This window comes from Salvelinus fontinalis, chromosome 10 (genome assembly GCF_029448725.1).
Source record: "Salvelinus fontinalis isolate EN_2023a chromosome 10, ASM2944872v1, whole genome shotgun sequence".
Lineage (NCBI taxonomy): Eukaryota > Metazoa > Chordata > Actinopteri > Salmoniformes > Salmonidae > Salvelinus > Salvelinus fontinalis.
In genome coordinates this window covers 9910793-10054971 of record NC_074674.1, presented here as the reverse complement: position 1 = coordinate 10054971, position 144179 = coordinate 9910793, and the positions used below count along the sequence as shown (strand labels likewise).

General features: G+C 43.0%; 6 protein-coding genes across 9 annotated transcripts in view; 5 read left to right on the top strand and 1 right to left on the bottom strand.

Annotated features, from left to right (window-relative positions):
* The window catches only part of LOC129863584 (far upstream element-binding protein 3-like), a 28886-nt gene extending 22635 nt beyond the window's left edge, over positions 1-6251 (top strand). For 2 of the 3 annotated variants that reach the window (XM_055935662.1, XM_055935660.1), the window contains exons 12-17: positions 2453-2613; positions 2869-2942; positions 3153-3229; positions 4307-4378; positions 4575-4705; positions 4837-6251. In XM_055935662.1, the coding sequence (XP_055791637.1) occupies positions 2453-2613; positions 2869-2942; positions 3153-3229; positions 4307-4378; positions 4575-4705; positions 4837-4866 (545 nt within the window). In that variant the 3' untranslated portion in view covers positions 4867-6251. Of the gene's footprint in view, positions 1-2452; positions 2614-2868; positions 2943-3152; positions 3230-4306; positions 4379-4574; positions 4706-4827 lie in introns of all 3 variants that reach the window. The other variant, XM_055935663.1, reaches the window with a different exon arrangement.
* Positions 6252-12746: 6495 nt separating this feature from the next.
* On the top strand, positions 12747-17516 carry LOC129863586 (PR domain zinc finger protein 12-like). The gene is made up of 5 exons (XM_055935665.1): positions 12747-13136; positions 14811-15001; positions 15350-15505; positions 15859-15973; positions 16219-17516. The coding sequence occupies exons 1-5, from the start codon at positions 12917-12919 to the stop codon at positions 16659-16661; spliced, it is 1125 nt and encodes a 374-aa protein (XP_055791640.1). The 5' UTR covers positions 12747-12916; the 3' UTR covers positions 16662-17516.
* A 1787-nt stretch (positions 17517-19303) lies between these two features.
* Positions 19304-26178, top strand: LOC129863588 (exosome complex component RRP4-like). Its single transcript, XM_055935667.1, has 9 exons — positions 19304-19464; positions 23746-23847; positions 24053-24098; positions 24203-24292; positions 24504-24569; positions 24810-24878; positions 25000-25176; positions 25397-25525; positions 25779-26178. Exons 1-9 carry the CDS (start codon positions 19304-19306, stop codon positions 25857-25859), a joined length of 921 nt encoding a protein of 306 aa, XP_055791642.1. The 3' UTR covers positions 25860-26178.
* A 6513-nt stretch (positions 26179-32691) lies between these two features.
* Positions 32692-86540, top strand: LOC129863583 (tyrosine-protein kinase ABL1-like). 2 transcript variants are annotated; one of them, XM_055935658.1, is made up of 11 exons: positions 32692-34519; positions 71402-71566; positions 74178-74473; positions 76132-76404; positions 76769-76853; positions 76974-77151; positions 80643-80827; positions 82223-82375; positions 82802-82891; positions 83129-83254; positions 83446-86540. In XM_055935658.1, the coding sequence occupies exons 1-11, from the start codon at positions 34387-34389 to the stop codon at positions 85059-85061; spliced, it is 3300 nt and encodes a 1099-aa protein (XP_055791633.1). In that variant the 5' UTR covers positions 32692-34386; the 3' UTR covers positions 85062-86540. The 2 variants fall into 2 exon arrangements, with proteins under 2 accessions (XP_055791633.1, XP_055791634.1); XM_055935659.1 differs by lacking the exon at positions 32692-34519 and adding an exon at positions 57245-57852.
* Positions 86541-86630: 90 nt separating this feature from the next.
* Positions 86631-105933, bottom strand: LOC129863589 (ras-related protein Rab-14-like). The gene is made up of 8 exons (XM_055935668.1): positions 105600-105933; positions 99698-99756; positions 98099-98152; positions 96815-96992; positions 95924-95990; positions 93416-93503; positions 88478-88508; positions 86631-88371 (listed from the first exon to the last, which is right to left on the bottom strand). Exons 2-8 carry the CDS (start codon positions 99747-99749, stop codon positions 88191-88193), a joined length of 651 nt encoding a protein of 216 aa, XP_055791643.1. The 5' UTR covers positions 99750-99756; positions 105600-105933; the 3' UTR covers positions 86631-88190.
* Positions 105934-128989: 23056 nt separating this feature from the next.
* Positions 128990-140581, top strand: ddx54 (DEAD (Asp-Glu-Ala-Asp) box polypeptide 54). The gene is made up of 19 exons (XM_055935657.1): positions 128990-129269; positions 130246-130375; positions 132435-132505; positions 132583-132771; positions 132909-132958; positions 134303-134344; positions 134464-134681; positions 134783-134844; positions 134976-135107; positions 135220-135430; positions 135605-135736; positions 135915-136136; positions 136325-136398; positions 136499-136705; positions 136848-136999; positions 137135-137248; positions 137326-137436; positions 137600-137697; positions 139786-140581. Exons 1-19 carry the CDS (start codon positions 129153-129155, stop codon positions 140073-140075), a joined length of 2622 nt encoding a protein of 873 aa, XP_055791632.1. The 5' UTR covers positions 128990-129152; the 3' UTR covers positions 140076-140581.
* The last annotated feature ends 3598 nt before the right edge of the window (positions 140582-144179 follow it).

Below are 144179 nucleotides of genomic sequence, written 5' to 3'. Positions count from 1 at the left end.
GTCAAATCCGGAAACTATCATTTCGAAAACAAAACATTTATTCTTTCAGTGAAATACGACAAACCGTTCTGTATTTTATCGAACGGGTGGCAACCCTAAGTCTAAATAGTGCTGTTACATTGCACAACCTTCAATGTTATGTCATAATTATGTAAAATTCTGGCAAATGAGTTACGGTCACACAGTTCGCAACGAGCCAGGTGGCCCAAACTGTTGCATATACGCTGACTCTGCTTGCACTGAATGCAAGAGAAGGGACACAATTTCCATAGTTAAAATAAATTAAAGTTAGCAGGCAATATTAACTAAATATGCAGGTTTAAAAATATATACTTCTGTGTATTGATTTTAAGAAAGGCATTGATGATTATTGTTTGGTACATTTGTGCCAAGATTGCGCTTTTGTTAAATCATCACCCGTTTGATGAAGTTAAAGTAGGCTCTGATTCGATGATAAATTAACAGCCACTGCATTGATTATATGCACCGCAGGACAAGCTAGTTAACAACACATGGTTAATGATATTACAAGGTTAATTAGTGATTATGTGAAGATTGTTTATTTTTTATTTAAGATTAACGCTAGCTAGCAACTTACCTTGACTCATTGCAGCCACAAGGCCCCATTGACGCTGTACTTGCGTAACAGGTTGTCTGCCTGCAATGTAATCGGTGTCCAAAAAGGCAGAATACCGATTTTATGAACTTGAAATCGTCCCTAATTAATCGGTCGACCTCTACGGCGGAAGGCCCTAAAAATTGTCCAAGAGTCCAGCCATCAAAGTCAGACTGTTCTCTCTGCTACCGCACGGCAAGCGGTACCGAAGTCTGGAACAAACAGAACCCTGAACAGCTTGTACCCCCAAGCCATAAGACTGCTAAATAGTTAGTCTGTGTAGCTCTTGGTTGACTATCTGCATTAACTGTTTCTTTGCATGAACTCTTGACTCATCACATACGCTGCTGCTACTGTTTATCCTGTTGCCTAGTCACTTCATGCTTACCTATATGTACATCTACCACAATTACCTCGTTCCCCTGCACCTCGACTCAGTACTCATACCCCATTTATATAGCCAAGTTATTGTTACTCATTGTATTTGTTCCTTGTTTTTTTTTTTTTTTATCCATTGTTTGGAAAGGCTCGTAAGTAAGCATTTTACTGTTAGTCTACACTTGTTTACGAAGCATGTGACAAATAACATTTCATTTGATTCTCACTTAAGTTTAAGCGCCTGGTTGATTTTCCCATACTGCTGGCCAACTTGTCTGGTCTCCCTCCCCCTTACCCTAAGTCCCTCGCCAGTTGCACTTTATATCCCCTTCTTTTTTGTCCAGCTTACTAAACCAGTCTCAATAATAAGGCCGTATGATGTGGTCCCAGCGAGGCCCAGTTCATGAAATGAATAGTGTGGCTCTTCATTCCCCTCTGCTGTCTGACTGGGGGGACCTCATAATGGCTTCATTAAGGCAGAAGTTTCATTTGGTTGACAATGGGTTAATGGCCCATGTGTAGTCTATTGGCAGCAGGGAAGAGGCTACGGGAGGAGGAGAGGTTTGGATGAGCGTTTTTACTGCGAGGTCAGCTGGGGTCAGCCCAGTGTCAGCCACCAGTGAACAAATGTGTAATTGATGTTGGGACAGCCCCCTCGCTCCTTTCACTGGGATGGCAGGAGGGGGGAGAGGTTGTAATTGTATCCCCCCCTCCCCACAATGCAACATGGAGTCGGGAAAGCAAAAGGAGACTAACGACATCCCAGAAAGAGGATACGCTTTAATTTGTCTTTTCTCCCCCATCTAAGTTTCATTTCTTCCTGCTGGTTTAATTGCTCTCCTTCACGTCAGGAAGCTGCCGTCTGATTCGTCAGCGTGGGGGAGGAAGTGTTGTCGTCCTTTGTCTCTGATTAGCACGGATGTTAAAATAGAATGGGGATGAAGGTGTAGGTATCACTACAACTAACCCTCAGTCGGTTGAGTTTAGGTACGTGTGGTGAAGCCTAAAGGATAGAACCAGACAGCAGGGGAAGAAGTGTTGGTGCTTTTTAAGAACCAGACAGCGGGGGAAGAAGTGTTGGTGCTTTTTAAGAACCAGACAGCGGGGGAAGAACTGTTGGTGCTTTTTAAGAACCAGACAGCGGGGGAAGAAGTGTTGGTGCTTTTTAAGAACCAGACAGCGGGGGAAGAAGTGTTGGTGCTTTTTAAGAACCAGACAGCGGGGGAAGAAGTGTTGGTGCTTTTTAAGAACCAGACAGCGGGGGAAGAAGTGTTGGTGCTTTTTAAGAACCAGACAGCGGGGGAAGAAGTGTTGGTGCTTTTTAAGAACCAGACAGCGGGGGAAGAAGTGTTGGTGCTTTTTAAGAACCAGACAGCGGGGGAAGAAGTGTTGGTGCTTTTTACTAACTGATTGATTGGAGGTAAAATGTAAACTTGTGTATTTCCTCTTCCCTAAAAGGTGGAGAAACCATCAAGAACATCAACCAGCAGTCCGGAGCGCACGTGGAGCTGCAGAGAAACCCGCCGCCTAACACCGACCCCAACGTGCGCATCTTCTCCATCCGCGGCACCCACCAGCAGATGGAAATGGCCCGCCAGCTGATCGATGAGAAGATTGGGGTAGGTGGTCCTTTTATACCCCCCCCAAAGCTATTGTCTGGCCTGATATTCATGAGGGCACATGTCAAAAGGGGGGTGCAACTGGTTCTTGTGCCCCTACCGTCCACCAGTATGTCACCCGGGGTTAAACATGAAGAATCCATCAAATGGACTTAATGGAGTGCGTCAGCGGCCAGCGCTGCCCTTTGGCCTTGCCTGTTCACCCCCGTTTAACCACAAGTGTGGTCTCCTGTCCTTTCTTGCTCTCTCGTCTAGGCCTCCGGAATGGGGGGCAACAGCAGTTTTGGTCTGAACCCATTTGGCCAAGGACCAACTACCCCGCATCAGAAGTGAGTAGCTTCTTGGTCTCCCCACTTTTTACCACTGTTACATTTGTCTAACATGCTTTCATCTACCTTCTCGGCTGCTACTTACACTGACCAAAATATCAAAACAATGATTTAGCAATTCCCACGCCAACACAATTAGTATAAATATAAACTGTGACCGTAGGTCTCTTAAACTGTCTAACATGCTTATCTCTGTTTTTGTGGTGTTAGTGGACCCCAGACATTCCTGACAGGAGGATGGGGCACAACATATCAGACATGGCAGGCTCCGGGCCAGCAGGACCCCAGTAAGTTAGTTAGGTTCAGGGTGGGATACCCATAACACTTAATACCAATATCGGTCTGCCGTTTCACTACAATTCCTTGATATATGGAGACCATGCAATCATCAAAATAATGCTAGGCATAACAGTCCCTCCCAGAGAAATGAAAGAGGACAAAGAGGTGGAAGGAGGACTAAAACTAGCTATGTCTTATGCTCTCTGCTCAGCTTACTGACAAGACTTTGCCAGTTGAACAGAAATGTTCTAGGAATACAAGGAATTGGAGAGATTAAAGACTGAAGGCTGGTTTTCGCAATGCAGGGCAGGGTAGTTCTTGCATTCAAAATGTGACTAACCGTCCAGATATGGGTTTACTTAAAAATGTTTCCTTCATTGTTTCTCCAAATTTCAAAGCCAATTTTCACTTGATGGAAGTTCTAGTTAGGGTTTGGGCTAAGTTTGGGTAGGGGCCACAAGCCATAGGATACAGCAGGACATGTCTGGATGGTAAGCCTCAGCTTCCATTGAAAGACCCTCAAGCAGTAACTCTGTCCTCCAACAGTGTTATCTGTCTGGTTGCAGGTCTCAATGGATCACAGACCGGCCAGATGGACTATTCCAAAGCATGGGAGCCGTATTCTAAAAAGATAGGCAAGAGTCAGTCTTCTGGGGGAGAACAGAGAATGGAGCTCCTACCCCTTCTCGCTTGTATAACACCTCCACTTAGGGTTAGGGTTGTGCGCAGTATACACCTCGGAACCAGATCTCAAACCTTACCCATGCCCTTGTTTAAAGAAGTTTCGTGCAAAGAAACGTCATGTCACCTTGACACCATTTGACGCTGATGATTGAAGTCAGAAGTTCACCATTTTGGTTAAATGTTTGTGCAGCTGGATTGCTTAGTGTATCAATGCCATTTCAAAGGTGTAATGGGCAGACTCTTGATTTTATCACCAATGTACATTAGCATTTGTTTGAATAATTGAATATATTTGAGTTGGAAGAAATGTAATTTATGGAGCCAAACACATGAATTGGGGCGATCTTGGTAGCTGGTTTGGTGTGTATTGTATTGACTCATCCTTGTTTTATTGTGCCCAGGTCAGCAGAGCCAAGCCCAGAGCAGTGGCTCTGACTACAGCAAAGCATGGGAGGATTTCTACAAGAAACAGAGTAAGATTACACCCACGTGGCCACTGAACTCCTCCAATAGACTTGCCTTTTGAGTGCACAACATCAGAGGAAGTAGATTTCTGCTCACTGTTTGATGCTGTCAGTAGTGCTCTATGCTCTGGTGCCTCGAACTCCCTCTCCCCTGACCTTCCTCTGTCACCCCCAATCCTCTACCCTGTGCTCACCCTCTCCCCAGGCCAGGCAGCAGGCCCCGGCTCCCAGCAGAGCTCCCCTCCGGACTACAGTGCTGCCTGGGTGGAGTATTACAGACAGCAGGGGGCCTACTATAGCCAGGGTGCACAGCAGACACCAGCCCCAGGACTTCAGGTGAGAACCCATTCCATCTCTTAGCACCCTCTCCACCTGTTTAACTAAGTGGTTTCTGTAAATAGATGTACTGTAACTTGTAAATGTCTGTCCATTGTCACTGATGTGAACCTGTTTTGCAGGATCATTAGAGAGGACACCCTTTAGTTGAAGATTTTTGAATCACTGAGAGGATGAAAACAAACCTTTTGTAACAGAGGTTTCTAGATTTGCAACGCCTTGAAGACTTTTACTTTTTTCTTAGTGAGAAACACTAGCTGTAGAATGACTTATACAATTTAAAAAAGAATATTTCTAAATCAGGAACATTTAATTGTTACTAAATACTTGTGTACACCATTATTTTGAATTGACAATTTCCGGGATCCCTTTTGGACTTATGAGAGAGCTGTTTTGTTTTCTATTTTTTCCTTTTTGATTCAAATTACATTGCCAAAACGAACCCCGGAGTTGTAACTTTTCAGTAAACGCAATATAATCTATTTTTTCTAGTTCTGTTGCAATAAAATCGCAATTATGGGCTTAGCAGTCTTGAATGAATTTTTGTTTTGTCATAAGATGTTTTAAGAATGTGTAAAAATGTTTTCTTTTCCTTTTACAAAAAGCATTTTAATTCAGTGAGATAACTGTGATATTTTGTTACAGGAAAATGTATAATTTTGTTGCAAAATACGAGATGTTGGCAAATGGCAGTCAATTCCTAATTTAATTCCTGTTGTGCTTTGTATTGTTTTCCATTGTCTTTTATTGTACTCTGGTTTAAAAAAGGTGCAATATCATATTTCATTTTTGAAACAAAGATGGATTCTCTAATATTTTGACAGGCGTTTAACTTGTAGTTCTTAGATGAATTTTTTTTAGGCATATGAAAATGTAATGAATAATTTATTACAATGATCTGATATGGGAAAATGGGATGTTGCATTTTGTGAGTTATTTGCCTTTGCTATCTTGTTAAACTATGTATGTATGCTCAGATACTTGACTAAATACTTTATTTAAAAAATATATATATAATTAAATCAAAGAAGTTTTTTTCATGGAGTCATTATCACAGGAAAACTGTCCCTGTTTTTCTGTTCTGTTTTCATACTGAAAATGTTCAAAGATCGTGAATGTGTAATTTGAAATTTGATGTTGCATCTTGCTATGGACAAAAATGAGAAATGCCAGGTTTTTATGTATGTTTTGTACCTAAATAATTCAAGACTGCTAAGCCTCTGGATTCTACCTGTGTAATAATTAATTGTAGTTTTTTATATGCTAAGTATTACGATCAAAATTGTCTTATTTGGTACCACCCAGTTTCCCTAATGCCCCATCCAGTACACACTGTGGACTCGTGTACAGTCCAATGCTAAACTTTTTAATTCATTTTTCTTTCTACTTTGTGTGATCTATTATATGTATGATTGATTAGTTACAAAATGAATCTAGTGTTAACTTCATTGCTTAATGAAAAGGGATATTATAATTTCAAAATGTTTAATTTTAGTGTTTTTTCCTCATATGTACAGGTAACCGTGTATTAAAAACATCAAGACTACCTTTGTGTTCTGTTAAAATTGTTTTATTTTGCCATTTGAAAGCTTAGTTTTCTTGTCGCATTCCAGTATTGAGTGTTAATGATTTTATTGGGTTTAAACTGTGAAACCTTTCCTCCGCGCTCTGTTTTAAGACTGAGTATTCGCTATACATGAAGTAAATATAAAGGTCAAACTGTATGGTATGTTGTATAAACAGAAAATATATTTTTTTTCAATAGAAAATCACTTTGCCAGTTCACAAATTCAAATAAATGTTCCGCAAGCCTCTCTTGTGGTTGAAGTATACTATCTTTATTAGTTGCTACAGTGCCTACAGAAAGTATTCATACCCCTTGACTTCCACATTTTGTTACAGCCTGAATTCAAAAAGGATGAAAGTATTTTTTTCTTTTTTCTCACCCATCTACTACACACACAACCCCCATAATGAGTGAAAACCACGTTTTATATTTTTTTGCGAATGTATTAAATGAACTTCAGAAATCTAATTTTACATAAGTATTCACACGCCTGAGTCAATACATATAAGAATCACCTTTGGCAGCAATTACAGCTGTGAGTCTTTCTGGGTAAGTCTCTACGAGCTTCTCACACCTTGATTGTACAATATTTGCACGTTCTAAAATACATCAAGCTCTGTCAAGCTAGACAGCCATTTCCAACTCTTGCCTTTTTAGATTTTCTAGCTGATTTAAGTCAACTGTAACTAGGCCACTCAGTAACTTTCAATGTTGTCCTGGTAAGCAACTCCAGTGTATATTTGGCCTTGTTTTAGGTTATTGTCCTTCTGAAAGGTGAATTTGTCTGTCTGCTGGAAAGCACACTGAATCAGGTTTACCGCTAGGATTTTTGCACGTGCTTAGCTCTATTCAGTTTATTTTTAACCCCCCCCCCCCCCCCCCAAAAAACTATCCCTTATCCTTGACGATGACAAGCATACCCATAACATGATGCAGCCACCACAATGCTTGAAAATATGAAGCGTGGTACTCTGACGTGTTGTGTAGGATTTGCACCAAACATAACACCTTGTATTCAGGAGAAATTTGATTTTTCCTCTTTTTTTCTTAAAAAAAAAAACTTGTGCCTTAGGATGCATGTTTTGAAATACTTTTTTATTCCGTGCAGACCTTTTCACTGTCATTTTGGTTAGTATTGTGGAATAACTACAATGTTGAGCCATCTTCAGTGTTGTCCTATCACAGCCATTAATCTTACTGTTTAAAAGTCACCATTGGCCTCATGGTGAAATCCCTGAGCGGTTTTCTTCCTCTCCGGCAACAGAGTTAGGAAGGACTCCTGTATCTTTTGTAGTGACTAAGTATAAATGATAAACTATCCGAAGTGCAATTAGAAACTTCACCATGCTCGGAGGGAAATTTATCCTTCTATTAACACAACAAAATGTGGAAAAAGTCTAGGGTGAGAATATTTTCTGAGTGCTCTTATGTCATGGTACATTTTTTTTTTTTCATACCATTTCTCTTGTTTTTTTTCTTTGCTTGGCAGTTGGCAACCATACCTTAAGACATGAAGAAACAATACAAATGTGTAAAGTTCATATACATGTCCAGAAGATGCATGGCAGTGATTGCCAAAGTCTAAAATGCACTTGCCCATTGGGAAAGTCAGGAGGATTATTTTTTTTTTTTGTTTCCCAAAGACTGATCAATTGCCCCTATATGTAAATAAGCAATTTACATGCAGAAGTCCCCCCCCCCCCCCCTGCCTTTACTCACCTATGTGTAGGTGGATCAGAACTGGAATTATTTGGATTTTCCCATACAATCAGTTAAAAGGTGTTTTTTCTTTACCACAAGGTCCTGTGTGATCTCAGCTGTATGAATATGGCAATTGTGGTTTCTTATTGTACATGTATGTATGTCTATATATATATATGCAAGTTCCCCCAATTTGGTGCCTTTGGAGATGTGTAACTTGGTAAAAAAAAAAAATATGTCTTTTGTTTTCACCTAATTTTGTCATTCTGTCAAAGAGCACATGTTCAATTTCATAAACATATTTTCCCATCTCGAGGTTAAATAAAATGACTTAAATTCAAAATAAAGAAACCGGATTGGCTTTAACAGGGTTGTCTAGTTAATCTTAAATCCTCCATAAATCATATTGTGACGGGCATGGAAGCTTGTGTGCAACAGGGAGTGGCCATTGAATGCGAGCTTCACATTTTTTTCATTAAAAACATTCTAGCCTGCAGGGTAGAAGGCTTGACGTGTTATCCTCCACCCGCTCAGTTTTCCACCACAAAACACCAGAAAAAGGACCAGCTCACCTGCTTATACACTGATTTCACTATTTGATGTTACATTTTTATTTTAAGAAAGGAATAGTTTCACCAAATGAAAATGAGAATTCAGGTAACAAGGTTGACTTCATGAGGGAGAGGTGTAAATGAATCACTAACATGAAACAATCTTCAGAAATGACTGTCAGAGCAACAAAATAACTAGGGTTTTACAATGGTGAACCATTTTGGAGTTAGAGACATGCAAAAATGCTGACTTTTGGAACTTTAGGAAGACTTTTCATATTTCAGATTGATTGCATTCTCTACATGGTCTATATTAAAGAGCATTTTATTGAATATAACAGACTTAAATTTCAATATTGGTGCACAATTTCTGAATATCAAAGGGACACAAAAGACACGAATTTCATGGAACGACCCAAATTCTTTTCATAGACCACCTATTGGCTGATTTCTAAAACCATCCCAATATCAGGGAAAGGGGATTAATTGATCCACTCTGCTGTTAAACCCATTTTAATGCATCATCACTGCGTGAACTTAATCTTGTGACCATGCACGAAAAGGTTTGTGGACAAGTTAGTGTATGCCATTTTTGCATTTGCCATATTTTTCAACCTTAGTGTATGTTCTTGTAGTTAATGAGATGTAATTTGGACATCGCTTTATCTACCATCGACTTCAGACTGGAGAGGCAGAGCCAGGCTGAACAACTTTTGCAGGTATGGCAAAACACTTGGAGAAATTCTCCTGAAGTTCTCCCATAGTTCAGTTAGGCAATGTTTTATACTATCGCAAAGCTTTATAATTCCCGTATATACCAAAAATTAAACGCGTAGGTTGAGCATATTCTTGGATACATTTTATTCCGTTATTCTTTGCTCTTGTCTCTGACTCTTCTCATTGTCCCTCTCCCTTTGTGAACGGTCCACAGGGGTGTCCCCAGAGCACCGTTATTGAGCAGCTTTGTCATCCCACATCTTTACTCCCCGTGGGGGGGCCTCGGCCATAGTGGACCCTACTCTGCCCGGCCCTGTCCCCCCCTCATTGATACTGTGCAGCTGTTTCCAAATCCAGCCCTTGATTTTGATCCTCTTGCTTTTTAATATGAAGCCCCTGCGGACAGTCCCTGGCCTGCTTGGCCATTGTATAGGCGTGATCATTTAGTTGTTCTCCAGATCACCTCCAGATGGGTTGAGAGCCATGATTATGAAGGGGTTGGCCGTTCATTTTTGAATAGGGTCTCTATGCTGCTGCATGTGAAACCTAATCCCTATAGTATCGCTAACTGTATATGTTTCGTTTTAGGTGTACGCCAGGGGTATTCATGTAGAGAATGTGGAATGTGAAGGGGACAGTACGTATTATGGCTCATTCACTGTTCACAACGTTGGTCCTGAATAGCTGCCCTGTACAGCAATGAATAGTTTATTAAATGGGCTTTATTGATTTGTTTATGCAGGGCTGTCCAAAGAAAAATGGATGGTTGTGCAGTCTGTTTTCACGGGTCTGGGTTAGTCAACAGTGAGACAAATTATTTGATGAAATGCAAGCATTTGATTATAGTCTAATTAATTTGCCCATTTTAACAATGTGTTTACTTAGTACCAAGCCTGCCTATCTGAGCAGGGGGGGGGAATTGGGGGGGCTCTATCTCTCAAACACACACACATAGCACATCTGCATTCCTCCTCTAAAGCTCCAGTTTCGTTAAGCAGGTGTCCTGCCCCCCTGTCTCATTCCAGGGAAACCCCTTTATGGGAGGGACTGGCCCTCTCTCACCTTTCCTGCAGATAAGCCGATCTACTGTATCCACCATGCTGGGATATCTACCTTAATCTCTTTTTAATGGCCCCAAGGAGGAGCCCAGGGGAGGCCTGTCTGCCCATCCCTCTCAGCTGAGGTTGTAGTTGGCAAGTAGTTTTTTTAGTAACAGGAATGATTCAGCTTCGAAATGAATGACAATTTGTCTTCCGGTTGGGAATGTTTGTTTGTTTAAAAACTAAAAGGAGCTTGGTGTTTCTAATACGATTTATTCAGCCCACTTTAATGTTGAATGCTTGTTATATAATTGCATGGCTGAAGGGGTGTTTTTGTCTTTTTTAAGAGGACTGTTTTAAGGAAAGCATGTTTTATGTAAGACTTTAAGGTAGGAAATATGGATTTACAGTAATTCCAAAAAAATATGTTATGAGCTTGGTCTATTTAATGGGTGACTACAAATATTGAAGTAACATGCCATGTACAAATAAAATGAGTCTTTGCAGCTATAATTTGATTAATGAAATAAAATAAGTTGTTTTAAATGGAATTATAAAAAAGGCCTACTCTTAAGCTCAACCCCGTTAAACAATAAATATCATATAGTGTATATAAAGTTTAAGAATATATAGGCTAACGTAATTTGTAGTGATATAAGAACCTTTAGTTTAATTGTTGTAGGCCTACAAGATTAATCTGCAATATTTTACTTTATTCTATACAACTTCATATTTCTTTACGAATTGTAGGTTTAGTGGCTGCTTGCCCTAGGCCTAAAATGTGAGATTTTTTTGCAAAATATTGGAAAGAAATCTATAGCAAATTTAAAGGCTATTGTTTAATCCATAGGCAACACTTTAATTTAGAAAATATTGGCCTAAATAGTTTTTCAATAGATCTTGACGTGTCCATCGCTTTACCAGACAGAAAAATAAAAGGTTAATGCATATAAGTAAATCAAATCCATGCGTTACCCCATTCCAATTCATTTAATTCCTCTTTAATAAAGACCGGTCCCTCCCCTGGCCCTACGATTTAACTCAAAGCTGAAGCCTCTTAGTAAAATAAATGCTGAAATGCAATACATGTAAATAAATCTGAGAACGAATCAGATTCAGCGAGGGGGACATTTCATCTGGGAAAAGACACACATGTAGGAGGTGCCCCTCCTAACAAAACTAAAAAAAGCAGCTGTGTGCACAGTCATCTTTTTTCGTGCTTTGTCACTCACCTTTTCACTATCTCTGTATTCAAAACAACCCGTTCTATACTTTGCATTTAGAATCCATATCTTCTTTTCCATTCGAATTCTAGTCCACATTCGTCAGAGACCAACTTTTCGGACCATCCCCTTGTAGTTGTTGGATTGAAAGGCGGAGTGCATGGGTGTCAAAGTGCCCTCAAAACACCATGAAAGATTGATTTGCAGCACTTTTCAGCCCCCTGACATTACTTGGAGAGGAACTGAATAGGAAACCCGCGAGCCGGGGACGGAATAAAGATGTTCTCTCTGCTGGAAGAGAAGGAAAACTGCTCATTTACCCCCAGTCCATCAAGCCCGAAAAATAGAGAGGAAAAAACAGAGAGAACTGTGGCTATTGAGAAGAAAGGGGCTGTATATACTCATCTAAACGCTGTCACAATATACTGAAGGGCTATGAACAACCATGAATATTAAACCGCTTATTTCAACAAGGGCTAGAGAAGTGAACCACGTCAAAGCAGCTTTGCATTTTTTGCATGGGAACAATGCGGTAAAGCACGTTGAGCTTGTTTCAATTCTATTATTCCCGCGCTATAACTCCCTGGAAGAAAATTAATATTGCCAACCACATGAATGCGGAATGCCTGAGAAAGAACGTTTAAGCAACTCCCAGACCCAATGACCTTAATTTGATGACAGACAAACTTTTAAACTAATTGTTGAACCAGTTTAAAGTTGACAGTATTTTCACTCTGTTAAATAATCGTGGTACTCATTGTGCTGTATAGCATTTGAGTGGAATATAGAAACGTGAATTTTTCATCAATTGTTTAGCCATATTTACATGTGATCTATGCTATATGTTATACGGCCCTACTCAGTAACATTAAAATGTACATTTTATATTTTACTAAAACTATTGGTAAACTGGCGACCAGGTGTTTTTTGGAATGAGTTTTATAGAAGGCAGTCTTGGACATCTCTCATGAAGAAAAATCTCATCTGATTGGTGTGTAAAGGGATGTTGAATAATTTGTAAGCGACTGAAAAAAATGGATACTCCCCTAACAGATTTTTGTTTATTTACAATCATGTCTGCATTAAAGACATTATGCATTTATATTGCTGAGTAGTCTATTGGCTTAGGCTCCTTGTTGTCTCTCTCCATTTCACTCTCTCTCTTTCGTTCTCTCTCTCATGAAAGGGAAGGACCGCCTAATAGAGGCGGCTTTTCTTCTGCTGGAGCAGGTCCATACCATAAGGGGAGTGTCATTAATAACTCATTAGAGAGGGGTCAGACCAGCAACTTATAAAGAGGACCCTCGCTGCAGGAGGACGGCACATTTCCACCCAGCCGTCTAACGGGAAGGAATATCCACTTTGCATTTGAAGACACTCATATCTGAACACGGCTTGCAATAGTTTGCGTGATGGGCTCGGTATTACCTGCAGAGGCTTTAGCCCTGAAGTCTGGATTTAAATGCCAGAGTCGGTCCTTGTCTGATATTATCACCTCAGACATTCTGCACAGTTTCCTGTATGGACGGTGGAGAAATGTGATCGGAGAGCACCTGATGGAGGAGAGGCAGAGCAGCATCGGTCCCAAGACAGCCTTCACAGCTGAGGTCCTCGCGCAGTCGTTCGTTGGAGGTAATTGCCCCTTTTGGAATTCTTCCTATGATTTCTGTACGGGCAACCAGCCACTAGGCCTAAAGAACGTGTTGCCTAGGCCTATCTGTTGCAATTTAACATCCTAATGCTTGTCTCGTTAAATGTAGGCTTATTATTATTATTATACCAAATTGTGACATGGGCTATACTCAGGGTGAAATCATATATATATATTTTAAAGATGGTTCATTTTATTAGGCTATAAAACGACTGGTCCAAAAAAACAATACCCTCAACATTTTGACTCAACCTAGATTTATTTTCTATTAACAATTTCTGTTATTTTAACAAGTGTCCCTCTTGTTGACAATAATTGACTAAAAGGCGTGTAAAATAGGCATTTTGTAAGAATGTATTCATACAAGAACCTCAGTGAGGTCTCATGTGTCATTGACAGTGAACCAAAAGAAGTGGAAACCGTCACTCCTCTGTTCTAGATTTCTTCCCAAGGTCCCTGTGACTTTCTCATTACTGTTCTCCCGTATTTTCATTCTTTGGACCTTTTATTTCCACCCATTTAGCGCATTAACCCATTTAGTGCTTTGAGACCTTGCATTTAGAAGCTTGTTAGGCGTGTAACTGTTGCTGACTGAAAGACGAAGGGTATTAAACTCATTTGGTTAACTTTGTGCTTGACCTGAGAAAGTTTCCACTTAAACCGAAGGGAGAGAAAGGTTCCCTTTCTTTGAGGTGTCCCGGGTTTTATCCCGCATTCATCAATCTCCGGACAGTCTCTTTTCCTATTTTGGCAGCTATGGGCTCCGGCGTTTTTCTCTTTCTCTCGCCTTAAAAGATTTCTGTTCTTCAGATAATGCGCCGTGAAGGCTAATTCTATTGCCATTCATACCATGTCAACCATCTAATCGCCTTTCCATTTTTTTGTTCGAGAAATTCCTGGGCCTTTTAAACAAGTCCTCATTTCATTCAGCGCAATTTTATTGCTACAAAGTTCTTAAAAGGATAATGAATTTGGAATTAGCCGTTTCTTTCCAGTAGGGTATAATGAATATCACATCTGAAGCATGACAAATGGCTGGACCCTGAGCAATAGAAGACCATTTAACCTCTCTTCGAGCCGTCTTTTCGCAGTCCCAAATACATTTCTTTGATTCTGACATTAAAGAAACCCAAGTGTTTTCTTAATTTTTTTGAATGAGGGTGAAAATGCTTGCGAGTTAAATATTTTCTTTGAAACAATAACTTTCAATTCATCCATTTAATCGAATTAAACGGTGGATGAGATGTTAGGCTACCTAATATTTCGTCACCAAAATAAGATGCAATCTATTTGCTGTGTTGGCAATTACAAAATGTTAAACACCTAATTCGTAAGACACTTAAATAATATTTTAGACCAGCCAGTACAAACATATATTTAAAATTCATGATTTATCAAAACATCATATTTAACTTTTTTATTCGAAAGATGGGCCATTTGCTTTTTTACATTTTATTTTATGAAAAAAACGTAATATTGGCATTAATGCACAATGCCTGACTTAAACCACTCCTATCCTCAACGTCTTTTAGGCAAATTGATAAGCTTGGGTAGGCCTACAATTTCATGCATTTATAACCATGGAATGACCAAATTCACAGGTTTAATGAAATGTACGCAGCAGTCAAATAACCTACTCTTTTTTCTGTTTGCAGAGGTCCAGAAGCTGTCCAGCCTGGTGCTGCCCAGTGAGGTGATCATTGCCCAGAGCTCTATACCTGGCGAGGGCCTGGGCATCTTCTCCAAGACCTGGATCAAGGCAGGCACAGAGATGGGTCCATTTACTGGCACGGTCATCTCCCCTGAACACGTGGACCTGCTAAAGAACAACAACCTCATGTGGGAGGTGAGAATCATCTGTGCAGCTACCATAACTAGGGACTGAGCTGCTATCACAATTAGGCCGGAGAATAACAGCAATGAATCTGCATGGCATGTTTTTGTGAAGGAAGCACATGTGCAAGGGGGAATAGTTGGTCTTGTTCACCAGTAAGCTGTATGTATAAGAGTCTATGTCACACATGGACAATAATACCCACTGGGCAAAGACATAAATTCAACGTCAATTCCACGTTTGTTTTAAGTAATTTCATTTAAATAATGTGGAAACCAGTTTAATTTAACCAGTGTGTGCCCAGTGTGTAATTTGCATTAAAATTGTACCAGACTCCTAACCTCTTGCTGTTGATCTCAGGTGTTCAACGATGATGGCACGGTGCGCTACTTCATTGATGCCAGTCAGGAGGACCATCGCAGCTGGATGACCTACATCAAGTGTGCCCGCAACGAGCAGGAGCAGAACCTGGAGGTGGTGCAGATCGGCAGCAGCATCTTCTACAGGGCCGTGGAGGTGAGAACCAAGCCAGATACGGTCACTCACAACTCTGAGATGCAGCCTTCACAAGGACCGTTGAAAGCGTGTGGTTGCTGCCATGACAAGTTCTGCAGCTAAGCCCATTCGTTTGTAGGCCTTTGTTGGTACAGACTCCATAGACTGTATAAAAGGGTCAAATCTCCCCTAGCCTGTATAGGGCAACCTATTTTCAGCTGCTGAATAGCACAACCTGCTGTTTGTACAGAGATCTGTGACTCTTGATGCGTAATGCAAAGTTGGTGGAGACTATCATCGGAACCTAGGATCTCCACAGATATAGTTACCTCATCCTATTCGTTCTTTAACATTCCTCCTTCTGCTCTCTACAGACTATCCCTCCAGACCAGGAGCTGCTAGTGTGGTACGGAAACTCCCACAACACCTTCCTTGGTATTCCTGGCGTTCCCGGTACAGAAGAAGAGCATCAGAAAAAGAGCCGCAATGGTGAGCTCCTTTTTCCTCATGCTATGGGCGTTAGAGAACCAGATTACTATCTGACCCCCTTTACCTGTGGTGCCAGTGTGTTATGGGCTCTGCTGCAGCCAACAGATTCCCATCACCCTTATTCGTTTCAAACTACTGCAAATAGACTGATTCTATTCCATGTCAAAATCAACATTTGATATGGCAGTCACATCAGTTTATGAATTAAATATCTCACCTTCCCTCTCTTTCTCCTTTCGCTTCAGAGGACTCCCACTCATGTGACGGCTCTTCATCTTGCTCCCCCTCCTCCTCCTCCTCCTCTTCCTCGTCTGCGACCAGCCGCATGCGTTGCGTAATCTGCCACCGGGGCTTCAACTCGCGTAGTAACCTGCGCTCCCACATGCGCATCCACACCCTGGACAAGCCCTTCGTCTGCCGCTTCTGCAACCGCCGCTTCAGCCAGTCATCCACCCTGCGCAACCACGTGCGACTGCACACCGGAGAGCGCCCCTACAAGTGCCACGTGTGCCAGAGCGCCTACTCCCAATTGGCAGGGCTGCGGGCACACCAGAAGAGTGCCAGGCACAGGCCAGGTGCGGGGGGCGCAGACACTGCCTCCCAAATCTCACCTCCACCCCCACCGATCACCAGCCTGACCCAACACCAGGTCCCCCTGGTTCACCATATCCCCACCATGGTGCTATGATAGCAGAGAAGAAAGAGAAACTTGCTAATGCAAACAACTCTGCACTTTACTTCTGCACACTTGAGCCACAGGTTGCGCTCTCCCTCATTCTCAGAGAAGCTACTGTTTGCTGGTGTGGCAGGCATCGCTATGACATTGCAATGGACCAGAGTATGTCTGAGTGTACTATGTCTGGTGGGTTGAGCTGATAGTACAGCCGTTCTCAAATACTTTTTTACTGGTTGCCTTATTTACAATCGAGTCTGCTTAGACTTATTGGGTATTATGTTTGTAATGGTCACAAAAAATCAGAGTGTGTCAAAAACACTTTGTTGTTCCAAAGGAAACTGTTGTACTATTGCCTGTACAGAGAATCTGAACAAAGGACTGAATGTTGGTTCCAAGAGTAGGCTATTTTTAGGTTAACTGTCCATTATTCATCTGTTTGTTTACTCAATACACTATTGCCAGGATGCAGCATGTCAAAGGAAATACTTTGCTATTCTAGTTAATAATTCTATTGGTCAAGAAGAGTACTCTGTATTTCAGATAAGGATGTTTTACCATAACATATTTTAGTTTTTGGGTGGTTCCTTCATGCTGTCATTAAATACAATTATCCTCACTTTACGTCCTGTCATCGTAGGCCTTCCAACTCAGGAGGAAGGTTGTTTGAAAAAGTAAAGTAAAAAAGTTGAATTCCAATGAAATGTACAGTATGTAGAAATAGGTGTAAATTTATTTCAAAATTTTACACTGTAATAAATTGTCCCTTTATCTCTGTATATTAATGTAAAGTGTTGTGTAATTATGAACTGTATGTGAATGTAAATACGTGTGCTTTCCTTATATTCTAAATAAAGAATGATATTAATACGTCTGCATAGTGTTCTTTACTTTGGACATTTTGGTAGCCTATTATGAACTAGCGCAGTGGAGGCTGCTGAGGGGAGGACGGCTCACAATAATGGCTTGAACGGCGCGAATGGAAAGGCAATTGATACCATTCCTCTGGCCATTACCACGAGTCCGTTCTCCCCAATTAAGGTGCCACCAACCTCCTGTGAACTATACAAAACATTAAGAACACCTGCTCGTTCTATGACAGAGTGACCAGGTGAATCCAGGTGAAAGCTATGATCTATGAGCTATTATTGATGTCACTTGTTAAATCCACTTCAATCAGTGTAGATGAAGGGGAAGAGACAGGTTAAATAAATATGTTTAAGCCTTGAGACATGGATTGTGTATGTGTGCCATTCAGAGTGTGAATGGGCAATACAAAATATTTAAGTGCCTTTAAACAGGGTATGGCAGTAGGTGCCAGGCGCACCGGTTTGTGTCAAGAACTGCAGCGCTGCTGGGTTTTTCATGTTCAACAGTTTCCTGTGTGTATCAAGAATGGTCCACCACCCAAAGGACATCCAGTCAACTTGACACAACTGTGGGAAGCATTGGAGTCAACGTGGGCAAGCATCCCTGTGGAATGCATTCGACACCTTGTCGAGTCAATGTTGTGCAGAAGAAATATCAGCCAGAGCAGAGAAGCACGAGATTGAACTTCACTCAACTTCCTAGAGAGTTACCCCCTTTACTGTGGGAATTGTAATCAAATCAATGCAATATTAGCCTCTTTCAATGCAAAACAAAACAAACTATGCAAGAGTATGCAAAACTAACAATGCCAGAGATGCTGTTGTAAGCAGAAAGTAGCGGAGTAGGATTCTATTGCATTGACATGCACATCTCGGCCGTGCTCTACACAGACCTGTGGGGCATAACCAATCAGGGCTGCAGTAGGCCTATATGCAAATAGACCATTGCCATATATGTATCTGTGCCGTTCCCTTTGAACTGGACTGTGTTTACAGCATGAGCTGTAATGAGTAGATGGCTTGTTTTGAGATCAAAGCGAGAGCTGCATGTAAAACGTGTGCACATTTGTTCTTATCCTTTGCTAGTTAGTGAATTATTAGCCCTGTTAGAGATCATTTGTAGTCAGAAATGGGGGAGCGATTTTTTCCTACAAGAGCACAAAATGTGTACATTTCTATCAAAAGCTAGTCAGGTAAAGAGCTTTTTTTGTCTTAAAGGGGCAGTGTTGTATTTTGAGACAGGCTTGAAACAGCTAAGTAGCCAATAGGCAGAGGGTAGCATAATTTGGCTGATTCTCTGTAATAAAAGTATGGGAATAATAACGCATTTTATTTTGTAAAGTGGTTTCTTGCATCAAACAACAACACAACATTTTCAGTCACTTCCTTTTCGAAAGTCTCGTGGAATGTAGGCCTACTTTGAACACCACACATTGGCTACTACTGTAGGCTGAATTATAGAACAGCTATTTCCATGTTAAAATGTTATGATTCTCTGTTATTTATTTATTGCCCTCTACACATAATGATAATGAAAAACGCTCTCGGTGGGTTGTATCGCTTCAAGTCCACATGATGGCGCAAGACATCAAGAAACTAGCATCCTTGCGTAAACAATGTTTTTTTTTGCAAAGCAATGCATTGTCTGTTTCACATTATTACTCATGCAGTTTGAAATATTGTGAAAATAAGTTATAAAATGAAGGAATGTCGAGAGACATTATTTAGATTTGTGGAAATCGGCTTCGTTACATTCTGAATGGCCAAGTATCCGATGACGTCAATTACATGCGCCGTTTAAATTTACAGAAGACAGAAAACATGGCTGCGGACATGAGATTACCAACTTTTCGGGAACAAGTAACGTTATCACCCTCTCTGTCTGCTTTGGATGGAAAAGATCTAGTTGTGCCCGGTGATGTGATTACATCAGATACAGGGTTTATGAGGTATGTCTGTCTACAAGCTAGTATGAATCTCACGAGTACAAGTAAACAATCCGTCAACATGCTGCTCCAATTGTATAATATTTTGAGTCTGAGCTTTTTTTTTTGTCCTTCTCTTTACTGTAAATCAATATTAATCCACGTCTTGTTTGCCTAATTTGCTTTAGATAGGTAGCTAGCTAACGTTAGATATGATGATGTTGACATGATATGTCAGGTCTCACTTGTTAGTGCATAATACTCTGCAAGTTTCACTTGTGCAGTACTGTAGCTATTCACTCCATTCATAGGTTGTTTAGCCAGCTTGACGTCCCGTATGGATAATAATAATGAAAATCAAATAAGAATCTTGTATGGCAGAAAATTATTTATACAAAAATCGAATAAGTAATCCGTAATAAGGATCCTGTACGGTGTTTTTCCTTATACACTACAGTTCAAAAGTTTTGGGTCACTTAGAAATGTCCTTGTTTCTGAAAGAAAAGCAAAACTACATAGGCGTACAGAGGCCGATTATCAGCAACTCCTGTGTTGTGTTAGCTAATTCAAGTTGATCATTTTAAAAGGATAATTGATCATTAGAAAACCCTTTTGCAATTATGTTAGCACAGCTGAAAACTGTTGTTATGATTAAAGAAGCAATAAAACTGGCCTTCTTTAGACTAGTTGAGTATCTGGAGCATTAGCATTTGTGGGTTTGATTACAGGCTCAAAATGGTCAGAAACAAAGTACTTTCTTCTGAGACTCGTCAGTCTTTTCTTGTTCTGAGAAATTAAGGTATTTAATGCTAGAAATTACCAAGAAATTGAAGATCTCGTACAACACTGTGTACTACTCCCTTCACAAAACAGCGCAAACTAGCTCTAACCAGAATAGAAAGAGTGTGAGGGCCCGTTGTACAACTGAGGACAAGTACATTAGAGTGTCTAGTTTGTGAAACGGACGCCTCACAAGTCCTCAACTGGCAGCTTCATTAAATAGTACCCCCAAAACACCAGTCTCAACTTCAACAGTGAAGAGGCGACTCCGGGATGCTGGCCTTCTCGGCAGAGTTGCAAAGAAAAAGCCATATCTCAGACAGGCCAGTAAAAATAGAAGATTAAGATGGGCAAAAGAACATAGACACTGGACAGAGAGAGATTGTAAAAAGTGTTATGGACAGACAAATCTAAGTTTGAGGCGTTCGGATCACAAAGAACAACATTTGTGAGATGCTGGAGGAGTGCTTGACGCCATCTGTCAAGCATGGTGGAGGCAATGTGATGGTTTGGGGGTGCTTTGGTGGTGGTAAAGTGGTAGATTTGTACAGGGTAAAAGGGATCTTGAAGAAGGAAGGCTATCACTCTATTTTGCAACACCATACCCTGTGGATGGCACTTAATTGGAGCCAATTTCCTCCTACAACAGGATAATGACCCAAAGCACAGCTCCAAACTATGCAAGAACTATTTAGGCAAGAAGCAGTCAGCTGGTATTCTGTCTATAATGGAGTGGCTGGCACAGTCACCGGATCTCAACCTTATTGAGCTGTTGTGGGAGCAGCTTGACCGTATGGTACGTAAGAAGTGCCCAAGAAGCCAATCCAACTTGTGGCGGTGCTTCAGGAAGCATGAGTTGAAATCTCTTCAGATTACCTCAACAAATTGATAACTACATTTACATTTACATTTTAAGTCATTTAGCAGACGCTCTTAGAATGCCAAAGGTCTGCAAGGCTGTAATTGCTGCAAATGGAGGATTCTTTGATGAAAGCAAAGTTTTAAGGACACAATTATTATTTAAATTAAAAATCATTATTTATAATCTTGTCAACGTCTTGACTATTTCCTATTCATTTTGCAACTAATTTCATGTATGTTTTCATGGAAAACAAGGACATTTCTAAGTGACCCAAAACTTTTGAACGGTAGTGTATGTCAGTTGTGTATTTGTGTTGAATTATATGCCTTATATGAAATACACAATTGAATACTTGATTGTGCTGCATTTCCTACAAATATATGGTATGACATATTTGAGCCAAAATATATTCATTATGAGTCGTCTATGAATATTATAAGAAAAGTGTGTACTGAGAATGTAACCTCTACAAAATAAATGCTTTAATTGTAGGTTTTACATTGTTTTTTATAAGTCAACATATAAAAAAACATGACAATTACTAAAAGAAATACAATATTTGTATTGTAAATGAGTTTCCATGATTAAGGCTGGGCAGCACCTCCTACTGGACAGTTAATGTATCTACAGCTATGCCTTTGGTCCCCCATCCAGTGTTTTAACCAAGCCCAGCCCTGCTTAGCTTCAGGGGTGTCATGCAACCCAAAAATATGAGGGGGCACAAAGTATGTGAGGATGGCAAAGGGGTGGTCTCGAGGGGGTCAAGTTGGAGAATTTAGCATTTTGAAATGAGAGAGCTTTTTCCTGAAATCTGGAGCAGGGATGGGCAACTTGATTTTTACTGTTGAGAGAATAGAATACAAAAGACTGAAAAGCAAAGCTTAAAAGGTGTGTTTTTAAGATCGCTTTTAAAAAATGTCCACAGTTTCAGCCCCCTCAGGTTGTCTGGCAGGCTATTCCAGAGGATTGGGGAATGGTAACTAAAGGCTGCCTCTCCATGCCTTTTGGTCCTAGGCTTTGGGATAGTTAAAAGGCCAGAGGAACTGAGGGACCTACTGGGTACACAACTTAAAATCATCTCTGACATGTATTGTGGTGCACAATCATAGATAGATTTAAAAACCAATACACCCAACACATCAGTTATCGTATTAAAACTGCAAACATTTGCCTCCACCCTATAGCAAAATGTGTAGAATTTCAGGAAATGAGCTTTAAAACTGCAATTATTTCTATATGCCGCATGGCAAAATGAGTAGAATTGCATGAAATGAGTTATACAATTGCAAAATCTTCTCTTCGCCCTGTGGCAAAATGTGTAGAATTTCAGAAAATGGGGGGAGGGGTTATGGATGTGGGTACGCAGACCTACAAGCCACTGCAGCCCCTCATGAGTTCTGTTTTTGTGTGGCCCCACCCCAATCAAAGTTGCCCATCCCTCATCTAGAGTACATCATGGTTGCTATGTGTAGCACCTTTTTAATTAAACTAAATATGCTTATCTGCTGAAATCTGGGTAAAAGATGGAAAGGAATGTGAGTCTTATTCAGTACATTTAGTAATTACTTGCCAGCAGGCATTTCAGCTAAGATAGTTAGACAAGCTAGCTACTCTAACTTTTTATTGATAGCCTGAAATGTCTTCGTGGTAGCAAGTTAGAATATTGGGAACCAATCTACGATAGCTAAAGCCAACTTCATAAAATTGCCAGGTGGCTAGTAGTATTACAGAGAAAAACAACCAAAAATTCCACTATATCTATATTAAACAGGACAATTATGAGGGGGCACATGCCCCTGTGCCCCCTATGGGCATGACGCCTCCACTTAGCTTTGATATTTTTCACAGACTAGTACCAATGTGCTATCGTGAGAATGATTGTATGATTGTTGCGAGATCTCCACTTAACAGCAGTGAATCTATTTAGTTATCAGTCATTCCTCATTCTCCCCCTCCTCCTGTCCTTTTCTCCCCTCTCCTCCTCCTCTTCTCTCATCTTCTCCCCTTCCTCCTCCTTCACCACTACTCCTGCTTTCCTCCTCGAGGTGGTCTTGCATGCTTCAATGACGTCAGACAGTGGTATTCAAGTGCTTTGAAATGTGTATGTCCCATGTATGTGAGACCTTAGAATGCTTTGCTTTCATGTCTCTTGTATGTTTTTTATATAATACATGCAATATTTCTGTTATGTCTAAATGTTAAATACCCATATGTCAGATATTAAAATAATATTCTATGAATCTTGTAAGTATATTTACTGCTATATGTATTACTTACAAGTTCCAGGTAGAACATATAACAATCTTTTCCATATGGGTTACTATACTATTGTTAATATTTGCTGCACAATTTCAAGTTTCTCTTAATTGAATCATACACCTTCTGCCAAGTTAATTTGAATTGTGTTCAAATCAAATTTTATTGGTCGCATACACATATTTAGCAGATGTACTTGCAGGTGTAGTTAAATGCTTGTGTTCCTAGCTCCAGCAGTGCAGTAATATCTAACAATTCACAAGAATACACACAGATCTAAAAGTAAAATAATGGAATTAAGAAGTATATAAATATTAGGATGAGCAATGTCGGAGTCCGGAGTATACATGACATTGAAAGTGGATATAGAGTGAGTCATGATTAGACCACACTGATTTTCATTCTAGGGGTCATGGGACTTACATGGATGAAGAAAAACTAACAGCCTCTGTGGCAGGAGAGGTGGAGAGGGTTAATAAGCTCATCTGTGTACGGCCGCTCAGGACCAGGTAAGTGGACCAGGTGCCACAGTAATATCTGTAGGCTTAGATTTACCACAGTGGTTAGCTACTGACTCTATGTTGAAGACAACTGTTCCATTGTGCAGCATCTGCTGTTATTGTATCACAGTCTAAGTTGGTATGTACAACAACAAAAAAACTATATGACTTGTTATTGATTAATTTTGCCATCATAATCTGTTCTGATTCCCAGGTTCAATGGGGAGGTTGGAGATGTGGTGGTCGGAAGGATCACAGAGGTATGTTTCCGTTTGAGGTGGTGATACGGTTAGTAAGGCTAATAATGACTTGGGGTGATCGTGCTTCTCCTGGTTGGAGCTTAGTGTTTGTCTGCTGTTTGCAGGTGCAACAGAAGCGCTGGAAGTTGGAGACCAACTCCAGACTGGACTCTGTGTTGTTGCTATCCTCTGTCAATCTGCCCGGAGGAGAGCTGGTGAGTGGAATAGACAACTTAGATCTGGGAATATGGAAGTGTCTTTGGGTAAATGTGTGCTTGGTCCTCTCTTCCTCTTAGCACCCAGTGCAAGCATATTGTTATGACACTGTTGGTCAAACTTCTTTGGATATTTATTTTCATTATTCTCTCTTTCTTTCTTTGTCTTACCATAAATCAATCTTTCTATGTCTATATCTGTCCTTCTTAGAGGAGACGGTCAGCAGAAGATGAGCTCACCATGAGAGACTACCTTCAGGAGGGGGACCTCATCAGTGTATCCTCTGATCTGACCCTAACCAGTAACCTGGGCCCTTTTGCCTTCATAATATCCAGCCTACCCTCCAAACCACACTGAAATACATGGAATCTTTGTTATCTTGAGATTCCCTTTTTTTTTACTCTTCCGTCTACTAGAAAGGGTCATTCTCTCATTGATGAATGCATTAACTTCTATCTGTTTCATAATTTGTATGTGACTATGGTCGAGATTGTCCTTGACTAGCTCTTCTCTCAGGCAGAGGTACAGTCTGTTTTCTCGGATGGAGCACTCTCTCTTCACACCCGCAGTTTAAAGTACGGAAAGGTAGCAAAGATGAACTACCCAATGTGTGATCAATAATTTTGATGTTCTATGGTTTTTAAATTGATTGAAAATTATTGACCTCATATTCTTCTCTTATTAATTTGCAACCACATCACATCAGCTGGGGCAAGGAGTTCTTGTGCAGCTATCTCCCTCTCTCATCAAGAGACAGAAAACCCACTTCCACAACCTGCCGTGTGGGGCCTCCATCATCCTGGGCAACAATGGCTTTGTGTGGCTGTACCCCGCCCCAGGACAGCAGGATGAGGAGGCTGGAGGATACTACACCAGTCTGGAGGTAAGAGCTGCCTGGGGCTACAGAGATGCGAGTGGGAAATACAAGGGATCCAACTTCTATGTAGATAATATGAAGTGTTACTTGAATTTGTACTTATCTTTCAACAAGACTTATAACTGTTTGACTTTTACTAGATTTATATTATCTACCCCAATCCTTCTGTTTCCCCTTTTCAACATTGTCTTTCGGCTCACCTCACTGTAACCTCTCCCTCTCTCAGCCTGTCTCTCTCTCTGATCGGGAGGTGATCTCGCGGTTAAGGAACTGCTTGCTGGCCTTGGGGGCACACAAGGTGCTGCTGTATGACACCAGTGTGCTCTACTGTTACGAGTCATCACTCCCACACCAGGTAACGCTGTCTGTACTGATCTGGCTAATGGAAAGAGGATCTGAAAGAAGCAAACCTTTCCATTCATTGTGCCTCAGTTAGATCATTATCTTTAAAAAGTACACGATGGCAAGCCATTTTGCATGACACACAATGTAAAGCCATCCAAGCCATTCATATGATGACTATGATGACATTGCCTTTTTAGCACCTTTCATCCGATTTCAAAGTGTTTACAAAGCATATAAAGTTACCTGTCTCTCTGTCTTTCTAGATCAAGGATATCTTAAAACCGGAGGTGATGGAGGAGATTGTGATGGTGACACGTCAGAAACTGGTGGAACAGGAGGGTTAGAGTATCAGATGCAACCTTTCTGTGACCTTGTCGCAATGGAAGGTTTGTGTTCCCTGCATTCCAAGTCTAGGAACCAAGGCCTTAACTGTGTTAGGGACTGAACCCCCGCCCAAGGTCTGAACTCTCAACCAGAAGATACCTGGGTCGTTCCACGAAAAGCGCCTTTAGCGTCCCTTTGATAATTTAAGTAGAAATTGTACACCAATATTGAATTTGAATTGTTATATTAAATGAAGTGCTCTTTAATAAAGACCACATGGAGCATTCAATAAATCAGGTGTTTTTTTTATATGAATAAAGGCTTGCTAAAGTGTAAAAATTCAGCATCTTATTTAACCCTGTGTCACTTCTAGGAAGATTTCAACCCACTTAATCCCAAAATGTCTCCCAAATTTCACCATTGTTGTAAATCCCTAGTCATTTTGTTGCTTCAACAGTCATTTCTGAATATTGGGGATTAATTTACGTCTGTCCCTTAATTTAAGGTCAACCCTGTGAACTGAACTAATTTTAATATGGTGAAATTATTCCTTTTAAAATATTTTTTCAAAAACATTGAACAATCATAGTGTAAAATCAGGTCAGTTGGTTATACTCCTTTTGTCCATTTTCTGGGACTTTGTGGTGGAAAACATACCGGGTCGTGCATAACACGTCATAACACGTCAACCCTGTTACCCATAAATAGACAGGCTTGAAATTTTAATTGCCACTCCCTGTTGCACACAACCAGCTTCCATTTCCCCTGTCACGAGGGGATTTATGGCTGATTTAAGATGAAATCCTGTTAACGTCAAACCTGTACACTTACTATAATCATTATTTTATTTAAACTCTTGAGATGGGAAACATGTTTTTAGGAAGTTGAACATTTGCTCTGTATGACAATGTTAAATTAGGTGAAATCAAACACTTCTTTTGACCAAGTTACACTTCTCAAACGGCACCGAATTGGTGAAATGGCCCACCTGTGACCTGCATATCCCCTTTTTGATAAATGCATTTCCTGGTCAAGCCAGAAGATTTTATCAGAAGAAGATTTTATCAGAAGAAAATCAACTATAACTGTTTCTCAATAGAAACCTATGTTAGAGTGGGATTGTAAATGATTTACTGTATTATAATGTTTTTGCATTCTGCACCCAAGGACCCATCAGTTTATAGAGAACTGTATTTGTATTTATTATGGATCCCCATTAGCTGTTGCCAAAGCAGCAGCCACTCTTCCTGGTGTCCAAACACATTAAGGCACTTTCATTACATATAAACAGCATATCATATTACATTATTACACCACTACATATCTACAATACAAAATGTATAATACCACCATACAACAATATTATAATGTATGCATGTGTCTGTACCTTTGTGTGTCTCTCTTCACAGTCCCCGCTGTTCCATAAGGTATATTTCTACCTGTTTAAAAAAAAATCTGATTCTACTACTTGCATCAGTTGTGGAATAGAGTTCCATGTAGTCATGGCTCTATGTAGTACTATGTCTGTTCTGGACTTGAGGGTTGTGAAGAGACCTCTGGTGGCATGTCTTGTGGGGTATGCATGGGTGTCCGAGCTGTGTGCTTGTAGTTTAAACAGACAGCTCGGTACATTCAGTTTGTCAACACTTCTTAAAAAAACAAGTAGTGATGAGGTCTGTCTCTCTTCTACTTTGAGCCATGAGAGATTGACATGCATATCATTAATGTTAGCTCCCGTGTACTTTTAAGGGCTGTTCTGAGCCAATTGTAATTTCCCTAAGTCCCTCTTTGTGGCACCTGACCAAACGACTGAACAGTAGTCCAGGTGCGACAAAACTAGGGCCTGTAGGACCTGCCTTGTTGATAGTGTCGTTAAGAAGGCAGAGCAGCGCTTTATTATGGACAGACTTCTCCCCATTTTAACTACTGTTGCATCAATATGTTTTGATCATGACAGTTTACAATCCAGGGCTACTCCAAGCAGTTTAGTCACCTCAACTTTCTAAATTTCTACATTATTCATTACAAGATTTAGTTGAGGTTTAGGGCTTAGTGAATGATTTGTCCCAAATACAATGCTTTTAGTTTTAGAAATATTTAGGACTAACTTATTCCTTGCCACCCATTCTGAAACTAAATTGAGTAAAATGGTGCCGATAGAGAAGGCAAAGTTGCCCCTAGGCAACTTTGCAGTATTTTTTTTAATGTGTTATTTCTTAGATTATTAGACCAGATTTTTTTGTTTGTTATTACATACAGCCGGGAAGAACTTTTGGATAACAGAGCAGCGGTAACTTACCAACATTACCAGCATTACGACCAAGAATACGACTTTCCCGAATCAGATCCTTTGTTCGTAACCCCCAGGGCAATTGAACTAATTCCAGAGGCTGACCCAAAACATCGCAGACGGAGAAGAGGAGTGGACTTCTAGTCTGTCTCAGGAGGCGTGCTATCCACCCACAGCTTCCGAGTATATTACTCGCTAAGTTGACGAGCTGAAGGCGAGGATTTCCTTCCAGAGAGACATCAGGGATTGTAACATACTCTGTTTCACGGAAACATGGCTCTCTCGGGATATACTGTCTGAGTCCGTACAGCCAGTTGGGTTCTTAGTTCATCGCGCAGACAGGAATAAATATCTCTCTGGGAAGAAGAAGGGCGGGGGTGTATGTTTCATGATTAACTACTCAAGATGCAATTGTGATAACATACAGGAATTTAATTCCTTTTGTTCACCCAACCTAGAATACCTCACAATCAAATGCCGACTGTATTACCTCCCAAGAGAATTCTCTTTGATTATAGTCACAGCAGTGTATATTCCCCGTCAAGCTGATACCACAACGGCCCTCAAAGAACTTCACTGGACTTTATGCAAGCTGGAAACCACATATCCTGAGGCTGCATTTACATAGCTGGGGATTTTATCAAAGCAAATTTGAGGAAAATGCTACTGAAGTTCTGTCAACATATTGACTGCAGTACTCGCACTGCTAAAACACTCGACCACTGCTACTCCAACTTCCGGGATGCCTACAGGACCGTCCACCGCCCTCCCTTCGGCAAATTTGATCATTTTGCTCCTCCCTTCCTATAGGCATTTTGCTCCTCAACACTGGGGCCCCACAGGGGTGCGTGCTCAGCCCCCTCCTGTATTCCCTGTTCACCCATGACTGCGTGACCACGCACGCCTTCAACTCAATCATCGAGTTTGCAGACGACACAACAGTAGTAGGCTTGATTACCAACAATGCCGAGACAGGTGAGGGCTCTGAGAGTGTGGTGCCAGGAAAATAACCTCTCACTCAACGTCAACAAAACAAAGGAGATGATCGTGGACTTCAGAAAACAGCAGAGGGAGCACCCCCCTATCCACATCGATGGGACCGCAGTGGAGAAGGTGAAAAGTTTCAAGTTCCCCCGGCATAGACATCACTAACAAACTGAAATGGTCCACCCACACAGACAGTGTGGTGAAGAAGGCGCAATAGCGCCTCTTCAAACTCAGGAGGCTGAAGAAAATTGGCTTGGCACCTAAACTCCTCACAAACTTTTACAGATGCACAATTGAGTATCCTGTCGGACCGTATCACGCCTGGTTTGGAATCTGCATTGCCCTCATCCGCAGTGCTCTCCAGAGGGTGGTGCGGTCTGCCCAACGCATTACCGGGCACACACTACCTGCCCTCCAGGACACCTACAGCACCCGATGTCACAGGAAGACCAAATCGATCATCAACTACCCGAGCCACTGCCTGTTCACTCTGCTATCATCCAGAAGGCGAGGTCAGTACAGGTGCATCAAAGCTGGGACCGAGAGACTGAAAATCAGCTTCTATCTCGAAACCATCAGTAATGGTTTCGCACTAATGTGCTAGTGTTAAATAGCCATCACTAGCACATTAGTGGCTGCTGCATATATACATAGACTTGAAATCACTGGCCACTTTAATATATGGAACACTAGTCATTTAATAATGTTTACATATTTTGCATTGCTGACATTGCACGTCCATATATTTATATATTCTTAATTCCATTCCTTTACTTAAAATTGTGTTTATTGTGTATATTGTTGTGAAATTGTTAGATATTACTTGTTAGATATTACTGCACTGTCGGAGCTAGAAACACAAGCATTTCGCTACACCCGCAATAACATCTGCTAAACACGTGTATGTGACCATTACAATTGGATTTGATTTGAAATGCAGGTCTTTGTTAAGTGTTGCAGTCATTTCAGTCACTGTAGTAGCTGACGTGTATAGTGTTGAGTCATCCACATACAAAGACACACTGGCTTTACTCAAAGCCAGTGGCATGCCTTTAGTAAAGACTGAAAAAAAGTAAGTTGCCTAGACAGCTGCCCTGGGGAATTCCTCATTTTACCTGGATTATGTTGGAGAAGCTTCCATTAAATAACACCCTCTGATTTCTGTTAGACAGGTAAATCTTTATCCACAATCTAGCAGGGTGTGTAAAGCCATAACACATACGTTTTTTCAGCAGTAGACTATGATCAATACTGTCAAAAGCCACACTGAAGTCAAACAAAACAGCTCCCACAATCTTTTTATTATCAATTTCTCTCAGCCAATCATCAGTCATTTGTGTAAGTTCTGTATTGAATGTCCTTCCCTATAAGCGTGCTGAAAGTCTGTTGTCAATTTGTTTACTGTAAAATAGCATTGTATCTGGTCAAACACAATTTTTCCCAAAAGTTTACTAACGGTTGATAACAGGCTGATTGGTCAGCTATTAGAACCAGTAAAGGGGGCTTTACTATTCTTGGGTAGCGGAATGACTTATACTTCCCTCCAGGCCTGAGGGCACACACTTTCTAGTAGGCTTAAATGGAAGATATGGCAAATAGGAGTGGCAATATTGGTCACTAATATCCTCAGTAATTTTCCATCCAGGTTGTCAGACCCCGGTGGCTTGTCAACAATTTTTTCACCTCTTCCACACTTACTTTACGGAATTCAAAAGTACAATGCTTGTCTTTCATAATTTGGTCAGATATACTTGGATGTGTAGTGTCAGCATTTGTTGTCCTGCCTAAGTTTACTAATCTTGCCAATGAAAAAAGAATTGAAGCAGTTGGCAATATCAGTGGGTTTTGTGATGAATGAGCCATCATTCAATGAATGATTAATTTAAGGTGCTCCAAAGCTTTTTACTATTATTCTTTACATTATTTATTCTTTACATTATTTATTTTTGTTTCATAGTATAGTTTCTTCTTTTTATTTAGTTTAGTCACATAATTTCTCAATTTGCAGTACGTTTGCCAATTGGTTGTGCTGCCAGACTTATTTACCATACATTTTGCCTCATCCCACTCAACCATACAATTTTTCAATTCCTCATCAGTCCGAGGGGATTTAACAGTTTTTACAGTAACTGGTATAATCAATTTCATAAATGTGTCAAGTGCAGCATCTGGTTGCTCCTCATTACACACCACAGACCAGAAAATATTCTTTACATCATCAACATAAGAATCACTACAAAACTTATTGTAAGATCTCTTATACACTATATTAGGCCCAGCCTTTGGAACGTTGGTTTCCCTAAACATGGCCACTATATTGTGATCACTACATCTGATGGATCTGGATACTGCTTTAAATAAAATTTCTGCAGCATTAGTAAAGATGTGATCAATACATGTTGATGATTTCATTCCTCTACTGTTTGTAACTACCCTGGTAGGTTGACTGATAACCTAAACCAGGTTGCTGGTTTTGGGTCATTGATAAGTCATTGTCTCAACGCAGCCTTGAAATGTGTAGACAGAGTCCAGGAGCCAAGATGATTTGGATGGACTCCGTCATTCCTGTAGAATATCTTCTGTTTCCAGAAGGTGTCAAAGTTATCTATAAAAGTGATTTCAACAGAGGTACAGTAATCTTTTAGCCAGGTGTGTCATGCCAGTAGCCTGCTGAATCTTTCACACCCATGGACCAACAATGGTAGCGGACCTGAAATGATTGGCCGCTTTTTGGAATCTTTCAGTGCTAGAATCAGTTCTTTAAAATACATTTTCAGAAGTTCCAAGCTAGGCCTCCTGATGTCGTTTGACCCCACATGGACTACGGCAGCATCAGCTCCCGGCATCTGTCGTAGAACGGTCGGAAGCAGTCTTGTAAATGTCCTGTACTCGTGCTCCTGGGTAGCACAGGGTTTTTGCCCTGGGAACCAAGATGTTTCTTACAATAGAGCCGCCGATGACAACAGCTGGTGCAATGGCTGAGGAGGTCAGAGGAATGGTGATAATGTTGTACTTTTGTATGAATAACTACTCTTGTAAGAAATAAATACCAAGCTGTTCATGCCTCAAGCTATCAGTGTGTGAGGACTTGATATAATCATGTTTGCAAGTAGTGTTTCTATTTAGAGGTTTCCCCAATAAGACTATCTTACCTCAAGAGGGCACACGTTCTGAGATTATGAGAGATCCTTGTGGAGGAATCTTAGACAGCCCCTCTATGTCCATCCCAAAAATTTCTCAGCTGATTCTTTCTTTTTTGTTTACTCCTATTTTCCGAAGATGAGTTGAAACGACTCCAGTCAGTAAGGACAACTTTTTGATTCATGAAACCAACTCTACTGCCTGCCCTTTACTTTACCTTTAGTGAAACTGCTATTTATCAACAGTTGATACTTTGCAATGATTTTATGTCAGTCTATGACTTTAGCCACATTGACATACTACAGAGTAGTTCAGCATGTCCCATCAAAAACACAGAAGAGATGAGTCTGTGTGGGCCCCATCCCTATCAACTTGCCCACGCACGCTCTGACGTAAAACGTATCCCCACCCATATTTTAGCAAACCACCTTGCTTACGGAAATAATATGGCGGCCTCAGCGGCGACTATCCGACCGAAGTTAATTGCACATATTTAATCGAAAGAGCTATGAATAAGTATAGGAATCAGGAAGATACAAACGACGTGCTTGTTATTTGCACATGTTGAGAAGGAGCTGTGAAAACTCCCTGACAACACACTGGCTGTCTCGAGAAGTTTGGAGTCTGCGCCTTGGTTAAAGTACCTGGGTCGGGATGTACTGCTGGAGATAAACTCTGCAGAACGGTGGACGCGGAAGTTTGACAAATAATTGAATACCAAGGGTTGGGTGGACTTTTAGCCAAAACTTCATTCATGGTGTCACTATTTACTCAAACGAGAAGACAACGTACTCAGTCCGAAGTTATCGTTGGTTGTTAGCTAGTTAGACAGATGTTTACTGTTCCGATGTGTGTTTCCAGGTTCTCGCACGCCATCTAGCAAGCAAGGCTAGCTCCACCGTTAGCTGTAACTAGCTAGCATTCCAACAAACAAAGTGTTGCACGAGCACTCTTGCATCTTCAAAGCTACTGAATAACATTTTTCAGTTGTCTGCAAACTAGCTCATTAAATTAGTGTTTAAACCTTTTATATTAGCTTTCTGGTAAAGCCAGTGGCTATCATCTAAGTAATGCTAACTAGTTAAGTTTCCCATGATTGCTCATCAAACACAGTTTAGACCGTACTAGTGCCTTTTGTCATGCCTAAGTGTGGCCTGAAAAGCATGAGAGATGGCCACAGAGGGATATGACAGCAAAACGAGCTAAATGTCAAATATACATCTTAAGGCCTGTCAAATGAGTGGTTTGCATGGATATGAAAATCAATACGTTTGTTAAAGGGCACAATCAGAAAACATATTATCCAGTTATTGTAGTCTAGGAGGAAGTTGCTACAGGGCCATGTGCAGCATTGACATGATCACAACTGTTGTACAACATGTAGCTGGTATTTGACTAGGCAAGTGTTATACGACCTGTGTCTGCAGAGATACTGTATTGGGACCACCAGGATTGGTGCCTGTAGCTGTCTACCGCGGTTGCTAACTCTATGAACCATTTGACCAGATATGGAACTGAGGTTTCTCAGCTCAGCTCTTTTCTATAATTCTGTGTAGTTCCTCATCTTTGTAGTGGCTTTCTCAGTTGTTCTCTTAGTTAGTCCTCTTTACTTTTAAAGCAACCATGTCGATGGAGCACAATAGTGGCTTAGGCCTGCATTATGTTATTTCATGCTGGATGAATGTAAGTCATCACGATTAGGCCTTGGATCTTCATTAACGTCTTTTGATTGGGCCTCCTCCAGTATTCTTCTGACTGCCTTCGTCTTACAAATAAAACCCACAAGTGCCATTAGAGACCTTATCTTATCTAACAGTAACAGACTCCACCAAAGTAGTCAATGAAAGAGGGAGGAATTGGAGTAATAAGGACCAGCCTGCCCGTTCGCCATTGCATTGACCTCCATCCAAAACTCCTGCATTGGTGTCAGTGGTGGGATGCAGAAGTGAGCATCTCCCACCGCCTCCACTTTCCAGTCATCACCGCACTAGGAGAGACCAAACTGACTGAGGGAAATCGCACCACGGAGGGGGTCCCTGCTCTCCATCTCCTACCCACCAGGTTCCCTACACCCAGGTGGTGAGAGAGCCCAGTTTGGTGACCCGGCTGCGGCCTGGCACCCTGCCCTTATGGGGCAGCAGCCGGGGAAATTTGTTGGGGACCAGAGGAGACCGAGTCTGCCAGCACTGAATTTCATCAAGGGAGGGAAGAGGGAGTCATCACGGCATGGAGCCCATCACTGTAACGTGTTCGCCGTGCACGGTAAAAACACACTGTTTCTGTACCTACCCCCTACTTTGGTCATTAACAATATATTGTCTTTCTTTTCTCCCTGTCTTCTCTTCCGAATCTGTTTCTACTTACCTCTTCCTCATTCACAGTTCAGTAGAGTTTGGTCATGCTTGTTCACCCTGAAGGTCAACCTTTTATGTTCGTTGGTGATATAGGTTTCAGGGCTGTGATGAGGCAGGCACAGTTTCTATTTGGACCTGCATCTCAGTTCCTTTCGCTATCATTTGACCTTGCTAGTATGCCCACGCTATTACTCAATCTTCTGTGGCAGCATTATTGATTTGTGTGAGAGGGGTCGTGTGAGTGTTTGGTCATGGAGACTGATGAATAATATCCCACTGTGATGTCAATTGACATGGCAATTAAAAAAAATATATATATACATCACTGTACTCCAGCTATTGGTGGGTTGGACAGTTTTTGTGTTTCCTCAGATTTTCAGATGAAGCTTACCATAGTAGGCTAGTGGAGACAACAAACAGCAACAGGTGATATAAAGAGTAAATGGCCTGCTTCGACTGAGTCAGGCCGAGTCGACCGGATAAGCCCCAGGAGATGCATCTCCTTGCTTTCACAGAGGCACTGTGCAAACATTAAGCATAAACATTTTCAGGGATTCTGTATAGAAAACTTTGATTTGGTAGCCTGTTTGTTGACATGTTCCCTTTTTAATCAGATTGCATGCCAGTGATACTGAAGGTCTTTTAATACAGCGATTGTCTCGGCATGGATAGATACTCGGAGGCCTCTTGCTTAACAATAATGGGTAAGGATGCAAATAAAAGGTGCTGCCAGTAAATGGAGAGGAGGACTGGAGTGATCTCCGGCAAAGGGTCAGTGGCAGAATTATTATAAATATTTTCTCCTTCCTCCTGCAATGAGTCAGATAGGTTACGAGGTGATGTGAGTCATGTTGCGAGAGGAGGGTGATCTCAGTCACTCACATCCATGTTCTACCCGGGACGCCTTCGCTAGCTAGTGAGCTGCTAGCCTACGCAAAGCTTCTCACCAGGCCGGTTTAGACCTCTGCACACAGCCAGGGAGAGAGGCAGAGCAGGGCAAGCAAAGACCTGTCTCCCCCTGCACCACTGTGTCACCACCCAAGAACATCAGAGTTGGGCTTCTAAAGAGTAATTGGAGTAGGTTGGTCTTCCCTACCTAATTTCCTCTAACTCCTGGTAATATTGCAATTCAGATAACAAGAAGTGGTTTAAAAGCCTGTCATTTGTTACCTGATCATCGCCGTAGTTCTGTATCAGCTATTGTTTTTCCTCTTAAGGGCGCTTGCACCAAGGTATTACGGCTGCCTCCTGGGAGGTTTTTGCAGGGGTTCAGGAAATGGAAATGCTGTGTAAATGTATCTAAAGGACAGTTGAGGAGATGCTCTGTTTTCTTTCCCTTTGTCCCCTCAAAAACAAGCCCGAAACAGGAAGGAGGAAAGAGGTGTGTGGTCTAGGATGGAGATTGTAGAGCAGAAAGGGATGTGAGCAGAGTGAGGAGGCCATTCCCCCAGGTTCCTGACTGACTTTCCAGGCTATTGCCCTCTTGTGCTGCAAGCTAGTCTGACATGGTCCTCCTGCGTTTATCTTGGCCTCTTCCAGGATTCATGTAGACTAACATAAGAAGCATACTGGCTGTTATACGTCTTTTATAGACCAACTAATGCACCTGCCATGGAAAAATCTAATGAGGCAGGCCTACTTGCCTGATTTAGGTCAATGAGCCAGTGAGATAATAAACTTTCAAATGTTATAGACTTAGTGTAAAATACACTAAATTATGGGTAGCATGATCTAATTTTGAAGACTATTGCTTCGGATGATAGCCAGGATATACTTCTCCAGTCTCTCCATATGAGGAGCATTGGTTAGCCTACCCCCCTCTAGTGCAGGCATGTTGTGATATCACCCCCACTTCCTGGTGTCCTATGCCAGGGATCTGGGCTGTTCTAGCAGCTGCATTCATCATGTATGGCCCATGGAAGAGTCACCCCTTGTTTTTTTCCCCCCTCTGTCTTTTGTCTGGAACTCATGGAATCTGTGCAGTCTAGACACCAAAGCTACCCCCTGATCCCTTTGGGTCCTGAAGACTGGGGCAGCAGGCGCCTCCTGGTAAGATTTGCCACTCACTGCGGCCAGCTGTTTGGCCCCTGGTGGCCTGGTCCTGGCCACGTCGCCTAGCTCTAGAGACAGACAGCACTCTGATGTGTCAGAGGAAATAGGCCTATACAAGGCTACATGACTCTCTGTTACTGTTTTACTATCTGACTGTTCAGATGGATGATACGTAGACTCTGACTCTTGATGTGATTGATGTTGAGAACTCTGACTCTTGAACGGTGAAGAGATTTTTGGTCAAGGAAATTTAATTTTGTGATTCTAATGCTGGCATGTAGTTTTGATGCCCATTTTGAGGGTTCTGGAACAGTTAGTCTAGCTAGTGGAACTTACCGGTAAGTAGATATTGACATTTCTCATGTCATCTGTTTCCATGTTGGAATGTCCCACTGCGGGGGTGGTTGGAGGGCCGTCTTGCCCCCCCCCCCCCCCCCCCCCCCCCCCCCCCCCCCCCTACATTTTGCACTGTCAATTCTCTATAACTGCCTTTGTGCCCCCGCTTGAGCAACACCTCCTCGATGAGTCATTTTGACCACCTGGAAAGGAGTGGTCAGCAAAGCCACTTTAGTCCCTAGCTGATGACTGGCTAAAGCAGGTATGTCTGTGTGTAGACAGAGGGTGAATCTCTCCTTTAGGTCAGCTTGACATGTCCCCTCTCTCTAGGGGGCTGTTCACAGCATGCAGGTGGTACCAACACTCTCTTATGGTCTCCTTTCCTTGTTTCCTATCCTCCATAATATTTGAGTTAAAAATTATTCAAATGAGAGGTTTTGAAACAAATGTTGTCACAAGTAACGCGCTCTTTTCACACTTGCACGTGTCAAATTGAGGTCCAGTCCATATAGGTAGAGCTCAAGGCTCCACACACCTTTAGCCTACATGTAGCCTAGCTTGAAGGCAATGAATGAACACTGATGCTTTTGCCAAATCTCTCATTTGGCTTTTTTCTGTTTTGCACTTCCTCCTCCATTCATAATGGGGTGTTTTGACATTTGGTGCATATCCTCTTCACCAGTGTACTCTACACCAGTCTTATCTGTACACCCTACCCACCCCTCCTTTCTATTCATTAATTGGCCCAGTGTGAAGCATTTTGAGTGTTAAATAGTTAACCAATTAGCTACCCAGACTGTCTACTCTTTTTGACTCTATGCAAACACACACTGGTCACTATCCGCACACTCACACATACTGACACTCCAACACGTACACACACACAACACACTTCCACACTCATCACATATGCTGCTACTATTGCCTAGTTACTTTATCCCTACCTATGTTAACATATCTACCTAGATTTCCTCGTACCTCTGCACATCAACTCTGTACTGGTACCCTGTGTATATAGCCAAGCTATCATTGCTCATTGTGTATTTATTCTTCCTGTTAAATTTCAATTATTTGATTGTATTCTGCATTGTTGGGAAGGGCCTGTAAGTAAGTATTGTACTGTGGCTCTTCACCTGTTTTTTTAACGAAGCATGTGACAATAACAATGTGATTAGTGTTGCTCCAGAGGCAGCTAGAATAGAATTGCCTATTTTGCAGCGAGAGAGAGAGAGTTGAACATAGGGCAAGCCACAGCAGTAGAGTCAGGAATGTGACCTCCTGTGCATTCCTTTCTCAAATAGCTGGTGCAACCCCCCCCCCCCCCCTGCCTTTCTCGCTCTCTCATTTGCTAGCTTGGTCTTTCTCGGTCTCTTTTGCTCAGGCGCCCTTCTGTTCCTTGCTCTTACTTTCCTTTTGTCTCCCTCGCTTGCTCTTGTTTCATAGCAATTATAGATAGACATATTGTTTTCTTGGGCAATTGGTCCCAGTGGCAGAAACCGGTTTGGTGGCTATGGAGTCCAGAGGTTTGTTGATCATGTAATGTAACATGGGTTATGATGATTATGATAAACCATGTCTAATCGCTATGATAGCCAATCATTAGTGCGTGTGAATGAGTTGGCTAAAGGTCATGATAGTGACATATGAATTAGATGGGGAACTTGAAAGACTAGTTTTCTAATGTCCTAGAGAAATAGCCAACAGTGATGGAATGAATACATTGTATACATTTTGCAGTGCATAGACATGCTTTATAATCGTCTGGGGTACTATTGTTAGTTACCTAATGCAGGCTGTAGGGCAGATGGGACTTTACCTAGCCTGAGGGCAAGGCTGAATCATCAGTGAACCTTTCATCGTAGAGGTATGTAGGCCTAGGTGTTTGTCGTTGTTATAAACACATTGTAAAAGGCTGGTTGATGATTGTTCAGATTCCCATAGTTTAGCCCCGGTCAATGGCTTGTACTTATTTTTTTAGGTCAAACTGTCCTCACCTTATTCTAACTCCAGGTAGGCTATACAACTTCAGGCATGTATGTTGATGTTCCATTATGAACTTCATATTAACTGTGTGTTATTGTGGTCACGTCTTCATACTTCATTAATCTTATTTGGCATCATTTTCACTTTCTGCTCCTCCTCTGTATGACTGCTCTCTGGCATAGGCGGGCCGGGTGAGGTGTGAGAGCGGGGGGCGGGGGGGGGGGTACCTCACCAGCAGCCTGGCTTCGGAGTCGAAGAGTAAGCTTAAGCCTTGCGTGAAATGTGCTCAGAGGAGCGTGTTTCATCATCGCTGTGCTAACCGGTAGGGCAGCAACGGGCCCTCTGGAGGGCTGTTAAAACAACAACAGAACCCTATGCAAAAAACACTCATCAGCCCATCTCTGAGTCCGCCTGAGCAGAGAGAGCAAGGGCGAGAGGATTTAAAGCTTCTGCCCCGCTCCACATCCCCCTCTCCCTATACTCTCGTCGTCTCCTCACCCCTCCATCCCTTACTCTTTTTGGTGGTGCTCCTCATGGTGCTCCAGATTTTCGGAGCAGACACACGCTCCAAGTCGGGGCAGGAATGTACTGTGTGAGCTCTCTCTCTCTCTGCCACCTTGCCTCCTCTCTGCTATGACGGACAAAGCCCCCTCTGCCCTGGCCTGTGGACAGCCTGTTACCTATGATGTGAATTCCATCTGTGATAGAAATTCCGTCCAGTCACAGCATGTTTAATCCTAATGCCTCTGTCCCCTATTGGAATGCTGTGGCCACAAATGTCCATTTTGCTCATGGCTTCCAAAATTCTAAGAATGGTTAAGCTAATTTGTGATCTTTTTCAAAAAGAACTTGAGGTAGTCAGCCTAATTATCTGTATTCGTTTGAATATAACATTCTTTAGATCGTAGGTGATTGATTGCTCTAGGGTCTAGGTACAATTGTTGTTATTAGATGAGTAGTGTCTAGTAATTCAGCACTGTCCTTTCTACTCTATTTCGTAGGCAACCTGAGTAGATTTGGAATACATTAGTCTACTGTATTACAAAGAATAAAAAAAAAAAAAGTATATATATATATATATATATATATATATATATATATATATATATATATACATATATATATATATATATATATATATATATATATATATATATATATATATATATATATATATATATATACATACACACACACACCACACACACACACTACAGTTCAAAAGTTTGGGGTCATTTATAAAATGTCCTTGTTTTTGAAAGAAAAGCTTTTTTTTTTGTCCATTAAAATAAATCAAATTGATCAGAAATACAGTGTAGACATTGTTAATGTTGTAAATGACTATTGCGGCTGGAAACGGCAGAATTTTTTATGGAATATCTACATAGGCATACAGAGGCCCATTATCAGCAACCATCACTCCTGTGTTCCAATGGCACGTCTTGTTAGCTAATCCAAGTTTATCATTTTAAAAGGCTAATGGATCAATAGAAAACCCATTTGCAATTATGTTAGCACAGCTGAAAACTGTTGTTCTGATTTAAGGAAGCAATGAAACTGGCCTTCTTTAGACCAGTTGAGTATCTGGAGCATCAGCATTTGTGGGTTCGATTACAGGCTCAAAATGGCCAGAAACAAAGAACTTTCTTCTGAAACTCGTCAGGCTATTCTTATTCTGAGAAATGAAGGCTATTCCATGCGAGAAATTGCCTATAAACGGAAGATCTCTATTCTTCAGTTATTCCTCTATTCGGGCTGCATCTGGATCCACTTAGACACAAAGAAAACCAACCAGTGACTCCTCCGCTCTAGCTCCCAGCCTCCTAGCATATGCTAATAACCACTCTCTCTCTCTACCTCTGGACAGGCAGACCCTCTCCCTCCCAGACCTAGAAACATCTGCAGGACGTCTCGTTAAGGTCGATAGCCTGTAAAAAGAGCTGAGGCATTTACTGTGTGTGCCCTGTTTACTGCGTCTGGGCTAAGTGTATACAAGTGGCCTCGTTTAGACTGAACTAACTGAGTATGCCGCCACTACCATGCATTATTTTATGTAGGTGGACCTCATAACCGTTAACAGGGTATCTATGGTCACCAAATGGGGGAGAGACCCAGGCATGGTCAGTTCTGTCACAGTGGAAAAGATTCCAGCAGTTACCACTCTCTCTCTCTCTCGCTGTCACTCTCTCTTCCCGTCTCTCCCCACCCACCCAGGTGCACACCCACTCACCTCCTTCTTTCGCAACAGTTAGGCTTTTCTGTTCTTCACCTTCCTAACATAATGGAATATCAAATGTTGCTCCATTGCCAGTTGTCTGGGTCAAATGAGGATTTTTGTAATATTGTGAAAACTACTGATTTACATGTGCTTTATGTATTATACACTGCTCCAAAAAATAAAGGGAAAACTTAAACAGCACAATGTAACTCCAAGTCAATCACACTTCTGTGAAATCAAACTGTCCACTTAGGAAGCAACACTGATTGACAATAAATTTCACATGCTGTTGTGCAAATGGAATAGACAACAGGTGTAAATTATAGGCAATTAGCAAGACACCCCCAATAAAGGAGTGGTTCTGCAGGTGGTGACCACAGACCACTTCTCAGTTCCTATGCTTCCTGGCTGATGTTTTGGTCACTTTTGAATGCTGGCGGTGCTTTCACTCTAGTGGTAGCATGAGACGGAGTCTACAACCCACACAAGTGGCTCAGGTAGTGCAGCTCATCCAGGATGGCACATCAATGCGAGCTGTGGCAAGAAGGTTTGCTGTGTCTGTCAGCGTAGTGTCCAGAGCATGGAGGCGCTACCAGGAGATAGGCCAGTACATCAGGAGACGTGGAGGAGGCCGTAGGAGGGCAACAACCCAGGAGCAGGACCGCTACCTCCGCCTTTGTGCAAGGAGGAGCAGGAGGAGCACTGCCAGAGCCCTGCAAAATGACCTCCAGCAGGCCACAAATGTGCATGTGTCTGCTCAAACGGTCAGAAACAGACTCCATGAGGGTGGTATGAGGGCCCGACGTCCACAGGTGGGGGTTGTGCTTACAGCCCAACACCGTGCAGGACGTTTGGCATTTGCCAGAGAACACCAAGATTGGCAAATTCGCCACTGGCGCCCTGTGCTCTTCAGAGATGAAAGCAGATTCACACTAAGCACATGTGACAGAGTCTGGAGACGCCGTGGAGAACGTTCTGCTGCCTGCAAACATCCTCCAGCATGACCGGTTTGGCGGTGGGTCAGTCATGGTGTGGGGTGGCATTTCTTTGGGGGGGCCGCACAGCCCTCCATGTGCTCGCCAGAGGTAGCCTGACTGCCATTAGGTACCGAGATGAGATCCTCAGACCCCTTGTGAGACCATATGCTGGTGCGGTTGGCCCTGGGTTCCTCCTAATACAAGACAATGCTAGACCTCATGTGGCTGGAGTGTAGGCATTGAAGGCATTGATGCTATGGACTGGCCCGCCCGTTCCCCAGACCTGAATCCAATTGAGCACATCTGGGACATCATGTCTCGCTCCATCCACCAACGCCACGTTGCACCACAGGCTGTCCAGGAGTTGGCGGATGCTTTAGTCCAGGTCTGGGAGGAGATCCCTCAGGAGACCATCCGCCACCTCATCAGGAGCATGCCCAGGCGTTGTAGGGAGGTCATACAGGCACGTGGAGACCACACACACTACTGAGCCTCATTTTGACTTGTTTTAAGGACATTACATCAAAGTTGGATCAGCCTGTAGTGTGGTTTTCCACTTTTAATTTTGAGTGTGACTCCAAATCCAGACCTCCATGGGTTGATAAATTTGATTTCCATTGATCATTTTTGTGTGATTTTGTTGTCAGCACATTGAACTATGTAAAGAAAAAAGTATTTAATAAGAATATTTCATTCAGATCTAGGATGTGTTATTTTAGTGTTCCCTTTATTTTTTTGAGCAGTGTACTTATGCAGAAAGATCAAATGCATCTATCTTACTGCCATTTACTTTATGTTCGTATTCTCTTATTTCTTATTGTTGTAGCATTGTCGAGAAGGAACCTGCAAGTAAGCATTTTGTTGGACGATGTATACCATGTGTATCCCGTACACACGACTAATAAAACTTGAAAGACACACACACACACACACACACACACGTGTTGTCACAATACTAATATTGGGATACTAGGAAGTAAGGGAAAAAAGGAAACAAAACATGAAGTGGGCATCATTTTTTAGGAAAATATTTGTAATGTTGGTAAAATCTGACTTATGTTGTCACCCAGTCACATTTGTTTATTTTGATGTAGCACACAATATTTTACAAAAGTAGGTTTTAAAGGACCATCAAGTTGTCTGCTTCGTAATTTATTTTTTGCCAAGAAAAATCTGGTATCGTAGTATCGCAATGCTGATATTGTGACACCGTTCTGTTACATTCCGTGGTGGGCCTTACTTGTCTGATAGCCCTCTCTCCTACTCCGTATTGTTTTTCACCCCTTATTGCATCAGGTGATTCATCGTTCATAAAAACAAGTGACGCTTTTGGGATCCATAAGACTTGGACAGGTTACACTAGCCACCACTCCCTACAGTGGGAAAGGAACATGTTGGCCAGGACTTAGACTACACTACTCAAAACATTTCAATTATGGCATTGTTAGGTTTGTGAGTATGTCTGTCTGTGTGAGTTTTCTAGATCCTATTCCTGTGTTTGTGTATACACAAGTGTACTGCATCGCCCTCTGCTCGTACTGCATCGCCCTCTGCTCGTACTGCATCGCCCTCTGCTCGTACTGCATCGCCCTTTCCTCGTACTGCATCGCCCTCTGCTCGTACTGCATCGCCCTCTGCTCGTACTGCATCGCCCTCTGCTCGTACTGCATCGCCCTCTGCTCGTACTGCATCGCCCTCTCCTCGTACTGCATCGCCCTCTGCTCGTACTGCATCGCCCTCTGCTCGTACTGCATCGCCCTCTGCTCGTACTGCATCGCCCTTTCCTCGTACTGCATCGCCCTCTGCTCGTACTGCATCGCCCTCTGCTCGTACTGCATCGCCCTCTGCTCGTACTGCATCGCCCTCTGCTCGTACTGCATCGCCCTCTGCTCGTACTGCATCGCCCTCTGCTCGTACTGCATCGCCCTCTGCTCGTACTGCATCGCCCTCTGCTCGTACTGCCTCGTGTGCGTGCATTTGCCTTGTGTGTATCTGCCTCGTGTGTGTGTGTGTGTGTGTGTGTGTGTGTGTGTGTGTGCGCCTTGTGTGTATCTGCCTCGTGTGTGTGCGCCTCGTGTGAATCTGCCTCGTGTGCCTCATGTTTATTTAAAAAAAATGTAACCTTAATTTAACTAGGCAAGTCAGTTAAGAACCCTTGTTCAGGGGCAGAACGACAGATTTTTACCTTGTCAGCTCCGGGATTCGATCTTGCAACCTTTCGGTAACTTGTCCAACGCTCTAACCACTAGGCTACCTGCCGTCCAGTGTGTGTGCCTCGTGTGTGTGTGTGCCTGCATCTGTCTCGTGTGCGTGCATCTGTCTCGTGTGCGTGCATCTGTCTCGTGTGTGTGTGTGTGTGTGTGTGTTAACATTTCAACTGCTTTCACCGTCTCGGCATTCCAGCTTGCGATGTGGAGATTAGCACAGGTGCTGCTTCCTTTCCATGGCGCCCCCTGAGTATTTCCCCGACGACAAAGAAGAAAAGAGTCTTCAGTGCTATCTGGCCATCGCATCATAAAAGGCCCCATCCACCAATGACATGGGATCAGTCTTTCAGCTATGCTCCGTAGGTGGTCTGGGCTGCCTGTATCAAAGGGCCAATGGAGCAATGCTGACAGAGATCCTGTTTTGGCAACAGGTCTCCTACTAGATCTTAACTCCAAGGCAGTGATGGCTAAAGGGCGAGGGGAGTAGCAGTGGTGATATGTAGTCGCCAAGTCATCGGTGCGGAGGCAGATATGCATGTACACGCACACAACATAGATTTTTTCATCCCTGTTGTCTTAAACACTACCCTACCCTACCCAAAAGCCTGAGTGGCCCATCTCCCACCACAGCTGTGCCATGCTGATGGGGGATATGTGGAACCCAAAACCCCTTTCCTCATCCCCAGGCCTGCAAGGCCGAGACACCCAGGCTGCGTTCTCCAGTGACCCTGAGTAAACACACACACGCCTGGTTCCTCACTGTCTGACTGACCGAGGGAAGCTGAGGGAGTAACCAGGTCAGGCACAGCGATGGAATGAGAAGCCTAGTATGAGACTGTATTAACAGTATGAGGTGTAATACCACTACAAATGCTGAAATGAACTATGAGGTGTAATAACACTACAAATGCTGAAATGAACTACAGCTGGGCGCCCCGCTCTCTTTCTCTAATTAGTATTCTGGGTGTAATAGCTCAGGTTCCTGCACTAAGATGGGCAGGACGAGTGCCAAGCTTTGCATGGCTGACATTTGTGACATTGTTAGACAGTCTCCTGGTAGATGCGAGACGTGTGTGTTAAATGTTCAGCTTAGGTTACTTACATCTTCTGTGTTTGAGACGCTAAGACGACTTTTTGATAAACTGACTGACCTCCTCGCTCTTAGCCCCATGTCTGGAAGAGACTATAGGGCAGTTGGCAGAAAGCTGCCAGGATTATATACAGTGCCTTCAGAAAGTATTCACAACCCTTTCCACATTTTGTTGTTACAGCCTGAATTAAAAATGTATTTTTTTTAAAATACACAATACCCCATAATGTCGAAGTGGAATTATGTTATTCATTTTTTTTGTTGACAAATTAGTCTTCAACCTGTCATTTAGGTTAGTATTATGGAGTAACTATAATGTTGTTGATCCATACTCCGTTTTCTCCACATAAATATAACTCTAACTGTTTAAAAGTCACCATTGGCCTCATGAGTAAATCCCTGAGCGGTTTCTTTCCTTTTCGGCAACTAAGTTAGGAAGGACACCTGTATCTTTGTAGTGGTTGAGTGTATTGATCCTCCATCCAAAGTGTAATTAATAACTTCACCATGTTTAGAGGGATATTCAATGTCTGCTTTTTACCAATAGGTGCCCTTCTTTGCGAGGCATTGGAAAACCTCCCTGGTCTTTGTGGGTAATTCTGTGTTTGAAATTATCTGCTCGACTGAGGGACCTTACAGACCTGTACAGATATGAGGTAGTTATTCAAAAATCACATAGAACACTATTATTGCACACGGTTTGTCCATGCAACTTATTATGTGACTTGTTTAGCACATTTTAACTCCTGAAGTTATTTAGGCTTGCCATAACAAAGGGGTTGAATACTTATTGACTCAAGACAATTCAGCTTTTCATTTTTTATTAATTTGTGAACATTTATAAAAACATAATTCTACTTTGACATGATGGGATATTGTGTGTAGGCCACTGACAAATTTTTTTTGAAATTTAATAAATTTTAAATGCAGGCTTTAACATAACTAAATGTGGAAAAAGTCAAGAGGTGTGAATACTTCTGAAGGGACTATATGTAAATGAGGAATATCTGTATTAAATTTGAGATACATTTGCTAAATATTTTTTTTTTTTTAACTTTGTCATTAGGGGGTATTGTGTGTAGACGGGTGAGAGAGAATCTATTTAATCAATTTTGAATTCAGTCTAACTTAAAATGTGGAATAAGTCAAGGGGTATGAATACTTTCTGAAGGCACTGTAGATCTCTATTGGCTGGCCATACCAGTGTGTCTGTTGTGTTGGAAACATGATTACTTCCTCTTCAGTTTATTGGTAATGTCAACCTACAGTATCACCACTCTACTACCCATCCGAAGGGGCCTTTTACTCCTTTTCATGGTCCCAACCCTTCCTACCAGATATCATCCATGTTGCTGTAATTACTGTAATTACCAATTGCGCGTTTTAATAATTTTCCTCAAATGCATTCCTAGGTGACATACACTAGAGGGGCAAGTGTCAAATTACAGTCAAAGTGACATAACTATGGTCTGAATATTTTCTTTGTCCCATGTAATCACAAAGCTCTGCAAGGGTTTTTGTCAACACTAAAATGTTGTCTGAAAGGAGTTTACGTTGCTTTGTTTCGTCCCCATCTCTCCTGTGCTGGAGGGGTTGGAAAAGGGGAGCAATGAACGTGGCAAAATAGGAAAAGTCCCGAAAATCATCCTGTGTATGTCGGCTAACTGTTAACACACAGAAACACGGATTATATAAAACGCAATGGATTCATTCTCATCTGAGCTCATGGCCAAACAATGCGCTTCATGTTTCTCCATCTGCAACCTTTTTCCCCCATGTTTTTTTTACAGCCTCTCCATCTCTCCTCATTCCCTCCGCTCTGTGACTGCGGTGAGTTAATGAAGTTTCGGGGAGATTGAGGAAGCAGGTGCGTTTCTATTTGATTAGTGTGCTGGCGAGATGACACGTTTGCCATGCCAGGCTGAGAGGATGTACGGCCTGGTGGCATGTGACTGGATGCTCTGGAAACTTGGGTCATTTCTAAGTCTCACACCATGTGTCAGGATGCCCTATAGCAGGGGTTCTCAAACTTTTTGGAGCTGGGACCTCTCTTGTGATAGCAACTTCATCAGGAACCCACTCATAATCAGAACACAATATTGAGTGATATAAAAATAGCATACAAGAGGTTTTACTATGACTTTGGCAGTGCATGGCCGGACAAACAGTCTCAGGCCCTGGGAAGGAACGTTTTAAAGGCCCATCTCTTGGCATTGGAGAACATTTAGCAGGTTTCAAGTTAATTTCCTGTAATTCTACACATTTTGTCATAAGAGAACTTTGCAGTTTCAAAGCTTAACTTACCCAGGGTTTATGTAAATAAATAAAAAATACAAATAGTATTGAGTTAAAGTGGAAGTACTGTGGATACCAATATCCCTGTGAGTCTCCCAGGCCAATGTTTCCCAGGGTTAAGAACAAATTGTAGATGAATAATATGACATTGTGTTACACACTTCAAACTTATTCCATGGATCCCTTGGCCAAAAGTCGTTTAATCTGTTGGTAATATTCAATAGCGGAACCCATTTTGAGAACCTATGCCCTATAGATGCCTTGATGTCATCCCCCTCCACGCCCTACATTAGTCATACAGTTAAGATACAGTAACTGGAATGAAAAAGTTGACCAACACAAACCCATGATGCTTTTGGATGCACAAGACGATGCACATTGCATAGCCATGATGTTGGACAATGATTGATGACAGTAAATGTGTGTTTTAGTCAGTGATATATTTAGCCTTGAAGTGGGAAAATACTTTTCAGTCTACATTTTTTTTCAGGGCTGTTTTTTTATGTTACCACCTACCAGCATGGCATTGTTTATCAATCAGAAACACTTGCAAAGTTCTTCCTCTTCAGAGGGGTGACTGAGCTGAGCCAAACAGCTTTACTTTGCACTGCCATTTTTTACCAGAACATTTAAATAATCCATTGGATAATTTGTAAATGTTCACTTATTTTGTTGCTAGTCTATATTTAAAAAAAGTATACATCTGAACATTTTATAATTAATAATTGTATGATATGTTGTTTTTGCAACCCTGCTCAATGGTTTTGACCACTTTGACCAAGTCTTGCTTCACTGCTTTGATTGGTGCAGCTAGAAACCACAAGTGTCTATCCTATAATGAACAGGCACATGCGAAGAAAATTCAAGGAACTTGTTTATCTATTTTGTTGTGCTCTTACATTTGTATTGGTCTTTCATGTTTGATGCGCTCAGGGTGTTACGTCTCATTTGCGACATGCATCATGATGAGCAAAGTCATTGTAGCCTATCATTTCACTTCCCCTGTGAGAACCATGAGCACAGGCTTATTTGGCTTTGCTGTACTGAAGTTTCCCTAAATGCTTATGACCAATCCAGAACCAGCCAAGCCAGCTGGCTAATCTTTTGAATACAGTGTAGTAAAAAATGTAATAAAAACTGCAACAGAACATTAGCTAGCTAGATAAGATTAGTGTGCTGCTAGCTACAATGACAGCTGTCAGTTGCCCATGTGTTGTTTGTCCACTCCATGTGGAAATCATCACAATGTTTTTTCCCACCCCCAATTTGTGAATATGTATAAGTAGTAGGGCTATGACGAGACCACTATCGCGCAAATTGTTTTCCATGGCAAAAATGAAAACACGAAGCAGACCAAACTCTTTGGTCCTTTAAACACTAGCTGTACGTAAGAGTGTGCTATAGCTTGGAAAAGAAAGACATGTGACTCTAGATGACAACATAAGTATGTTTAACAGCCATTAGGGCTGTTTTCCTAAAGAAGATAAATCCGCTTTCTGTTTTGTTTCCTTGGCACGACACTAAAGAGTATCGCGATACTGGTACCTTCCTGGCCCAAATACGCAGCCTGCGTCATTCTTCGGAGTTGGAACCTAAACGAGCGTTTCCGCTCTAGGGCAGGAGTTACATCGAAGTAGGGTTTGTCCTCTGGTGGGTGCTTTTTTTGTAATGTTCAAGAGTTTTAAGTATGGATTTCCATCTGATCTGAGGATCTCAGATCTGGCTGCAGTTACATGACGCAACTTGCACACAATTTTAGTTGCAGTTGCAAGTGACATGTCAAGCAACTTTGCTGTTAGATGAAGCTACTTAAATGCAATTTTAAAATTGACAATCAAATTGAAGCTGCTTCTGTCATATTGTTTGAGAATTCTAAACTCCGCACATGTCATCTGATGCTTTACATGATTTGTTTATTCAACCGTTTCGTTATTGTATTTGGGGGTAGAAGCTTTTAAGGAGCCTTTTGGACCTAGACTAGGCGCTCCGGTCCCGCTTGCCGTGCGGCAGCAGACAGTACAGTCTATGACTTGGGTCTTGGGCCTTCCTCTGACACTGCCTAGTATATAGGTCCTGGATGGCAGGAAGCTTAGCCCCAGTGATGTATTGGCCTGTACGCACTACCCTCTGTGTAGCGCCTTGTGGTTGGATGCCGAGCAGTTGCCATACCAGGTGGTGATGCAACCGGTCAGGATGCTCTTGATGGTGCCGCTGTATAACTTTTTGAGGATCTGGGGACCCATGCCACATTTTCAGTCTCCTGAGGGGGAAAAGGTGTTGTCGTTTGTTGGTGATGTGGACACCAAGGAACTTAACTCTCGACCCGCTCCACTACAGTCCCATCGATGTTAGTGGGGGCCTCTACGGCCATCCTTTTCCTGTAGTCCACGGCTATCTCCTTTTTCTTGCTCACATTGAGTGATAGGTTGTTGTCCTGGCACCACACTGCCAGCTCTCTGACCTTCCTATAGGCTGTCTCATTTTTGTCAGCGATCAGGCCTACCACTGTTGCGTCATCGGTAAACTTAATGATGGTGTTTTTGTTTATATCCCTGTTAGTGAGCATATACTCCTTTCTCCTTGGCCACACAGTTGTGGGTGAACAGAGAGTACAGGATGGGACCAAGCACGCACCACTGAGGGGCCCTGATGTTGAGGATCAATATGGCAGATTTGTTGTTGCCTAGCCTTCCCGGTCACCTAATCATCCCCAGCTTACAATTGGCTCATTCATCCCTCCTCTCCCCTGTAACTAATCCCCAGGTCGTTGCTGTAAATGAGAATGTGTTCTCAGTCAACTTACCTGTTAAAATAAGTGTTAAATAAATAAAATAAAACCTTACCTCCTGAGGGTGGGAAGTCCCAGGATCCAGTTGCAGAGGGAGGTGTTTAGTCCCAGGGTCCTTATCTTAGTGATGAGCTTTGTTGGCACTATGATGTTGGAACGCTGATCTGTAGTCAATGAAAAGCATTCTCACATAGGTGTTCCTTTTGTCCAGGTGTGAAAGGGCAGTGTGGCGTGCGATTGAGATTATATCATCTGTTGGGGCGGTATACGAATTGGAGTGGATCTAGGGTTTCTGGGATGATGGTGTTAATGTGAGCCATGACCAGCCTTTCAAAGCACTTCATGGCTACCAAATGCTACGGGGCGGTAGTTATTTTGGCAGGTTATCTTTGCATTCTTGGGCAAAGGGACTATGGTGGTCTGCTTGAAACATGTAGGTATTACAGACTCTGTCAGAGAGAGGTTGAAAATGTCAGTGAATACATTTGCCAGTTGGTCAGCGCATGCTCGGAGTACATGTCCTGGTAATCCGTGTCGCCCTGTGGCCTTATGAATGTTGATCTGTTTAAATGTCTTGCTCACATCGGCTACGGAGAGCGTGATCACACAGTCATCCGGAACAGCTGGTGCTCTCATGCATGCTTCAGTGTTGCTTGCCTAAAAGCGAGCATAAAAGGCATTTAGCTTGTCTGGTAGGCTCGTGTCACTGGGCAGCTCGTGGCTGGTCTTCCCTTTATAGTTTGCAAGCCCTGCCACATCCGACGAGTGTCAGACCTGGTGCAGTTGGATTCAGTTTCCGTATTGAGCTAGTCACTGGTACTTCCTGCTTTAGTTTTTGCGTGTAAGCAGGAATCAGGAGGATAGCATTATGGTCAGACTTGCCAAATGGAGGGAGAGCTTTGTATGCTTCTCTGTGTGTGGAGTAAAGGGGGTTGCACATGTGACATGCTGGTGGAAGTTAGGTTAAACAGATTTAAGTTTGCCTGCATTAAAGTCTCTAGCTACTAGGAGCGCTGCTTCTGGATGAGGATTTTCTTGTTTGCTTATGGCCTTATACAGCTCGTTGAGTGCAGTCTTAGTGCCAGCATCAGTTTGTGGTGATAAATAGACCTCTATGAATAATATAGATGAGAACTCTCTTGCTAGATAGTGTGGTCTACAGAGTTCGTTTTCCAGTGATTGCACGTTGGCCAGCCAATAGAACTGATGGTAGAGGAGATTTACTCACTCCCCTCCGAATCCTCACAAGGCACCCCAACCTTCTCCCTCTGTATCGCCGCCTTTTCTTCCTGCGAATGACGGGGATTTGTGCCTGGTCTCCGGAAAGCAGTATACCCTTCGCGGTGGACTCATTACAGAGAAAGTATTTGTCCCGTTCGAGGTGAGTAAACGCTGTTCTGATGTCCAGAAGTTATTTTCGGCTGTAAGAGATGGTAGCAGCAACTTTATGTACTAAATAAGTAGTTACAAACAATTCGGAAAAACAAACAAAATAGCATGGTTTTTAAGGAGCCCGAAAAACTGCAGCCATCCCATTCGGTGCTATTATGGACCATCTCCTTTGCGTAGAGTTGATCAGGCTGTTGATTGTGGCCTGGGGAATGTTGTCCCACTCCCCTTCAATGGCTGTGCGATGTTGCTGGATATTGGTGGGAACTGGAACACGCGGTCATACACGTAGATCCAGAGCATCCCAAACGTGCTCATCGTGTGACATGTCTGGTGAGTATGCCGGTCATGGAAGACCTGGGACATTTTCAGCTTCCAGGAACTGTGTACAGATTGTGACGTGGGGCCGTGCATTATCATGCTGAAACATGAGGTAATGGCGGTGGATGAATGGCATGACAATGGGCCTCAGGATCTCGGCACGGTATCTCTATGCATTCAAATTCCCATCGATAAAGTGCAATTATTGACGACAAGAACGCAGATGAGCTTCCCCGAGATGGTGTCTGACAGTTTGTGCAGAAATTCTTTGGTTGTACAAATCCTCAGTTTCATCAGCTGTCCAGGTGGCTGGTCTCGGATGATCCCAACGGTGAAGAAGTGAATATGGAGGTCCTGGGCTGGCATGGTTATACGTGTTCTGTGGTTGTGAGGCCGGTTGGACATACTGCCAATTTATTTTTAATAATGTTGGAGGTGGCTTACGGTAGAGAAATTAACATTCAATTCTCTGGCAACAGCTTTGGTGGACATTCCTGCAGTCAGCATGCCAATTGCACGCTCCTTCAACTTGATACATCTGTGGCATTGTGTGTTACAAAACTGCACATTTTAGTGGCCTTTTATTGTCCCCAGCACAAGGTGCACCTGTGTAATGATCATGCTGTTTCATCCGCTTCTTGATTTGCCACTCCTGTCAGGTGGATGGATTATCTTGGCAAAGGAGAAATGCTCACTAACAGGGATATAAACAAATTTGTGCACCAAATTTGAGAGAAGTAAGCTTTTAAGTGCATATGTGACATTTCTGGGATCTTTCATTTCAACTCATGGGACTAACACTTTACATGTTGCGTTTTATATTTTTGTTCAGTGTAGCCAACACTGTTTGATCAAGCTCGCTAGCTAGCAACGAGTTTACAAGCTAGCAACAATTTTTAGCTGGGGCAGTTCATGTTGAAAGTGTTAGTTTATTGACTTCAGAACCATGTACATAACACCTTTACTAGTCTTGATGCCAGTATTTACTTCAGCTCCCGTTTGGGTAATGTCTCTTCTGTCCACCTTGATCACGGTTCCCGCAGTACTGACAGCTGTGTTGTTGACATGACATTTCGGCCGGAGTTCCTAACCTTCAAATGGATCATGTGACAAAGGCATTCGTTTTGATTGGCTGTTGCAAAGTCGACATATTTCAGCTGGATGCATCCGAGTTGCAGATTAATTTTCACAGACCAATCAAGAAGCAATTCGGTTACAAGCCACAAAAATGCTGTGCAAGTTGCGTTGTGTAACTGCAGCCTTAGACTTTTTTTGGCAGTAAACATACAGTTGAAGTCGGAAGTTTACATACACCTTAGCCAAATACATTTAAACTCAGTTTCTCACAATTCCTGACATTTAATCCTAGTAAAAATTCCCTGTCTTAGGTCAGTTAGGATCACCACTTTATTTTAAGAATGTGAAATGTCAGAATAATAGTAGAGAATGATTTATTTCAGCTTTTATTACTTTCTTCACATTACATACACTCAATTAGTATTTTGTAGCATTGCCTTTAAATTGTTTAACTTGGGTCAAACGTTTCGGGTAGCCTTCCACAAGCTTCCCACAATAAGTTGGGTGAATTTCCTCCTGACAGAGCTGGATGAACCAGACTTGAACCAGACTTGTGGAGGTCTACAATTTTTGTTCTGAGGTCTTGGCTGATTTCTTCTGATTTTCCCATGATGTCAAGCAAAGAGGCACTGAGTTTGAAGGTAGGCTTTGAAATACATCCACAGGTACACCCCCAATTGCCTCAAATAATGTCAATTAGCCTATCAGAAGCTTCTAAAGCCATGACCTAATTTTCTGGAATTTTCCAAGCTGTTTAAAGGCACAGTCAACTTAGTGTATGTAAACTTCTGACCCACTGGAATTGTGATGCAGTGAATTATAAGTGAAATAATCTGTCTGTAAACAATTGTTGGAAAAAATGACATGTGTCATGCACAAAGTAGATGTCCTAACCGACTTGCCAAAACTGTAGTTTGTTAACTTCTCTAGGATATGTGGTACGCTAACGTCCCACTTGGCCAAAAGCCAGTAAAAATGCAGAGCACCAAATTCAAATATATTACTATAAAAATCTAACTTTCATGAAATCACACATGAAAGACACCAAATTAAAGCTACACTTGTGAATCCAGCCAACACATCTGATTTCAATAAGGATTTACGGCGAAAGCACATCAAACGATTATGTTAGGTCAGTAGATGGCCACAGAAAACACAGCCATTTTTCCAGCCAAAGAGAGGAGTAACAAAAGCAGAAATAGAGATAAAATTAATCACTAACCTTTGATGATCTTCATCAGATGACACTCATAGGACTTCATGTTACACAATACATGTATGTTTTGTTCGGTGAAGTTCATATTTCTATAAAAAAATCTGAGTTTAGACGGGACGCTACTGTCTCACTTGGCAAAAAGCCAGAGAAAATGCAGAGCACCAAATTCAAATTAATTACTATGAAAATTACTATAAAAATCAAACATGAAAGTTACCAAATCAAAGCTACACTGGTTGTGAATCCAGCCAACATGTCAGAATTCAAATAGGCTTTTCGGCGAAAGCAAACAATGCTATTATCTGAGGATAGCACAATAGTTAACAAGGACAGAGAAGCATATTTCAACCCTGCAGGCGCGACACAAAACGCAGAAATAAAAATATAATTCATGCCTTACCTTTGACGAGCTTCTGTTCTTGCCACTCTAATATGTCCCATAAACATCACAAATGGTCCTTTTGTTCGATTAATTCCGTCGATATATATCCAAAATGTCCATTTATTTGGCGCGTTTGATCCAGAAAATCACCGCTTCCAAATTGCTCAAACGTGACTACAAAATATCTCAAAGGTTACCTGTAAACTTTGCCAAAAAATTTCAAACTACTTTTGTAATACAACTTTAGGTATTTTTTTAACGTTTATAAACGATAAAATTGAAGACTGGATGATCTGTGTTCAATACAGGATTAAAACCAACTATAGCCAGCTTTCTGCTCACGCGCTTCTATCTAACAGGACACTTAATGTGACTCTCATTCAAGATGGCCGTACTTCTTCATTACACAAAGGAATAACCTCAACCAATTCCTCAAGACTGTTGACATCCAGTGGAAGCGGTAGGAACTGCAAGCAGGTCGATTAGAAATCTGGTTTCCCAATGAAAACTCATTGAAAAGAGTGACCCCCCCAATTTTTTTTATCTGAATGGTTTGTCCTCGGGGTTTCGCCTGCTAAATAAGTTCTGTTATACTCACAGACATGATTCAAACAGTTTTAGAAACTTCAGAGTGTTGTCTATCCAAATCTACTAATATGCATATCTTATCTTCTGGGGATGAGTAGCTGGCAGTTGAATTTGGGTATGCTTTTAATCCAAACGTGAAAATGCTGCCCCCTATCCTAGAGAAGTTAACAAGAAATTTGTGTAGTGGTTAAATAACGAGTTTTAATGACTCCAACCTAAGTGTATGTAAACCTCCGACTTCAATTGTAAGGCCTGAAATTATTATTGGAGAATTATTTTTTTATTTTTTTTATTTTTTATTTCACCTTTATTTAACCAGGTAGGCCAATTGAGAATAAGTTTTCATTTACAACTGCAACCTGGCCAAGATAAAGCAAAGCAGTGTGACAAAAAACAACAACGCTGAGGTACACATGGGATAAACAAAAGTACAGTCAATAACAATAGTAACATTGTTACAATTGTCTTCCTTGGTGGCATGTTTTCACCTTCTATACCACTGACTCTCATCTTTTTATAGATGGGATTGACTACAGCAACAGACTCCTGGCCTATATTCAGTGAATTTTCCTCCTTTTCCTTATGATTTGGAAATTTCAGTGAGCGTGTTAGCCAGCTAGCGTGCTTCTGGGCTGTGGATCTAAGGTTCCAGCCAGTCTGGAGTCACCCGCTGAAGTGGTATTACACACACTCGAATGTAGCGTCTGCTTAAAGGCAAGGAAAGTGAATCAGCGGTTTTGAGGGATACTGCTCTTGACTGAAGTCAGAAATGTATCCAAAGAATACCTATATTTAACATTGCCTTCTTTCTATAGCGGTAACTCTTAATTTGCCCACAATTACCTCTGCACCTTTTATTGTCAATGTTCTGGTTTTGGAGAGACCACGTGGGCAGACCTGTTTTATAGTCTATTCATTCTAGTGACTCTTGTTGATAACATTTCATGGCATAAGATGCTGAAGAATGACACAACCAATCCTTGAGTTCAGTATGGCCACTCTAAAAAGACAGCTGAGGGAAGACGGAGCTAGAGAAAGACATGTCGCAAGAGTGCCTGACTAATGCCAATGATTCTTTGTTCATCACAGAAACGGCCAAACATTCACTCCCTAGAAGCACATGGCCCTGCATGTTTCTTTTTAGATTAAAGTATTTTTTTGATCAGTTGAGATATTAGATTTCACAATTATCGCAGTTCACCTCCAGTTGAACCAGCCCGGGGAAATTTAATCTTATTTGAGCAGTGTAAAAAGTTAAGGGGGGGCTCAGGGGGATAGCATACTTTTCTCTGTTATCTGATTGCAGAATAGCTCCCTACTCCGAGCTCAAGCTATTGTGCTTTTAAAAAACCAGGCGGCTTCCAGACCCTGTTCTTTAACCTGTAAGCATTTCATTTCTGAGTAAGAGAAAGGGGGAAACGGAGGGAGAGAAGGAGAAGGGGGTGGGGGTTTGAAATGTTGGAGAAGGTTTTTTTGAAAAAGTGTCTTGTGACTCTCCAACAGAAGGACAAAGAGAAACATCTCAGACTGGATCTTTCACAGTTGTAACTTCAAGTTTGGTTGTCAACAGAGGTTTCATCTTTCTCCTTTGGATGTTTTTTTGCATACTGTTTCTGTTTGCGTTCCTCTTTGTGTGTGTGTGTGTGTGTATAGTAGTTCTTGCTCTCTTGTGTGTTGTGGGAGGGCCAGCCATCTGATGTCATTCAGTGCAGCAAGCAGAGCCTGAAAGAGGCCCTTTGTTGTCAGCCTGTAGCACGAGTCCCTGTGCTTCTCATGCTAACGGGGACACACACACATAAGCTCACGCACACGCGCACAGGCGAGAGAATGGCACCATCCGAACTGCCCTACTGCACGCTCAACTGACATATCCGCATGTCCAGCCAGCTTTTGGCCAGAACGGGCGCACTTTTGGGTCGCTTCTGCCTCCTCCGGAATGGAGCTAACCAAGCCAGAGAGAAAATAAGATGGAGCCGCTTGGACTACAAAGTTTGTAGACTTTGCGGGCAGCACAGAGTTCGCTTTTGTTTGGTGGAATAGAGGAGAGAAAAGGGGGTCACAACAGCCAAAGATTCTGAGAGGAGTAAAGCAGAATTCCTTGTTATTTTTTTTGTTCTTTGTCTTTTCATGACAGACCTGCGGAATATCTTTCTGTTGATCTCCCGGCAAAAGGAAACATAAGGGATACTGGGCTGATAAACAAACAGGATTTTTCAAGTGGAAGCGAAAGAAAGCAAATGAAAATGTTGGAGATTTGCCTGACATTGGTGGGGTGTAAATCTAAGAAAGGCCTCTCGTCCTCCTCCAGCTGCTATTTGGAAGGTAAGAATTTGAGGAACAGCAGTAGGGGGTTGGTTTGGGATTGATTCTTAGAGAAAGACAAAGATGGTCAGAGAAGGAGAGGACACTGTAGGGGAGTTAGTTGCGCTGGGAAGGGGGAGAGAATGTGGCGCATCTTCTCGCTCTATCTCAGTGTGAGGCCTCTGTCGTTCCTCTGGAAAGCGGATGGGGAGAGCATCAGGAGAGGGAAGCCAGATACTGGCTTGCTGCAGAGAATAGAAGGGGGAAAAGAGGGATGAGAGAATAAAAGGAAATCTGACTCCAGGCTGGGCTCGTTTTTACTTTAGTTTATGAGGGTTTAATCTAAATCTACGCTTTCCTTTTCACTCTTTGCTAAGATTTGCATCTTGTTTATTGTTTTTCTACGTTGAGTGCAAAGAAAAGTTGAACTGAGTTATAGAGGTTTAAGACTTATAGGCCATATTGTAATTATTTTCTAAGCCTACACTCGGCCTTACTTTAAACAAAGATGCGCTAAATAGATTAGCCTGAATCAAAGATGAATGGAATTTGAGGAAATCCGGGGTACGTTGCGTTTCAACAGTCTAATTGATTTGTAATGGAAGACTGTGAAATGCACCATGTGCTAAGGATTGCGCAACGAAATGATTTAATAGACAATATACTGTAGTCCTGGACACTTTCCAGCAAAGTAGATGTTGATCAATAACTTTTTAAACGCACATTTTCATATAGGTGTGGTTACATACACACACACACAGACCAAAAATGAAAGAACAGTCTAATTTGGAATTAAGTTTTCTGTATTTCTGGAAAAGAATGAGCAAGGGATATCCACTTATTGAATTTGCAATAAGTTAGCTAGCCCCTAATTTAACCTTCTTTCTGTTTACATTACTCATAGCCTTGTGTGGCAAATTCTTCTGCAGTCAATAAAGCCTAGCATTTTACACCTCTCTGTGTGGCAGGTTCACTCACCCTCATGTCTAGTGTACCAATGTTTGACCAAATCACAGTAGAGCTGGGGGACGAACTAGTCTACAGTGGGCACCAGATCCAGATAGGATCTTTAAACAGTGGTTAGACCTCCAGATCTCAGGCTTGATCCAGCGTCAAGCTCTTTGTCACCCATCACAGGCGTCGACAGCGAGGTGATGCAACAGAATCGCTCAAGCGTGAGTTCTTTTCCCTCCCTCCGACTTCGCCTCAAGTGGCTTGGTTTTACGTCATGTAACTTGACTGTTGTTTGGATTCTTATGGCCCTAGTCACTATGTTTTGATCTCAGAGGTCAAGGAGGTAGTGATGAACTCCACTTGGCCAATCTATGTATCCCCTGTTCTGTCAGTGTGTTTGTGGTTAGTTTTAATTAATCCCTGTTGTTCATACCAACTCTGTCATAGCTGTCAAGAGTTCCACACATTTAATCACTGCTGGATGGATTATCTCCAGCCAGGATATGCTGTAATCCCAGCCTCTCCACTAGCAACTGCTGTTTCTCTTTTTCCTTTCTTCCTTGCCTCATTTTAAGTCTTCTTCCATTTCTCTCTCTCCCTCTTGCTCTCTCTCAGTATGCTGCCATGTCATGCAGTATGTCTCAGTCTGCTGTCACTCCTCACTAAGAGCAGAGGTATTTGAGGTTAGTAAAATGGACATGTGTAGGCGGGGTGGGCTGTTAGTGCCCACACACTTATGACCAGTCTATCCCCTCCTCCACCCTCTTCCTCTCATTTCTCATCCACTACACTCATATGTATCTCCCTCCATATGTCTTATTTCCTCACCCGACAACCCCCGCCTGCCCATATTCATTCTACAAAAATCTAAGCGTTTATCTTTTGCGGATTGAATCATAGCCTTGGAGTTCAATTGTTTTCAGTCGCTCACTAAGAAATCAAGCTGTCATTCCTCGTGCTCACTCTTGCACTTGAAGTCTATAGTTCAAAAGATACAGGTTCTGTTTTGAGATTTTTGGTTTGGGTCATTCTCAAATGTTCAGAATGATTATAGATTGAGAGACCTTCTTTTCTGCTCATTGTCTGAATGGTGAAGTTTTGCTCTGCAATCACACTCCGCTGCTAACAGGACACCGCTCTACCACAAGGGTCTTCAATTCAAGGGACTTTATTGGCATGGGAAACATGCAAAGCACGTGAAGTAGATAATATACAAAAGTGAAATAAACAATAAAAATAAACAGTCAACATTACACTCACAGAAGTTCCAAAAGAATAAAGACATTACAAATGTCATATTATGTATATATACAGTGTTGTAACGATGTACAAATGGTTAAAGTACAAAAGGGAAAATAAATAAACATAAATATAGGTTGTATTTACAATGGTGTTTGTTCTTCACTGATTGCCCTTTTCTCGTGGCAACAGGTCACAAATATTGCTGCTGTGATGGCACACTGTGGTGTTTTCGAATTCTATGTGGATCTGTAATCTGAGGGAAATATGTGTCTCTAATATGGTCATACATTTGACAGGAGGTTAGGAAGTGCAGCTCAGTTTCCACCTAATTTTGTGGGCAGTGTGCACATAGGCAGACCTGGCTCTCAATAGCAAGGCTATGTTCACTGAGTCTACATAGTCAAAGCTTTCATTAAGTTTGGGTCAGTCACAGTGGTCAGGTATTCTGCCACTGTGTACTCTCTGTTTAGGGCCAAATAGCATTCTAGTTTGCTCTTTGTTTTTGTTAATTCTTTCCAATGTGTCAAGTAATTAATTATCTTTTTGTTTTCTCATGATTTGGTTGGGTCTAATTGTGTTGCTGTCTTCACCTTTTTCCTGCCCAGGGACCCCCTCCCAGGCAAACCAGTGACCCAGGGACCCCATCATACGTTAGCAAAAATGTTGCTGTCTTATCAGGTGAATGATAATGGAAAGGAGAAGTAATAAACATTCTCCGTGCCAAATAAATAGATTTGGTTGAAAGTTTTCCATTATTTTGACCTCCCTACTAGGCTTCAAGGGTGTCCAGATTGCCATACCTTCACACTGAACACAAAGGGCGCTATTTTCTAACCCCACAGCCTCTGTAAACCGAAGGTTAGCAATGCTAACAAGTACATGTAAAATCCCACGGAGAATGCTAACTAATGCTAATGAGCGCAGTGCAACGTTTTTAGAGTCTCCAACCTAAATTACTGTATTTTCAGAACAGACATCCCAGCTCATAAATAAATACAAGTACCTACATTTTTTTATTGCAAACACAAAACAAATATTAGATAGCAATGCTCTTGATACACGAGGGGATTTTTTGCTGTTACCAAACAAAGCTTGATTTTGGAAGAAGATAACCCCTTAGCTAAATAGCTAACTAACTACTAAATTAGAAAATAAACTGCAGTTGTGCATTTACCTTAATAGTTATAGTTTAAAAGATATTTAGCTGGCAACATTTTAGTTGTGAATTCCATACTGTAACTAGCGCGTGCTGCACAACAGTGAGTGACTCACAAGGCTCCGGTCTCTCGTCGTTGTGTGCTTGTAAATAAACACCACATGACTGGGGACTACCGGTAAGCTTCATAATGAAACATTTTGACGGGTAAAATGAAGAACGCATTCTTTATCTCCTAACGTATTGCACAAGTTGATTGCAGGTATTTACTTAAGTAGCTACAAATATAAAAGTTTATAGAAAAACTTCAAAGACACAGTTTTGACGGTATTGAAAAACCATCCCATGGCTATTTCCAAATACCCGGGTATACGGTACACCGCCCAAGCCTACTCCCCACATAATTGGAATAGGAAGTGTAAACTCTAACTTAGCCTATTACAGTACCTTGCAAAAGTATTCATCCCCCTTGGCGTTTTTCCTTTTTTGTTGCATTACAACCTGTAATTTGGATGGATTTTTATTTGCATTTAATGTAATGAACATACACAAAATAGTCAAAATTGGTGAATTGAAATGAAAAAAAATACTTGTTTAAATAAATTCTTTAAAAAATCAAAAACAGAAAAGTAGTGCGTGCATATGTATTCACCCCCTTTGTTATGAAGCCCCTAAATTAGATCTGGTGCAACCAATTGCCTTCAGAAGTCACATAATTAGTTAGATTGCACACAGGTGGACTTTATTTAAGTGTCACATGGACAAAGTTGTGGAGAAGTACAGACCAGGGTTGGGTTATAAAAAAATATCCAAAACTTTGAACATCCCACAGAGCACCGTTAAATCCGTTAAGTTTTTTAAAGAATATGGCACCACGACCAAACTGCCAAGTGAGGGTTGCCCACCAAAACTCATGGAACAGGCAAGGGGGGCATTAATCAGAGATGCAACAAAGAGACCAAAGATAACCCTGAAGGAGCTCCACAGCGGAGATTGGAGTATCTGTCCATAGGACCACTTTAAGCCATACACTCCACAGACCTGAGCTTTACAGAGTGGCGGGCAGAAGAAAGCCATTGCTTAAGAAAAAAATAAGCAAACACATTTGGTGTTCGCCAAAAGGCATGTGGGAGACTCCCCAAACATATGTAAGAAGGTACTGTGGTCACATGAGACTAAAATTGATCTTTTTGGCCATCAAGGAAAACACTATGTCTGGCGCAAACCCAACAGCCTTCTCATCACCCCGAGAATACCATCCCTACAGTGAAGCATGGTGGTGGCAGCATCATGCTGTGGGAATGTTTTTCATAGGTAGGGACTGGGAAACTGGTCAGAATTGAAGGAATGATGGATGGCGCTAAATACAAGGACATTTTTAAGGGAAACCTGTTTCAGTCTTCCAGAGATTTGAGACGTTGACGGAGGTTCACCTTCCAGCAGGACAATGACCCTAAGCATACTGCTAAAGCAACACTCGAGTGGTTTAAAGGGAAACATTTAAATGTCTCGGACTGGCCTAGTGAAAGCCCAGGCTTCAATCTAATTGAGAATCTGTGGTATGACTTAAAGATTGCTGTACACCAGCAGAACCCATCCAACTTGAAGGAACTGGAACAGTTTTGCCTTGAAGAATGGGCAAAAATCCCAGTGGCTAGATGTGCCAAGCTTATCGAGACATACCCCAAGAGACTTGCAGCTGTAATTGCTACAAAAGGTGGTAGTTATGCACGCTCAAGTTTTCAGTTTTTTTGTCTTATTTCTTGCTTGTTTAACAATAATACAAATATTTTGCATCTTCAAAGTGGCATGTTGTGTAACTCAAATGATACAAACCCGCCAAAAAATCTATTTTTATTCCAGATTGTAAGGCAACAAAATAGGAAAAATGCCAAGGGGGGTGAATACTTTCGCAAGCCACTGTACATGCTGACTAGACCGCCATCACGCGCATGTTGATTTTGTCCATCCACACCAGACACGATCAGGACACCCAGGTTGTAATATCAAAACGAACTCTGAATCAACTATATTAATTTGGGGACAAGTCAAAACATTTCAAATATTCATGGCCATTTACAGTGCAATCAAAGTATTCTGACCCCTTGACTTTTTTCATTTCGTTACTTTACAGCCTTATTCTAAAGTTGAATACATTGTTTTTGTGCCTCCCTCATCAATCTACACACAATACCCCATAATGACAAAGACAGGATTTTTGAGATTTTTGCTAATTTATATTAAAAAAAAAGTGAAAATATCACATTTACATAAGTATTCAGACCCTTTATTCAGTACTTGTTTGAAGCACCTTTGGCATTGATTACAGACTTGAATCTTGGGTATGAAGCTACAAGCTTGGCACACCTGTATTTTTGGAGTTTCTCCCGTTCTCTGCAGATCCTCTCAAGCGCTGTCAGGTTGGATGGGGAGCGTCACTGCACCGCTATTTTCAGGTCTCTCCAGAGATGTTCGATAGGGTTCAAGTCCGGGCTCTGGCTTGGGCCACTCAAGGACATTCAGAGACTTCTCCCGAAGCAACTCCTGCGTTGCATTGGTTGTGTGCTTAGGGTCGTTGTCATCTTGGAAGGTGAACCTTCACCCAGTCTGAGGTCCTGAGCTTTCTGGAGCAGGTTTTCATCAAGAATCTCTGTACTTTGCTCCGTTCATCTTTCCCTTGATCCTGATTAGTCTCCCAGTCCCTGCCGCTGAAAAACATCCCCACAGCATGATGCTGCCACCACCATGCTTCACTGTAGGGAGGATGCCAGGTTTCCTCCAGTCATGACGCTTGGCATTAAGGCCAAAGAGTTCAATCTTGGTTTCATCAGAGCAGAGAATCTTGGTTCTCATGGTCTGAGGCCTTGAGCTATTTACTGAGGAGTGGCTTCCGTCTGGCCGCTCTACCATAAAGGCCTGGTTGATGGAGTGCTGCAGAGATTGTTGCCCTTTTGGAAGGTTCTCCCATCTACACAGAGGAACTCTGGAGCTCTGTCAGTGACACCATCTGGGTCTTGGTCACCTCCCTCCCTGCTCAGTTTGGCCGGGCGGCCAGCTGTAGGAAGAGTTGTGGTGGTTCCAAACTTCTTCCATTTAAGAATGATGGAGGCCACTGTGTTCTTGCTGCAGAAAGGTTTTGTAACCCTTCCCCAGTTCTGTACCTCCACACAATCCTGTCTCAGAACTCTACGGACAATTCCTTCAACCTCATGACTTGGTTTTTGCTCAGACATGCACTGTGTCAACTGTGGGACTTTTATATAGACAGATGTGTGCCTTTCCAAATCATGTCCATTTAACAGTTTGAAAAGAGTGAAACTTCTCGTTTCACCTCTTCCTTTCTGAAGAGAAAAAACTGGCATAATGGATTATGATCATTGTAGTTAACGTGTCTGTGCTTAACTAGAGTGAATATTTGCTTACTGAAAACTACAACTCCCTTCAGCCCAGCTTCCCACATAGTTCTTGACTTGATTTCTTTCGTGAATGATTTGAGTTCTCTCTAGAGACAAGTAAATGTTGGGTGCACAAAAAAACAGATCTAAATGGAATTCAAGTAATTGGACCGATGTCGGTCAATTAGTAATTTAATAACCCCCAAAAAACAGAATTACTGTTAATCGCTCAGCACTATTAGCTGATGTAAATAAAGTTAAGAAAGCTTACTAGCAGCCAGCGGCACTTGCCACACTGGTAGCCTATTTGCGGGTACTTTTTCAAACCCTATGTTAGATACTCCAGTGAGTGCAATTAGCTCGATATTAGGAGTTGAGAAATAATGTTAACATCCATTAGAAATAAGATAAACCTTTTCTCTACTCTAGGTATGTTATTCAAAATGTGTTAACTGTAAAAAAAAGAATAATAACAATAATGTGTGAACCCACAGTTGAATATTCCTGCTCTTCCAGTGTAGTGCTGGGGAGCAGAAAGTGTTCCGATGCCTCTCTGCTCTTATCTCACACTCACCAGGAATGTTAATCATGCACATCCCTAATCTGTCATGCGCCCAGTTAGAGCCCAGCCTGTCAGCTGTGTGTGGTGACCATGGATTTATCCCATCTTTCTCGGGGGGCTCCCGAGTGGCGCAGTGGTCTAAGGCACTACAGACACCCTGGTTCGAATCCAGGCTGTATCACAACGTGCCGTGATTGGGAGTCCCATAGGGCAGCGCACAATTGGCCCAGTGTCGTCTGGGTTTGGCCGGTGTAGAACGTCATTGTAAATCAGAATTTGTTCTTAACTGACTTGCCTAGTTAAATAAAGGATCCATTTTTTTTTTAAATAAAATAATTCTCCCTCAGTGGATCTCATCATGTAATGTGGGTCCACAGTAGATCACCAAATAGCTTCCCTCTGCATTTCACTAGATAACTCTGGTAGGGCTCAGTTAACCTCACTAGGGTATGTGGGACGCGTCCCACCTCGTCAACAGCCAGTGAAACTGCAGGGCGCCATATTCAAAACAACAGAAATCCCATAATTACAATTCCTCAAACATACAAGTATTTTACACCATTTTAAAGATACACTTGTTGTAAATCCAGCCACAGTGTTCGATTTCAAAAAGGCTTTACGACGAAAGCACACCAAACAATTATGTTAGGTCAGAGCCAAGTCACAGAAAAACACAGCCATTTTCCCAGCCAAAGAGAGGAGTCACAAAAAGCAGAAATGGAGATAAAAGTAATCACTTACCGTTGATGATCTTCATCAGATGACATTCATAGGACTTCATGTTACACAATACATGTATGTTTTGTTCGGTAAAGTTCATGTTTATATCCAAAAATCTCAGTTTACATTGGCGGGTTATGTTCAGTAGTTCCAAAACATCCGGTGATTTTGCAGAGAGCCACATCAATTTACAGAAATACTCATAATAAACAACTGATACAGCTGTTATTCATGGAATTTTAGATCCACTTCTCCTTAATGCAACCGCTGTGACAGATTTTTTTTTTTTACTTTACGGAAAAAGCACACCATGCAATAATCTGAGTACAGCGCTCAGAGACCAACACAACCCAAACAGATATCCGCCATGTTGTGTAGTCAACAGAAGTCAGAAATAGCATTATAAATATTCACTTACCTTTGATCTTCATCAGAATGCACTCACAGGAATCCCAGTTCCACAATAAATTTTGTTTTGTTCGATAATGAAAAAAGAAAACTCATTTTTGTTTGCGCGTAATCAAAATTTACGAGGCGCGATCACTAGATGCAAACGAAAGTCAAAAAGTTCCGTTACAGTCCGTAGAAACATGTCATACGATGTATAGAATCAATCTTTAGGATGTTTTTAACATAATTCTTCAATAATGTTCCAACCGGAGAATTCCTTTGTCTCTAGAATTGCAATGGAACGCAAGCTAATTATCACACGAACGCGCATGGCCAGCTCGTGGCTCTCTGGCAGACCTCTGACTCAATCCCCTCTCATTCGCCCCCACTTCACAGTAGAAGCCTCAAACAAGGTTATAAAGACTGTTGACATCTAGTGGAAGCCTTAGGAAGTGCAATATGACCCCATAGATACTGTGTATTCGATAGGCAAAGAGTTGAAAAACTACAAACCTCAGATTTCCCACTTCCTGGTTGGATTTTTTCTCAGGTTTTTGCCTGCCATATGAGTTCTGTTATACTCACAGACATCATTCAAACAGTTTTAGAAACTTCAGAGTGTTTTCTATCCAAATCTACTAATTATATGCACATTCTAGCTTTTATGGCCGAGTAGCAGGCAGTTTAATTTGGGCATGCTTTTCATCCAAAATTCCCAATGCTGCCCCCTACCCTAGTAAAGTTAACAACCGAATACTTCTCACCTACACAAAAGGTGTTGGTTTGACATAAGATACAAATGTGATGGCATCGGAGGAGATGGCTGTCTTTTTACGATCCCCTAACCAATTGTGCTATTGTGTGTTTTCGCGTAATTTGTAACTTATTTTGTACATAATGTTTCTGCCACCGTCTCTTATGACCGAAAAGAGCTTCTGGTTATCAGGACAGCGATTACTCACCTTGTACTGGACGAAGATTCTTTAACGAGTCGGACGCGAAGGATTTATTCCAGACACCCGACAAGGCCCAAATCCCCGCCATTCGCAGGTGAAAGAGACAGAGATATTGGGGATGTAGGTCTGGGTGCCTTTTTGAGGATCCGACGGCAAGTGGGTAATCTTCCTTTACCATCGGTCCAATTAGCCAACGTACAATCATTGGATAATAAAATAGACGAACTACGAGCACATATATCCTACCAACGGGATATTAAAAACTGTAATATCTTATGTTTCACCGAGTTGTGGCTGAACGACGACATGATTAACATACAGCTGGCAGGTTTTACGCTTTTTCGGCAGGATAGAACATCAGCCTCTGGTAAGACAAGGGATAGAGGTCTATGTATATTTGTAAACAGCTGGTGCACAATCTAAAGAAGTCTCAAGGTTTTGCTCGCCTAAGGTAGAGTATCTTATGATAAGCTGTAGACCACACTAGTTTTAATCTATATTCTTCGTAGCCGTCTATTTACCACCACAAACCGATGCTGGCACTAAGACTGGACTCAATGAGCTGTATACGGTCATAAGCAAACAGGGAAACACTCACTTTCATGGAGGGAAACTTATATCCGTTTTTACCTCATTTCTACCACCTTTACTCCACACACAGAGATGCGTACAAAGCTCTCCCTCGCCCTCCATTTGGCAAATCTGACCATAATTCTAGCCACCTGATTACTGCTTATAAGCAAAGAAAAATAACAAGAAGCACCAGTGACTCGGTCAATAAAAAAGTGGTCAAATGGAGCAGATGCTAAGCTACAGGATTGTTTTGCTAGCACAGACTGGAATATGTTCCGGGATTCTTCGATGGGATTGAGGAGTACACCACATCGGTCACTGGCTTCACCAATAAGTCCACCGATGATGTCCCCCCCCACAGTGACTACCTACATACCCCAACCAGAAGCCATGGATTACCGGCAACATCCGCACTGAGCTAAAGGGTAGAGCTGCCGCTTTCAAGGAGCGAGACTCTAACCCGGAAGCTTATAAGAAATCCCGCTATGTCCTCCGATGTACCATCAATCAGGCAAAGCATCAATACAGGACTAAGATTGAATCATACTACACTGGCTCCGACGCTCGTCGGATGTGGCAGGGCTTGCAAACTATCACAGACTACAAAGGGAAGCACAGCTGCGAGCTGCCCAGTGACAGGAGCCTACCAGACAAGCTAAATTACTTATGATCGCTTTGAGGCAAGTAACACTGAAACATGCATATGAGAGCATCAGCTGTTCCAGAGGACAGTGTGACCACGCTCTCCGTAGCCGACGTGAGTAAGACCTTTTAAACAGGTCAACATTCACAAGGCCGCAAGGCCAGACGGATTACCAGAACGTGTACTCCGAGCATGCGCTGACCAACTGGCAAGTGTCTTCACTGACATTTTCAACCAGTCCTTGACTGAGTCTGTAATACCAACATGTTTCAACATGACCACCATAGTCCCTGTGCCCAAGAACACTAAGGTATCCTGCCTAAATGACTACTGACCCGCAGCACTCACGTCTGTAGCCATGAATGTTCTTTGAAAGGCTGGTCATGGCTCACATCAACACCATTATCCCAGAAGCCCTAGACCCACTCCAATTTGCATACTGCTCCAACAGATCACAGATGTTGCAATCTCTATTGCTCTCCACACTGCCCTTTCCCACTTGGACAAAAGGAATACCTATGTGAGAATGTTATTCATTGACTTCAGCTCAGCGTTCAACACCGTAGTGCCCACAAAGCTTATCACTAAGCTAAGGACCCTGGGACTAAACACCTCCCTCTACAACTGGATCCTGGACTTCCTGACGGGCCGCCCCCAGGTGGTAAGGGTAGGTAACAACACATCTGCCACGCTGATCCTCAACACGGGGGCCCCTCAAGGGTGTGTAGTCAGTCCCCTTCTGTACTCCCTGTTCACTCATGACTGCATGGCCAGGCACGACTCCAACACCACCATTTAAGTTTGCCGATGACACAACAGTGGTAGGCCTGATCACAGACAACGATGAGACCGCCTACAGGGAGGAGGTCAGAGACCTGGCCGTGTGGTGCCAGGACAACAACCTCTCCCTCAAAGTGATCAAGACAAAGGAGATGATTGTGGACTACAGGAAAAGGAGGACCGAGCACGCCCCTATTCTCATCGACGGGGCTGTAGTAGAGCAGGTTGAGAGCTTCAAGTTCCTTGGTGTCCACATCAGCAACAAACTATCATGGTCCAAACACACCAAGACACTTGTGAAGAGGGCACGACAAAGCCTATTCCCCCTCAGGAGACTGAAAAGATTTGGCATGGGTCCTCAGATCCTCAAAAGGTTGTACAGCTGCACCATCGAGAGCATCCTGACTGGTTGCATCACTGCCTGGTATGGCAACTGCTCAGCCTCCAACTGCAAGGTGGTACATCACTGGGGCCAAGCTTCCTACCATCAAGGACCTCTATACCAGGCAGTGTCAGAGGAAGGCCCTACAAATTGTCAGACTCCAGCCACCCAAGTCATAGACTGTTCTCTCTGCTACCGCACAGCACGCGGTCCCGGAGCGCCAAGTCTAGGTCCAAAAGACTTCTTATCAGCTTCTAACCCCAAGCCATAAGACTCCTGAACAGCTAATCAAATGGCTACCCAGACTATTGGCATTGCACCTCCCCCTCTCTTTTATGCTATTCTTTGTTTATTATCTATGCTTATTCACTTTAAGTCTACCTACATGTACATATTACCTCAATTACCTCCACTAACTGCTACCCCCTGTATATAGCCCCACTACTGTTATTTTACTGCTGCTCTTTAATTATTTGTTACTTTTCTTTTTTACTTAACACTTATTTTTCTTAGCTGCATTGTTGGTTAAGGGCTTGTAAGTAAGCATTTCACTGTAAGGTCTACACCTGTTGTATTCGGCACATGTGACAAATACAATTTGATTTGAGATAAAAATCATAACAATCAAGGATCCGTGCTCTGCCAGTGTTCAATATATCACAGCATGTCTTTCTCTTGAACTGAATATTTTTGCATGAACTTAGTAGGTTGGCATACTACCCATAGCTTTTGTCCTTTCTCTCGGGTATCTCTGTGGCCTCAGTAGCTGATCAAATGCTTCTCTCTGGTCCTAGTGTCCGAGCTGAGGACATGTGTTGTGTGAGATGCAAGGTGCTGGATGTGTGCTGACAGCGGAGCTGGCCACAAAATGAAGTCACTTTGTGGGCCAGCCGGGGCTCAGTAAAAATTCCCTCTTCTATCTCTTTCTCTTTCCTTCTCAATATTTCCACCTCCCCTCTCTGCAACTCATTCCAGTTCTGGTGACCTTGACGTAGCATCCAAAGCCCTCTGAGTCCCATTATTTGAGTATGAGCGTAATCTGTGGCTGAAGTGTCGATAATCTCTTACGGTGTTATTCCAGTCCAAATTGGAAGCTTAACGCAGCTCGAATTTCCCTTCTCACTACAAAATTATGATGGGCCAACTCTTATTGGAGAGTCTTGTTATTGAAAGCAAAGTCTTGAAATTGAAAGGAAAGTCTGGAACTCCAGGAAATGAAACGCACAGGTGGGGGAGAGATGGACTATGTTATTGGACTTTATTAAAGAACTCAGTTAATATTGCTGCCTTTAATACCATAGTCAAATCACAGTAGCTGTGCAGTCCAGGACAATGGTGCAACCATGAAACCTTTTTCGGGGAAATGTTCCTTCGATGTGACGTGGGGAGGTTCTCTGGAGTATATATTTTTTTAAATACACAGAACGCATACAGGTGTGAATGTGTTTGTGTCTGTGTGTGTCCATGGAATAGACTGAAGCAGTGACAATACCTGTTCTGAAATGCCAACACAGTGACATTGCTTTTTCTGCTTTCTCTGTTTGTATTAGATGGGTGCAAGTCTGTTTCTGCTCTCTTGCCAACTCCTGATGGATTTGACATTATGCATGACCAGGTGTGGAATGAAAGCTAAACAGACTGGAACCCAGGCTGTGTTTCTATGACAAGGTGATAGGAAGGCTATTTACCTGATTAGTTGTTGGTTTATTTAACACGGATCTGATCAACTCACTCCAGATCTCTCTCTTTCTCCCAAAGTCCACTTGTTTAATAGATAAAGACATGTTCTAATGTTGGACCTGTCTTATGTGTTCCAGAAGCTCTCCAGAGACCAGACTTTGAGCCCCAAGGTCTGACCGAAGCGGCCCGCTGGAACTCCAAAGAAAATCTTTTGGCCGGACCCAGCGAGAATGACCCCAACTTGTTTGTTGCTCTTTATGACTTTGTGGCCAGTGGGGACAACACTCTCAGCATAACTAAAGGTAAGAAAATGGTGTGTGTATGTGGGGAGACGAGAGATTCTCTCGGTGGGAGTTGGGATCAATATTTAAAAATTCTTGTCAATTCAGGAATTGAGTTTCACTACTATGACGTGACGTGAAATAGAACAGCCCCCAGCTCTGCGCCGTGAGTCGGTCTCTGTGAGAACACATTCATTTTCCATCCAGACAGCTGTCAGAAAACCGTTTCTGTGCCCAGAGAGCATCAGGCTTTGTGAAAATACTCCCTCTGGGCATATTGTGGTCAGGGATGTGCCTCAGTCACTGGTCATGGGGTCAATGTGCAATACGGCCCTCAGCAGCAGCAGTTAAACAGGACAGACAGTATGCGTGAGCATGAGTGTTTTTCTTTTCCTTAAACTTGTGACTGTGCTGAGATGAGTACAGAGTCCTCCCAGGGGATGGGGAGGGTTTCGAGGGTGACATATCTGACTGGAAATCCACATACTTGCGTCCCGTTCCCTATCTCTCCCTGTGGCGCTCACTTCCTGGCTGTCCGCTCACACGCGAGTTCTTTCCAATGGAGCAGCTAGAAAACAATGGTAGCAGTTGCAGGAGAGAGTGTGATGGAGGATGGGATGTAGAGATTCACTTTAAAGGACCAGGAAATACAGATCCACATTTTTTTATGTAATATATGAAATAAGGTATTTTTTATTTAACCTTTATTTAACTACGCAAGTCAGTTAAGAACCAATTGTTATTTACAATGGTGGCCTACCAAAAGGCAAAAGGCCTCCTGTGGGGATGGGGGTTGGGATAAAAAAAAAAATATATATATAATATAGGACAAAACACATCACGACAAGACAACACTACGTAAAGAGAGACCTAAGACAGCAACATATCATGGCAGCAACACATGACAACACAGCATGGTAGCAACCAGAGGTGGGACCAAGTCATTGTTTTACAAGTCCCAAGTCAAGACAGGCAAGTCCAAGTCAAGACAGTTAAGTCCAAGTCAAGTCCTAAACTTTGAGTTTCGAGTCCTGAACACGTCATAATGTGCTCGTCACCAAATGTAATACCATTTCATATTTTTAACATGAGTAATAGTTAATATATTACATTTACGCAAATCATGAATGCTTTTAAAAATATCTATATATTTATTACTTTCCAAATAAACATTATTTCCATGGAAATACATGGGTAGCCATGAGAAAGACCCCCCCCCCCCCAATCCCACTATCGAGGATCACTATGCGGCGATGTAGGCTTGTACACAATCGCCCAACCTTAACACACACACATACTCTCTGTGTGTGGTTACAGTAGGCTTATGTATGTCAATGGTTTTAGGAACAGCAGTAACATCAGGCAGGATTTAGGCTACCAACTGCCTAGCCAGTTGTAGCTCAATCTTGGGTGCAATGTTTACGTTCCCACACTGACTGACTGTGTGGAGGCTCATTGATTTAACGTTATGTTAGCCTACATGCTACACTAGCAAAGTTGTAAATTATATAACTGTCGGCTTTTTGTTGATACAGCGTCGACTTTATATCCGAAAATAATAATTTTGGCTATCATCTTTCCAAGGGCTTCGTCTGAATTCACCCGCTGATGTTCCTCTGCACTGCCACGCACAGCTTTTTCTCAGCTGGCACAATTTGATTGGTTGCTGTCCGATTCAAACTATAATCCGTTAAATGAAGAGTTGATGGGCTGCACTTTTTTTAATAGCATCATTTTTAGTATTTGGGCTTGAGGAGGGTATCAAGCCAGGTCGAGTCAAAAGGCTCAAGTCCCGAGTCATTGGTGTCAAAGTTGAGTTGCAAGTCATCATATTTGTGACTCAATTCCACACCTCTGGTAGCAACACAACATGACAACAACATGGTAGCAACACATGGCAGCAGCCCAACATGGTAGCAGCACAAAACATGGGTACAGATCTAATTTATGTGGTCATGTCATTTATAATTTTGGGGATAAGCTTACTACTTATTAAAAGAGTTGGGTTATTCATGCCTCCGGATGGAAATGTTCTTTCAAGTTATTCAGTCACAGATTTAATCTTAGTTTAGGAATAAGTCTATTAACAGCTATTGACACTAGTATTATTGTAGTTTTATGCTGAGCCACTATGTAAACTTGAGTCTAAAACCGGGGGCAGACTATGATGTCAACCCAGCTAACCTCAAGACCAATGGGAAAAAAACAGTGTCGCAATCTGAGTAAACATTGTATTTGATACAGTGGATTCCTGAGTCAAGGATTGACCAGCCTGGCTCAGTCTCAGAATAGTGAGCAAGTTGCATAGTGTCACCTCAGACTAACACTTTCATGTTTTTCTATGATTCCAATGGAAAAACCGTTAGCACAGTCTCCTCGCAAGCGTAGCCTCAATTGCGTATAATGTAGAACCTTTATACAGAACATAGTCACTATACTAGTAACGTACAGCAAGCAGCCATTCTATAGCAAGTCTATTTTACATGTGAAGTTTATCCTGTAACCAGTTGAGATATAGGCCTACTTGGCGTGGTGTCTATGTAAACCACCTACCATACTCAGAAAAGGTCTCACTGTAGATTTCCCCTGTAGTTTCCCCTGCTTTCACCCTAATGGCATGTCCCCCGTGCAGGAGAGAAGCTGCGAGTTTTGGGTTACAACCATAATGGGGAGTGGTGCGAGGCGCAGACCAACCACGGCCAGGGCTGGGTGCCCAGTAACTACATCACCCCGGTCAACAGCCTGGAGAAGCACAGCTGGTACCATGGGCCTGTGTCGCGCAACGCAGCAGAGTACCTGCTCAGCTCGGGCATCAACGGCAGCTTCCTGGTCAGGGAGAGCGAGAGCAGCCCCGGGCAGAGGTCTATCTCACTGCGCTACGAGGGACGAGTCTACCACTACAGGATCAACACAGCCTCCGACGGGAAGGTGAAGATACACAGTACACACACACAAACATCCTACCTCTATTCTATCACATCGCCATAGCACATCTTTATATGAAATGATGCCCCACAGACTATGTCCCCAAGTCCTAAACAGCCACTGGTTTTACCTCTCTCTCTTTGGTTAACAGTAATTATCTCAGGCAGTTGTAAGTGGCCTGACTGTCAGTGGGCTTTAATGAAGGTCTCCACAGAGCAGCTTATTCTACCCCCTCTGGGAAAGGCTCATTTAGAGAGGACATGGCAAGTCTGGAGCTGATTGGCCTACGTTCCAACACTCTAAAATGGCCTCTCCTCTCCTTCATGACCACTGACCTCAACAGGTACCAGAAAGATGCTGGGGACCAAATCCAGGGAAGATGCAGGGAGTGGGAAAAATAAGTACCCAATAGTGCAGTATCAACCAAGTATATTTTCACCTCGATCATAATTATCATCTTTCATTGTAGAAGCTCACGTATTGTCTACCTCAATTAGACGGGGGCTTGAAGGAAAGGAGGCCGTATATGACTAGGACACACCCTTCTTGTGTGCTACACCAACCCTTATAAGTGGTCATGAGGAAAGGAGACCGAGAAAGAAGCCTTATATGAACATTAGGATAATCAGTCTGCCAGCCGTCTTCTCCCCTCTCTTGACCGCAGCATCCCAGCATTCCTCACTGAGGTGAGCAAGAGGATCAGCAGCCACCAGATAAGGACAGACCAGCGTGTATATATATGCACACACAGACATTCAATCTCCCGCACCTCCCTACCCCCTATCTCCCACCCTCCCTAACCCCTGCAGTTCCACTATCTCCCACTGTGCTTATATTCAGCCGTCTGGAATGTAGACTTTCCCAATATCTGTACCTCACTTTTCCTGCTTTTTGGAACACTCCTCATATCACCCCCACACAACACAAATTGAGTGATTAACAGTATTCTGATCAGCCCAGATTCCTGTGTTAATGAAATGGATCCCCTGCTGGGATGATTATTCCTGAGAGACAGGCCCTGCTTACGTAAGTGGTCAAGCTGGAGCTTTAGGCTAAATGTGAGAGAGTCTCTTCATTGTTCAAGACCTTCAGATGCTGCTCTCTTCAGGTTTTTCTTTCACTATCTACTCAGTCAATACCTACATACATTATATCCAATTACATTCTGTTAAACTATAAAAAGTAATCAATTTGTGAAGATGTGCAGACTACTATAAAATGTTTCCAGAGTGGAACAGGCCATGCATAGCACACTGAAAACAGGATCTGGGACTGAGGTCTTATGTAAGACATGGACAATGGAAAAGACTGTGTGCAGTCAGCCTTGACCAAGATCCCTCACCAGAGATTGTCTCCAGTTGGGAAGTGCTCTCAATGCTTTTTGAGAGTGCTGCTGCTATTCTACATATTATCCAGCCAGTTCAGTTGCTTCATTTTACAGAAAATATATCTATCCTATTTTCAGCATTGTTCATACTTGCTGCCGCATATGATAATAAGATGTTAATTTATCAGACACTTTAATTTACAGTGACCTATGTAACGTCTAAGTAACTTGAGCTGGAATTAAAACCACAACTCCGGTGTTTCTGAATCTTCTTACTGTTATTGGCTAAACAGTCATACAATGTAAACTCAAAATGGCCTATCCCTCTCTCCAGCTGTACGTGTCGTCTGAGAGCCGTTTCAACACCCTGGCAGAGCTGGTGCACCACCACTCCACGGTGGCTGACGGCCTCATCACCACGCTGCACTACCCAGCGCCCAAACGCAACAAGCCCACCATCTACGGCGTGTCACCCAACTACGACAAGTGGGAGATGGAGCGTACAGACATCACCATGAAGCATAAGCTGGGAGGAGGGCAGTATGGGGAGGTCTACGAGGGGGTCTGGAAGAAGTACAGCCTCACTGTGGCCGTCAAGACCCTCAAGGTACGCAGGGAGACGGGACGTGTCTCTGGGAGTTGTTTGGAGTTCAGGGAGTGAGATTGGACCATCAGAATGAGTTAATGACAATATTGTCTGTTAGCTGCTGAAATGTTAGTTAGGCAGTTGAAAAATAAGAGTGGCGTTTCAGATGATGTGATCTGTGCCTGGTAACCGTGCTGAGTATACCACGTAGGGCTAGAATAGAGACATCTGCTGAGCAAACACACTTATTGGACAGCTTCTAGAGATAGTTCCATGTTGGAAACATGTCATGATGGCCTATAGTCTAGATGTAGCTATCCGTTTGAATGTATTTTCTCCTGATGTGTGTGTGGTTGAGCATCTAGTCCTGTTCTCACCCACTCAGGAGGACACCATGGAGGTGGAGGAGTTCCTGAAGGAGGCTGCTGTCATGAAGGAGATCAAACACCCCAACCTGGTACAGCTACTGGGTGAGTTACTGTGGAACAACACTTTTCAGTTACAGATGTCCTATAAATGTATCTTCCTGAAAAGCCACTCTGTACTGCCATTGTCAGTGCTGTAACTAATGTTGTCCCTCTCTCTGTCAGGCGTGTGCACGCGGGAGCCCCCGTTCTACATCATCACAGAGTTCATGACCCATGGCAACCTGCTGGACTACCTGAGGGAGTGTAACAGGGAGGAGGTGAACGCCGTGGTGCTGCTCTACATGGCCACGCAGATCTCCTCCGCCATGGAGTACCTGGAGAGGAAGAACTTCATCCACAGGTGAGACATGACATTCTCTCTTCCCATTTCTTACCCTTCTTCACTCATTTTTCCTGCTTCACTCTTTTATAATTTGTCCTCTTCTCACCCAGACAAAGATATTATACAGTGCATTTGGAAAGTATTCAGACTAGAGGTCGACCGATTAATCGGAATGGACGATTAATTAGGGCCGATTTCAAGTTTTCATAACAATCGGAAATCGGTATTTTTGGACACCGATTTTTTATTATTTTTTTGTACGTTTTTTTTCTAGGCAAGTCAGTTAAGAACACGTTCTCATTTTCAATGACAACCTAGGAACGGTGGGTTAACTGCCTTGTTCAGGGGCAGAACGACAGATTTTTACCTTGTCAGCTCGGGGATTCAATCTTGCAACCTTACAGTTAACTAGTCCAACGCTCTAAACACCTGCCTAATTGCACTCCACGAGGAGCCTGCCTGTTACGCGAATGCAGTAAGAAGCCAAGGTAAGTTGCTAGCTAGCATTAAACTTATCTTATAAAAAACAATCAATCATAATCACTAGTTAACTACACATGGTTGATGATATTACTAGTTTATCTAGCGTGTCCTGCGTTGTATATAATCGATGCGGTGCGCATTCGCGAAAAAGGACTGTCGTTGCTCCAACGTGTACCTAACCATAAACATCAATGCCTTTCTTAAAATCAATACACAGAAGTATATATTTTTAAACCTGCATATTTAGCTAAAAGAAATCCAGGTTAGCAGGCAATACAAACCAGGTGAAATTGTGTCACTTCTCTTGCGTTCATTGCACGCAGAGTCAGGGTATATGCGATAATAATAAACGTCTTGTTTTCGAAATGATCGTTTCCGGATTCGACCATATTAATGACCAAAGACTCGTATTTCTGTGTGTTATGTTATAATTAAGTCTATGATTTGATATTTGATAGAGCAGTCTGACTGAGCGATGGTAGGCAGCAGCAGGCTCGTAAGCGTTCATTCAAACAGCACTTTTGTGCGTTTTGCCAGCAGGTCTTCACTGTGCTTCAAGCATTGCGCTGTTTATGACTTCAAGCCTATCAACTCCCGAGATTAGGCTGGTGTAGCCGATGTGAAATGGCTAGCTAGTTAGCGGGGTGCGCGCTAATAGCGTTTCAAACGTCACTCGCTCTGAGACTTGGAGTAGTTGTTCCCCTTGCTCTGCATGGGTAACGCTGCTTCGAGGGTGGCTGTTGTCAATGTGTTCCTGGTTCGAGCCCAGGTAGGAGAGAGGAGAGGGACGGAAGCTATACTGTTACACTGGCAATACTAAAGTGCCTATAAGAACATCCAATAGTCAAAGGTATATGGAATACAAATGGTATAGAGAGAAATAGTCCTATAAATACTATATTAACTACAACCTAAAACCTCTTACCTTGGAATATTGAAGTCTCATGTTAAAAGGAACCACCAGCTTTTATATGTTCTCATGTTCTGAGCAAGGAACTTAAACGTTAGCTTTTTTAAATGGCACATATTGCACTTTTACTTTCTTCTCCAACACTTTGTTTTTGCATTATTTAAACCAAATTGAACATGTTTCATTATTTATTTGAGGCTAAATTGATTTTTATTGGTGTATTATATTAAGTTAAAGTAAGTGTTCATTAAGTATTGTTGTAATTGTCATTATTACAAAAGCATTTTTTTTTAATCGGCCGATTAATCGGTATCGGCTTTTTTTGTTCCTCCAATAATCGGTATCGGCGTTGAAAAATCATAATCGGTCAACCTCTAATTCAGACCCCTTTCTCCAAATTTTCTTACGTTACAACCTTGTTCTAAAATTGATTATTTTTATTTTTATTTTTTACCCCTCATCAATCTACACACAATAACCCATAATGACAAAGCAAAATCATTTTTTTGTTGCAATTTTTTATTTTTTTTACTGATCACATTTACATAAGTATTCAGACCCTTTACTCAGTTCTTTGTTGAAGCACCTTTGGCAGCGATTACAGCCTCGAGTCTTCTTGGGTATGACACTACAATCTTGACACAACTGTATTTGGGGAGTTTCTTCCATTCTTCTCTGCAGATCATCTCAAGTGCTGTCAGGTTGGATGGGGAGCTTCGCTGCACGGCTATTTTCAGGTCTCTCCATAGATGTTCGATCAGGTTCAAGTCCGGACTCTGGCTGGGCCACTCAATGACATTCAGAGACTTCTCCCGAAGCCACTCCTGCGTTGTCTTAGCTGTGTGCCTAGGGCGTTGTTCTGTTGGAAGGTGAACATTCACCCGTCTTGAGGTCCTGAGCGTTCTGGAGCAGGTTTTCATCAAGGATCTCTCTGTACATTGCTCCGTTCATCTTTCCCTCTCCTGACTAGTCTCCCAGTCCCTATTGCTAAAAAAAAACATCCCCACAGCATGATGCTGCCAACATGCTTCACCATAGGGATGGTGCCAGGTTTCCATAAGAGGCGATGCTTGTCATTAAGGCCAAAGAGTTGAATCTTGGTTTCATCAGACCAGAGAATCTTGAGGAGTTGCTTCCATCTGGCCACTCTACCATAAAGGCCTGATTGGTGGAGTGCTGCAGATATTGTCCTTCTGGAAGGTTCTCCCATCTCTACAGAGGAACTCTGGAGCTCTGTCAGAGTGACCATCGGGTTCTTGGGCACCTCCCTGACCAAGGCCCTTCTCCCCTGATTGCTCAGTTTGGCCGGGCGGCCAGCTCTAGGAAGAGTCTCTTGGTGGGTCCAAACTTCTTCCATTTAAGAAGTATGGGGCCCACTGTGTTCTTGGGGACCTTCAATGCTGAGAAAAAATGTTGGTACCATTCCCCAGATCTGTGCCTCGACACAATCCTGTCTCGGAGCTCTACGGACAATTCCTTTGACTTCATGGCTTGTTTTTTCTCAGACATGCACTGTCCACTGTGGGACCGTTATATATAAATATATAGTGTGTACCTTTCCAAATCATGTCCAACCAATTGAATTTACCTCAGGTGCACTCCAATTAAGTTGTAGAAACATCAAGGATAATCAATGGAAACAGGATGCACCTGAGCTCAATTTCTAGTCTCATAGCAAAGGGTCTGAATACTTAGGTAATTAAGATATATATATTTTATTGTTAATAAATTTGCAAACATTTCTAGAAACCTGTTTTCACTTAGTCTTTATGGGATGTTGTGTGTAGATTGATGCAGATTTTGTATTTATTTAATCCATTTTAGAATAAGGCTGTAACATAACAAAGTGGAAAAAGTCAAGGGGTCTGAATACTTTCCGAATGCACTGTATGTGTGCTACTGCTGTGAGATTGACTTTGCCCCAGCATGTTTTATGATGGCCTAGAAGGCGATATGATTTATGTCCTCCCGTCGATTTTCAAGCTTGTCGAGACTCCCCTGCTTGCTCAAGTGTGCACGCAACGCCAACACTTCAAGACATGGATATTAGAAGAGATTGCCATCCAAAATAAATACATAGTGCTGCCTTTGACGCCATGTTCTCTCTTTGCTCCAGGGACCTGGCAGCCCGTAACTGTCTGGTAGGGGAGAACCACCTGGTGAAGGTGGCAGACTTTGGGCTGAGCAGGCTGATGACGGGGGACACGTACACGGCCCACGCTGGGGCCAAGTTCCCCATCAAGTGGACTGCCCCGGAGAGCCTGGCCTACAACAAGTTCTCCATCAAATCTGACGTCTGGGGTAGGTTTGGAGAAGCAACAGTAATTCAAAGACAAATGTATTTCTGATATTTAGAATTACTTATACTAAACAAAAATATAAATGCAACATGTATAGTGAAATAAGATTCCATATATGTTCCATAGGCACAAAAAGCTTTTCTCTAAAATGTTGTGCACAAATTTGTTTACATCCTTGTTAGTGAGCATTTCTCCTTTGCCAATAGAATCAATCCACCTGACAGGTGTGGCATATCAAGAAGCTGATTAAATAGCATTACCATTACACAGGTGCACCTTGTGCTGCGGACAATAAAATGGAACTAAAAGGTGCAGTTTTGTCACACAACACAATGCCACAGATGTTTTGAGGGAGCGTGCAATTGCCATGCTGACTGCAGGAATGTCCACCCGAGCTGTTGCCAGAGAATTTAATGTTAATTTCTCTTCCATAAGCTGCCTCCATCGGCGTTTTAGAGAATTTGGCAGTACATCCAACGGCCTCACAACCACATGTAACCATGCCAGCCCAGGACCTCCACATTCGACGATTTCACCTGTGGGATCGTATGAGACCAGCCACCCAGACAGCTGATGAAACTGGGTTTGCACAACCAAAGAATTTCTGCACAAACTATCAGAAGCCGTCTCAGGGAAGCTCAACTGCGTGCTCTTTGTCCTCACAAGGGTCTTCACCTGACTGTAGTTCACCGACTTCAGTGGGAAAATGCTCACCTTTGATGGACAGTAGCACGTGTGCTCTTCATGGATGAATTCCGGTTTCAACTGTACCGGGCTGACGACAGACGGCTTGCATGGCATCGTGTGGGTTCGCGGTTCGCTGATGTCAACATTGTGAACAGAGTGGTCCATATGGTGAGGGCAGGCATTAAGCTACAGACAATCAACATAATTGCATTTTATGAATGCAGAGATACCGTGACGAGATCCTAAGGCCCATTCTCATTCATCCTCCGCCATCACCTCATGTTTCAGCATGATGATGCACGGCCCAATGTCGCAAGGATCTGTACACAGTTCCTGGAAGCTGAAAATGTCCCAGTTCTTCCAAGGCCTGCATTACTCACCAGTCATGTCACCCATTGAGCATGTTTGGGATGCTCTGGATCGACGTATGTCAGCGTATTCCCGCAAATATCCAGCAACTTCGCACAGCCATTGAAGAGGAGTGGGACAACAGGCCACAATCAACAGCCCGATCAACTCTAGGCCTAATTTATTTATTTAAATTGACTGATTTCCTTCTATGAACTGTAACTCAGTAAAATCGTGCAAATTGTTGCATGTCGCGTTTTATATTTTTGTTCAGTGTTTATCATTATGATTACAATGTCATGAATAGTCCTGTTTTGGCATGAAAATGTACTTATCTCTGTACTTCATCCCAAACTCCCAGCGTTCGGAGTGTTGCTATGGGAGATCGCCACCTATGGGATGTCTCCGTACCCTGGCATAGACCTCTCCCAGGTGTATGAGCTCCTAGAGAAGGACTACCGCATGGACCGGCCAGAGGGCTGCCCAGAGAAGGTCTACCAGCTCATGAGGGCCTGTGAGTATGCATACACTGAGTGTACAAAACATTAGGAACACCTGCTCTTTCCATATAGACTGACCAGGTGAAAGCTATGATCCCTTATTGATGTCACTTGTTAAATCCACTGCAAAATGGGGTGCAGTGCAACTCAATATTAGGAAGGTGTTCCTAATGTTTTGTTCACTCGGTTTTCATCGGACTATGGCTGATTAGCACAGCCTGGCTTAGCCAGTCAGTACTTCATTTTTTTTGTGTAATGTCTACTGGAATGAAATCATTGACTAGTACCAAACCTAATTTCCTGGGATTTGTCTTGAAGGGATACAGCTTTTGTGAGAATTTATGCAAACATTTAGCTAAAATGCATATCCTTTTGACTTAATTTAACAATAGCTGTATCCCTTCTAGACATGACCAATTTCCTGTTCTCTCCTCTCCCAGGCTGGAAGTGGAACCCTGTGGAAAGGCCCTCCTTTGCAGAGACCCACCAGGCCTTTGAGACCATGTTTCAGGAATCCAGCATCTCTGACGGTGAGAACACCCGTCTCCTGTCACAATTACACACGTTAATTCAGCTATAAGACAGCAAGTACAACTTTAATTTGAGGCATTAGCTGTAGGTTTTGTGCTAGTTGGGAAAAAATCGTATCATTACCATTTTAGTTTAGAAGAGTTAGTTTGTCATATGTTTTCCAGTTGCTGTACATCAGTAAGTAGTAGGTTAATACAGTCTCTGATGCTTGTTTGTGTGTGTGTATCATGTGACAGAGGTGGAGAAGGAGCTGGGGAAGAAAGGGAAGAAGGTGACACTGGGCCCCATCCAACAGGCTCCACAGCTGCCTACCAAGACCAGGACCCTCCGTAGGAATGTGGACAGAGACGGAGACAGCCCTGGTGAGACTCGCCTACCTTTACCTATCCCTCGTCCGAATACACTGCACCCTAAAGTGGATGCAACCCATATTTAAACAGATGCCATTGGGACAATGTTCTACTACATTTTTAATGCTACAGTGTTTTCCCAAAAATGTTCTGTGTTGAGTTTTGTTCAAACTGATGATTTGCATATCTGTGTGTTCACCCAGATGCCGTGGAGCCAGAGGTGGCCGTGTCCCCCATGCTCCCAAGGAAAGAGCGTCCGTTCCTGGACAGCAACCTGAACGAGGATGACCGCCTACTGCCCAAAGACAAGGACAAGTCCCGCAACAGCCTCTTCAACCTCATCAAGAAGAAGAAGAAGACTGCGCCCGCCCCGCCCAAACGCAGCAGCTCTTTCAGGGACATGGACGGACACGCGGAGAGACTGGGGCTAGCGCCCGACCCCCGAGACGACTTCAACAACGTCTCCTCAGCCTTCAGTGTTACTCATACCATCGACCCCAGCAAGTTCCCGAGTGCTAACAACAATGGGGTAGGGGGTATTACCAACGGGGGCCCCACCTACCCAGGCCCCCTGTTCCCCCCGCATTATGCCAGGAAGAAAGGTACGCCGGTGGTGCCCAGTGTAGTGGGTAAAACAGCCACCACCCCACCCAATGAGGAGGATATAGTCTCTAACTCCAAGCGTTTCCTGCGCTCCTCCTCGGCCTCTAGCATGCCCCCGGGCTCGGAGCGCACTGAGTGGAAGTCAGTCACGCTGCCACGCGACCTGCACAAAGGCCACTTTGACTCGGGCACCTTTAGGAGCAAGCCCGCCCTGCCACGCAAGAGGGCCAATGAGAAGCCAGAGATCAGCGCCCCTCGCATGGGCACCCTGACCCCCCCGCCCCGCCTGCCCAAGAAGACAGAGGACATGTCAGACGAGGTGTTTAAGGACACTGAGCCCAGCCTCCTGACGCCCAAGCTTGGCAGAAGGCTTCTAGGGTTGGGGGTGGACAGCTCCAAGACCAGCGCCCTGCAGGCTGAGCTGCTCAAGCCCAACGTGTTCCCTGCTTTGGGGGCAGCCGGGGATGAGTGCAGGGCCCGCCGCCACAAACCCAACCTGGACTCCTCCGGCCCCAGGGAGAGAGGCAAGTTCCAGAAGACCAAACCTGCTCCCCCTCCACCCCCCAGTGCCAAGATCTCCCGCAGCCCCACCCACGAGCTCCCCTCATCCACAGATGCCAAAGCCAAGGCCTCAGACCCCCACTACCCATCTAGCTTCAGTGACCAAGTCCGCTCTCCTCTGGAGGCCCACAAGAAACTCAACCTCAACACCTCCTCCAAACCACAGCCATTAAAGACCTCCTCCTCTTCAGTGTCTGGCTCTACCTCCAGCCCCCTGGGCTTCTCCTCCCTCAACTCCCCAGGAGACCAGGCCTCTCCCACAGCCTTTATCCCCTTGATGAACACCCGCCGCTCCCTGAGGAAGACCCGTGCACTCCCGGAGCGCCAACCCAACTCGGCCATCACCAGGGAGATGGTCCTGGAGGGCACGGAGCTGCTGCGCACCGCCATCGGACGCAACTCTGAGCAGACAGGCAGCCACAGCGCCGTGCTGGAGGCGGGCAAGAACCTGTCCAAGTACTGTGTAAGCTATGTGGACTCCATCCAGCAGATGAGGAACAAGTTTGCCTTCCGCGAGGCCATCAACAAGCTGGAGAGCAGTCTGCGCGAGCTGCAGATCTGCCCTGCTGCCACCGGGGGCGTCAGCGGAGCGCAGCAGGACTTCAGCAAGCTGCTGTCGTCTGTCAAAGAGATCAGTGACATCGTTCAGAGGTAGCAGAGAGGCCACATTGACTGGGATAAAAAGCTGAACCTAACCTCCCCCTCTCTCACTGCATGTAATGTTCCATGGCCGTGTCTCCTCTACCGTGGTCATGCCGAACTCACGTTGAGGTGGAGGGCAGGACATGTTACAGTGCCACTGGATGGTTTAAGCATGACGCACACGCCAGAGGAAGACTTTATGCAGCTTTACAGGAGGTAGGAGAACACTAAAGACTGGTTACTGTGTTCAGAATCAAAGAAACAATATTCAGAAGTTAATTTTTCCTTATGTCGAAAGCCTTAACTATGGAGGCATGGGCCCAATTCTGCATCACGTGTCTTTTTCATCAATCATTGTCGATTCTTTTTTTGACACTATAGACAAAACGCATGTCACATTCTTTCCTTTACTGTCAGTGGTTTACAATGGGAAGTGCACATTGTCTCTACACCTCCTTTTGGTAGCCACTTCATCTACTGTACCTCTTTCCCCTTAGCTTGCTGCCGATCTCTGATGTGAATGGTAAAGATGTGACTGTCAGTTTTGAATGGATGCTACTAGCAGTATTGCGCCATAGAGGAAAGACCACCTGGGAACATTTTGCATCTGAATAAAGTGCCTTAACACTATCAGTAGAATTACAAGGTAGTTCCCCAAAGCCAAACTAAAAACAGAGCAATATGGCCTTACAAAAATACTGCCTTCAGGCAGTCATATTCCATACTGAACACTGTATCCAACTAAACTAAATGGATCTGAATGTTTCCATCATGTTCAAGATACGCTACGCCTTCTGGAGTTGGATGGCTTGTAATAAATGGAGGACTCACATCAATTTGTCTTACTACTTAACCAATGAAATTCCACTGTGTAGTCAGGGGGAGACTAAGACATGTTATTTTTCTACTTGTCATTGAAATAATGATTTCAGTGAAATGTACCTTTGCCCGGTCTGACTGCGATGCCTGAGGATGAAATCAACCACAAGCTGCCTTTATTTCAATGTTGACTCCTTGTTTTATTCTTCCCATAAAAATCATGCCGCTACTTTTGTTGGATCCGAGCCGCCTCAAATTTTGCAAATAAATACTCTTTATTTGTTCCTCCTTGTAACCGTGGTGCAATGTAACATTAAAATACAAAACAATTTGCTACTTGAAACACAATGTTCTGTGTTTTTACTTCACGCGCGGTATTGGTGGAAGTGTGATTGTCCATGGACAATGTGACGAATTATGCAAGCAGAACAGGTTATGTATTTCTGTCTAGAGCATGTTATCGTCATCAAAATGTCAACATCTTAATCATACACATGTACGTTTTAACTCATGTGGACAGAAAGTGACTCCGATAGCAAAGGTGGGACAGCACAAGGAGCCATCACTAGCCCCTGCAGCCACTCCCCAAAATGAAGACAGCACAGGCCCTTCCAATACAACATGGGTTTTTTACTCTTCTCTCCAACTCCAAAATAAAAGAGTTAAGAGGAAATGAACCACACTTGAAAAAAGTAAGTTTGAACACTTTCCCTCTACCCAGAGACTGAACAGAGGGAAGAAACAAGATGGTATCACTAGTGAGTAGAGGAAGTCTGTCCATACACATTTATTCATAGAAACTGTTACAGAATTCCCAAGCACGAAATACAAGCATCCCACAAACACAACTGTACAGATCTCTACGAAGCCAGCATGATTTGTTTATCCTCAAAGTAGCATGGTCACCAACATATATAAGCTATATACACAGCTGCCGAATTGGGGGAATTATTCTATGGTACAGAGTCAGACAAACTCATCCCATATGGGGCGTGCTGCTTGGTCTTGTTATACAAGCCTATGGGGAGAGCAGGCTGGAGAGATAACCCTACACCTATGGTGCAGACAGGTCTAAGATGACCCTTAGCGTTGATCTGGGGTCAGTTTGAATTCCTCACCTCATAGTTAAAGGACTGGAGTAGGGTAACTTCTACCCCAGTCTTTTCCTCATTGTTAAACCAGTTTCATGTTCTCCACTACCATATAGTAAAACAATTTGACAGCAGTATGTAGAGCAAGAGCAGCAAAGAAAATATTAAACACTATTAACATTAAATCATAACAAGGCAAACAACGACAAAGAAAATGCTGTTAAGGACAGAGATTGTATTGATATGGGGCGGGGCGGGGGTGCAATGAAACTGATGATCTGAAGGAATCCTTCCCATAAAAAACAAGATGAAGTTTTATTTGAAGTGTCATTAACAGTCAAATAAATCCCGCCCCGGCCACGCACACCCAGAACCTTTCCTGTGACGTCATGTAGAGGAGATTCTGGGGAATTCCAGGTCTCCTGGGCTATAAAAGTGTCTCTACTACACTAGTGTTGCCACACTGAGGTGTACTGTAGGACACCATCAGAAGTATGAAATATCTGTCTAGTATCAGAGCTTTACTATAAGGACCAGGGGGAAAGCTTTGGCTAAGGACTGCTCTAGACCCTGTTCAACAACTGGACCAAACACACACACATCTGCCACCGCCGATAGCGAGCATTAGCGGGGCTGCATCATACATTACATCATTCCCTTCACTAACCATCCAGGGAAAATTTGAATCCTAAACATGTCATTTCAGTTTAAAACAGTCCTAGATCATTAAACCATGCAGGACTGATGCGGGGGGAGTGTGTGGATAGCTTCATGTCAATGGCGGTTATCAACTATACAGGCTTGGTTTGGGATGTGGTGGATGAGACTTGATCGGTGTATATAGTATAGGTAGAAGCTATAAAAGGAAACGTTTAAAAAGCATTTATTCTGGTTGTGTTATGAACATTACCTATCTGTGTCAGTAACCCATGTCTTTATATATATTAAATGTGTGTGGATCTGGGTTTCCATGGCAGATGAGCTGCACAATGGGGCAGAGGAAGAGAAGGAGAGAGGGAACAGAAGGGAAGAAGAAGACAAAGTGAAAAAGGTGGGGGAGGAGGAATGACAGATTAATAGAGAGGTACACTCCCATTCAGCCCATCCCTCGTTCCCTCCCTCCACCCGTACCCCACACTCATGCAGCCACAGTGGAGTGGGGAGGGGGCGATGGAGGATGAGGAGAGCGAGAGGGGGGTGGAGGAGGAGAACAGAGAGAGAGGCGTTGGTCATTAGCAGCCGCAGCCTTCCCTCTGGGGCTGTGGTTCGTTGGTTATTAGCCGGCCTCCCTGGGGTGCGGAGGGCTTGTGCTGGACACCAGACTCTGCAGCATTCAGGTCCAGACTGCCGTCCTGGATGTTCTGGTAGATCTTCTTAGCTGCCTCCAGGAAGGCATCCTCCACGTTCTCACCCCTGGGCAGAGGACACACACAGTCAGTCACATGGTTAGGAACACAAAGCATTTCAGCACATTTCAGACCAAATGTGAAGTAAAAGCAGGCAGTGCCCTACGCCTTACGTTTTTGCGCTGGCTTCCAGGAATAAGAGACCTGTAACAAGGAATGTACACAAGATGGAGTCAGACTACTGCAGAAGAAAATTACAGATCCCCAACCGTCCTCCTTACTCATACCTATACTCAAGGGTGCAACTTTCACTGGGGACTGACATGTCCCCCCCTACATTCTGAAATTGCATTTGTCACCCCACTTTTATCATTGTCTCGTTTTGTATCACATACCAGTGTGCTTTAGGACCATGAGGACGCCTACGAGCGGTCGGGTAGGCTGTTAGGAGTGTTTATCCGACTGGATAAACGTTTCCCCCACCTCTAAAACCAAAGTTGCGCCCCTGCCTAGACTTACACCACATGACCAAAAGTATGTGGACACCTCGTTGAACACTCCAATATCATGGGCATTAATATGGAGTTGCCCCCCCCCCCCTTTGCTGCTATAACAGCCACCTCTCTTCTGGGAAGGAGTTCCACTAGATGTTGGGACTTGCTTCCATTCAGTCACAAGAGCATTGGTGAGGTCGGGCACAGATGTTGGGCGATTAGGCCTGGCTCGTAGTCAGCGTTCCAATTCATTCCAAAAATGTTTGAGGTCAGGGCCCTATGCAGGCCAGTCAAGTTCTTCCACGCCGATCTTAACAAACCATTGCTGTATGGACCTCGCTTTGTGCACTTGGGCATTGTCATGCTGAAACAGGAAAGGTCCTTCCCCAACCTGTTGCGACTAAGTTGGAAGCACAGAATCATCTAGAATGTCATTGTATGCTGTAGCGTTAAGATTTCCCTTCAGTGGAACTAAGGGGCCTAGCTCAAACTATGAAAAAAAAAGCCCCAGTCCATTATTCCTCCTCCACCAAACTTCACAGTTGGCACTATGCATTGGGGCAGGTAGAGTTCTCCTGGCATCCGCCAAACCCAGATTCGTCCTTTGGACTGCCAGATGGTGAAGTGCGATTTATCACTCCAGAGAACACGTTTCTACTGCTCCAGCTTTGCACCACTCCAACCACCAACACTTGGCATCGCACATGGGGATCTTAGGCTTGCGTGTGGCTGCTTAGCCATGGAAACCCATTTCATGAAGCTCCAGATGAACAGTTCTTGTGCTGACGTTGCTTTCAGAGGCAGTTTGGAACTCGGTAATGAGAGTGGTAATCGAGGATAGACGATTTTTACACACTACGCGCTTCAGCACTCGGCCTGTCCCGTTCTGTGAGCTTGTGTGGCCTACCACTTCACAGCTGAGCCATTGTTGCTCCTAGACGTTTCCACTTCACAATAACAGCTCTAGCAGGGCAGAAATTTGACCAACAGACTTATTGGAAAGGTGGCATCCTATGACGGTGCCATGTTGAAAGCCATTGAGCTCTTCAGTAAGGCCATCCTACTGCCAATGTTTTTCTATGTAGATTGCATGGGTGTGCACTAAATTGTATACACTCGTCAGCAACGGGTGTGGCTGAAATAGCCAAATTCACTAATTTGAAGGGTAGTCCACAAACTTTTGTATACAGTACCAGTCAAAAGTTTGGACACCCTACTCATTCAAAGGTTTTACTCTATTCTTACTATGTTATAGAATAATAGTGATGACATCAAAACTATGAAATAACACATACAATACGGAATCATGTTGTAACCAAAAAAGTGTTAAACATATCAACATATCATTTTAGATTCTTCAGAGTAGCCACCCTTTGACTTGACAGCATGGCATTCTCTCAACCAGCTTCATGAGGTAGTCACCTGGAATGGAGTTCAATTAAACAGGTATGCCTTGTTAGCCCCCGTGATATGCAACTTTTCAGGGAAGTTAGGAACCAATATACACAGGCAGTTTGGAAAGCGAAGGCTAGCTTTTTCAAGCAGAAATTTGCATCCTGTAGCACAAACTAAAAAATGTTCTGGGACACTAAAGTCCATGGAGAATAAGAGCACCTCCTCCCAGCTGCCCACTGCACTGAGGTTAGGAAACACTGTCACCACTGATAAATCCACTATAATTGAGAATTTCAGTAAGCATTTTTCTACGGCTGGCCATGCTTTCCACCTGGCTACACCTACCCCGGTCAACAGCCCTGCACCCCGCACAGCAACTTGCCCAAGCCTCCCCCATTTCTCCATCACACAAATCCAGATAGCCGATGTTCTGAAAGAGCGGCAAAATCTGGACCCCTACAAGTCAGCCGGACTAGACAATCTGGACCCTCTCTAAAATGATCTGCCGAAATTGTTGCAACCCCTATTACTAGCCTGTTCAACCTCTCTTTCGTATCGTCTGAGATTCCCAAAGATTGGAAAGCAGCCGCGGTCATCCCCCTCTTCAAATGGGGAGACACTCCAGAACCAAACTTCAAAGGGGGAGACACTCCAGAACCAAACTGCGACAGGCCTATATCTATCCTACCCTGCCTTTCTAAGGTCTTCGAATGCCAAGTTAAACAGATTACCGACCATTTCGAATCCCACCGTACCTTCTCCGCTATGCAATCTGGTTTCAGAGTTGGTCATAGGTGCACCTCAGCCACACTCAAGGTCCTAAACGATATCATAACCGCCATCGATAAGAGACAATACTGTGCAGCCATATTCATCGACCTGGCCAAGGCTTTCGACTCTGTCAATCACCACATTCTTATCGACAGACTCAACAGTCTTGGTTTCTCATATGATTGCCTCGCCTGGTTCACCAACTACTTCTCTGATAGAGTTCAGTGTGTCAAATCGGATGGCCTGTTGTCCGGCCCTCTGGCAGTCTCTATGGGGGTACCACAGGGTTCAATTTTCGGGCCGACTCTCTTCTCTGTATACATCAATGATGTTGCTCTTGGTGCTGGTGATACTCTGATCCACCTCTATGCAGACGACACCATTCTGTATACTTCTTGCCCTTCTTTGGACACTTAACTAACCTCCAGATGAACTTCAATGCCATACAACTCTCCAACTACTCTTAAATGCAAGTAAAACTAAATGCATGCTCTTCAACCGATCGCTGCCCGCACCTGCCTGCCCGTCCAACATCACTACTCTGGACGGTTCTGACTTAGAATATGTGGACTACAAATACCTAGGTGTCTGGTTAGACTGTAAACTCTCCTTCCAGACTCATATTAAACATCTCCAATCCAAAATTAAATCTAGATTTGGCTTCCTATTTCGCAACAAAGCATCCTTCACTCATGCTGCCAAACATACCCTCGTAAAACTGACCATCCTACCGATCCTCGACTTAGGCGATGTCATTTACAAAATAGCCTCCAACACTCTACTCAACAAATTGGATGCAGTCTATCACAGTGCCATCCGTTTTGTCACCAAAGCCCCATATACTACCCACCACTGCGACCTGTACGCTCTCGTTGGCTGGCCCTCGCTTCATACTCGTCGCCACTGGCTCCATGTCATCTATAAGTCTTTGCTAGGTAAAGCCCCGCCTTATCTCAGCTCACTGGTCACCATAGCAGCACCCACCCGTAGCACGCGCTCCAGCAGGTATATCTCATTGGTCACGCCCAAAGCCAATTCCTCCTTTGGCCGCCTTTCCTTCTAGTTCTCTGCTGCCAATGACTGGAACGAACTGCAAAAATCTCTGAAGCTGGAGCTCACAGATCACTGCACATAGCCCATCTGTAAATAGCCCATCCAACTACCTCATCCCTATACTGTATTTATTTATCTTGCTCCTTTGCACCCCAGCATCTCTACTTGCACATCTACCATTCCAGTGTTTAATTGCTATATTGTAATTACTTCGCCACCATGGCCTATTTATTGCATTACCTCCCGTATCTTACCTCATTTGCACACAATGTATGTAGACTTCTTTTATTATTGACTGTATGTTTGTTTATTCCATGTGTACCTCTGTGTTGTTGTATGTGTCGAAATGCTTTGCTTTATCTTGGCCAGGTCCCAGTTGTAAATGAGAACTTGTTCTGAACTAGCCTACCTGATTAAATAAAGGTGAAAAAAAAGAAGTTAATTTGTGGAATTTCTTTCCTTTTTAATGCATTTGGGCCAATCAGTTGTGTTGTGACAAAGTAGGGTGGTACACAGAAGATAGCCCTATTTGGTAAAATACCAAGTCCATATTATGGCAAGAACTGTTCAACTAAGCAAAGAGAAACAACAGTTTATCCTTACTTTAAGACATGAATGGTCAGTCAATATGGAATATTTCAAGAACTTTCAAAGTTTCTTCAAGTGCAGTTGTAACACTTGTTCAAGTGCATCTAATTGAGATGGTTTGGGATAGGTTTGGGATAAGTTGGACCGCAGTGAAGGAAAAGCAGCCAACAAGTGCTCAGCATATGTGGGAACTCCTTCAATGTGTGAACTACTGTTGGAAAAGCATTCCAGGTGAAGCTGGTTGAGAGAATGCCAAAAGTGTGCAAAGCTGTCATCAAGGCAAAGGGTGGCTTCTTTGAATAATCTAAAATATATTTTGATTCGTTAAACACCTTTTTGGTTACTACATTATTTCATAGTTTGTCTTCACTATTATTCTACAATGTAGAAAATTGTAAAAAATAAAATAAAAACCCTTGAATGAGTAGGTGTTTCCAAACTATTGAATGGTACTGTATATAGTGTATCTCTCACTCGCTCTCTATGAATGTGTCCTCACTTATGCGTTCACCTCTTTAGCATTCTCCCTCTGTACCTGAATGTATGCGCCATTTACTCTCTTTCACCTCTCCCTTTCTCCCTCTCAATCAGAGACGAGTTGCTACTTCTCAAACTCTCCATCCCTCCCTATATGGAGGAGTCTCTTCTCTCTTGGTCTCCCTCACACTCCCCCTTCCAATCACCTGGTGAGAGTGGGGGGGCCCGGGGGCATTCTCACAGCCATTCAGATAGGGTGGAATAGAGAGAGACAGATTGTTACTCCTCTCCCATCATCCCTCTCATTGAGCCCGAGGATGTTCCCTGTCTCACCGTTCTCCTCAGCGAACTGCTTGGCCTCCTCATACGTGACATCTCTCTGGGCCTCCAGATCTGCTTTGTTACCTATGAGAATGATCACCTGTGGGAGGACAGAATGAGTCGGTCAGTCCTCCAGGCACCAAACACATTAACACAGTGGCAGTAGCAGCCTGGCAAGCACTAAACTCACATCCTCACTCACTTATAGACAGAAAACGACATACGAGACAGCTCAGACACACTTCACAGAGCGAGAGCTCTTACAGAACTTAGTACCAGTGGGAGAAATGGATTCAGCAATACTGTATCGGCTACACACCATGAAAGATACAGATATTAATATTAGAGGTTGACCGATTAATCGGAATGGCCGATTAATTAGGGCCGATTTCAAGTTTATATAACAATCGGTAATGGGCATTTTTGGACACCGATCATGGCTAATTACATTGCACTCCATGAGGAGACTGCGTGGCAGGCTGACTACCTGTTATGTGACTGCAGCAAGGAGCCAAGATAAGGTGCTAGCTAACGTTAAAATCAATCAATCTTAACATAATCACTAGTTAACTACACATGGTTGATGATATTACTAGTTTATCTAGCGTGTCCTGCGTTGCATGTAATCATGGAATCACAGCCTACTTCGCCAAACGGATGATTTAACAAGCGCATTCGCAAAAAAAGCACTGTCGTTGCACCAATGTGTACCTAACCATAAACATCAATGCCTTTCTTAAAATCAATACACAAGTATATATTTTTAAACATGCATTTTTAGTTAATATTGCCTGCTAACATGAATTTATTTTAACTAAGGAAATTGTGTTACTTATCTTGCGTTCTGTGCAACAGAGTCTGGGTATATGCAGCAGTTTGGGCCGCCTGGCTCATTGCGAACTGTGTGAAGATTATTTATTCCTAACAAAGACAGCCAACTTCGCCAAACAGGATGATTTAACAAAAGCGCATTTGCGAAAAAAGCACAATCGTTGCACGAATGTACCTAACCATAAACATCAATGCCTTTCTTAAATCAATACACAGAAGCATATTTTTTTTAACCTGCATATTAAGTTAAGAAATTCATGTTAGCGGGCAATATTAAACTAGGGAAATTGTGTCACTTCTCTTGCGTTCATTGCACACAGAGTCAGGGTATATGCAACAGTTTGGGCCACCTGGCTCGTTGCGAACTAACTTGCCAGAATTTTATGTAATTATGACATAACATTGAAGGTTGTGCAATGTAACAGGAATATTTAGACTTATGGATGCCACTCGTTAGATAAAATACGTAACGGTTACGTATTTCACTGAAAGAATAAACGTTTTGTTTTCGAAATTATAGTTTCCGGATTTGACCATATTAATGACCTAAGGTTCGTATTTCTGTGTGTTATTATATTATAATTAAGTCTATTATTTGATAGAGCAGTCTGACTGAGCGGTGGTAGGCAGCAGCAGGCTCGTAAGCATTCATTCAAACAGCACTTTACAGCGTTTGCCAGCAGCTATTCGCAATGCTTCAAGTATTGCGCTGTTTATGACTTCAAGCCTATCAACTCCCGAGATTAGGCTGGCAATACTAAAGTACCTATTAGAACATCCAATAGTCAAAGGTATATGAAATACAAATGGTATAGAGAGAAATAGTCCTATAATAACTACAAACTAAAGCTTCTTGCCTAGGAATATTGAAGACTCATGTTAAAAGGAACCACCAGCTTTTATATGTTCTCATGTTCTGAGCAAGGAACTTAAACATTAGCTTTTTTACATGGCACATATTGCACTTTTACTTTCTTCTCCAACACTTTGTTTTTGCATTATTTAAACCAAATTTAACATGTTTCATTATTTATTTGAGACTAAATTGATTTTATTGATGTATTATATTAAGTTAAAATAAAAGTGTTCATTGTTCATTCAGTATTGTTGTAATTGTCATTATTACAAATATATATATATATATATATATATATATATATATATATATATATATATATATATATATATATATTTTTTTTTTATATATATATAAATATATTAAAAAATATAGATATATATATGCTTCTTTTGGTCCTCCAATCAATCGGTATCAGCGTTGAAAAATCATAATCGGTCGACCTCTAATGAATATACAACTTCCAATGCATCTGGGCACTAGTCATGTCCCATTTTCCAACGAGAGACTGTGGTCTTCGAGTACAAACAAGCCGACTGTGAGTGAGTTTAGGATGTTGACGTTGTATAAGCAAGCTAGACGCATATTCTAATCTGTACATGAAAGCAGTGTGATTTGGCCATAATCATATTAGTCAAAATGCAATTTAGAGATGGACGGGGCTCTGGGGCATCAAACACACTGGGTGTGCTGCGGTGGGATACAGCAGAGACACAAAGAGCATTAGATGAGAGAATGCAAGAAAGGGGACAGGGAGACTACTTGGTAGTACATCCAACCAGATAGTGTGTTTGACAGGTAGCTAGAGAGGAGCAGTGTGAAACCATACTCACAGTATTTGGGTTGGTAAGATTTCTGGCATCAGTCAGCCAGCTGCTGAGATGGTTGTACGTACTTCTCCTGTGGAACACACACAGGGAAGAGTGGGAGTTAGTTAACCTGGCGGCAGATCGGGACAAAACAGAGTGTGCCACATCATAAGTGGGATCAAAGGAGTGGCTGTGACGAATGGAGAAATGTTCCTGGGTCTGTATCTATATATATATCCTTTCACTAATAGAATAAACTTTCTGATATCGCTTACTGATTCTTCAGTTTTGAAACAGTTCTTACAGGCCGAGACACGGGTGTCAATATGGAACGCTAAAATTAGGCTAGGGAACAAACGAGCAATCGAATCCCAATTCATAAAACAGAGGCAATGATATGCTGCATAGACACTACTATTAGTGGGAAAACTACAATATAGAAATACTGCAATACTTAAAGCTTTACTCTGAGCCTATGCTTTCTATGAGAGAAGACAGACATTCCACTGTTAGTTTAGATGGCCACTGATACATTCTCACAGTTTGGGGGAGGAAGGTGGGGAGGGCAACAGGATGCAGACACCATGTTTGTTCAGGAAGAGAGGGGCACACTTTATGCCATCTGCCCCTTTTCCTTTCCTTTGTCTCACACACAGACATATAGGCCTACAGACCGAGAGCAATCTGACTAGTACAGCTAACAGGGTGGGTTGTGTATTGTAGAACAAGCTGAGGGGACTAAGTGGGAGTAGGATGAAGTTGGCCCTAGATGCTTATCGGAGGCCAGTTTTTTTTAAATGTTCTGTATGGTTTGAGCTAGGATTGGGGAAGGGTAATTTGACCCTAGCTCTTTGCCTACAGGCAGCTTCTACCTGGAGCATCAAGGTTCGGGCACATCGGTGTGTGTGCGCGTACCTGGTGATGTCGTAGACCATGAGTGCGCCCGCGGCCCCCCTGTAATAACTACGCGTGACGGCCCTGAAGCGCTCCTGGCCCGCCGTGTCCCAGATCTGCAGCTTGATCTTCTGGCCGCTCACCTCGATTATCCTCGTGCCAAACTCCACGCCGATCGTGTGGGGGCAGTCCGCCATGACTGGAGGAGCGAGAGGTGGGGAAAGGAATAGATCGTCAGTATAGCTATGAGGAATCCAAGGAGGCAACATTCCTCTATACACAGAATTCAATAAATACCAAAAACAGAGTATTGTCACTTTGTCAAGAGACATGAAGAGACTGGAGAGTGAACTACATCAGAGATCTGTACATATTGACGAGATGCTCGTGTCTCCGCCCAAACAATAGGAGTCGTTTTCAGCCGACAAGTGTCGGGCCAAAATAAGCCCATAGAAACGCATAGGTGAAACCTCTTGCATCGCATCTTCTTCTCCAACTACATCTCCCATCACGGAAGTCTGACTCAGTAGACCTTCCGCAGCCTGCCTCCCTTTCTCGCTCTCCCTTCCTCCTCTCCGGAGTGTCATTAGACTGCTGTGATTAACCTGCTCTCTACTCCATTTACTGTTACTACACCTCCTCCTTCCCCTGCACAATCTCTCTCCTCTCCCTACCATACAGAACAGCCTGCCAGTGGCACAGCTAGCACCAACTTGAACTATGAACAGCACCCATATACATACGCATCTTTCCACACAGTCACGAACACATCCAACCACACAGAGAAAACAGGTGCACCCTTGACCGTATACACGCACTTCATCACCTCCATTGTGAGGGAACAGAGAGAGCAGGTGGGTTGAGTATCCATCTCAGACTGGCAGATCAGTTGGTTTTTACCACTTGCATTTCAATGTTAACCAGAGACAGGGAGGAAGTCTTTAAACCTGGCATTCAGCACTCACAAAGCAGCTGCCTGTTCCGAGCCCAAGACTACAGGCCATGCAGGATGCGATGCTAGATAGATGAATGAGGAGCAGAGCATCTGCATTTACTGCTGCCTGCTAATAATGCCATTAAAATGCATTCAAAAGCCTGGGTGTTATAGTGAAGTGACTGAGGCTACAGCTGAGAAAGCACACACAAATAACATGAAGCAGACACACATTTCAAAGTGGCACCCACACTCTCCCCCTCTCTCAATGAGCTGAAGTCATCAGAGGGGATTTACAGTGAGACAGTCCATTCCTACAGCCTGTGTGAGATGGTGGGGTATCTGTCTGGAGTCAGTGGGGATGTACTTACATTTCTTCTCTGTGAACTGGTGAAGCAAACATGACTTCCCTACCCCCATGTCCCCTACAGAGAGAGAGAGAGAGGGAGATGTGTCAGGATCCATGTTCAAATATTAACATTACATACAAGACGGAGAGGACAAAAAAAACACAGACATACAACTTGTTTCATATTTTCCTATGAAGGGATCCGTTTTCACTGACCACTCGGTCTGACCAGGAACAACTCTGGTTGTAACACACAGAAAGAGCATCTTCCCTCTCCCCCTCAGACATTGTTAACAGAATGCTATGGTGGTTGCCATGTGTGTGCTTTACACATATGGAGGGCACTTGAAGAGGCAGCATGAACAGGCCTGCAGGGCTTTGACTTAAGAGCTGGCATGGTTACCTCTAGTGGAGTGGGGAGAGCAGAGCATTTTATTTACTTTTTAAAGCTGCAATATGTAACTTTTTGGGTGACCCAACCAATTTCACATAGAAATGTGAGTCATAGATCTGTCATTCTTATTGAAAGCACATCTAAGAATCAGTAGATCTGTTCTATGTGTGCTAGTTCTAGGCTTAACATTCTTGCGTCTTCTGCAGTTGGTTTTGTACACCAGCTTCAAACAGCTGAATAATACAATATTTGTAGTTAATTGAAAATATATTTCACAGCGGTTTAGATGGTACAATGTTTCTGAATACTTGTTTGTTTTGTCACAAACTGAAATTAGGCGAACTACTCAAATTTGCAACCAGGAAATGGCGGAGCGATTTCCGCATATTGCACATTTAAGGCCTATAAACTAATGTCTGCTCTAGCTACGGAGCTAAAGTGACGTGTGTGTGTTGTATGACCACATTGATGTCTGGGTGACAGACAGCAAACAAGAGGAGCACACGACGGGGCATTTGGCAGTTGTCAAACAAGTCCAAAGTTGACATTGAGGTGGGGTTTTTAAAAGCCTCAATGCAGCAGGATAAACCACCTCCAGGGAGTTGGAGATGGAGAGATATGGAGATTTAACTTCCCTGTTTTGAAGTGACAAACTGGTTGGAAAATACACTAAGGGGAAGAGTGGAATGCACAACAAGATAAAACTACCACCTCAACTCAGAACATTTTGGCCAGGGCTATGCACCAACAATACATAAGGTTAATGTACTCTCATTGCTTCTGTTGGTAATTTAGATCAAACAGGAGAGCAATCGTTCTTTTTTAAGTTCATTAATAACCCCGTTACGAGCACATTGTCAGTACAGTGTGTCATTAGAACACAAACCATTTTGCTTTGCTTAGGCTAGCTTCCGGGGAAAACATTTATTGATGAAAACGTTTTAAAGCACTGCGAGATGGCGACCACATACCGAATCAAAAGGAATCTGCTGTAATGGGGTCATGGTTGAGACCTGGAGTAATCCTGACCACATGACCTGACCAGGACAAACTCCTGAGCTACGGTTCTAGTCTCGTGATGGGTGCTCTTTCAGGGCTTGTAGCATCTCAGTGAGCTGTGTGCTAACTGCAACCAATGGGTGACCTACATACAGCACAGCACTGTACACACAAACAAACAGGCCTCCATTCCAATCCAGTCAACACGCATGCTCGCGGCTCACTTACCGATGATGATGTATTTGAAAATGTAGGAGTAGTTGTACGGTGCGGTGGCCATCGTGGCTCTGAAAGAGAGAGAAAGGTTCAAGATGAGTCAGAGAAAGAATCAGGGTGCTGTCTATGAATCTACTCTAGCTGAGCATCATGCAGAAACCACACATTATCATTGAATTCTGTCTGTCGACATCACTCACTATCCCATCTAATTGTACAGTGCTTGGTTTGACCACACACTTATTCAACTGAAACATTGCATCTTGCTGCTCGACCACTGGCACTCCATAACATTAAACTACAACATCATGCCTGGTATATAGCATGGGCCTGTGAATTGGTCAACATGCTCAGTAGAGAATGATGTCACCATGTCTCAGACCGTACTAGAGAGACTGAGCAGCTGGTGTGCTGTATGAGAACTAAAACATTATTCTAGGTAGTATGAATAATTCCTGATTTCTCAGGATTCCTGTCATGTGATTTCTCAGTTAGACAGCAGGCCCAGGAGCACTGACCTCTCAAACATATGGGTAGGACTCAACCCAGCTGGAAGAGCTGAAACCATCTGATAGCGATGTATCTGACCACACACAAATACGTTGACTTTGTAACTCCAGTATCGGACATTAATCTACAGGGCCTAACTCAACTGATATCTGTCTATCAAATCAGCATGAGGAAGTCAAGCTTCAGCCAGCTATCACTGGATAGGTCCCAATTATCTCTCCTTCCTCCCAAAGTGTGCACTTTTTCACTTCCCTTCACCGATTTGAAAGGACATTTCTGGTATAAGAAACATGGCGGAAACTCCCTCTAGCCCATGCCTCCACCAGTCCAATGCTTTTAGATTTGTGGGAAGTAGTGAATGAGTGTACACTTCAGGAGAAAGGAGAGATTATTGGGACGCACCCTGTGGGCAGGTTGTGTAAGAAGAGAAACCAACCAGGATTAGACAGCGACTCAGCCTAGCTGAGGAAGAGAGACCTAGAAGTGAAGGGAGGCTGCAAAAAAATAATAATCAGACAGGGAGGGTCATCATAGATCACACACTCTGATGGACAAGGCCTGTCAGAAGCCGTCATCTTATTCACAACAGTACCACGGACTGTAACTAGACGTGGCAGAGCCAGACTCTTCTGTATTACTATCCCGTGATGCACCTACAATTTGAAGTTTCCATTATGATCTTTAGGCCAGCAGCCATTAACTAATGGGGTTAGTTAGAGGATGAATAACCACCAATTACAATACGGATGTTATCAATTTGAGAGGCCCATTAATCAAACAATCGCTTAGCCAATCGTTTTCATCAAGATGAAGATAGAGAACTTCTCTAGATGTAGCCTAATCTCACACAACGGAAGCTAAAACAAAAACAAGTGCATAGGACCAAATGGGTGTTTATGTTGGGTTGGTTGATCATCACCATTTTGCACCATGTTCAATGGTTTCCTCTCTACATCACAAACCTCGAGAAACAACTGCTCTGAGAACCCTCAGACAGATGTCGGAGTAAACAGAGAGGTTTAAATTGAATGGTAAGCATTAGCCTTGTTCTGTGCTTAGCCAATGGGGGAGCAAGGCTATATCTCCACAATAGCAAAGGCTTAGGTGCATGGTCCCGGGCAGACTGAGGTGCGTGTATGAACATCATTAAAAAGAACATCGATCTGCATAGAAATTAAGCAGCTATTTTCTATGATACACTCAGATAAATATGAGGCTTCTAGCCAATTGTGTCATCGATACGGCAAGTACAGGCAGCCAACATCCCCAGCAGTGTTGTGTCACTTTGAGGCAAGCGATTTCATTAGACTTAGACTTCACATTCAGGAAATTGCATCATATGTGCACAGCTCCTTTTAATCTCAAATGAAAGGAAGACATTACATTAGGCTGTAGAAGAGGAGAGGTTTTAAGAGGGATAGCGTTTCCTTGCGTCTCCCTAGTCCATTATACAGAGGCTCTGTCAGAACCATTAGCAGCTGTCATTTCACAAGAGTACCCAAGGGAGGACAAGTAGCACCTTTAAATTCCGCTTAACAGTCTGGCTAGATACTGCACGGAAACACACAGGTCTAGGCCCTAAGTAATTGGTATCCCTAGATACCAGCTACCCACACAACCCATCTGTTGCCTTTATGCTGAGCGACATTCATTCAAATGGATTTGAATTATAACTAACTACACCTACAGTAGCAGTTAAAAGTTTGGACACACCTACTCATTACAGGGTTTCTTTATTGTTTCACTTTTTTCTACATTGTAGAAGATTAGTGAAGATATCAAAACTATTAAATAACACACATGGAATCATGTAGTAACCAAAAAAATTGTTAAACAAATCAACATATATTTTAGATTCTACAAAGTAGCCACCCTTTGCCTTGATGACAGCTTTGCACATTCTTGGCATTCTCTCAACCAGCTTCATGAGGTAGTCACCTGGAATGCATTTCAATTAACCGGTCTGCCTTGTTAAAAGTTAATTTGTGGAATTTCTTTCCTTCTTAATGCGTTTGAGACAATCAGTTGCGTTGTGACAAGGTAGGGGTGGTATACAGAAGATAGCCCTATTTGGTAAACGACCAAGTCCATATTATGGCAAGAACAGCTCAAATAAGCAAAGGGAAACGACAGTCCATCATTACTTTAAGACATGAAGGTCAGTCAATACGGAACATTTCAAGAACTTTGAATGTTTCTTCAAGTGCAGTAGCAAATCCATCAAAGGCTGTGATGAAACTGGCTTTCACCGCCACAGGAAAGGAAGACCCCGAGTTAGTTACCAGTCTCAGATTGCAGCCCAAATAAATGCTTCACAGAGTTCAAGTAACAGACATCTCAACATCAACGGTTCAGAGGAGACTGTACGAATCCGACCTTCATGGTTGAATTGCTGCAAAGAAACCACCACTTAAGGACACCAATAAGAAGAAGAGACGTGCTAGCGCCAAGAAACACGAGCAATGGACATTAGACTGATGGATATCTGTCCTTGGTCTGATGAGTCCAAATTTGAGATATTTGGTTCCAACTGTCGTGTCTTTGCGAGACGCAGAGTAGGTGAACGGATGATCTCCGCATGTGTGGTTCCCACCGTGAAGCATGGAGGAGGTGGAGGTGGAGGTGGAGGTGCTTACCATTCAATTTAAACCTCTCTGTTTACTCCGACATCTGTCTGAGGGTTCTCAGAGCAGTTGTTTCTCGAGGTTTGTGATGTAGAGAGGAAACCATTGAACATGGTGCAAAATGGTGATGATCAACCAACCCAACATAAACACCCATTTGGTCCTATGCACTTGTTTTTGTTTTAGCTTCTGGAAGACTGATATTTAGGATCATCTTCCAGAATTGAATGAATTTGTGCTAATCATCTGAGGGGGTTAATTTCAGGTCAAGGTGTCCCCTCAGCCTCATCCTCTCTGCATGGGGTTGGTCAGAGACCCTTGGGTGCCACTCCCCTGAAGTGGCCTAGAACAAAATGGCCCCACTCCCCATTCCAGCTCTGCCTGCTTGAAAAACAAAGTGCAGCGAGAGTACAGTAGAGAAGTAAACAAGTAGAAAGATAGTTGAGGTGGTAAGGGAAGTCATGTAGTTAGCGTGTGGGATAAGCTCCAGTAAGGGATTTGATACACTGACCGTAAAGTGAACTAGTATCACAGCCTGCCTTGCTGCTAGCCTGACTGCCTTCCCTCACATGACCCTCTGTCATGTGATGCCTCCAGACTCATGTGAGTTTTTCCATAAGGCGAAAGCTATAGGCCTACTAGAGCTGTACACCCTCTAGGGCTACTCCTTCTTTGGGTAAATTCTAGAAAAAAATCCCCTTTTCCCGAACGAGGCCCTGGGGAAGTATACATCCAAGGAGATTGCGATTGAGAGCATGTGACCAGACTGCAGTCTCAGCACTTCTCCATACACTCGCACTGATTCATAAAACAGAGCGCTGTCACCTCTTATCACATCCACTACCTGTTGTTGAACGAATATAATTGGTGTCACATACTGTACATCTGGGCTATTTTTATTTTCTCTGACTCATTGTCATATTGCTATGCTGCCATACAAACAAAATCCTGCTGTAAATTGCAGAAGCACATTTGGGTTGTGATCACCATTACCAAAGGCAGAGATGGAATGGACAAATCAATTGCAAAACTTGGGTTCAATCAATGCACATACAGTGTATTTCTTTCACTTTGTGATCTGCCATTTTAAGGGAATATTTTTTCCATCAAAGTAAAATTCAAGGCCAAGAAAATACCAAATGCCTCTGCTCTTGTCACACAGAGGAGAGGAGTATCTCAGGTGATGACACATCTACATGAATACATTCATATTCCATCCTAATCAAAGCCTCATTCTTATATCAAATAAATATTTCAGTGATTGACAGTAAGGGCTGGCCCGAGACAAGGCCTAGATATGAACGCATGCTGTGTCATCTATGTGATTACTGGATAGCTGGCTGAGCTAAAGAGCTACTGTACTATAAATTATTAAACTAAGGGCCTATGCAGTCAAAAATGTAATTTTCCTGTGTTTTAAATATATTTCCACACTATGAAATTGGGTTGGACTGCCTACCATGCAGAATAAGTTAATAGACCAATAACAAAGAGAGTTTGCCCTCCTCTCGGCCAATAAAAGCTCGTTTTTAGGTTACACGTCCCTTCCATTAGGCCAGGGTTTCCCAAAAACAGCTGATTCAAATAATCAAAGCTTGATTATGAGTTGGTTATTTCAATCAGTTTTGTAGTGCTATGGCAAAAACCAAAACATGCACCTACTGGGGCCCCAGGACCGAGTTTTGGAAACCTTGCATTAGACCACTCCAAAACAGTCCTAGCAACATTTATTTGAGAAATTGTTTATTTTTTTACAACTTAAATTGAAAACAATCACAGTAAGGTACTTAATTGTTACCCAGAAATTATTTGATGTTGAGATTAAACGGCTGCGTTGGACCTTTTAATGGACGAATGAACGCCACAATTTCAGAACAATACAGTTGGCTTGTGACAATGTAGGCTAGAGGGAGGGCATAATCTAGAAAACTGCTCATGACAGTTAAAGCACACATCTGACTATAGCTAACTACATGAGATGAAAAGGTTGATAAACTAATTACCTACAAATACAACACCCCAAAGCATCTATCTGCTGGCCAACGACGTTAGCTAGCTGATGCTATCAACACAAACCGTGGCAACAGTCTGTTTAGATAGCTAGCATCTTGGTTTATTGTTTAGACGGGACGCTAAAATAATGTATTGTAAAATGTACTGGCAGTGAAGTTGGGAGAGGTGTGGGTTGCTAGCTGGAGTAGTTAAATGTCCAAATATGACCATAACGTACTAGACTAGACCCGATCTTAACGTTAGCCATCTTCATTGACCTGCTAACTAACTAGCCAGCTGGAAACAGGCTAAACTGGCTAACTAGATAACCATAATACACGTGTCATCATTTATTGGCGAATAGGTAGCTAGCCATGTCGAAGAATACCGTTACCATGACATGAGCCTTGATAACTTAGGCGAAATGTTGGGGCCAACAAATGATAGCTAGCCAGCGTAACGTTACTCTTTCGGATACTACAGTAGTTAGTTAACGTTAGCTCCTAAGCAATGGCCTGTTCCCCAAAACAACGGACACCTGGCTAGATCCACAGTGGTTAGACAAAACCACGGGTGCCTGTGAAGAATGGTAATATATTACACAGCGCAAGATAGATAACATTAGCTAGTAGACACTTTACTCGTTGGCTAGCTAACCGCTAACTTAACTATTATTAGCGTAGTAGTTAGCTAGCCACTATAAATTGTAACACAGAAGGTTCAACGTTTTATAAATGTGTTAGCTATATGTGGATACGAACACTCCTATATTATGTTTATATTCTTACCGGAAATTGTCGGTTTAATGTCTTGAGCACTTCAGAAGAGATCTGCAGGTTATCCTGGCTGAAGTATCTACCTTGCCTGCCTGTCCAAGATGGCTGCTTGCACTGCACAGGGTTTTTCCTTCTGTTGTGTGGCTTCTGGGACAAAGGGCAATGCATATGGGGCGATTTGCGCTGTTTGCACTAATTATAAATCCGCAATGAAGTGCGCAAACTGAAAAATCAATGTATTGGACGCGATAGGTAGTGTCGCCGATATTAAACAGTTTTGTGTCATGAAGAATCACTTATGCTTTGGTCGGTGTGATGGCAGTGCTGCATCAGACGGCCTCAGCCTACATGTGTGCGAGTAGACTAACCTAATATTCGACCATCAGTGTCAAAGTACAGTACTATATATTCAATTGCTGGTCCTTTTGTTGTGGACCCACACTAGGAATATTTATAAAGAAAGACTTGTGTTGGGAATGGGATCTAAGCCAACTACAACATATTCCATAACTAGGCTTATGATTTGAAGATCAAATGTATTTTCTTTATGATTCAGACCCAATTCTCTTTTGCTGATATGGAATAGGCTATGGAGGGAAGGCTTCATACTGCATGTAACTTGTTTAAAAATGACTTGACAGAAGTCAATGTGTATCTACTGATGGTGTTAAATATGGTTTCCTCGATATTACGAAAGGTGTCCGGCAGGGGTCAATTCTGGGCCCTGTGCTTTTTACTGTTTACATTAACAATATCGACTTCCACTTGTGTAACCTGCACTTGTATTTAGATGATACTGTTGTGTATGCTATTGCCCCCACGGTTGACCAGGCTCTATCTGACCTACAGTCTGCCTTCATTGTATAACAGAAAACTTTATTGACCTGAAATTAGTATTGAATGCAGGTAAAACTAAGTATATGTTGTTCTCTAGAGCACATAAAAATAACTCTGATGATTTAGCATATGTACTTTAGATGGTGTCCACATTGATTGTGTCCCTGCTTATCTGTGCATCTGGATAGATGAAAAACTGTCTTAAAAAAAAAATATTGATGAGTTAAATGGGCTTCTTCTATAGAAATAGGTGTAGACAGCAGAGCCTTTTGGACCTAGACTTGGGGCCCCGGTGGCGGTTGCCGTGCGGTAGCAGAGAGAACAGTCTATGTTCTGACTGGAGTCTTTGACAAATGTTTGGGCCTTCCTCTGACATCGCCTTGTATTTAGGTCCTGGATGGCACGAAGCTTGACCCCAGTGATGTATTTGGCCGTACGCACTACCCTCTATAGCGCCTTATGGTCGGATGCCGGGCAGTTGCCATACCAGGCGGTGATGCAACCAGTCAGGATGCCCTCGATGGTGCAGCTGTAGAACTTTTCAAAGATCTGGGAACCCATGCCAAATCTTTTCAGTTTCCTGAGGGGGAAAAGGTGTTGTCGTGCCCTCTTCACGACTGTCTTGGTGTGTTTGGACCATGATAGTTTGTTGGTGATGTGGACACCAAGGAACTTGAAACTCTCGACCCGCTCCACTACAGCCCTGTCGATGTTAATGGGGGCCTGTTCAGCCCTCCTTTTCCTGTAGTCCACGATCATCTCCTTTGTCTTGCTCACATTGAGGGAGAGGTTGTTGTCCTGGCACCACACTGGCAGGTCTCTGACCTCCTCCCAATAGGCTGTCTCATCGTTGTCGGTGATCAGGGCTACCACTGTTGTGTCGTCAGCAAACTTAATGATGCTGTTGGAGTTGTGCCTGGCTATGCAGTCGTGGGTGAACAGGGAATACAGGAGAGGACTAAGCACGCACCCCTGAGGGGCCCCGGTGTTGAGGATCAGTGTGGAAGATGTATTGTTGCCTACCCTTACCACCTGGGGGCGGCCCTTCAGGAAGTCTAGGATCGAGTTGCAGAGGGAGGAGTTTAGTCCAGGGTCCTTATCTCAGTGATGAGCTTTGTGGGCTCTATGGTGTTGAACACTGAGCTGTAGTCAATGTTGACATTCCTATCGGTCCTAGACTATGGCAACATCCTCTATATGAATGAACACAGCTGCCACTTCATTAAAGCCCTAAGATACAGTTTGACGTAATGCACTGCGCTTTATTACGGGCGTCAATTTTAGTACTCATCACTGCATTCTCTACCAGAAAGTTCGTTGGCTGTCTTTTTTTAATTCAATTTTTTAATTTCACTTTTATTTAACCAGGTAAGCCAGAACAAGTTCTCATTTACAACTGCGACCTGGCCAAGATAGAGCAAAGCAGTGAGACACAAACAACAACACACACATGGAATAAACAAACGTACAGTCAATAACACAATAGAAAAAAATCTATATACAGTGTGTGCAAATGGCATGAGGAGGTAAGGCAATAAATAGGCCATTTGATGTCACATATGTTGATACATTGGTATGTTTTCATTTATAAAGCACTTTTCTAACATCTTTACTAAACTTTAGACATGCGAGTTACCACACCTGGTCTTAGAGATGGCTAACTGGAAATTCCTGAGTTAGGTAAATAAGCGTCTTGCATCTTATTTGTGGAACAGTCTTCAACATTTTCTTAAATTGTATATGTTGATGCCTGTAGGGCAATTCAGAAAGCTGATTGAAGACCTTATTACTGATGAATATGTGGGATCCATAATAAATACAACGTGTGTTCGTTTTTTATGACCATGTTTTTCTTTCTGCTTGCATTTTGTATTTATATTTTGATGTGTGTATTTCCTGTAATTTATGTAATTCCGTGCTCACGGTAATATAGACCTTGGTCTCAGTATGATAAAAGCCTGCTAAAAGCTTAAATAAATAAATAAAAATCATAGTTGCCTAATAAATCAGACTGTGATAAGAACTTTGCGGCTAGCACGTTGATCAGACGTTGTCACTATTCCGGCGGCTGTATGCTCAGTGGTTAGAGCGTTATGCCAGTAACCGAAAGTTTGCTAGATCGAATCCCCGAGCTGTCAAGGTAAAAATCTGTCGTTCTGCCTCTGAGCAAGGCAGTTAACCAACTATTCCCCGGTAGGCTATCATTGTAAATAAGAATTTGTTCTTACCTGACTGGCCTTGTTAAGTAAAGGTACAATTCCTACCAGAAATGCATCAGCTGTCATAAAATCAACACAATACTAAATTTTTCGTCCACAGAAAACACCTTTTGAATGTGCCCACCGTGCCTTTTTCCACTTGATATATTTCTCATTATTGTGTATGAACTTCCTAACTCCCTCACAGAAGACATCTAGTGCCCAGAGGATGTAAAGACATCCTAACTAGACCTAACTGCTCTGAGATGGAAGCATAGACCAACACAAGTCTCACAAAAAAGGTGATGGTTTTTCTGGGATTAATTGTAGGTTACTTACCTTGCCATGTAAAGAGTAACTTTTCAGTCTTCTTTTTAGTCTCTCTGTAGGCATCTTCAACTCAGTTGCATGAATTATTTAGACCAATGTTTTACATAGCATTTATGCCATGGTTACTAATGAACAATATATAAGTGTGTATGTTATAGTATAGGATAGAGAACATGGTATGACTAAGTTTTTAATACACTATTTCACAACATTACATGCTTTCACTGTACTATTATTTTGTACATTTTTACAATCTGAAATAAAAGCAACATGCAGCGTGCATCTCCAAGGAAACGGAATAAACAATACGGTTTACGTTTAACCTTATTTTACTGTATTATCTAGGGTTTAACCCTGAATAAACATAACCCACATAAATTAAGATTTACGCTTTACAAGCAACTGAAGCAGTACGGATGATTAGGACTAAGATGATATCAATTTGAATAAATACAGAATGTCACAGCTGTCAATTAATCCCCCAAATCACTCATTCCAATGATATTCAAGCCATATAACTAACAGCCCTGCTTTTCCTTTTCTTTGATACCCATCGGCCTGTGTGAGGATTTGTTAATGAACATTACTCTCAGGGACACTTCCTAAACTCAATGACTGTGTAAAATCATCGTTATAATGGATTATGAGAGAACCTTCGCTTAGTTATTTGCCTTTCTATTCTGACATTGGGATAAGGAGTCCAGTGTAAAGTCATTGTCACAAAAGCTGCTATTGCACATTGCTCTGATGTATCGTGTTGTACAACCCTCCTCTCAGACTCTTAACATGTGGAGCTGAGAAGAGACACTGAGAACTAGTAATGTAAAGTGTCATTCATAGATGGTTTATCCCGAGTTCCATCGTTCTATTTGATCGATTGTTATGTCCCTGTACAAGTTGTGACCTCATATCACAACCACAACCTCAGCAGCAGCAGGCTTGCCAGGGCGCAGATGTAATGCAATATGCTTGCTCGACAGCAGGGGGTGCTGTTACAGAGGTCTGAGGCACAGCAGTGGATGCGCACTCCAGGCAGCTCATGTTGCTGGCAGTGTCTTGACGTGGCACATCCACTGGTCAGGACAATTCCCAGGGCCGCTGAAATGACAGGAAGTCAGAGCAGAGTGACAAGTAGATGGTGAGGTCATCAGGAAAGAGGCAGAAGAAGCAAAGAATGCCAGTGTATTCATGTGTGTTTTGAAGTCCTTGAGAGCCAAAGGAGTGCAGAGAGGGATGCTGTCATAGAATGGAATTACATCATCAGATCTCTCCATTTTCCTTGTGGTAAACTGTGTTTACTGATTGAATGTAATGGTTGCTTAGGAGGACACATCGTAAGTGTACAATAGATTGAAAAATATGCATGTCTGTAAGTCAGAGATAAAAAGTTTAAACTTGGCCGTTGATTGAAAGTTCTTATTGTACAACTACATATGGGCATCCAGCCAAGCCATCAAACACTCCATAAAACTTGGTACGTAAACCTTCTACAACCCTTGAGAAAAAACACCCACATCAATGCTCTCTTTAAGTCAGAGCAGACCACTTTTGTCTAACAAGAGCCATAAATCCCCCATCAGTCTTAAGAAAGTGACAGCTGGGTGGTGGATACAGTCCAGGTGGGGAACAGCCGCATCAGACAAATCTCCCAGCTGGGGACAAAGCGAGGGGAGTGGGACGCTAAGCTGGTTATGAAATAACAGCCGCCGGACCAGTCGGAGTTGTGCCCATGGGATTAAAGTGAAGATGCTGTTTAAAGAGATCCTGCATCCCGTCTTAGCATTCATTGACCCCATTATTTCCCTGAACCAATAGAAACAGTGCCACATCAGCCCTTTACGTGAGTGGCTCCTTCAGCTGTCAACAGCAGAACAGCTGGATCTTACATGCATGGATGTCAGCAGATCTCCATCAAGTATTTAATATTACGTATGGCAGTCCGTCGTCTCTATTTTGATTTTACCTACAGGAATGACTGTTATTTACAAATTTGGTGGAATAAAGCCCTTGTTGTAGCTATGTAGCAAGATGCCATGGAATCTTTACATCAAGATAAGATCTTGCCCTTTTGACGTACAATAGTATGGCTAAAGAGTGCAAAGGAGAGGTTAGGGGATTTCCTCCTGTTTAATCTACATTTTCTGGACAATGAGGGTCAATAGACTTTCTACATATTGAAATTACGGGGTTCTTTCACACAGACACATTCATTAACAGACAGAGAAGACTGTGAAGGAGAAAATCTATGGAAGGGAGGGACTGGAGATGAAGACAGGCATTGATTGAGACCGTCATCAGTTCAGGAACATTAGAAACAGACTCACTGCTCTCTGTCTTGATGCAGAAGCGGTGCTTGAAGCCCTTGTGTGAGTGGGTGCAAGTGAGGACCTCTGGGTTGGTGCAGCCAATGTCCACATACCTCTGGCCCTGGATGATGTTACAGCCATAGCACTGCAACCCATTGACTAGGGAGGAGAGAGGGGAGACATATCACTTTGTTAGTGTGCACTGCTAGAAATGTAAACTTATTAGTGTGCACCAGTAGACATGTCAAATTGTTAGTGTGAACCTGTGATGTTACAGGCACAGCAGTGCAATCCATGGACTAGAGAGGAGAGTGGACATCTCATCTTATTAGTGTGCGCCACCAGATATGTCAACTTATTAGTGTGCACCCTATGGGATGTTGCAGCCATAGTACTGCAGCAGCATGGACTACAAAAAAGCTATTATGTATTCTTTGTTTTCTTATGTTTGCCAATATTCCCTACTTACAAAAAACATTAGGAACAAAGGCGCAACAGATAATTAATTTGCTTTTACTATAAAAGCATATACATCTGCAATGCCTTTTATGCTTGCTTCGAGGCAAGCAACACTGAAGCATGCACAAGAGCACCAGCTGTTCTGGATGACTTAGTGATAACGCTCTCGGTAGCAAATGTGAACAAAACCTTTAAACAGATCAACATTCACAAAGCCGCTGGGCCAGACGGATTACCAGGACGTGTACTCAAAGCATGCGTGGACCAACTGTCAAGTGTCTTCACTGACATTTTCATCCTCTCCCTGACTGAGTCTGTAATACCAACATGTTTCAAGCAGACCGCCATAGTCCCTGTGCCCAAGGAAGCGAAGGTAACCTGCCTAAATGATTACTGCCCTGTGGCACTCACGTCGGTAGCCATGAAGTGCTTTGAAAGGCTCACATCAACAACATCCTCCCGGACACCCTAGATCCACTCCAATTCGCATACCACCCCAACAGATCCACAGATGACACAATCTCAATCGCACTCCACACTGCCCTTTCTCACCTGGACAAAAGGAACACCTATGTGAGAATGCTGTTCATTGACTACAGCTCAGCATTCAACACTATAGTGCCCACGAAGCTCATCACTAAGCTAAGGACTCTGGGACTAAACACCTCCCTCTGCAACTGGAACCTGGACTTCCTGATGGGCCGCCCCCAGGTGGTAAGAGTAGGCAACAACACGTCTGACACGCGGATCCTTAACACTGGGGACCCTCAGTGGTGTGTACTTAGTCCCCTCCTGTATTCCCTGTTCACCCATGACTGCGTGGCCAAACACGACTCCAACACCATCATTAAGTTTGCTGACAACACAACAGTGGTAGGCCTGATCACCGACAATAATGAGACAGCCAATAGGAAGGAGGTCAGAGAACTGTCAGTGTGGTGCCAGGACAACAACCTCTCCCTCAATGTGAGCAAAACAAAGGAGATGATCGTGGACTACAGGAAAAGGCAAGCCGAACAGGCCCCCATTAACATCAACAGGGCTGTAGTGGAGCGGGTCAAGAGTTTCAAGTTCCTTGGTGTCCACATCACCAACAAACTATCATGATCCAGACATACCAAGGCAGTCGTAAAGAGGACATGAGCAAACCTTTTCCCCCCTCAAGAGACTGAAAAGATTTGGCATGGGTCCCCAGATCCTCAAAAGGTTCTACAGCTGCACCATCGAGAGCATCCTGACCGGTTACATCACCGCCTGGTATGGCAACTGCTCGGCATCTGACTGTGAGGCGCTACAGAGGGTAGTGCGAACGGCCCAGTACATCACTGGGGCCAATCTTCCTGCCATCCAGGACCTACAGTTGAAGACGGAAGTTTACATACACCTTAGCAAAATGCATTTAAACTCAGTTTTTCACAATTCCTGACATTTAAAAATTCCCTGTTTTAGGTCAGTTAGGATCACCACTTTATTATAAGAATGTGAAATGTCAGAATAATAGTAGAGAGAATTATTTTATTCAGATTTTATTTCTTTCATCACATTCCCAGTGGGTCAGAAGTTTACATACACTCAATTAGTATTTGGTAGCATTGCCTTTAAATTGTTTAACTTGGGTCAAACGTTTCGGGTAGCCTTCCACAAGCTTCCCACAATAAGTTGGGTGAATTTTGGCCCATTCCTCCTGACAGAGCTAGTGTAACTGAGTCAGGTTTGTAGGCCTCCTTGCTCGCACATGCTTTTTCAGTTCTGCCCACAACTTTTCTATAGGATTGAGGTCAGGGCTTTGTGATGGCCACTCCAATACCTTGACTTTGTTGTCCTTAAGCCATTTTGCACAACTTTGGAAGTATGTTTGGGGTCATTGTCCATTTGGAAGACCCATTTGCGACCAAGCTTTAACTTCCTGACTGATGTCTTGAGATGTTGCTTCAATATATCCACACGATTTTCCGTCGTCATGAAGCCATCTATTTTGTGAAGTCCACCAGACCTTCTTGCAATAAAGCACCCCCACAACATGATGCTGCCACCCCCATGCTTCACGGTTGGGATGGTGTTCATTGGCTTGCAAGCCTTCCCCTTTTTCTTCCAAACATAACGATGGTCATTATGGCCAAACAGTTCTATTGTTTTTTCATCAGACCAGAGGACATTTCTCCAAAAAGTACGATCTTTGTCCCCATGTGCAATTGCAAACCGTAGTCTGGCTTTTTTATAGCGGTTTTGGAGCAGTGGCTTCTTCCTTGCTGAGCGGCCTTTCAGGTTACTATGGATATAGATACTTTTGTACCTGTTTCCTCCAGCATCTTCACAAAGTCCTTTGCTGTTGTTCTGGGATTGATTTGCACTTTTCGCACCAAAGTACGTTCATCTCTAGGAGACAGAACGCGTCTCCTTCCTGAGAGGTATGACGGCTGCATGGTCCCATGGTGTTTACGCTTGCATGCTATTGTCTGTACAGATGGACGTAGTACCTTCAGGCGTTTGGAAATTGCTCCCAAGGATGAACCAGACTTGTGGAGGTCTACAATTTTTTTTCTGAGGTCTTGGCTGATTTATTTTGATTTTCCCATGATGTCAAGCAAAGAGGCACTGAGTTTGAAGGTAGGCCTTGTAATACATCCACAGGTACACCTCCAATTGACTCAAATGTTGTCAATTAGCCTATCAGAAACTTCTAAAGCCACTACATAATTTTCTGGAATTTTCCAAGCTGTTTAAAGGCACAGTCAACTTAGTGTATGTAAACTTCTGACCCACTGGAATTGTGATACAGTGAATTATATGTGAAATAATCTATCTGTAAACAATTGTTGAAAAATGACTTGTGTCATGCACAAAGTAGATGTTCTAACCGACTTGCCAAAACTATAGTTTGTTAACAAGAAATGTGTGTAGTGGTTGAAAAACTAGTTTTAATGACTCCACCCTAAGTGTACGTAAACTTCCGTCTTCAACTGTATATAATAGGCGGTGTCAGAGGAAAGCCCAGAAAATTGTCAGAGACTCCAGTCACCCAAGTTATAGACTGTTTTCTCTGCTACCTCACGGCAAGCGGTACCGGAGCGCCAAGTCTAGGACCAAAAGGCTCTACCCCCAAGCCATTAGACTGCTGAACAATTCATCAAAATCACCACCTGACAATTTACATTGTAAATTATACACTGCTGCTACTCGCTGTTTGTTTGTTACCGATGCATAGTCACTTCGCCCCCTGTACCCCTGCACACTGACTCGGTACCGGTACCCCTGTATATAGCCTCGTTATTCTTATTGTGTTACTTTTTAATATAACTTTTTATTTGAGCCTACTTGGTAAATATTTTCTTCTTCATGAACTGCACTGTTGGTTAAGGTCTTGTAAGTAAGCATTTCACGGTAAGGTCTACACTTGTTGTTTTCGGCACATGTGGCAAATAAAGTTTGATTTGATCTAGTGTTTGACTTTGTCTGAAGCCATAGCTTATTGCTGGGGGCAAATGACGGAGAGCCACCCACTCTGTCTTAGGCCGTCATTGTAAATAAGAATTTGCTCTTCACTGACTTGCCTAGTTAAATAAAGGTTCAATAAATGTATAAATATATTTAGACCGTTACCCTGTAAACCCTCACGCTTTGTTATGTGATATCAGTGCTGAGTGAAGAAAGAGCTCCTCAAAAGTCAATGTCTAAATTGCTCTGATCTCTTGCTGGGATGGTGTTCTCTGTCAGTCATATTGGAGTCTGTCTCGTTCTCATGTTGACAGTGACACCTCACAGGCTTGTACTTAACCATGACTCACCCTTAGTAGCCAATGCTTTATCCCGAGTTGTCTGTCTGTTCGGTAAGCTTGTGATCTCACGGTAAAGCCCTGTCTCCGTCTGGTCCCAGAATAGTAGAAACAGACACCCATGACCATAGAGTTACATAGAATGAATCTCTATGCTGATGACCAATATTAACTACACCCAGTTCACACCCACTTCACACCTGAACTGTTATGATATGGTGTTTCTTTTTCTATGAATCAGCTATGAAAGTAAACAAAAATATAGCAATGATTGTCAGGTTATGTAATTCAGGTCCATGATAGAGAACACCTCGAGGAGTTTACAAACGTACAAAATACCCATCCCTGGATCATGCCTACCGATCACTAGCCTATTGAGTTTATGAGTTCATTTTCCTCCCATCGCCCAGTCTCAACTCCTAAATGGCCTGACTTACTTTCAAGTGAGTGTCGTGCAGCTTAGTGATACAAATCCATTAGGCCTAAGGGGATTGTTCATGAGACTGGACCTTCGTACACCTGTATTTGGCCTACAGAATCCTGTGCACAAGGTGGGAGATCAGCTTTGCCTGACAGCAATCCTCTCTCTTTATCAGCATCCCCTCATCTAGTACTGCTTAGAGCTGGGCCAGGAAGGTAATGCTGGCCTGAGTCTCTGTTAAATAGCCAACCAAAAGCTTTCAGAGGCAAACTAATCTCCACCAAATGCTCTTACAAAAATCACTTTAGAAATCTGTTGAAATCAATGTAAAGCCTCAGCGGGACAGATAACACATGCCAGTCTTCAGGGAACATGTAATATTATGCTAGTGCGGAGAAAGCACTCATATGATGCCACAGTATACAGCCTATCCACAGGCTATATGTGACAGGGATGAGAGTGAATAGCAGTAGAATACTCAATGGCTGTTGGCTGCCAATCTGATTGGTTGTTGTTTTTCTCGTACTCATTAAACATTTAAAAGGCTCCCCCTCTGCGGTCATCTATCACATTTATGAAGGAATTGGGCAAAATATGGAACATTAACTCCAGATTCATTGGTCGATTTTGATATTATTTGAGAGAACCCAGGTCCAGTTTGAGAGGCTGATGGAATACGAACACATCTATTCTGCTGGATGGTACATCACCAATGTAAACATCTATGTTTACTGTCAAATATGTACAGTATATCATTTTATCTACACAGTATGCCAAACCATGTTGTCACTTGACTCTGCCTATGTACACTATTCTATTGCACTAGAAATGATCACATCAAATGAGCTTATTTTGCATCTTGTAGTACTATGATAACATCATGCTCTTTCTATTGAGATTCATCCGCTTTCTGTGGAAACACCCCAGTATTGTTCATTTAAAACAATTACTGCAGGGGTATCAGAAGTGGCATGTACATCATTTATGATGACATGAAAAAAGTTTAATATGATAGATTAGTTGATGTGTGTCACAATGTTCCTGAAATACTGTTGATTGCGTGTGAATATAGCAAAATCTGCTTTAATAATCTTATGACGCTTGGGAATATAATTTATGTCCAGCATGTAGACCACTTCATTGAGCCGTGTGGGCAGTGTATCTATTGATATAAATACTGAACCAGTAATCTGTCCAAGAGCTTACTGGACCCTCAGTTTCATCCATAAAGGGATCAAATATGCATTGATAAATAAGTTATTATGAGAGTGAGAGGAATAGGAAAATAAATAAATAAATAGCTGAACATCAGGGAACCTATTTTTTCTTTTTTTGTCCCTAGTAAGACAAAGAAATTCAGCAGTTTAAAGTCAAAACAAGTCAAGTCAATTGTTATTATGTCCCTAGGGAAATTTTGTTTGAAACCTTTGGTTATTGTTCCATTGTACGGTTTATGGATTTCCCCCCCACGGCAATTGTTTGCGACATAAAGGTGACCATATGGTGTCCATTCATTATTTTACACGCACGCACGCACGCACGCACGCACGCACGCACGCACGCACACACACACACACACACACACACACACACACACACACACACACACACACACACACACACACACACCCGCACACACACACAGTCGTGTACAGCTAACCTTGTGGGACACACACAATTCAGTCCCATTCAAAATCCTATTTTCCCTAACCCCTAACCCTAAACCTAACTCTAACCCGTACTCCTACCCTAACCCCGACCCTAACCTTAACCCAAAAACCTAATCTTAACCTTAACCGTAAACGTAACCCTAAACCTAACGTTAGCTCCTAACCCTAACCCTTAACCTAATTCTAACCCTAACACTAATTCTAACCCAAACACTAATTCTAACCCAAACACTAATTCTAACCCTAACACTAATTCTAACGCAAACACTAATTCTAATTGTAACTCTAAACTCACTAGAAATAGCATTTGACCTTGTGGAGACTAACAAAAATGTCTCCAGTTGGTCAAATGTTTGTCCGTTTACTATTGTGGTGGGGACTTCTGGTTACACACACACACACACACACACACACACACACACACACACACACACACACACACACACACACACACACACACACACACACACACACACACACACACACACCTGACCTCAGTATGCCTATACTCACCTTGTGAGATGAAGAAAGCAGATATCAAACTAAATCCAAGCCCATACACCAGCCAAGTACGTAAATTCATGGATGCAGAACAGGTGACAGTCAATAGTCAGGGCTGGGAGAAGATAACCGTTCTCATCCAATATTCCACTGGGAAAGGAAGAGTAGAGATCCACTCCACAGCCTTCACAGCGCAACACTCCGGCTGAGAGAAACACACAAGCTCACACACACCCTCACTCACTGAGAGAGAGGAGCCAGTGTGAGCCCAGTCAGTCAGCCAGGCAGTCAGTCAGGCAGGCAGTCAGTCAGCCAGGCAGAGGGGGGAGGAAAATAGATGAGTGAAGGAACTAAATAAATTACTCTTCTTCAGTTGTCTGTGCACATCCAGGGCACGAGAAGCAACAGCCAGACTCTTGTTGTTGTTGTAGTTAGTGTGGCTCAGTGGAGGGCTGTATCTACACCTCTAATCCCTCTCCCTGGCTCACCTCCTTGGCTCACCTCCTTGGCTCACCGCCTTGGCTCACCTCCTTGTGAAGAAAAAAATCTGAAGAAAAACCCTTCTCTTCTTGTTGCAGCGACAGTGGAGGGTGAAAAACGATAGCAATGGCCGTTCAGTTGGAGCAGACACAAAAAGCAGGATTAATTCCTGATTGATAATCCATGGCTTTTAGTAATAGTGCCATAACGGTTCACACTAGTGGTGTGTAGGGGCAGGCCAGTGTGTGACTATTTATCCACATACTCTTCAGGTTCTCTCCTCAGTCTATCACTCTGTGTTTGGTCTGTGGAGAAATTCTATCTTATCATGAATTAAATAGTAAATCCTTTCTTAGAGACTGTAATGCTGGGGATAAGGAAGGCTTTGCAGTAAGCTCCCGTTCTCTCCCCACCCAAAGCAACATATGGTCTGGCTTGATAGAAGATTGCCAGCGATGCTGTCACTCATATTGAGACATATTTACAGTGCAACGTACAGTGAGACGTAGATTTTCACATCGACGGTTTATTTACAAAAACAAAGCCTAATTGGAGAAAATCCTTCCTCTGTCCTGTGTAGTAGAATCTTGGTGTGTGTGTCCATCTCTGTGTCTGGGTGTGGGTTGATCTGTAGTCTTTTAAGTGCCTCTATGTGTGTCAGTGTGTAAGTCTCTGAGTATGTCTTCTGTGTGAGGCATATGCTGAGACAGAATCATGTGGCGATCTCACGGAGGTTGGAAGGAAATAGGCTGCGTCTGAACTCTGAACCTCCCTTCATCAATATTCCCCTCATATGTGTGCTGTGTGAAATCAAGAGACACTTCCCAGCTGAAAGTCACTTATCTGTCAGTAAATAAGGCCCCCATGTTGACCTCTGCCAGGTCATTACCGAGCTGAGATGGAAGACTACAGTGTGTTTACCAAAACAATTTAGTATTTTTCTGATATAAATCAAAGGGTGATGAATACACAAGGCATGTAAACATTTATATGTTTTTCACAAATAATGCTGTGGTAATCCCCAATCAATCACTTCATATAAAAATTATAAAATGCAGTTCAGATTTGCACATCTCATTTCTTATCTCCCCCCTGTCTCTTTTCTCCCTGTCAGTCAGTGCCTGGGAATTTGTATTGCGGTGAGCTGCTTGAGCCTTTGAGTGATAAAGCTATAGAGAGCCGAGCGGGAAAAGGGGTCCAGTAGTCCCACGGTGATGAAAGCAAGTCTCCCGAGCAGCTCCTGACTTATCTTATGGCACACAATGGCCCCTTTAAATTCCCTTAAGTCCCTGAGGGAAGCCGAGCGGGAGTGACAGAAATAGAGAGTGTTGGCTGTCATGAATTTGCAATTAAAAAAGACATGAGAGAGAGAGAGAGAGAGAGAGAGAGGACGAGGAGTGTGCCTGGCAGCGGCAGGCGGTCAAAAGAAACAACAGAAGTGAGTCTAAGGACATAAAGCATGAAAAGTTAATTCTGCTCTCAGGTTTTAATTCTGGGCATCTGCAGTCTCGCATATCCCAGAGCAGATGAGAAAGGATGGGGCTGAAATGTCCATTAAATCTCACATATTAAAAGTACAATGGGACTAATACATTTGAATCATAACAGTGTATGCATTGCATGTAGCCTACAGTAGAGAGTATTGAGGGTGGTAGTAAGTTTGGGTGACAGTGAATCCCCAGATAGTTTTGCTGGTGGGAGAAATCCTCTCTGGTCTGTCTCTTTAATGTCCTCTAGGGACAGTTTTTGCGCTTAATTGTCACATGTGCCATGATGATCGCCTTAATGCTGGCACTAGCTGTGAGATTAACGGCTGGTGGCTTGAAGGGAAACTGCCTTTTAATGCTGGAATATCAAGCAATTGAAAGTTTTAACCAGATGTATGTGCCTCTGCAGTTTTTGCACTAAAGGGGCATCAAATCTAAATTATCCTTATGCAGCAAAGAGGACGTTTCAGCAAAGGGCTTAGCTTCCTTCAGATGTGGAAATTCAAGCAGTTCTGAATTTGGCTTTAATGCACATTAAATGATTCAGTGCGTTGAAAATATGAATGGACTAGACTTTGGCTAATGAAACATGCATAGAGTTTCAGATCTATTGTGAGGGTTAGAATCTTGTCAATGCTACAGCAACACTCTTATACTATAGCCCTACACCATGGTAAGCCATGATGTCCAAAATCTGGGGGGATGGGAAGACCAGGGAAACCACAGGGTCAACATAGTTACATGTGTTCTCAAGCATATCTTCACTGCGCCTCACAGCATCTTATTGGGCCATGGGAGGCTGAGAGGCAAGGCCCAATCACAGCCCAGATATCTTGTGCTTGGCCACGTTTTGCCCAGGGGCCTGGGGGTGAAGCCTGGGGACTTCTCACCATCTGTCCTCACTTGGGGTGGCACTTTCACGTTCACAGTGCCATGCCAGACCAAAGGGCTGGGGACCAAACCATCCCCCCGCGAGCCACCCTCTTCATCACCCACTAATGCATGCTGCACATTGGCGTAGTAGTGTTCGTGATAGTAAGTGGATGTCATGGCTCAATGCATGGGGCTGGTACCAAGGGGCCAGAGAGAATGTATCTTGTGGTGCATACACTGTTGGGGGAGGGCCATTCCCAAAATGGCAGTTAGTCAGACAAAGATATCTGGACACTCTTGACTATCTTGAAGGGATCTCTCTTATCATCACATTGGTCTTAATTTTTCTTGGGATGCAAATCCAACAGAGCATTCTTTGTCATTACACTCACAACCCTTGATTTTCTTGCAAGGAACTGGTTTGAGATTTTGGGACGAACCGTCCCCTTGGTGGATTGTTCCTGGCATGAAACGTCCATACCAGTGTCTGATGCCTTGCCAGTAAACACTCCTGTCTGATTCGCCAACAAGCATGGCTCTCGATGCTAATTGGATGGTCGTCTATTTTTAAAAAGGTTAGATGAGCGCAAGGCCTGGCTTTTAAATAATTAAATTTGACACAGATACGGCCGAAGAATGTTGAACCGGTACTCTCATTTGCAGCCTTAGTATTAGCATCAGATATTGATTAATTTAAACTTTCCTTACAGTACAGTCAACATCTCCATCACACATTATCTGGGTACATATTCATAAAAAAACAAAAAAAAACAACCAGAGTCATGTTGACATTGGTCTTCTTAATGACTTTCATTAAATGTACATCTGCTGGCTGACTGCTTCGTGAACCACAGGCCACATCCAAGCTATTCTAATGCTGCTATCTATCTCCAGTATCAGTCAGCATATGTAGTTTCCTAATGTACAGTTATAAATATAAGTGTTTAAGTGACTGATAAGGCAACCTAAATGCAAAAATTAATTATCACTGCTTTTAAATGTCAGATAATCTTCTTGTAAGTCCCTCAAACTTTGGGCATCTGCTCAAGCTTAGCCTAGTATGCATAATGTGGTGATAATTCTGTTCATGTATGTCAAATATGGATCCTATCAGGCTAAGTCAATGGGTGTAACAGAGGTGAAGCTTTACACAACAGAGCTGAAGCAATAAGACCATGCTGCATCCTCCCAGACATAGCCTGCATGACACACAGGAGCATGACAACTCTAACTAATGAATGCACCTCATAATACAAATATAAGAACAACAGGGTGGGGAATGCAGGCAGGAATTTAATGACATGTTTTTGAGACAGCGCTGGAGTTACAGACAGTGAATGGAGATTGTGACTTAAAGAGGTTGGCTTTTGGCTTTGGTGGTGGTGGAGCTAACGCAAAGACATGCTGTGGGTGTCAGTCTGCCAAACGCCCTCGGGCAAACCCAGAAATTATGCGCCCCCTGACAGTTGCACATGCTAATCCCCCGGGCGTTATCTCCTAAACCACCTGTAAGAACAAAAGCTGATCTTATAGAGGTGGAGAAAATAGCTCCACTTTAGTGTGTGAGTCGTTACTAAGATAAGGACCCTGGGCTTAAACATCTTCCTCTGCAACTGGATCCTGGACATCCTGACGGCCCGCCCCCAGGTGGTGAGGGTAGGCATCAACACATCTGCCACGCTGACCCTCAACATGGAGGCCCCTCAGGGGTGCGTGCTTAGTCGCCTCCAGTACTCCCTGTTCACCCACGACTCCAACACCATCATTAAGGTTTCTGATGATGCGATGGTGGTAGGACTGATCACAGATGATGATGAGACAGCCTACCGGGAGGAGGTCAGAGACCTGGATGTGTGGTGCCAGGACAACAACCTCTCGCAAAACGTCAGCAAGACAACGGAGCTGATCATGGACTACAGGAAATGGAGGGCCGAGCACGCTCCATTTACATTGACAGGGTTGTAGTGGAGCGGGTTGAGATCTTCAAGTTCCTTGGTGTCCACATCACTAAGGACCTATCATGGTCCCCCTCAGGAGGCTGAAAAGATTTGGCATGGGCCCTCAGATCCTCAAAAAGTTCAACAGCTGCACCATTGAGAGCATTTTGATTGGCTGCATCACTGCTTGGTATTGCAACTGCTTGGCATCCGACCGCAAGGTGCTATGGAGGGTAGTGCGTATGGCCCAGTACATCACTGGGGGCGAGCTCCCTGCCATCCAGGACCTTTATACCAGGCAGTGTCAGAGGAAGGCCCTATAAAGCTTCTACCCCAAGCTAAAAAGCTTCTACCCCAAGCCAAAAAACTGCTGAACAGTTCATCAAATGACTACCCGGACTATTTGCATTGACACCCTGACATTTTTACACTGGCTTTAAGCACACTCACTGGACTCTACCCACACACTCACACATACTACACTGACACTCCAACACACACACATAAACACACACAAGTGTAAAGGAATGAATAAGAATATGTACATAAATATATATGAAAGAGTGATGGCCGAACGGCATAGGCAAGATGCAGTAGATGGTATAGAGTACAGTATATACATATGAGACGAGTAATGTAGGGTATGTAAACATATAAAAGTGGCATTGTTTAAAGTGGCTAGTGATACATTTATTACATCAAGATGGCAAGATGCAGTAGATGGTATAGAGTACAGTATATATATATGAGTAATGTATGGTATGTAAACATTAGTGGCATTGTTTCACGTGGCTAGTGATACATTTATTACATCAATTTTTCCGTTATTTAAGTGGCTAGAGTTGAGTCAGTATGTTGGCAGCAGCCACTCAATGTTAGTGATGGCTGTTTAACAGTCTGATGGCCTTGAGATAGAAGCTGTTTTTCAGTCTCTCGGTCCCAGCTTTGATGCACCTGTACTGACCTCGCCTTCTGGATGATAGCGGGGTGAACAGGCAATGGCTCGGGTGGTTGTTGTCCTTGATGATCTTTTTGGCCTTCCTGTGACATCGGTTGGTGTAGGTGTCCTGGAGGGCAGGTAGTTTGCCCCTGGTGATGCGTTGTGCAGACCTCACTACCCTCTGGAGAGCCTTACGGTTATGGGCGGAGCAGTTGCCGTACCAGGCGGTGATACAGCCCGACAGGATGCTCTCAATTGTGCATCTGTAAAAGTTTGGGAGTGTTTTTGGTGACAAGCCGAATTTCTTCACCACGCTGTCTGTGTGGGTGGACCATTTCACTTTGTCCGTGATGTGTATGCCGAGGAACTTAAAAGTTTCCACCCTCTCCACTACTGTCCCGTCAATGTGGATAGGGGGCTGCTCCCTCTGCTGTTTCCTGAAGTCCACGATCATCTCCTTTGTTTTGTTGACGTTGAGTGTGAGGTTATTTTCCTGACACCACACTCCGAGGGCCCTTACCTCCTCCCTGTAGGCCGTCTCATCGTTGATGGTAATCAAGCCTACCACTGTAGTGTCATCTGCAGACTTGATGATTGAGTTGGAGGCGTGCATGGCCACGAAGTCGTGGGTGAACAGGGAGTACAGGAGAGGGCTGAGAACGCACCCTTGTGGGGCCCCAGTGTTGAGGATCAGCGGGGTGGAGATGTTGTTACCTACCCTCACCACCTGGGGGCGGCCCGTCAGGAAGTCCAGGACCCAGTTGCACAGGGCGGGGTCGAGACCCAGGGTCTAGGGTGTCAGTTAGGGTGGAGGTGATATGGTCCTTGACTAGTCTCTCAAAGCACTTCATGATGACGGAAGTGAGTGCTACGGGGCGGTAGTCATTTAGCTCAGTTACAGTACCTTAGCTTTCTTGGGAACAGGAACAATGGTGGCCCTCTTGAAGCATTTGGGAACAGCAGACTGGGATAAGGATTGATTGAATATGTCCTTAAACACACCAGCCAGCTGGTTTGCGCATGCTCTGAAGACGCGGCCGGGGATGCCGTCTGGACCTGCAGCCTTGCGATGGTTAACACATTTAAATGTTTTACTCACGTTGGCTGCAGTGAAGGAGAGCCTGCAGGTTTTGGTAGCGGGCCGTGTCAGTGGCACTGTATTGTCCTCAAAGCGAGCAAAGAAGTTTTTAGTCTGTCTGGGAGCAAGACATCGTGGTCCGCGATGCATATTGACGCCACCCACACATACTCACACATAGACACACATTCACACTCACTGCTGCTACTGTTTATTATCTATCCTGATTTTCTAGTCAATTTTACCCCTACCTACATGTACATAGTACCTCAATTACCCCAACTACCTCGTACCCCTGCACATTGACTCCGTACCAGTATTCCTTGTATAAAGCCACATTATTGTTATTTTATTGTGTTACTATTTCCTTGCGTTGTTGGAAAAGGGCTTGTTTGTAAACATTTCACGGTAAAGTCTACACCTGTTGTATTTGGTGTGTGTAAAAAAATAACATTTGATTTGTGTAAGCTAGCCCTCGAAACCTCTTATGTCCCTGACAGGGTTTTACTGTTCATTCCAACTTCTAACCGCCAACCAGCCCTCTGTGATGGAATATGAAGGGGATCAGGGCCTGGCTGTTGCCATGGTGTTTACTTATTTACTCCACTGGCTTCAAATAAACCTTCTTTGACCTTAGCATTTGATGTCCCACCATATTTCTATCATTACTGTATGTATAATCTCTCGTGGACATACTACGTAAACATATCGAGCATCTGACCAAATTACATGAGATTTTAGAGGGTTAACTGAGATTACTGTATGTACTGTAACATTTGTCGAACTGGTGTGTACCAGTAGCTCAAGTGAAGACAAACAAAAAAGATGTCCGCCAGATGGAGGACAAGCAGAAAACCTGGTTGTTGCAAGTTGCAACATCTTCCTGTGCTGGCCCTAATGAGCAAAGGACCATGGGGCTTCAATCGGGCTTTTGATATCTGCCACAGCTGTTTGTGAGCAGCAGCTCGTCCGGTGTAGGGTGAATTTTCCCCTAAATGCTGATCCTGGGAAGTTTGGCATTTTCCCCACTAATGGTTAAGGTTAGGATTGTGGGAGGGGAAGCTGATCCTACTAGCTGATCCTACTTCCCCCAGGAGCCAGTTGGACCCCTAACTAGAACATGTAGAATACCTCGATGACATCACACGAAACAAAGTCAAAGGCGAGATTCAAGCAGGTTGGAGAGATCCCTAGGCAGTGCTACACTGATCTTCAGTTGATTGTAGGAATAATAAAGATCTACATTGGGGTCTGAAATTATTGGCACCCTTGATAAAGATAAGCAAAAATGGCTGTATAAAATAAATAATTCAAATACTGAGCTACAGTGCCTTGCAAAAGTATTCATCCCACTTGGTGTTTTTCCTATTTTGTTGCATTACAACCTGTAATTTAAATGGATTCTTATTTGGATTTCATGTAATGGACATAGACAAAATAGTCCAAATTGGTGAAGTGAAATGAAAAAAATTACTTGTTTCAAAAAAATCTAAAAAAGATTCAACAGAAAAGTGATGTGTGCATATGTTTTCACCCCTTTTGCTATGAAGCCCCTACATAAGATCTGGTGCAACCAATTACCTTCAGAAGTCACATAATTAGTTAAATAAAGTCCACCTGTGTGCAATCTAAGTGTCACATGATCTGTCACATGATCTCAGTATATATACACCTGTTCTGAAAGGCCCCAGAGTCTGAAACACCACTAAGCAAGTGGCTCCATGAAGACCAAAGAGCTCTCCAAACAGGTCAGGGACAAAGTTGTGGAGAAGGACAGATCAGGGTTGGGTTATAAAATAAATATCAGAAACTTTGAACATCACACGGAGCACCATTAAATCCATTGTTAAAAAATGTAAAGAATATGGCACCACAACAAACCTGCCAAGAGAGGGCCGCCCACAAAAACTCACGGACCAGGCAAGGAGGGCATTAACCAGAGGCAACAAAGAGACCGAAGATAACCCCGAAGGAGCTGCAAAGCTCCACAGCGGAGATTGGGGTATCTGTCCATAGGACCACTTTAAGCCGTACACTCCACAGAGCTGGGCTTTACAGAAGAGTGGCCAGAAAAAAGCCGTTGCTTGAAGTAAGCAAACATGTTTGATGTTCACCAAAAGGCATGTGGGAGACTCCCCAAACATATGGAAGAAGGTACTCTGGTCAGATGAGACTAAAATGTAGCTTTTTGGCCATCAAGGAAAACGTTATGTCAGGTGCAAACCCAACACCTCACTTTACCCCGAGAACATCATCCCCACAGTAAAGCATGGTGGTGGCAGCATCATGCTGTGGGGATGTTTTTCATCGACAGGGACTGGGAAACTGGTCAGAATTGAAGGAAGGATAGATGGCGCTAAATACAGGGAAATTCTTGAGGGAAACCTGTTTCAGTCTTCCAGAGATTTGAGACGTTGACGGAGGTTCACCTTCCAGCAGGACAATGACCCTAAGCATACTGCTAAAGCAACACTTGAGTGGTTTAAAGGGAAACATTTACATGTCTTGGAATCGCCTAGTCAAAGCCCAGACCTCAATCCAATTGAGAATCTGTGGTATGACTTAAATATTGCTGTACACCAGCAGAACCCATCCAACTTGAAGGAGCTGGAGCATGTTTGCCTTGAAGAATGGGCAAAAATCCCAGTGGCTAGATGTGCCAAGCTTATAGAGACATACTCCAAGAGACTTGCAGCTGTAATTGCTGCAAAAGGTGGCTCTACAAAGTATTGACTTTCGGGGGGTGAATAGTTATGCACGGTCAAGTTTTCTGTTTTTTTGTCTTATTTCTTGTTTGTTTCACCCCAAAGAATATTTTGCATCTTCAAAGTGGTAGGCATGTTGTGTAAATCAAATGATGCAACCCCCCCCCCAAAAATCCATTTTAATACCAGGTTGTAAGGCCACAAAATAGGAAAAATGCCAAGGGGGGTGAATACTTTCACAAGCCACTGCATATTGTCTGCTCCAAAAACTTGGGAAATGTATATTATTTTACAATAATACAATTGCTAAAATAAAAATATTTTGTTTAACAATTAATACATGTTTTCTCTCAAAAGTAAATATTATTGATACCCCTGTTTTCAATACCTCACTTTACGAGGATAACAGCACTGACACGTATTTTAAAATGTTTTATAAGTTGGGGAACACATTGAGAGGGATCTTAGACCATTCCTCTATGCAGAATCTTTCCAGATCCTTGATATCCTTCGTCTGCACTTATGGACTGCACTCTTCAATTCAAACCACAGGTTTTCAATTAGTTTCAATTCCGGAGACTGAGATGGGCATTGCAAAATGTTAATTTTTTTGGCCAATTAACCATTTCTTTGTCAAATCAAATTATATCGGTCACATACACATATTTAGCAGATGCTATTGCGGGTGAAGCGAAATGCTTGTGTTCCTAGCTCCAACAGTGCAGTAGTATCTAACAATTTACAACAATACGCAAATCTGAAAGTAAAAGAATGGAATAAAGAAATACATAATTGTGGATCTTGATGTGTGCTTGGGGTTATTGTCTTGCTGAAAGATCCACTTGTGTCCAAGTTTCAGCCTCCTGACAGAGGAAACCAGGTTTTTGGCTAAAATGTCCTGGTATGTGGTAGAGTTCAGGAGGCTGTTGACCTTAACAAGGGCCCCAGGACCAGTAGAAGAAAAATATCCACCACAACATCAAAGATCCACCACAATATTTTACAGTGGGTATGGGGTTATTTTCTGCTCATGAGTTCTCATTTCAACGCCGAACCCACCACTGGCGTGCGTAGCCAAAGAGCTCTATTTTCATGTCATCTGACCAAAGCACCAGCTCCTATCCAAGTGCCAATGCTGTTTAGCAAACTCCAGACATTTACATTTATTGGATTACATGGAAATTTTGATTTTTGGCCACACACACCAGTGGTAAAAGGCTCAGTGTAGTTATCCTTGCAAGGTGAGGTATTGAAAGGTATTGAAAACATGACTTCTCAAAACCCAAACCTCGCCCTGTTCTATTTCGTAAGCGTTCCCGGAAATATCGCGATGTTATGCCTCTGGGTTTAGAAACTCTGTAATACTACTCACAAAAAACACCATGACGTCATATCATGCGCCGACGCACGAGTCCTGCGTTTTTAATCACACGTGTTTCAAAATGTCTGCTGTCTGTGTTGTTGTGTGCTGAACAGTTAATTTAGTTTTGAGCACCAATCGTTTTTTATTTTTTATTCTGACTAGTTCAAAGCGTTGAACAAATTATAAAAAGTGCTGCAACTAATCACAATGGCTCAAAGAAAGAAGAAGCTAACTAAGAAAAAGAGACAGACTGGCCACCGGGAGCCTGACGAGTCGGATGGAGGAGATTTCGAAGTTGCTGCTAAAATTAAGGACGATGATTCTGTAAGAACCATTCGTTTTTCTGTTATTGTAACTAGGTAAACTATTTGCTGTAGTCATTTTATCAAATGTATGTAAATCTACTTGCTATGAATTTACTTAGCTAGTTGATAACCCTTAGCTAGCTAACATGCTTACCAGGCAACTAGCGATGGATGCCAACTTGTGTGCAGGGTTTGCCTGTTTGGCTTTGCGTTCGGCCTAGAATTGATTTATCGCCAATTATATTAACTACATTAATGAAGCTAGAAACCTAATTGAAACAATAAAAAAGCGTTCTCCCCACCCTTGTTTCGCTAAAAAGTATATGGATGCAAGGATAAATCATCCATAATCTCTCCGTTTTGAGGCTATACAGTGTTTGTTTGCGTTTTTTACGATAATTGGAGTAAAACAAGATTATATTTGAGGTTCTGAATAGGGTATGACAGTTTAAGTAACTTAATGAGGCGTTAAGTTATATTCTGCAAGAATAAATGGGTATATATTGGAGCGTGAAGTGTACCCGGGTCTCTGGCGTAAAAGGCAAATACTCCGTATTACTACGCGTCACGCCAACGCGTCTACGCGTCACTCCAACGCACTTCGTGGATATTGTAATATGACTAATACATCTAGCCCGCTCCGAACGGGATCGATGTCCACATTCTTTTACGTCCTTTCACATGTCCGCCCGTGCGTTCCGATGGCCTGACTGCGCCGTCCGACACCCTGACACCAATGTAGCGAGCTGGAAAGCAAACCCGGTCTCTGGTGTAAAAGGCAAACATCCTGCGCAGGGCGCCAATAGGGTTAACCCACTTGGTCGGAATGTTAACTAGGCGCATATAGCGAGGATCGCTACAAAGTCCAAAATGTATATAGCAACTATGGATTCTAGCTTTAAAGTCATGCTAGATTTGAGTGGGAAATTATTGAGTTTAACAATCTCCATAATGACAATGTCATGGTATTATCATGCAATGAATGTGTTTTTCAGCCTGGAAGAAAGTTACCCCTGTTCCCTGGTGCTTCGTCAGAGTGTCTGTCTGATGTTGAACCAGACACCCGGGAGCTGGTCAGAGCTCAGAACAAGAAGAAAAAGAAGTCTGGGGGCTTCCAGTCCATGGGTGAGAAATGTATATTGTCTTATCTGAAGCCCATCTATGTAAGACACTTACAGATGTTATACAACAAGGGTGTCAAACTCATTCCATGGAGGGCCTTGGTTTTTCATTTCAATTAAGACCTAGACACCAGGTGAGGGGAGTTTCTTACTAATTAGTGACCTTAACCCCACAATCTGCCAGTTTAAGCAAGAGATATTAGTCCCAATACACCGCAACCACCTATGGCAGCCTTCCGCATCTGCGATTGAAGGTGGCCGAGCCACAGCTGTCAGACCATGAGACATCCAAAAATCGGTCTTCTCACGAACATGGCTGTACCGTAGTATGACCGCTCTATGGAGAGATGATGCTCTCACGAACACGGCTGTACCGTAGTTTGACCGCTCTATGGAGAGATGATGCTCTCACGAACACGGCTGTACCGTAGTTTGACCGCTCTATGGAGAGATGATGCTCTCACGAACACGGCTGTACCGTAGTATGACCGCTCTATGGAGAGATGATGCTCTCACGAACACGGCTGTACCGTAGTATGACCGCTCTATGGAGAGATGATGCTCTCACGAACACGGCTGTACCGTAGTTTGACCGCTCTATGGAGAGATGATGCTCTCACGAACACGGCTGTACCGTAGTTAGACCGCTCTATGGAGAGATGATGCTCTCACGAACACGGCTGTACCGTAGTATGACCGCTCTATGGAGAGATGATGCTCTCACGAACACGGCTGTACCGTAGTTTGACCGCTCTATGGAGAGATGATGCTCTCACGAACACGATGGTGGTCTATGTTTTGCTCTACGACCCCCACAAGTGACTCATCTGAAGGTACATTTTGCCTACTTAAAAAAAGAGGTTAAATATGTATATATTTTTAAAAGCTGTACCAGTCAACAGTTTGGACACACCTACTCATTCCAGGATTTTTCTTTATTTTTACCATTTTCTACATTGTAGAATAGTAGTGAACACATAAAAACTATGAAATAACACATATGGAATCATGAAATGACCCAAAGTTTTAAACAAATTAAAATATATTTGACATTCATCAAAGTAGCCACCCTTTGCCTTGATGACAGGCAAGAACAGCTCAAATAAGAAAAGAGAAACGACAGTCCATTACTTTAAGACACAAAGGTCAGTCAATCCAGAAAATTTCAAGAACTTTGAAAGTTTCTTCAAGTGCAGTCACAAAAACCATCAAGTGCTATGATGAAACTGGCTCTCATGAGGACCGCCACAGGAAAGGAAGACCCAGAGTTACCTTTGCTGCAGAGGATAAGTTCATTAGATGTACCAGCCTCAGAATTTGCAACCCAAAGAAATGCTTCACAGAGTTCAAGTCACAGACACATCTCAACATCAACCGTTCAGAGGAGTCTTCGTGAATCGGTCTTCATGGTCGAATTGCTGCAAAGAAACCACTACTAAAGGACACCAATAATAAGAAGAGACTTGCTTGGGCCAAGAAACATGAGCAATGAACATTAGACTGGTGGAAATCTCTGCATGTGTGGTTCCCACCGTGAGGCATGGAGGAGGTGTGATGGTGTGGGGGTGCTTTGCTGGTGACCGTGTCGGTGATTTATTTAGACTTCAAGGCACACTTAAAGAGCATGGCTGCCTCAGCATTCAGCGGCGACACGCCATACTACCTGGTTTGCGCTTAGTGGGACTATCATTTGTTTTTCAACAGGACAATGATCCAACTGTGTAGGGGCTATTTGACGAAGAAGGAGAATGATGTACTGCTGCATCAGATGACCTGGCCTCCACAGTCACCCGACCTCAACCCAATTGAGATGGTTTGGGATAAGTTGGACCGCAGAGTGAAGGAAAAGCAATTCAGTCAAATAGCAAAATGATCCATAGTATGACCCCCCCCCCCCCCCCCCAACACCAACATCTTAGACTCTAGAGAATGAATTAATCAATCAACTACAAGGGAGGAGCGATAACCCGCAGACACTCGGCGCTCCGTGGAATGAGTTTGACATGTGTTATACAGCAATGTGTCCTGAGTATGTCGTAACAGCCATCTTTTGTTAATTGCAGGTCTCAGTTATCCAGTTTTTAAAGGAGTCATGAAGAAGGGCTACAAAGTCCCTACTCCAATCCAGAGGAAGGTATGCCAGTGCCCTTGGATCTTTTCACTTTCACTAATATATCAGTCGATTGTTTACGATACCTCTCTCCCTCTCAGACTATCCCAGTGATTCTAGATGGCAAGGACATGGTTGCCATGGCAAGGACAGGCAGCGGGAAGACTGCTGCGTTCTTGGTGCCCATGTTTGAGAAGCTGAAGGTTCCCCAGGCCCAGACGGGGGCCAGGGCTCTAATTCTGACCCCCACCAGAGAGTTGGCGCTGCAAACCATGAAGTTCACCAAAGAGGTCAGGATAGGTGTTTTATAGTAAATTTGTCATCACTGTACCACTTCAGGGGTAGTATGTTGTACCACTTCAGGGGTAGTATGTTGTATTGGTCAGTAACAGCAAATAGTAACTATATTCCCTTTATTTTATTTCAGTTGGGAAAATTCACCGGCCTTAAGACAGCTTTGATCCTTGGTGGAGACAGGTATTAAGTACATCTTCAGTCTTGTTGTGTTGAAATGTGTTATTGTCCTTATAAGCATCAACTGAACACTGAACAAGACCACCAGGGGGCATTCTCAAAGCATGCGCAGACCAGCTGGAAATTGTGTTCAGACATTTTCAATCTATCCTTGTCCCAGTCTGTAATCCCAACATGTTTCAATCTGACCACCATTGTCCCTGTTCCCCAATAGCTCCAAGGTAACCTGCCTAAATGACTATCGCCCCGTAGCACACATCTGGAATTAGGAAGTGTTTTGAAAGGCTGGACATGACAGTCATCTCAGACACCCTAGACCCACTCCAATTTGCATATCGCCCCAACATATCCACACATGACGTATTCTCAATTACACTTCACACTTTCCTCTCCCACCTCAACAAGAGGGAAAATAACTATGTGAGAATGCTGTTCATAGACTACAGCTCAGTGTTCAACACCATAGTCTCATCCAAGGTAGGGATCCTGGGACTGAACCTCCGCAACTGGATTCTGGTTTTCCCAACGGGCCGGCCCCAGGTGGTGAGGGTAGGCAACAACGCCTCACTACGCTGACCCTTAACACGGATTTGCTCCCTGCCATCCAGGACCTCGATATCAGGCGGTGTCAGAGGAAGGCCTGAAAAAAAGCACCCCAAGCCATAGACTTTTCACTCTGCTACTGTCCGTCAAACGGTACCAGAGCTTCGGCTCTCGGAACATAAGGTTCCGAGACAGTTTCTACCCCCAAGCCATAAGACTGCTAAATAGCCAGACTGCTAAATAGTCAATTAATGGTGCCCAAATTATCTGCACTGGCCCTACACACACTCACTAGACTATATTTACAAACCATATACACACTCACATACACTTCATATGCACACATACTCTTACTCATTATTTTCTGCTTCTACTCTGTTCTTTATTTTACTCGTTTTATTATCTATCCTGATGCCTAGTCACTTTACCCTGCCTTCATGTACATATCTACCTCAAATACCTTATTATTATCTATCCTGATGCCTAGTTACTTTACCCTTCCTTTCATGTACATATCTACCTCAAATACCTTATTATTATCTATCCTGATGCCTAGCTACTTTACCCTGCCTTCATGTACATATCTACCTCAAATACCTCGTACCCCTACACATTGATCTGGTACTCCCTGTATATAGCTCCATTGTCTATTTAATTTTATTCCTCTTGTGGTACCATTTTATTTTTAAACTCTGCATTGTTAGAAAGGGCTCGTAAGCGAGTATTTCACGTTAAGGTATACACCAGTTGTATTCGGCGCATGCGAAAAATAAAATGTGAGATGAACCTCTTGTTTCTTTGCAGAATGGATGATCAGTTTGCGGCGCTTCATGAGAACCCAGATATGTACGTACACTATGGCCTTCACAATGTACTGCTGTAATTTGCCATAATGCAATTTAAAACTATAAAAAGGTTATGTTTTGTTCTCTGCTGTAGGTTTGAGTTATGTCTTCTGCCTTCAGAATTATCGGTACCCCAGGTCGTCTGATGCACGTTGTCATGGAGATGAACTTGAAGCTACAGAGCGTGGAGTACGTTGTGTTTGACGAGGCGGACAGGCTGTTTGAGATGGGTTTTGCTGACCAGCTCCAGGAGATTATCCGGAGGCTCCCAGACAACAGACAGACACTGCTGTTCTCTGCCACCCTGCCCAAACTACTGGTTGAGTTTGCTAGAGCCGGTAAGCCCACCCGCAACCTCTGCCTTCTTTTGCAGCCTTTTCATAATGAGTTGTGTATGAGGCAAGATCAGTAGTGCTCTGACGGGTGTGTTTTTGTGCAGGATTGACGGAGCCAGTGCTGATTCGTCTGGACGTGGACTCCAAGCTGAGTGAGCTGCTGAAGGTAAAGCTAAAGCACTCGCTAAAACACACATTCAAAAAATGTGCACCCAGTTTGAATCCGACATGTGAAACCTGTGATTGATTCATGTAGGTCATATAAAAGTAGCATAACATTGTATTTTCTCCTCCCAGCTCTCGTTCTTCCACCTGAGGATGGATGATAAGCCGGCTCTGCTGCTCCACCTGCTGAGGAACGTGGCGAAGCCCCAGGAGCAGACGGTGGTATTTGTTGCCACCAAACACCATGTCGAGTACCTCAAAGAGGTGAGACCCCAGTGAATAAAAGGGTAAACTAATGGAATAAGGTTTGGTTGTCCTCGGCCTTGTACGTTTAAACACGTTTTGACTCTAACTCTGTGTGTTACCCTATGCCTAGCTGCTGTTCTCTGAGGGTGTGGAGTGTGCCTACATCTACAGTGCCCTGGACCAGACTGCCAGGAAGATCAACATTGGTAAATTTGTCCACCGCAAGGCCATGGTGTTGATTGTGACAGACGTGGCTGCTCGCGGTATAGACATCCCCCTGCTGGACAACGTCATCAACTACAACTTCCCCTCCAAGGCCAAGCTCTTCCTGCACAGAGTCGGTGGGTAACGCAAACAGTTGACTGTTAATTGTGGTCAACATGATGTTTTAGGTTATCTTGACTTGTCATTTAAATACGTGGGACAGAAAGGCCAGTGACAACCATCTGAATCAATGAAATATAGTGTCTTCCTCAACATTGACTGTTGGCTCATCTCTGCCTTTTCAACCCCAGGTCGAGTGGCACGCGCAGGCCGCAGTGGAGCAGCCTATAGCCTTGTGTGTACAGATGAGATACCTTTTGTCTATGACCTCCATCTCTTCCTGGGGAGACCCCTTCAGCTGGCTACACCTGACCACCAACAAGGTACCAGCACTGGGCAACAACATGTCATACACAGTGTGAGGGAATGGAACCATTGTTAACCCATCCAGTTGTCTTGTCACACTTGTTTTCTATCATGGACGCTCAATAATTATCTTGCTTACTCACATATTTCTCTCTGTCCCTTCCTCTATCTCCTGCTTAATTTCCCTCCCTCCAGAGTCAGACGGTGTGTTTGGTCGTGTTCCCCAGAGCATTCTGGATGATGAGGAATCCCAGCTGATCACGGCCCATGAGAACTCTCATGACCTGCAGAACCTGCGCCGCATAGCGGACAACGCCTACAAGCAGTACATCAAGTCCCGGCCCATGCCCTCACCAGAATCCTTTAAACGGGTCAAGAACACAGAGCTCCCCAGCATGGCTGTCCACCCACTGTTAGGTCAGTAGGATGACTGACTTGTGAACAGAATGGTCTTTCCAGTGCGCTGCAGATGGTCCATAAAGTTGTGATATTAATAAATGAAGTTTCTGTCTCAGTGGATCCTCATCAGATTTAGGGTTCTCGTGAAAATCCCACACAGATGCTTCCTTAATGTTGCTAAGATAATAACCCATATTTCCCTTCAGGGTCAGGCTTGGAGAAAATGGAACTGGAGCGCCTTCAAATGGTGGACTGCATTAAGGGCTACAAGGCTAGAGCTGTGAGTTGGGATTTAAAATCCATATTGGAAACTATTATCTGTAATTAATGAATAACCGTTAGTCATACTGTATTAAACAACCATGGCACTTTTCCTCCAGACGATCTTTGAGATCAACTCAAACAGCAAGACCAACGCCAGCGTGGTGATGCGAGCCAAGCGTTCCAGGGACATGCGGCTGGTGGATATGTTCACACAGAAGAAGGAGCTTCTGGCTGCAGAGGGCAGGTATCACGTTCCTGTCACTCCCCTGCCCTCCACTCACCACACAGCAGACCAGGAGGACAGTGAAGAGGAGGACTTTCAGGTTAGCACTACTGAGTATCCATCTAGCATGTATGTGTTCCATTGCTAATTAACAGTGGAGCATAGCACCACCACAGACAAAGTAGTATCATATGACTAGACCGGATGTTTCCCATGCTGTACTTCTGTCATTTGTCCACCAGGGTGTGTTCTCTGAGGTGGTGGGGGGTAAGAGGAGGAAGCCACAGGTGGATGGCGATACGGAGAGGCCAGACAGCAAGAAGACCAAACAGACTGGCCGCGATGAGGAGAACTACATCCCCTACAGACCCAAGGATTTCAACTCTGAGAGAGGGTATGGGAAAAGCTGACTACACAGTCCACTCCACTTTACCGGCTTTAAACACAAGACCAAAATAGTCATTATGTGAGTGTGGGCTTATAGTACAACAGAGCCATAGTGATATGACTCAGTATTTGCTGTTTGCAGACTCAGCCTGGGAACAGAGGGCACAACGTTTGACCAGCAGGCTTCTACTGCTGTACTGGACCTGATGGGAGACGAAGGAGAGCGACTCAACCAGCACAAACACATGATGAAGTGGTAAGAGGGAACACCGCTGCGCACACACACACACACCCCTATCGACCTCACTTTACGACTCCATCATCTCTCTGCAGGGATCGCAAGAGAAAGCGCTTCGTCAAAGAAACGGGGAAGGAGGCAGACCAGAAGAAGCAGAAGAGGACGGAGAGCGGACAGATGATCAACAACAAGAACAAGAAGAACTTGTATCTTTGTCATCTCAGACTGATCTTTACTGATGAAAGCTGTTAATAAGGTCTCGGAATGGAATACCAACGCCCTCAGCTTATTGTGCATAAGTCCTCACTCTTAATTGTACCACTGCAATGTTATTAGGATGTTCCATCTCCTTGACCCTGTGTGTCTTAGCTATGAGGAGTGGAAGAAGAAGTACAAGGTGGACGACGGAGGGGGTGGAGATTCGGATGGAGAGACCGGAGGCAGAGGAAGGAGGGGTGGAGGAGGAGGTAGGAGTGCAATTCATCAGAGGGCTGTAGCTAGAGTTTGGATCATTTGTTTGTGATGGGTCTGATGAGTGACTAATGTCTCTTAAAACCTGTCTAGCCCCGGGGTGTCGCTAGCGGCACCCCCCCCCCACCCCCCACTGAAAAGTCAGAGCCGCGAAATTAAAAAAAAATATATTTTTTAAATATTTAACTTTCACACATTAAAGTCCAATACAGCTAATGAAAGACACAGATCTTGTGAATCCAGCCAACATGTCCGATTTTTTTTAATGTTTTGCAGGGAAGACACTATGTAAAGATGTAAATCTATTAGCTAAACACATTAGCATAATCCACCATCTTTTCTTTGTCCACCAACACCAGTAGCTATCACCAATTCGGCTAAACTAAGATATTGATAGCCACCAACCAAGAAAAAACCTCCTCAGATGACAGTCTGATAACATATTTATGGTATAGGATAGGTTTTGTTAGAAAAATTTGCATATTTCAGGTAGATGTCATAGTTTACAATTGCACCCACCGTCACAAATGGACTAGAATAATTACAATGAGCAACGTGTTTACCTAACTACTAATCATCAAACATTTCGTAAAAATACACAGCATACACTAATCGAAAGACACAGATCCTGTGAATACAGACAATATTTCAGATTTTCTAAGTGTCTTACAGCGAAAACACAATAAATCGTTATATTAGCATAGCACATGTGCAAACATTACCCCAGCATTGATTCTAGCCAAAGAGAGCGATAACATAAACATCGCCAAAATATATTAATTTTTTCACTAACCTTCTCAGAATTCTTCAGATGACACTCCTGTAACATCACATTACAACATACATATACAGTTTGTTCGAAAATGTGCATATTTAGCCACCAAAATCATGGTTAGACAATGAGAAAAGTAGCCCAGCTGGTCAGAAAATGTCGTGCGCCCTATTAGACAGTGATCTAGTCGTATACATAAATACTCATAAACGTGACTAAAAAATATAGGGTGGACAGCGATTGATAGACAATTTAATTCTTAATACAATCGCGGAATTACATTTTTTAAATTATCCTTACTTTTCAATACAGTTTGCGCCAAGCGAAGCTACGTCAAAAAAGATGGCGTCCTAAGCCACTAACATTTTTCGACAGAAACACGATTTATCATAATAAATTGTTCCTACTTTGAGCTGTTCTTCCATCAGAATCTTGGTCAAAGAATCCTTTCTTGGGTCTAATCGTCTTTTGGTCGAAAGCTGTCCTCTTGCCATGCAGAAATGCACATTGCGTTCGGCATGAATTGGAACGGTGCCCAGAGATTCACAGTGGCTCAGAAATAAATGTCCCAAAATCGCACTAAACGGATATAAATTGCTATAAAACGCTTTAAATTAACTACCTTATGATGTTTTTAACTCCTATAACGAGTAAAAATATGACCGGAGAAATATAACTGGCTACACTAATGCTTGGAAAAACAGTAGGTCGGTGTCCTCCGCGCGCCTGACGCACCTAGAAAAGAGTTCCTACCTACAGGATTTTTTCATTTATAGTGGCTGTGACTGGGCAATCGATACCATTCAAAGCGTCATCACATAAAGGCATCCAGGGGAAGACGTAAGCAGTGTCCGTATACTCATAGGAATAACAGTGGCCTTAAAACTGACTCCAGAACAGGGGCCAAAATGTGTGAAATCTGACTCCATGTCAGGGAAATTGCTGTAGAATGAGTTCTGTTCCACTTAGAGACAAAATTTCAACGGCTATAGAAACTATAGACTGTTTTCTATCCAATAATAATAATAATATGCATATTGTACGATCAAGAATTTTGTAGGAAGCCGTTTCAAAAATTACACGATTTCCATAAATAGTGACAACAGCACCCCCTAACAAGCTGCCATTCTTCAAGCTCCAGTCTACGGGCTCTACTACCTAAGATCTATTCCGAAACACTCACAGCAATATCCAGTCTGATGTATTTTGTCCATGTTACTTGCAATCAGCATGTTAAAATAATGATGAACATTTGAAATGTTGCATAGGCCCTTCTCTTCCCTAACCCTGTCTCACTCCCTCTCTCTTCCAGGCCGAGGTAGGCCTGGCCGGGGCCGAGGTGGCCCATCCAGGGGCCCCAACTCCCAGCCCCTGGGGCCCCCTGGGCAGCAGAGGGATGGTGGCTCCCGGGGCCCGCGCTCAGAGCTGAAGAGCCGGGACCAGATCCTGAAGCAGCGCAGGAAGACAGAGAAACAGAGGTTCCTGCAGAGTGGAGGCTTGAAGAAGCTCCGGGGCAAGGGCAAGCAGCGCCTCAACGACCAGAAGAAATCTGGCTTTGGCCGTGGTGTCCACAAGAAGGGCAAGATGAAGAAGAGACTGTGAGAGAGGGGGCGAGGAGTAGATGAGGTGTGGAGGCTGTAGTGAGATATGGAAGGATTGGCAGAGGTGACAACGGGTGGAGGTTTTTGTTTTTAACCTCCATTAGAGGGTTATGGATAAACTCCAATGGTGGATCTCAATAGCCTAAAGTTGCTTTCCTCTCATGACTCTTCTCCATTTGTACTGGTCGGTCAGTGCAGATGTAGAAAGAGAGAAAAGCAGAGGAAGCCATTTTAGACTTGAGATGCACCCTAACCCAAAGGGTTCTTGCAGAGCTCCGTGTATGACACTGCAGTGTGGTAACAAGATGTGATCCCCTTCCGTGTCCACATATTTTATGTGCCTCTAGCCTTAATGCAGAGATTGTGCATGACGGGGCTAAAGCAAGTGAAACCTGTATTTTACAGATATATTTGCTTCATAACCTATCCAGATGGATTGCTCTCTTAATATGATATTTGTATTTGTTTATGCATATTAATTCAGAGCTAATACAAATGTGATTGTTATCATATGTGACTGTGTCATTCTTTCATTAGAACGTCCTAGGAGGAACAGCAAAACCCATGACAGTAGATAATACAAAGCTGCCCAGTGAGTCGAACGTTGTCGACCACAGTGTGCAAGAGTAACCTTCTGCCATTCTTCACCACAAGGGGGCGGTAAAGCTTAGAGAGAAGTCTGCCAGCGGAACAACGGGTCACTACAAACATGTTGTCATTTCAGAGATCTGTATTCATTTGACCCAGTTGACAGCAGAGCAACCGGAGGGTGTTGAGAGATTTGACTCCGGGCCAAGAGTGTGGTGGAGATTGAGGTTCATTAGAAAAGGGAGAATTAAGGGAACGTTTCTGTCAGCAAAGAGCCCCAAACCAAAGTCTCGCCTCTCTAAATTGCCTCCCATCGCTCAGCAATAAGATAACTGTATTATTCTACATACTAAACAGGACATATTTGGGAAAGGTCTTTGTAGCAGAAGGAAAAGTAATGTACATGATCAAAACTCTTCAAAACAGGGGTTTGGCTCAGATTTTCAATAGCCTAGTAAAGTTGTTTAAAATGTTAACATTTCATTAATATTAAATATTTATAGAGTAATGTTGAAAACTAAAGATATGTGTGAATATAATACTTTGACTACATATTAGTTTTTTTTTTTAAATCATTTTTTATGAACTCTTAACTATACAAAAAAGTACTAATTTTATAAATGTAACATACTAAAGCCTACATTAGATAAATAAGTATGTTTTTGACTAATTTAAGTGTTTATCAATCTGTTTTTGTTATAGCCAACACAACTTTGCATTCATTTACAGTGCCCTGGGAAAGTATTCAGACCCCTTGACTTTTTCCACATTTTGTTACGTTACAGCCTTAATCTAAAATGGATTAAATAAAGCATGTTCCTCAGCAGTCTACACACAATACCCTATAATGACAAAGCCAAAACAGGTTTAGACATTTTTGCAAATGTATTCAAAATGAACAGATACCTTATTTACATAAGTATTCAGACCCTTTGCTGTAAGATTCAAAATTGAGCTCAGATGCATCCTGTTTCCATTGATCACCTTAGAGATGTTTCTACAACTTGATTGGAGTCCACCTGTGGTAAATTTAATTGATTGGACATGATTTGGAAAGGCACACACCTGTCTATATAAGGTTCAACAGTTGACTTGAACCTCATGTCAGAGCAAAAACCAGGCCATGAGGTCAATGGAATTGTCTGTAGAGCTACGAGATGGGATTGTGTCGAGGTACAGATCTGGGGAAGGGTACCAAAGCATTTCTGCAGCATTGAAGGTCCCAAAGAACACAGTGGCCTCCATCATTCTTAAATAGAAGTTTGGAACCACCAAGAGTCTTCCTAGGGACTGGGAGACTAGTCAGTATCGAGGCAAAGCTGAACGGAGGAAAGTACAGCAATCCTTGATGAAAACCTGCTCCAGAGCGCTCAGGAGCTCAGACTGGGGCGACGGTTCACCTTCCAACAGAACAACGACACTAAGCACAAAGCTAAGGCAACGCAGGAGTGGCTTCGGGATAAGTCTCTAAATGTCCTTGAGTGGCCCAGCCATAGCCCGGACTTAAACCCGATTGAACATCTCTGGAGAGACGTGAAAATAGCTGTGCAGCAACGCTTCCCATCAAACCTGACAGAGATTGAGAGGATGGGAGAAACTCCCCAAATACAGGTGTGCCAGGCTTGTAGCATCATATCCAAGAAGACCCAGGAGGATGTAATCGCTGCCAAAAGTGCTTTAACCAAGTACTGATTAAAGGGTCTGAATACTTATGTAAATGGTATATTTTTGTTTTTAATAAATTAGCAAAACATTTAAATCTGTTTTGTCATTATGGGGTATTGTGTGTAGATTGATGAGGGGAAAAAACGATTTAATCCGTTTTATAATAAGGCTGTAACCTAACAAAATGTGGAGAAAGTCAAGGGGTCTGAATACTTTCCATATGTACTGAATGTGTGAAGTTGAACAAATGCTATTATTCTATTTGCTGTGGTCTCTCCCTTTGAAAACCGAATGAGAGACGGCAATTCTGTTAACAGGGATGCTGGCCCATGTTGACTTCAATGCGTCCCACAGTTGTGTCAAATTGGCTGGATGTCCTTTGGGTGGTGGACCATTCTTGATAAGCGTGAAAAACCCAGCAGTGTTGCAGTTCTTGACACACTCAAATCAAAATGGCACCTACTACCATACCCTGTTCAATGGCACTTACATTTTTTGTCTTGCCCATTCACCCTCTGAATGGCACACATACACAATCCATGTCTCAATTGTTTCAAGGCTTAAAAATCTTTCTTAAACATGTCACCTCCCCTTCATCTACACTGATTGAAGTCGATTTAACAAGTGACATCAATAAGGGATCATAGCTTTCACCTGGATTCACTTAGTCAATGTATGTCATGGAAAGAACAGGTGTTCCTAATGCTTTGTACACGTGGCCTATCATAAACCTGAACACACAGGGTCAGAGAGACAGTGGGTTTTGAAGTCCTGCCATTGTTCTGCAGAGCAAGTCAGCTGACGTGGCTGGAGGGACATACACTCCATCTGGATGTGGTTAGATGCAAGCGGTGGTTTGATATGTGTACATGCTATCGTATAGGTTATCTATTGTCAAAGTTTTCCGTCGGCCCGCTCTATTAGTAGAAGGAAGATTTGTGGCTTCCATTTCTGTTTGGGAATTTACTTGAGGTGAATGAAGATGGCTGATTGGTATTTACAGTTAACATTTATCATTGCCGAGACATCTGACGTGTGCACCTCTCAAAAACGCACACAGGCACTTTGAGTAATATATTGCAGCTTCAAATTTTGCTCCCTAATCAATCAGAACTGGTAGCCATTTTTCCATGACAAATCAATATTTTTGTTGAGTAGGCTACACAAATACAGACATTTCACGTGTACTGAACTTGCATTCTTGCAGGGCCAAAATATAAATAGTTTTAGCTATCCCAGAGACCCAGTATCCTCCCTGTTTAAATGAATAATACCCATAGTGTAGCACAGGAGGTTGGTGGCAGCTTAATTGGGGAGGACGGGCTCATAGTAATGGCTGGAATGGAATAAATGCCATTATTATGAGCCGTCCTCCCCTCAACAGCCTCCTGTGTAGTGTAGATATACTGTACATAGATAGCACCCTATTGGCTACTCCAGAACTGGATGGGATCAGCAGGGAGAGAACAGTGTCTGTGATAGGAGGTAATCCCATGGAGATACAGGCCAGCCTGGCTTAATCTCAGCCTGCCCCCTATCAGATGGCCCCTCCGTCCCCCTCTAGGCCAGTCCAGTGCAGCGCAGCAGCAGCTCTAGAGATGACTAAGAACGGCAGGCTTATCTGTGTTCCTGGCCCCGACACAGCATCCACTTGAGATAGGCCAGAGAGAGTGAAGCCTCAAGGCCCAGCAGGCTCACACAACACAACAGGACTGGCTACTATCGGCAGTGTATGTACGGGGATGATTGTAGCGGAGGATGGCTAACCAAACCACTCTCCACTAAACAGTCAGCTATTGTGACTGAGGAGGATGTTTTGGTTGTTGTCTCAGCCAGGCTTTTAGTTCTCTAT

What these genes read in the sequence shown, in the direction of transcription:
- LOC129863586 (XM_055935665.1), top strand. Translation starts at nt 12,917, where the DNA reads ATGGGCTCGGTATTACCTGCAGAGGCTTTAGCCCTGAAGTCTGGATTT. An exon ending in ACAACAACCTCATGTGGGAG is followed by an intron (nt 15,002 to 15,349) that starts GTGAGAATCATC and finishes TGTTGATCTCAG; the next exon opens with GTGTTCAACGATGATGGCAC. An exon ending in TCAGAAAAAGAGCCGCAATG is followed by an intron (nt 15,974 to 16,218) that starts GTGAGCTCCTTT and finishes CTTTCGCTTCAG; the next exon opens with AGGACTCCCACTCATGTGAC.
- LOC129863588 (XM_055935667.1), top strand. Translation starts at nt 19,304, where the DNA reads ATGCGCCGTTTAAATTTACAGAAGACAGAAAACATGGCTGCGGACATG. An exon ending in GTACGGCCGCTCAGGACCAG is followed by an intron (nt 23,848 to 24,052) that starts GTAAGTGGACCA and finishes TCTGATTCCCAG; the next exon opens with GTTCAATGGGGAGGTTGGAG. An exon ending in AGTCATCACTCCCACACCAG is followed by an intron (nt 25,526 to 25,778) that starts GTAACGCTGTCT and finishes CTGTCTTTCTAG; the next exon opens with ATCAAGGATATCTTAAAACC.
- LOC129863583 (XM_055935658.1), top strand. Translation starts at nt 34,387, where the DNA reads ATGGGGCAGCAGCCGGGGAAATTTGTTGGGGACCAGAGGAGACCGAGT. An exon ending in CATCAAATCTGACGTCTGGG is followed by an intron (nt 80,828 to 82,222) that starts GTAGGTTTGGAG and finishes CCAAACTCCCAG; the next exon opens with CGTTCGGAGTGTTGCTATGG. An exon ending in CAGAGACGGAGACAGCCCTG is followed by an intron (nt 83,255 to 83,445) that starts GTGAGACTCGCC and finishes GTGTTCACCCAG; the next exon opens with ATGCCGTGGAGCCAGAGGTG.
- LOC129863589 (XM_055935668.1), bottom strand. Translation starts at nt 99,749, where the DNA reads ATGGCCACCGCACCGTACAACTACTCCTACATTTTCAAATACATCATC. An exon ending in CCAGTTCACAGAGAAGAAAT is followed by an intron (nt 96,993 to 98,098) that starts GTAAGTACATCC and finishes TCGCTCCTCCAG; the next exon opens with TCATGGCGGACTGCCCCCAC. An exon ending in ATGGTCTACGACATCACCAG is followed by an intron (nt 95,991 to 96,814) that starts GTACGCGCACAC and finishes TGTGTTCCACAG; the next exon opens with GAGAAGTACGTACAACCATC.
- ddx54 (XM_055935657.1), top strand. Translation starts at nt 129,153, where the DNA reads ATGGCTCAAAGAAAGAAGAAGCTAACTAAGAAAAAGAGACAGACTGGC. An exon ending in TACACCTGACCACCAACAAG is followed by an intron (nt 135,737 to 135,914) that starts GTACCAGCACTG and finishes CCCTCCCTCCAG; the next exon opens with AGTCAGACGGTGTGTTTGGT. An exon ending in GTGAAGAGGAGGACTTTCAG is followed by an intron (nt 136,706 to 136,847) that starts GTTAGCACTACT and finishes TTTGTCCACCAG; the next exon opens with GGTGTGTTCTCTGAGGTGGT.